The sequence below is a fragment of the Gorilla gorilla genome, chromosome 1 (genome assembly GCF_029281585.2).
Source record: "Gorilla gorilla gorilla isolate KB3781 chromosome 1, NHGRI_mGorGor1-v2.1_pri, whole genome shotgun sequence".
NCBI lineage: Eukaryota > Metazoa > Chordata > Mammalia > Primates > Hominidae > Gorilla > Gorilla gorilla.
The window spans coordinates 38,858,806-38,999,046 of NC_073224.2; the positions used below are offsets into that span (position 1 = coordinate 38,858,806).

The window sequence follows — 140,241 nt, forward strand, 5'->3', positions numbered from 1 at the left end:
GCCACCACGCCCGGCTAATTTTTTGTATTTTTTAGTAGAGACGGGGTTTCACCGTGTTAGCCAGGATGGTCTCAATCTCCTGACTTTGTGATCCACCCGTCTTGGCCTCCCAAAGTGTTGAGATTACAGGCGTGAGCCACCGCGCCTGGCCGATACTTAGCAGTTTTTAAAACAGCTAGCTAAACAAGAGTTACTGATACTGGTTAGGGAAAAACTGCGATACACTGTGCTTGAATCCATCACTGAAAAAAAATAATGTTCATGGAAGTGTTCTTGGGAGATGTCTTATAGGAATATGCTAATATCTAAATGCCTTGGCAATCTGTAGAATATTGAACATAAAGTATTGTGTAACATGGAACTTCAGTATAGGAGTTATTCTGGTTTATGGAAAAGTTGGTGGAGACTTCAAGGCAGAATTCTGCTTTTATGTAATAATGCGTTATGTTCTACCTTCGTGATAAAGACCTGATTTTGCTGAATATTTTAGTCCGAATCCGCTTGCTAAGATCTGTGGAAAAATGGAAAGTGTGAATTGCACTGACCTGCAGCACTGTTTGCTAATGAATGGATTTGGACTTTTTAACTAGCCATTTCTGCTAAATGTTTTCCTCCCTTTCCTGTCATTCCTCTGTGGCTAGGTGTGTTGGTGTATGTTCTTATTGGCAAGAAATGCCACCTTATAAGTCTCACAGACATTCCCTGCATGTGGATGTGTTTTGAGAATGTTCAGTACATCTCTTCAAACTGGCTGCAAATAAAATAGCCAACTTTTTAAAAGTCTTAAATAAGTGGTAGCAAAGGAATGAACTAAAATAGCTGATTTTTTTTTTAACCTCATTTCAGTTTAGTTTATAGTAAAAATGCCTTTAGATGTTTGGGGGTATTTATTCTAAAAGGATCCTTTTCAGCCTACCTGAAGACTAAATTATTTATAAGAAATGTCATCTGTCTTCACTGTTTCTAAATATGTATTTTTGTTTCAGGCACGTGTGGTTCTCAAATATAGGCATTCTGATGGGAACTTGTGTGTTAAAGTAACAGATGATTTAGTTGTAAGTATACATTTTTATTTGTTACATACTTTCAGATTTGTTTGAGTTAATTATTTGTTTGAAATTATTTACTTAGAGTTTATGGAGATTACCCATTAGGATGCTTATTTTGCATTTCATTCAAAGATGAAGAACCTCATTCTAGCAGCTACTTTTGTAGACCCTCAGGAAATAATTTAACCTGCTTTCTTAATGCATTATGTCAAGTGTCTTTAATAAGTGCTGTCTTCAGACCTTAAGCAACAGAAATGTAGAGACCAAATTGGATGTAAGGGAGTAAAAGTTTCCTTTAAATGACAGTGTTTGAACACAAGTTACAGACTTTATTGTATTTCCTGTCTTTGATATGCTCACTCTTGTTACTTCCTCATATCCCATTCATTCCTTAACCCTCTGCCATTTGTTTTCTGCATATGGTACTCCAGTGAAACTGCTCTTTGTGAGAGCACATCAGCAGCTCCTTTCTTTTCAAACCCAGTGGTCTTATTATTCATATCTTATTTGACCTCCTTGCTGCTTTTGATACAGAAGCCCACTCTTTCATAGAAATAATTATTTTGGCACCTGTGGTTCTGTTTTATCTTGGCCTTACTATTCTGTGTTTCTGTTGTTTCATTCTTCTTTGCTGATTGTTTTTTTTTTTATGTGCCCCATATATATGTGCTTCTCTAGGATTCTGTCCTTGATTGTCTTTTCATACAGCTTCTGGAGCAGTTCATTTAATTGAGTCTAATACTGCATCTGTCTATGTCTACTTGCAAATGTGTGTTTAGTTCATATTCTTCTGACTTTCTGACTAGCATCTGTATCTCACATACCCTCAAAATTCACTTATCTACAGTGGAGTTTATCATCTGTTCTTTTTTTTTCTTTTTTTTTTTTTTTTTGTTGAGACGGAGTCTTGCTCTGTCGCCCAGGCTGGAGTGCAGTGGTGTGATCTCGGCTCACTGCAAGCTCTGCCTCCCGGGTTCATGCCATTCTTCTGCCTCAGCCTCCCGAGTAGCTGGGACTACAGGCACCCACCACCACGCCCGGCTAATTTTTTTTTGTATTTTTAGTAGAGACAGGGTTTCACCATGTTGGCCAGGATGATCTGGATCTCCTGACCTCGTGATCCACCCATCTCGGCCTCCCAAAATGCTGGGATTACAGGCATGAGCCACCCCGCCCGGCCTATCATCTGTTCTTAAACTAGCTCCTTCTCACGCCTGTAATCCCAGCATTTTGGAAGGTCAAGCGGGCAGATCACAAGGTCAGGAGATCGAGACCATCCTGGCTAACACGGTGAAACCCCATCTCTACTAAAAATACAAAAAAATTAGCCAGGCGTGGTGGCGGGCACCTGTAGTCCCAGCTACTCAGGAGGCTGAGGCAGGAGAATGGCGTGAACCTGGGAGGTGGAGCTTGCAGTGAGCAGAGATCATGCCACTGCACTCTAGCCTGGGTGACACAGCAAGACTCCATCTCAAAAAAAAACAAACAAAAAAACTAGTTTCTTCTTCTGTTCCTACCTTCCTACCTTTAGTTGCATTATTTTCCACGTGGTCAGAAATCTGGGGATTTTTTTTAATTAAAAAAATTTTTTTAGAGACGGTATCGCTGTGTTGCCCAGGCTGGTCTTGAACTCCTGGCTTCAAGCAGTCCTCCCACTCAGCCTCCCAAGTTGCTGGGATTACACACATGGGCCACAGTGCACAGCCCAGAGTGATTTCTATTTAGACGGAGTCTCGCTCTGTTGCGAGGCTGGAGTGCAGTGGGCGATCTCTGCTCACTGCAGCCTCCGCCTCCTGGGTTCAAGTGATTCTCCTGCCTCAGCCTCCTGAGTAGCTGGGACTACAGCCACGCACCACCACGCCCAACTAATTTTTTTTTTTTTTTTTTTTTAGTAGAGACGGGGTTTTCACCATGTTGACCAGGATGGTCTCCATCTCTTGACCTCATGATCAACCCACCTTGGCCTCCGAAAGTGCTGAGATTACAGGGGTGAGCCACTGCGCCTGGGCTTTTCTTTTTATTTGTTTGTTTGTTTGTTTGATGGAGTCTCGCTCTGTCGCCCAGGCTGGAGTGCAGTGGCACAATCTCGGCTCACTGCAAACTGCCTCCTGGGTTCACGCCATTCTCCTGCCTCAGCCTCCTGAGTAGCTGGGACTACAGGCGCCTGCCACCACGCCTGGCTAATTTTGTGTATTTTTAGTAGAGACGGGGTTTCACCCTGTTAGCCAGGATGGTCTCGAACTCCTGACCTTGTGATCTGCCCGCCTCGGCCTCCCAAAGTGTTGGGATTACAGGCGTGAGCCACTGTGTCTGGACTTTTTTTTTTTTTTTTTCTTTCTTTTTTTTTTTTTAAAGAAGGAGTCTGGCTCTATTACCCAGACTGGAGTGCAATGGTTCATTCTTGGCTCACTGCAACCTCTGCCTTCCGGGTTCAAGCAATTCTCCTGCCTCGGCCTCCCAAGTAGGTGGGATTACAGGTGGGCACCACCACACCCAGCTAATTTTTGTATTTTTAGTAGAGATGAGATTTCACCATGTCGCCCAGGCTGGTGTTGAACTCCTGACCTCAAGCGATTCACCCACCTCGGCCTCCCAAAGTGCTGGGATTACAGGTGTGATTCACCACGCCCAGCCCCAGAGTGATTTCTGAAAGGCTAATTTGATTGTTACTCCCTTGCTTAGAAACCTTTAAACTCCACCCTTGCATCCTCTCTAATCTCTGTCATTTCTATATTATGTAAGAGCTCCTTTAATGTGCTGTGATGTGTTAGGCCTCAGTGCTTTTAAACATTGTTTCCTCCTTTGCAATATTGAATCCCACCTCCACCCCTAATGTGGCCAGACTGCTGCTTATCTTTCAAAACCCAACTTGAGGATTACTTCATCTCTTGCTTTTCATTTTGGCTTTTTGTGCTGTATCACAGTTCTTTTATCACATTTGTCTTTTTAATAGACTGCCCTTCAAGACAATAGAGATAGATCAGTAATATTCTTACATGTTTTATTTCCATTGCCTACTATGATGTCTTGACCCAGAGAGCACTCAGTAAACATTTTTTAAATAGTTCTTTTGAAAATTTTATAGAGTGATTTTAAAAATCACTTTTTGTCTTTGGTCATATATTGTATTTGTGTTCAGGGTTCCATTATGATGAGATTGCATGAAGTTAGACCTTTTAGTGATTACCATGTCTTCTAAGAACCAATTGAATATAGTGAGTAGCTGAACATGTGGAAAAGGAAGAGTGAATCGAGATGTAGTATACTGGACATAGATTGAAGAGATGTGAATCCTAGCTTAGTCATTTACTAGCATTTTGGCCTTGGAAAAGCTTAGGCTAAAAGTTTAGCCTTCTGGTCTCAATTTCCTCATCTGTAAAGTATCATAGTGATAGTAAAAAAATATATGAAAGTATCTAACATTAGTGCTTACCCTTGGTAGATTGAGTACATGTATTCTTTTGTTTGTTGGTTGGTTGGTTGATTGCTTTTTTTTTTTAAGAGACAGTGTCTTGCTCTATTGCTCAGGCTGCAGTGCAGTGGCATGATCATAGCTCACTGCATCCTCGACCTCCTGGGCTCAAGCGGTCCTCTTGCTTCAGCCTCCTGAATAGCAGAGACTACAGGTGTGCACCACCACACTCAGCTAATTTTTAAATTTTTTTGTCAAGACAAGGTCTCATTATATTGCCCAGGTTGATCTGGAACTCCTGGACTCAAGCCATCTTTCTGTCTTAGCCTCCCAAACCACTGGGATTACGGGTGTGAACCACTAAGTACTTCTTAAATCTTGACATTCCACACAGAAAAATTTTAATTGTGATTGTCACAGAGTGGTTAGGTATACTTGCTGAAGAAAAACCCCTATGTCCTGTCTTAAAAATAGGGGAATAGGCTGGGCGCCGTGGCTCATGCTTGTAATCCCAGCATTTTGGGAGGCTGAGGTGGGCGGATCATGAGGTCAGGAGTCCGAGACCAGCCTGACCAACACAGTGAAACCCCGTCTCTACTAAAAATACAAAAATTAGCGTGGTGGTGGGTGCCTGTAATCTCAGCTACTCGGGAGGCTGAGGCAGGAGAATCGCTTGAACCTGGGAGGCGGAGGTTACAGTGAGCCAAGATTGTGCCACTGCACTCTAGCCTGGGTGACAGAACTAGACTCGGTCTCAAAAAAAAATAAAATAAAATAGGGGAATAAATGCAGAACGAATTTTAATACAAAAGGCCTTATCTCCAATTGATGGCTCTTTTTGCCCTGTTAATGATTGAATATAATTAAGGATCCATGTTAACTTCGACTTTTTTATAATCCCATGTATGCATCATTTTTCTAATCCCATAATTGATTTATAATACTGTCTTCTATGGACCTAAAATCTTTTTCTGTCAGAAACTTCAGTGAGAAGGTATGTACATTCTCTCATAGGACATATGCTAAAATTTTAATGATGAAGATTAATATGGCCTTTTTACAAGATTGCCGCACAAATTTGTACAATGCGTGGATAAAAATTTTTTTTAAGTGCGTTGTTTAAAAGGCTGAATGAATTCAGATCAGTTGGGCATGATGAGGTTGAACTTCAAGTTATTTAAGTTGTTGACTTTTATTATAGGATCATTAGTTCCTGTTGTTTAAAACTCATGTGAACCTTTAAGATAGGCTGAAGAAAAGTGGATCTGTACTACAAAATGAGGAAAGGGCTGCCAGCTTAAAGTTGTTGTTTTTGAAGATTCTACAACAGATGGCTTTATGACCAGCCATAAGCAGATCTTAAGTATCTAGTGAAGAATTTAACTGCTAACAAGGAAGAATTTGGTTTGATTTAAAAGTAATATCTTCAAGCCTGGGCAACATGGAGAAACCCCGTCTCTACTAAAAATAGAAAAATTAGCTGGGTGTGATTGTGTGTGCCTGTAGTCCCAGCTACTCAGGAAGCTGAGGATCGCTTGAGCCCAGGACACAGGTTGCAGTGAGCTGAGATTGCGCCACTACACCCCCAACCTGGGCCACAGAGTGAGACACTGTCTCAAAAATACATACCTTCAGCAAATCAAGATTTTTTTTTTTTTTTTTTTTGAGATGGAATCTCACTCTGTCGCCCAGGCTGGAGTGCAGTGGCATGATCTTGGCTCACTGCAGCCCTGACTCCTGGGTTCAAGCGATTCTCCTGCCTCAGCCTCCTAAGTAGCTGGGATTACAGGCGCACGCCACCATGCCCAGCTAATTTTTGTATTTTTAGTAGAGACGGGGTTTCACCATATTGGCCAGGCTGGTCTCGAAGTGCTGACCTGGTGGTCCGCCTGCCTCGGCCTCCCAGAGTGCTGGGATTACAGGTGTAAGCCACCACGCCTGGCCAAGAAAATCAAGATTTACCTGGTTTATGTGTTGACCAGCTATATACAGAGAATTCTAGATTTTTTTCTAAAAATTATTATCAAACCCCCAATTTCACCAGTAGAAAAAGAGATCTTAAGATTTCTGTGGTTTTTTTTTCCAGCATAACTCAGTTACTTATGGCTGGGGAGAAAATATGTAGGGAGATAATCTAATACCTAATTTGAAGGAAGAAAATATCTAATTCTAAGCCTTGAGTTCTTCTCATCAGACCATAGCAGGATTTAACATTTAACATTTTTCAGAAGCTTCTAATAGACTTCATTTAGTTTTTTGTCCACAGCAGTGGCATTTAAATTACTGTACTTTAAGACATGGAATTGCTGGAGGCTTGGAAACTTGAGTGCAATTTCCCTAGTACGACCCTCCAAGGAGAATAGAGCAAAACAGTGGTAGGAAAAACTCTCAAAATTTTACCCAATTGTATGTTTTCTACATTGTCAGTATCTAGTTTTATATAGTTAATGTGTACTTCTAAAATTTCTGACAGTGTTTGGTGTATAAAACAGACCAAGCTCAAGATGTGAAGAAGATTGAGAAATTCCACAGTCAACTAATGCGACTTATGGTAGCCAAGGAAGCCCGCAATGTTACCATGGAAACTGAGTGAATGGTTTGAAATGAAGACTTTGTCGTGTACTTAGGAAGTAAATATCTTTTGAATTAGAGAAAGTGTTGGGACAGAAAGTACTTTATGTAACTAAGTGGACTATTCAGAAGCTTAGAGGTCATTTTTTGTAATTTTCTTTTTAATGTTTACTTTAGAGAGCTAGGGATGCAAATGTTTTCAGTTAGAAAGGCTTTATTTACTTTTGGAAATTGAACAGGAAATGCATCTGTCTTAGAAACTGGAGATTATTTGATGTTAGGTAAAACATGTAATTGTTTCTCTGGCAAATTTGTATCAGTAATTTGAAAATGAGATATTAGGAAAAATCAATTCTTCTTAAATTTAGTTCATCTTTCTTTAAAAGAACATTAAATGTAACCATTTTGTCAGATCCATGTATTTTGGAGCATAAAATGTATGCTGTTGTGACCAATAAATATAAAATATGGTAATTGGAATTAACTCCACACCATAGTATGCATTGTTATACATACTGTGTACCTAATTGTGTATAGCAGTGTAGTCTCAATTATATCTAAAAGTAATTGTGACTAACAAGTATGCTTTGCCTTATTTCCACATTTAAACTACCTGTTAATATAAGGGATTTGTAGTATCAGCTTGTTGAGCAATGACTTTGAATCTTTCAGTGATCAGAAGCAGCAGTTATTTGAGTGTATGAATGGAATGATGATCACTGTACTATAATGTACTGAAACCACCATATTACAGAAATATTTACTACTCCATCTGTACTTTCTCAGAAGGGCTATGGATTAGTTGAACTGTCAAATCCTTGCATACTTCTGTGACACCCCTGCCCATTTTCTGTCTTTAATTAACCAAGGTGTTAGGTGTGACTGTCACAACTGTTATGTTTTCCAGTAAACTAGAAGTATGATATTTGATAATTATATTTGTATCCTAAATTTCACCACCTAAATGTAATGTTGATTCCTCAAGAATGAAATGAAGGCACTACATTGAAATATGTTTTGTATAAATTTGTCATGTTGAACAACATTTTAGCATGGTAAGTTCCCTTAGCTATATGAATTTTGGCATGTTTCAGAGAGATCAGTAAATAAAATATTAGATAAAATATATATTGTTTGTGTTGAAGTTTTTAACTTTTCAGAAATTGTTGATTTCTGAGCTGGGATATACTATATTCATTTAGTCCAAAATGAGCCTAGTAATGCTGAAAGCAAATTTTTTGTTTCTCAGTACTTTATATTATATGACTTTCTCTGCACTATATGTTAATAGCAAGTTTGTTTTCTTGAATTAGAAAAGTAACATCAAATAGTATAGGATTATTTTGGCTTTTTGTTTTTTTTTTCCCCCAGAATTAATGGGATCACCGTCAGGGGAGGGGAGAGGCTTGACCTTTTTCCCCCTTATTTAACACTACAGAGATGACCTGAAAAGGAGAGACTGGCATTTGGGTTCTTTGAGTCCTGGTAGCTTGTAACAGAGTGGTTAAGGACAGACATTCCAAGTCAGACTGCCTGGCTTTAAATCCTGGCTCCACTATTTCCTAACTCTGTGGTCTTAGACTAGATACTTTTCTAAGCCTTCATTTTCATCTCTGGAAATGGGGCCAACAATAGTACTTTGCTTGTAAGACTGTTAAGATTAAACATCATGATCCAAGGCTGGGCACAGTGGCTCATGCCTGTAATCCCAGCACTTTGCGAGGCTGAGGTGAGCGGTTCATTTGAGGCCAGGAGTTTGAAACCAGCCTGGCCAACAAGGTGAAACCCCATCTCTGCTACAAATACAAAAATGAGCTGGACACAGTGGCACACTGTTGGGGTGATCAGGCCCAACACCAGGCCATGGGGGCTACAAAGTCCAGCAGGATCAAAGGAATGAGAAAAGACAAGAGTGCGTAAAGTGGGCCAGGCATGGTGGCTCACGCCCGTAATCCCAGCACTTTGGGAGGCCGAGGCGGGCGGATCACAAGGTCAGGAGATCGAGACCATCCTAATGCCGTGAAACCCCGTCTCTACTAAAAATATGAAAAAAATTAGTTGGGTATGGTGGCGGGCACCTGTAGTCCCAGCTACTTGGGAGGCTGAGGCAGGAGAATGGTGTGAACCCGGGAGGCAGAGCTTGCAGTGAGCAGAGATCGCACCACTGCACTCCAGCCTGGGTTGACAGAGTGAGACTGGGTCTCAAAAAAAAAAAAGTGCATAAAGTGGGTCCAGAGGGCCAGTGCCAGATTGGAGGCTGTGAAGGCCCCAAGCTCTGGGAGCCCACACTATTTATTGGTGATCAAACAAAGAAGCAGGTGGTAAGGACTTGAGGGTAAACAGGTGAGGGCGTGAGGATGTGGGGTAGAAAGGTAGTGGTACATAAGTGTAGCTGTGATGGTTTAGCATTTCCTTTGATGCATATAGAATATGCTCTGCTGCTTGAGTTAATGGAGGACATGTTTACAAGTAAGAAGCAAGGAACCAAGTCTGTGCACATTCCAGAGGCTACTAGGGGTCTTACGCCCTGAGCCCTGGGTTCCATCCAAGCCACAAGGGGTTCTATGCCCTGGGCTTAGATTGTGGTGCGGCAGGGCAGCCTTCCACCCTTTGGCACAGAGCTTGGTGTTCCAAAGGCCACGAGGGGTTTTAGAACCTGGACCCCAGACATCTTTCAAGACTTACATTATGACAGACAAGCCAGTCCTGCCTCAGCTCTTCTACCAACAGCGCACACCTGTTGATCCCAGACAGAGTGGCTCACGTCTATAATCCTAGCACTTTGGGAGGCAGAGGCAGGTGGATCACCTGAGGTCAAGGGTTCGGGACCAACCTGGCCAACATGGTGAAACCCCATCTCTACTAAAAATACAAAAAAATTAGCCAGGTGTGGTGGCATACGCCTGTAATCCCAGCTACTTGGGAGGCTGAGGCAGGAAAATCGCTTGAACCTGGAGGGTGGAGGTTGCAGTGAGTTGAGATCCTGCCACTGCACTCCAGGGTGGGCGAAAGAGCGAAATCCATCTCAAAAAAAAAGAAAATCAAAAGGTGTGAAGGCAAGTTAATGGAGATAAGACAGTCTATTCAACAAATAGTGCTGGAAAAACTAGATATCCAAATGTTTTTAAAAAGTGAACTTTGAGCTCTACCTTGTACTATATACAAAAATTAAAAAGATAGATTATAGTTCTAAATGTAAAACCATAAAACTTATAAGAAGAAAAGATAGGAAGAAATCTTCGTGACCTTGGTTAGGCAAAGATTGAGAAACAACACCAAAAAAAATCTGTAAAAGAAAAAAATGATAAACTGGACTTCTTTAAAATTAAAATCTTCTGCTATTCTAAAGACACTGTTAAGAGAATGAAAAGACAAGCCACATGTTAGAAAAAAATTATTTGCAGCTGGGCACAGTGACACACACCTGTAGTCCCAGCTCCTTGGCAGGCTGAGGTTGGAGACCAGCTTAGTCAACACAGCCAGGCCTTGTCTCAAAAAAAAAAAAAAGAGAGAGACCCAGGGTGGTGGCTCACACCTGTAATCCCAGCACTTTGGGAGGCCGAGGCAGGTGGATCACTTGAGGTCAGGAGTTTGAGACCACCCTGGCCTACATGGTGAAACCCAGTCAGTCTCTACTAAAAATACAAAAATTAGCTGGGCACGGTGGCACATGCCTGTAGTCCCAGCTACTAGGGAGGCTGAGGCATGAGAATTGCTTGAACCTGGGAGGTGGAGGTTGCAGTGAGCCGAGATCGAGACATTGCACTCCAGCCTGGCCAAGAAGAGTGAACACTTATCTCACAAAAAAAAAAAAAAAAAAAAAAAAAGGAAGAAATTGCATTATTCATTTTATTGCAAAATATCTTTGACAATTTTCAATGGATTTTTATATTGCCATTGACTCCATATACACGATTGTAATCATCTACTTTCACTTCACCCTTCTCTGTGATTAAATCTTTGAAAAATCCTAGCTTTAGCTGTTACTAGGGGAGATGAGCTTTCCTCCTGCTTTGATGAATTCTTTCCTCATGGACAAGTTAACTCTCTGGAGCAGACGGGGGCTGCGTAGCACAGTGGTTAAGAAGAGGCCTTGGAACCAGTTGGTCTGGCCTCCATCTAGCTCTGCCTTCCACTGGCTGCAGGTCCTCTGGCACGTCACTGAACACCTCTGGGTGTCAATGGCCTCAGGTGGAATGGAGTTAATGCAGGAACCTACCTGAGGATGAAATGCAGACATCACCTGAGATAATACATGTGAAGTACCTAGTCCATTGTCTGGCCTATTAGGAGACCTAGCTGATTTAATTATTTATGATTCAAATATGTTTATTCATTCATCTTCTCACAAATATTGAGCTTTTAAAACATAGTGAGAGCTAGATCATAAATCTCCCTCCCAGGTGCCCACTAAGCTGTGCCCCAGGCCTTCTGACCTCAGCCTTCCCAGATGACCTCTGACTCTGCTCTCCTTGCCCACACAGAGCTCAGGGCGACTGTGACCCTGAAGCACCAGTGACCGAGGGCACCTGGTGCTGCCACCAGGAGATGTACACTGACCTGCAGGGGATGAAGTGGGCCAAGAACTGGGTGCTGGAGCCCCTGGGTTTCCTGGCTTACAAGTGTGTGGGCACCTGCCAGCAGCCCCTGGAGGCCCTGGCCTTCAATTGGCCATTTCTGGGGCCGCGACAGTGCATCGCCTTGGAGACTGCCTCGCTGCCCGTGATCGTCAGCATCAAGGAGGAGGCAGGACCAGGCCCCAGGTGGTCAGCCTGCCTAACATGAGGGTCCACCACTACGCCCCGCTAATTTTTGTAATTTTAGTAGAGATGAGGTTTCACCATGTTGGCCAGGCTGGTCTCAAACTCCTGACCTCAGGTGATCCACCCGCCTCAGCCTCCCAAAGTGCTGGGATTACAGACATGAGCCACCACGCCCGGCCCTCCTATTCTACTTTCAAGTCTTTTGGTATTTGTCTCTGTATATTTAAATATTATGCTTATAATGCATTCTTCTTACACTAAACCCTACTGCTCCCACTCCATCCCCCCAATATATTTATAATTTTTGTAAAATTTATAATTTTACAAAAGTAATAATTATAATTTTTGTAAAATCAATAATGTCTTTTTTTTTTTTTTGAGATGGTCTCACTCTGTTGCTTAGGCTGGAGTGTAGTGGCGCAATCTCAGCTCACTGCAACCTCCGCCTCCCGGGTTCAAGCAATTCTCGTACCTCAGCCTCCCGAATAGCAGGGATTACAGGCATGCACCACCAAGCCCGGCTAATTTTTGTATTTTTAGTAGCGACAGGGTTTCACCATGTTGGCCAGGCTGGTCTCAATCTCCTGGCCTCAAGTAATTCACCTGCCTCGGCCTCCCAAAGTGCTGCGATTACAGGTGTGAGCCACTACACCAGGCCTAAATCAATAATGCCTACAAAATTATGATTATATAAATATTGTCCGCTACAGAGCCAAGCAATGTGCCATTATTACATTTTCTTTCTCAAACGATTTTCCATTTTTCCTGTAGTTTTTTCCCTTTGCTTATTTTTCTATATACTGTCTTAATTTCCCCCACCCCCAATATACCATTGGATGTGACAAATGTCCATTTATATTATTTTCCAAAAACTTTATCTGTTGGCCGGGCGCGGTGGCTCACGCCTATAATCCCAGCACTTTGGGAGGCTGAGGCGGGTGGATCACGAGGTCAGGAGATCGAGACCATCCTGGCTAACATGGTGAAACCCCGTCTCTACTAAAAATATTTAAAAAAACAAAATTAGCCGGGCGTGGCGGCGTGCGCCTGTAGTCCCAGCTACTCAGGAGGCTGAAGCAGGAGAATGGCGTGAACCCGGGAGGCGGAGCTTGCAGTGAGCCGAGATCGCACCACTGCACTCCAGCCTGGGAGACAGAGCGAGACTCCGTATCAAAAAAAAAAAAAAAACTTTATCAGTAAATGTATTAATTATTCCCTCCCCCACAACCCGAGGCCTGCTTCCTAGCACCCTTTGTCTTTCTCTCCTTCCCACTCCGTGTCTTTTTCTTCTAATCTGGACAAGTTGCCCTCTAATTTTGCTGCACAGCTGTCAAGCTGAGACTCCTCTTTGCCGATAATCTGTATTAGATTCTCTGTTTCCCAAAAACCATGTCTTCCCCTTTTTTGTGTATATATATATACACACACATATACATATATATGTATATACACATATACATATATATGTATATACACATATACATATATATGTATATATACACACACACATATATATGTGTATATATATATGTATTTTTTTTTTTTTGAGTCTCGCTCTGCCACCAAGGCTGGAGTGCAGTGGTGCAATCTCGGTTCACTGCAAGCTCCACCTCCTGGGTTCACGCCATTCTCCTGCCTCAGCCTCCCAGGTAGCCGGGACTATAGGCGCCCATCACCACGCCTGGCTAATTTTTTGTATTTTTAGTAGAGACGGGGTTTCACCGTATTAGCCAAAATGGTCTGGATCTCCTGACCTCGTGATCCACCGGCCTCAGCTTCCCAAAGTGCTGGGATTACAGGCATGAGACACTGCACCCGCCTCCCCTTTTATATTTTAACTCCCTTGTTTTGCTGGAGTATATCCTTTAGTAAGTACCCAAGACAAGGTGCATGAGAAGTAAAAATGTTTTTAGTCCCTGAGTGTCTGAAAATACCTTTAATTTGTCCCCACATTTTATTATAGAATTGTTAGAAATACTTCTCCCATAGACATTTCAAGGCCTTGCTGCACTACTTTATGACAGCCAGTGTTGCTCTTGAGAAGTCTGATGATCTTTGTGTTGACCTTTTTGAAAATCTTTCCCTCTCTCTAGAAGCTGTTAGGATCTTCCCTTTTTCTTTAGCATTCTGAAATTTCACAATATGTCTCATTGGTACGGGTTTTCTAACTTTTGAGCATGCCTTTTTGATCTGGAGCTACTTGTCCTTTGGTTTGGGAAGTATTATTGGATTATTTCTTTAATAATTTATTTTGTTTGGTGTTCTCTTTCTCTCTCATATAATTCATATTAGTCTGGATGCTTCCTGGATTGGTCATCTGATTTTCTTTTCCTTCCCCTACCGCCCGCCGCCCGACTGTCCATCTCTTTAATTTGTGTTCTGTTTCTCTGGGAGAATTCTCAATTCTATCTCCTGACTTTTCTGTTAGAATTTTTATTTCAAGAAGTATTATCTAATTCTCTGAATGTTCGTTTTTTTCAAATTGTCTATTGTCCCTTTTTCATAGATAGAATTCTTCTCATATCTTCAAGGGCATTGTGATTTCTTTGAAGATTTTTCTGCTTTTTGCCTTGTCTCTGTTGCCTGTGAGCAGTTTTTCTCTATTTTGGGCTTTGCCTTTCATGTCACAGGCTTTGCCCAAGTGTTTGGTGATCCTTCAGTATTTAGAAATGAGACACTAAAACATCAATTGAAAGTTCTGTGTGTGGTGCGTAGTAAACTGATTGGCCTCAATGGCAGGTGATCAAATAAGGAGTCAGCTGTTTTGTTATGGGGCCTCTGAATGTCATTAGCTGTGGATAATGGTAATTAATGGCAGTAAACTTACAGTAAAGTTGCAAAACTCCCATACATGTCTTACCCAGACACTAATTGTTAACATTTTGCTGCATTTGCTTTCTAATTCAATATCTCTGTGTGTGTGTATATATACACACACACATATACACACACACACATATAGTTCCTATATATGTGTACACACTGAAACATTTTAAATTTCAAACATGATTCCTTAAATATTAGGTTGGTGCAAAAGTAATTGTGGTTTTTGCCATTGAAAGTAATGGCAAAACCGCAAATACCTTTGCACCAACTGAATACTTCAGTGCACATTTTTTTAAGATCAATGATGTTCACTTAAGAAACAATTCAGTTTTCAAACTCAAGATATTTAACATTAATATAATCTATTATTGAATCTACAGAACTCCTTCAAATTTCCCCAATTGTCCCAACAATATTCTTTATATAATTTTTTTTTCTGGGCCAGGATCCAATCTAGAACAGAGCACTGCAATGAGGTTTCGCAGCTCTTTTGTCCCCCTTAATCAGGAAGAGCTTCTCAGTCTTTCCATATCTTTCATTGCATTGCCCTTTTTTCACACTGACATTTTTGAAAAGTGCAAGCCAGCTATTTTGTAGATTTTTTTTTTTTTTCGAGACGGAGTTTCGCTCTTGCTGCCCGGGCTGGAGTGTGCAAAGGTGTGATCTCTGCTCACCACAACCTCTGCTTCCTGGGTTCAAGTGATTCTTCTGCCTCAGCCCCCCAAGTAGCTGGGATTACAGGCATGCACCACCATGCTGGGTCAATTTTGTATTTTTAGTAGAGACGGGGTTTCTCCATGTTGTTCAGGCTGGTCTCAAACTCCTGACCTCAGGGGATCCACCTGCCTCGGCCTCCCAAAGTGCTGGGATTACAGGCCTGAGCCACCGCACCCAGCCTATAGAATGTTAATGTCGGGTTTGTGCAATGTTTCCTCATGATTCTATCCATATTGTGCATTTTTGGCAGAAACAATGTTGTTTCCTTTTTGTTGAATCAGGAATTGAGCTACAATTTTTATCCAAGATTGCCTCCCACACATTATTTCATTCTACCTGATGTACCTGGAAACTCTCCAGATGTTTATGCAGAACAGCAGCCTTGCTCTGATTTTTTACACAATATAATTTATTCTAAAGAGCACACTATACCCATTCTTTTGCCCCGTAAACCTTTCAATGGCTTTTAGCCAAAAGCAGTGAAAATCTGTCTAAATTTTGCCCTGCTGAGTTGGACTCTGATGCATTTGTTTCTACACTGCCCATATGTAGACTGTACTTAGAAATATCTTGCACTATTTTAGATTTCGCAGCCCAACGCTGGATGGATGATTAACCAAGTAGGAGAGTATTAGGATACAAGAGGTTGCCATTTTAATGCAGTTTTTGAAAAACAACAGCTTTGGCCACACCTGGTGGCTCACGCCTGTAATCCCAGTACTTTGGGAGGCCACGGCAGGCAAATCACTTGAGGTCAGGAGTTTGAGACCAGCCTGGCCAACATGGTGAAACCCCATCTCTACTAAAAATACAAAAATTAGCTGGGTGTGGTGGCAAGTGCCTGTAATTCCAGCGGCTTGGGAGGCTGAGGCAGGAGGATCACTTGAACCTGGGAGGCAGAGGTTGCAGTGAGCCGAGATTGCGCCATTGCGCTCCAACCTGGGCAACAGAGTGAGACTGTATCTCAAAAACAAACAAATAAATAAATAAAATAACAACTTTATTGAGACATAATTCACATACCCATAAAACTCACCCTTTAAGAGTGTAAAATTTCACGGGTTTTGGTATATTTACAGAGTTGTAGTGATGTAACCATCACCAATATCTAATTTTAGAAGAGTTTTGATGCAGGGCAGCTGAGACCCCAGATTGGGTCTCAGCCCAGGAGGGTTTTTAGCTTTGTCCAGGAAAGAATTCAAGAGAGAGCCTGTGGTGTGAGACAGCAACTTTTATGGAGGTGGCGGTGTCCAGCAGCAGCAGAGGGGGCCTGCTCCTGCAGTGCAGGGCCGCCCCACAGGCAGTGTGCTGAGAGCAGCAGCTCTGGGCAATTCTGCAGTCATGTTGATACCCACTTTTAGTTACATGCAGATTAAGGGGCAGTTTATGCAGACATTTCTAGGAAAAGGGTAGTAACTTTTGGGTCCTCGGGTCATTGCCATGGAAGGGGGGTGATAACTCCGGGGGCGTGCCCTGGTAAACTGACATGGCACACTGATATGGTGGGCATATCTTATGCTCATCTTCCACCCAGTCCCTGTTTTAGCTAGTCCTCAATTTGGTCCTCAATCTGGTGTCCAAGCCCCACCTCTGGCGTTAAGTCCTGACTCCTACCTGTTTCACCATCACTGCAGTTTTAAGAGTAACGAATTTGGGTCCCCTGGTGAAGTGGCCAGAGGCAGAGCTTCTGTGTGAACTATTTGGAGGGGAGGGGAAAGAACTCTCCCAGACTGCAGGTTCTGAAAGGAATACAGAGATGTCAGAGACTGCAGGTGCAAGAGAAAGCTTTTATAGGAGGGTGTAGAATTAAAGGACAAGAGGACTCTATATGTGGATGGAGGAGGGCACCCTGTCCGGCAGTACTGCAAGAGCAAAAGTTTGGAGGTGGGAGTGAGGTGAGTGTGTCTGCCGGCCAGAATTCTTGGGCCAGGGTGAGCAGAAAGGTTGGAGGCCAAGGGAAGGTAGGTGGTGGTGAACCTTATCCTGAAGTGTGCAAGGTGACAGTCAGAAGCTTAGAACTCCAGCCACGGGCCCTGCATGTGGCCTCCTAGCTGTAGTCTGTCCACCGAGATCGTGAGGATGCTGGTGGTTGAAAGAACTGCACCTCTGAGCAGGTGAAGAGAGAAGCTAAGGAGGGGTAATGGCAGAGGCGATGGGGCAGGCTTTCTAACGATGAGAGGCTGGGGATCAACCCTCTCACGGAAGCTAAAAGAGCCCCAGCAACCACCTGCCTGGGCCCTGAGCTCCCTCCAAAGCGGGAGGGGATCCACTAAGAGGTTGCTCCCCTGGCATTGAACTCAGCATCCTATACTGGTCCTCACCATGAAGACCCCCAAGAGTGCTTCAGACCATTGCTTCTCACATTCTCTGTTTAAAGACACTAATTTGTTTTTAGATTTCCAAGCATGTCACGGACCAATATGTTTGTTAAATATACTAAGAATGAATTGCTAGAAAGATGAAATTAAAAAGACCTACACCGCCAGGTGCAGTGGCTCACGCCCATAATCTCACCACTTTGGGAGGCGGAGGTAGGTGCATCGCTTGAGCCCAGGAGTTCAAGATCAGCCTAGGCAACAAAGTGAGACCCCCGTATCTACAAAACTTAAAAAATTAGCCAGGTGTGGTGGCGCAGCCTGTAGTCCCAGCTATTCTGGAGGCTGAAGTGGGAGGATCACTTGAGGCTGCAGTGAGCCGAGATCGCACCACTGCACTCCAGCCTGGGTGATAGAGTGAGACTCTGTCTCCAAAAAAAAAAAGGACATACATCATGCAAGTTTGGATTTTTGTTTTTAGATTCAGCTGACGAAGTTACGGGATCAAACTGCTGTAGGAGGTGCCAAACGCTTCTCTCCGTTTCTGGCCGCGGGGCCGCGGACCGCCCTTCAAGTAGCCCGTTTTATCCCCGGCAGAGGTGGAGCCTTGGGCAGGCCTAGAGACTTTCCCGGGTCCTCCAGGCCGGGGAACGCCCCGCTCGGAGGCTGGGCTTGGGCGGAGACTGCGCCGGGGCGGCTGAAAACTAGCCGAGGAGAGCCAGGGAGCCGGAGAGATCGCACGCCTGCCGCCGCCAGAGCCTGCGAGCCGAGACCGTAAGCGCCCGGGGCCGGCCGGGCCCGCACTCCCCGGACGCAGACGCGGTTCGGGCTCCGCGCGGGCTCGGCCGCCGGGGTGGGCGGCGGGCCGGGGCGCCAAGAGGTCGGGGCTGCGGTCGGCCCGCAGGGGTGCAGAGGGACTTGTAGTTGGTCCGCCCCCAGCTCCTGCCCCGGCCAGGAGACTGCGCGTGCCGCCTACTGGGAGAAGGAGCCTGCAGGCGGCCGCGGACTTCTCGCAGGGAATTCCGCGTCCCAGACTGCGGGCGGACGCCGCAGGGAGGGAGGCTCGCGACCCCGGGAGCGCACCGCGTCCCCTGGCCTGGGCGAGCTCTGCTTCCAGGGCCGTGGCTCGCTCGGCGGTGAAATGCACTTATTTGTCACCCAAGTCGGAACACTGATTTTCATGCGCGTCCGTGTGTAGAGACCACCAAACAGGCTTTGTGTGAGCAACATGGCTGTTTATTTCACCTGGGTGCAGGCGGGCTGAGTCCGAAAATAGAGTCAGCGAAGGGAGATAGGGGTGGGGCCGTTTTATAGGATTTGGGTAGGTAAAGGAAAATTACAGTCAAAGGGGGGTTGTTCTCTGGCGGGCAGAGTGGAGGGGGTCACAAGGTGCTCAGTAGGGGAGCTTTTGAGCCAGGATGAGCCAGGAGAAGGAATTTCACAAGACAATGTCATCAGTTAAGGCAGGAACAGGTCATTTTCACTTTTGTGGTGGAATGTCATCAGTTAAGGCAGGAACCGGCCATCTGGATGTGTACGTGCAGGCCACAGGGGATATGATGGCTTAGCTTCGGCTCAGAGGCCTGACACTGATCACACCTTTTAGTTGAAATGCGCTTTCATCTCCATCTGCTGCCGCAGCCGCCGCCCCGCACCCCCTCGCTCTGGTCTCGGGATTGAAGGCCAGCCCTCTCTTGTAGAACAGGAAACTTGCCCGGGAGTTCACCTTGTAGTGGAAGCCAGGGAATGTGGTCAACCTGAGCAAAAGCGCCGCGGAGACCGAGTGGCTGCCTGCCTCCCTCCCTGGCAGATGTCGGTTTTCTCTGAGCTTCTGGCTCCTTCCTTGCCCTGGCGGCTCCCGAGATCTTGGAGGTGGGGTGCCTAGCAATGTTGTAATCCTAATTTTGACTTTTTTTTCTTAAAGTTGAATGCCCCCTCCATAGCCCACCTCCCATTGTTTAAACTTCAGGTTCCGCAAAGCCTGGATCCGCCCCTACAGGCAACACTCGTTGTCCTGGAAGTTCTGTGAGGGCTCAGCTTGTGGCGGGAGGTGGGAGGTGAGGGGGACCCATGCACTTGGCAGGCCAGCTTCCAGGACAGCCCTTTGCTGGGATTGATGAGCTGTTGGTGGAAAATTGTTGAGGACCTTGGGGTTGGTGCCTGTTTCGGTACCACTGTGCAGCCTCCTCTGCATCCAGCATAATTTAAAATAAACATTTTCAGGAAGCCACACTTCTCCAGAAAGTAACATTGTTTTCTCGTGTAACGGTTGCCTCCTTCAGGGAGCTAGGTTTGGGGGATAATAGGGGGCCTTTCACTGGCCCCACTTGGTCTGACTTAGCAGCAAAAACTCTGGGAGTGTTCTCCAAGCAGTTTTTCTTTCCCAAATTTCCACACCTAGGAGGCGCTGAGGAGGCATGGGCGGTACTTAGGAACTGCTCACTGTGCAACTGAGGCACAGCGGGGAGCATGCCCTCGTGGGATTTGCAGTTCTAGGGGCAGAGGGATAATAAACAAAATACATTTGTAAACTATAAAGTATGTTAGAAGATGATGTGTAATATGGAGATAAATAAAACTTTAAAGAGGGGAGAGGAGTGCCAGGTGGAAAGGGAAGACCTCACTGAAGGGTGGCACTGGCATAGACCTGAAGAGTTAGGGAGCAGCCAAGCTGCTGCCTGGGGTGCAGGTGCAAAGGCTGGGGGCAGGAGTGTGCCCAGCTTGAATGGCCTGATGTTTGTGTTTGCAGAGTGTGGGTCAAGCTGATGAGTGACCTACTGGATAAACTGAACTAGCTCAGTCTGTAAGTGAGGGGACTCCTGAGCTTTCTGCGGTCTTCTTCCCAATTCCAGGAAAGGAAGGACCTTCCACAGAAAATAACTGCTCAGCAAGACAGCCAGGGTGAACCTCAGCACCATCTGTGACAAGCCACATGCTCTCTGCGTGATGCCTCCTGCCTCTCAGCTGTGCCTGAAGCACACTAGCTGGCATGGACTTACGTGGCTGGGAACATCTTCAGGAAGCCCTGAATGAGGGCTCTCTGGGCAGAGGGACCTTTGCAGAAAGGGCATCTTGACCACTGCAGGAGGTGGAGTGACTCTGTTCAGGCCCTTCCTGGAGTGTCCTGGTTCCTACCTGATGTCTTAAGCATAACTGGCATTTTCAGGGAGCCCAGGTTCACCAATGCACAGTGCCCCTCCTGTCGACCTGATACCCAGGCTTGGTGATTGCTCACCTGGCACCTTGATTCCCGTTCTGGTATCTTGGCCCAGGCCCAGACATGTGAAAGCAGGGGCTACCGAGATTCATTTCTCAGTTCTTACGCCAAGAGGTTCAACCGCATGGATCACAGCTGGGCGTACCAAATAAGGGAGGACCAAGCATGAGCTGGTCACCCCTGCTGAAGAAGTAGCTCGAAGCCCACCCACTCGGGGACAGAGTGGGCACAGATGGAGTAGACAGATAGTGATTCGAGGGGCGCCTAGGATCTCATACTGAAAACCCACCTCTGCTAGGGCCATAAATCCCATCAATAGCAATTCATTCCTTTGAGAGGTAATACAGTGATGTGGGAAGAGGATTGGGCTGGAAAAAAGACTTGGCTCATGTCCCAGCTCTGCCATTAATGTGTCCCCTCTCTGGACCTCATCTGTAAAATGAGGTTAGGCTCAGCGATCTGCAGGCCTTCTTGCAGCTCTGCTAGGTGATGATTCTGTGGCAAAGTCTGAAGGGATTTCAGGAAAGGAATGTGTAGGAGGGAAACAGTAAGTTTTGAAGGGACTCAGTGGGCCCTGTAGCCTCTGCTGGGTCCAGTGAAGACACTTCAACTAGAGTGAAGGCCCTGGCCACAGGGTAGGGGAGGCAAAATCTTAAGAGTTCAAGGGCTCTGAGTCAAGGCAGGAGGGTCACTGCCCAGCCCAGCTGGCCCCCTGGGCTGCCTGTGTGGTTCTTGACCCAGACCTAGTGGCTTAGGAGCAGAGTCTCCAAGGGGCTGTGGGATAAGGTGGGGATTGCAGGAGGGAGAAGGCACCCCAGCAGTTCCCCCGTTAGGGGACCAAAGTTGCCAAGGATCCAGCCACACCCCTCTCCTGAGGAGGGAAGAGCTGGTGGGCGCTCCAGGAAGAGCTTCCTCTCAACAAGGAGAAAACTGCGCAATCCAATCCTCCGTTATATAACTGAGCACACGATTGTGCAAACCAAGCTCACACTGAGCAGCCTCCCCTATTGTCAAGGTTTATTTACTTTCCCAGGGGAAGTCATAGTTCATCCTTTCTCAGCAGAAAGCAGCCATTTGACTGCCACAGCCTGACCTACGGCATTCCAGGAGATGGGTTCGGAGACCTGGTGTGGAGTCCTCATGCCCACCCGCCCTGCTGTCTGTGTCTTTCCGTCTGTTGCCTGGTGGGTGGGTGTGGTTTAGTGCATGGTCCAGCCCCCGCACAGCCACACCCATTAGGCTCTCCAAGGCCTAACTGAGCAAGCTTGCAGAAGAGGGGAAAGTGTTCTTTTCTCTGAGGAGTTAAAGAGACTTCTGGAAAATTCTCCAGCTACTCCACAAACTAGGATCACAGGCCTTGTTCTTAGGTCAGGAGCAGGAGTTTTTGCTGCCTTTAGCATTTGGGAAGTTTGATGAATAGAGACTGAATTTGAATGTCTTTTTGGTACTTAAGAGCTGGATTAACTACTTCACATATCTGAGCTTCATTTTTAATTCTCTTTAAAACAGAAAAACTGGCTGGGCAAGATGGCGCACACCTGTAATCCCAGCATTTTGGGAAGCTGAGGTGGGTGGATCACTTGAGCCCAGGAGTTCTGAGACCAGCCTGGGCAACAAAGTGAGACCTCGTCTCTATAAAGAATAAATTAGCTGGGAGCGGTGGAGCACACCTGTAATCCCAGCACTTTAGGAAGCTGAGGCAGGAGGATCTCTTGAGCCCAAGAGTTCAAGACCACCCTGGGCAACATAGCGAGACCCTGTCTCAAATAATTTTTAAAAAGAAAAACTACCTCTTCTTAAGATGGTTGTAGTATGAGAGATGGTGTGTTTAAGTCTTCCCACCCCAGTGTCACAGCTCAGGGCTTCTCTAGCCTTCCTCACAGCGGTTGGGGGTGCCCAGACACATCCTGAAGTCTAGGCCGTGTTCTGAGTGTCTCTGCCACGGGCCCGCCTGGCTGGCTTTAGTCCAGGAGCAGCCTGGACTGTGACTCTTGAAGGCTGTGGGAGGCTGGTGACCGGGAGCAGGAGGTCTCAGTGCGTCCCTGAAGGGTCAGAGAGCCATGCTGTGAGAGGCCAGGAGCAGGCAGCCATTGGCCCTCCAGCCCTCACCAAAGGCCACCACCTCAGCTTGTCCTCTGGCAACTCAGCCTGGGAATTTGCTTTCCCTGTGGAATGAGAGACACTGGCCGCATTGAGGGGTGACTTTCCGGTCCTACAAATTTGTATCCCTCTTTCTGCTAGAACTGGTGAGACTTGGCTAATTTCGGAGAGACTTTAGGAAAGTAAGAGAAATACATCGGTCCCAGTGCCAAGCCCCAAGGCCATCTTTCCAGGTATGGGTATATCCTGCAGTGATAAGAGAAGACTGACTCTTACCAGCTCTTTGGGGGAAATGAATATACTTTCCCACGTTCCAGTTTTTCTGGCTGTGGCAGGACCTGTTTGCTGCCAAGTTGTTCCTGTGGGGAAATAGCAGTGGGCCCAGCAAATGTAGCCACCAGGTCGGGGCACAGTCACCAGGTGGAAGAAGCAACCCTGCCCTCTTCCAGTTCCATGTGTGCCTCACTGAGGCAGGACTTCCAGACCCTACCAGGAAGGCTGCTATCAGGGTCATAGTGATACCCTGTCAGGACATCGTTTTTTTTTTTTTTTTTTTTTTTTTGAGACAGGATCTGGCTCTGTTGTCCAGGCTGGGGTGCAGTGGCACCATCTCAGCTGTCTGCAAACTCCGCCCCACCAGGCTCAAGCCATCCTCAGCCTCCCAAGTAGCTGGGATTACAGGCGTGCACCACCATGCCCAGCTAATTTTCTTTTTTTTTGTAGAGACAAGGTTTCACTGTGTTGCCCAGGCTGGTCTTGAACTCCTGGGCTCAAGCGATCCACCTGCCTCAGCCTCCCAAAGTACTGGGATTACAGGCGTGAGCCACGGCACCCGGTCGAGATGGAACATCTTAATTTCGGAGTTGCCTTCAGGACTGTTGATTGAACCCCATAAATATTTTTAGCCTTTTGGGACTTTTAAACTCCTTTTTGCAACCTAAGCATTGCCACAAACAAACTAACCTTCACCACGACCAAACAACCCAGAACTCGGACCCTGGTCCTCGGGCTGCCCTACGGGAAGCACCCCTAGTCCTCTCGCTGCTCTGCTAGATGAGACGGCAGGCTCAGGTTCCTCCATGAGGCCCGGCTTTCAGTGCTCTCCTGTTACACACTGCAAGGAAGCTTCCAGATCGTGGAGCACATTGTTGAGGAAAAGACACCTTGGGGAGAAGGGGGAGGTGCAGAGTGTGGTTAATGGTGGGAAGGAACTCCAGTAAGTGTGTTATATGATCTGCTCCTATTATCCCCTGGAATAGGAGCCTCTCTCCATTCAAGTAGAGAATGCCAAGGACTGGCCTGGCACGGTGGCTCATGCCTGTAATCCCGGCACTTTGGGAGGCCAAAGCAGGCAGATCGCTTAACAGGAGTTTGAGACCAGCCTGGCCAACATGGCGAAACCCCTTTCCTACTAAAAATACAGAAATCAGCCGGGCATGGTGGTGGCAGGTGCCTGTAATCCCAGCTACTCAGGAGGCTGAGGCATGAGAATTGCCTGAATCTGGGAGGTGGAGGCTGCAGTGAGCTGAGATTGCACCATTGCACTCCAGCCTGGGCAATAAAGCAAGGCTCTGTCTTTAAAATTAAAAGAAAAAACAAGTTATTCCAATTTTTTTTAATTTTAAAAGATAAAAAATAAAAAAAGAGAATGTCAAGGACTGAAATTGCATGGAGGGCAATGCTTTTTCCTTATAGGTGGTGAACTGGGTTCTGCTTGAGTTTTTTCTCTGGTAATTTAGAACTAATGGAAGAAACTCAACAGCTCTAATTTTAATTGGCAGAATGTGAGATGGAATGGGACCTCAAATGAAACTCCAGGCCAAGAGCTCATGAGCCCTGCAGCATGTGGGGCGTCTCTCGGTCTTCTTGAGTTCTGTAACTTAAAGTTTGTGTGGCCTTTAAAGAGTGTGGAAGTAGCCGTCACCTCTCCGAAGGTGCACAGGATTTGGCCAGCCCACCCGCGTGGCCTTCCCCTTCCCCTCTCCAGACCCTCCACAGCAGATGGGGCCACGGAGGCCTGGAGAAGTGGAGTCACTGACCTGAAGCTACATGGCTGGCAGGCAGCAGGGCCAGGCAGCAAAGCAGGCAGTGAGGGCCTAACTGCCCGCGGGCTGGCTCGGGGCTCCCTCAACCACATTGGCATCCCAGTGCCAATCCCAAATTGTTTTCTTTCTATCTCTCCAGACATGTAGATAGCATGGAGGTGGAGGGAATTCCCTCCCACACAGAGGGCGATATACCCCAGAACAGCACTCCTGCCCCCAAGAAGGCTGTCTCCTGACACTTTTTACTGCTCTTTTACTCTCCCCCAGCTTTTTTTTTCCTGCTTGTAAACTGCATTTTTCCTTTCCCTTGGTTTCTGGCTCTAAGCTGTTTTCCCAGGGCTTGGCTCCGGCGCTTGCACAGAGATAAACACGGCCATTGGCCTGGTGCACAATCCCAGCTTGCCTGCATCTGGCCTCTTCCATCCTGAGTCTCCAGGGGTCCCTGGGGTTCAGGGACAATGGCTGAGGGAGAAGCTGGGAGTTCCCCCCAGGGTTTGCCCCCATCACTCTTGGGCCAGCCAAGGGAGTGGGGCTGGGAGCTTCAGGATGGCTTTTGGGAAGCCCCTGGGAGCCCCAAGGCTTGGGTAGCTGCTGACAGGGAGTTCACAGCAGGAACGCTCCCAGGCTCCCATCCTGCGTCCGCTTGGCAGGCAGGCCAGGAATGGGAGGGAAGCCATCTGTTTTTCCCTTTCCACTGGATGTTCCCTTCGCCTTCCCCAGGGAGGAGTGATGAGGCTGGGGTGCTGGGGAGGGCAGTATGGGGGCAGGCTTGGGACCAGGCCTGCAGAAGCAGCAGACCCTCCAAGCCCGCCTACCTCTCTGGCCTGGCATCTGAGGGGCAGGTCATGCCATAGTTTTTCCCTTAACCTCTCTGCCCCCACACTTTCCTCCCCAAAGTGGCAGACTTCCCCCAGGAGAAGCACTGGCTTTTCACGCTGCTGTGAGTCTCAGTCACTATTAGAGAAACGCAGTCAGAGCCAGGCCTGCCCAACTGTCGCAGGGCTGGGTCCACCTCATGGCCTTTGTTCTGGAAAAATACTTGGGCATTCTGTCCTGCAATGCAGTTAGCCAAGGCCGGGCACATGGCAAGTGCTGAGTCATGGCTGGCTAGCACTTTACTGCAATTTTAGGAGCACTTTCTTGTGGTGAGGTTCTGACTGCTTGCTTGGGTTGGGGGAGGGGAGTCTTTGGGCAGGCGGTAGACCTGCCCTTTTACTTTGTGTGGCCGGATCTGAGTCTGACCCCATCTTTTTACACCCAAAACCCTGATATTTGTAGTGCGCCTAGGATACTGGTTCTCCAGTCTTCTTTGGGGTCAGGGGGCGTTACAGTGCCTCATGCCACCTACTCAGCCCTCTTCCTGCATCTTATGGTCTGTCTCTACCAACTAGGCTAAGTAGGTTATATTTATTATTCCTCAAGGGGAATTCAGCTCTTCTTGTTCAAAAGTTCTGATTACTTTTCTATGCTCTCATTCAAAGAATTTTTAAATTCATTCATTCATTCAACAAATAATTAAGCATCTACTAGAATGCCAGGCACTGAGAGTCCAGATGGGAGCCAAAGCAGACATGGTCAGTGGCCTACAGGAGGTTCCGTCCAGCTGTCAGTCACATAATCACCCTGACAAATGTGAGCTCGACGAAGGCTAGGACTGAGAGATCTGCCTTGCTGGGATAGGTCAGGAGAGGCTACCCAGAGGAGGGACAGTCAGTCTGAAATCTGAAAGGTGGATAGAAGTTAGGGAGGTGGGAAGGGGACGGAATAGCTTTTCAACAGAGGGATTCGCCTTCATAAAGCCCCACAGTAGGACAGCATGGTGAGCACAAAACTGAAAGATCGGGGGGCAGCGTGAGATCCCAGCCCTAAAACTCTCACTTAGCTTTCAAGTAAACTGTTTCTCCATAATATTGATACCAGTAGCACTCTGAGGGGCTAGGGGAGTGGTGAGATCACACAGGCCTTGAAGGCCACATTAACCCAAGGACAATGGGAAGCTCTTTAAGGGTTTCGCAGGGGATGGGATATACATGATCAGATTTGCATTTCCAAAAGGTCACTCTGGCCTGGCTCATGCCTGTAATCCAGCTATTTGGGAGGCTAAAGCAGGAGGATCACTTGAGCCCAGGAGTTTGAGACCAGCCTGGGCAATATAGTGAGAACCTGTCTCCATTAAAAAAAAGAAAAAGAAAAAAAAGGTTTGTGCGGTGGCTCACGCCTGTAATCCCAGCACTTTGGGAGGCAGAGGCGGGCGGATCACGAGGTCAGGAGATTGAGACCATCCTGGCCAACATGGTGAAACCCCGTCTCTACTAAAAATACAAAAATTATCTGGGCATGGTGGCATGCACCTGTAGTCCCTGCTACTCAGGAGGCTGAGGCAGGAGAATTGCTTGAATCAGGGCGGAGGTTGCAGTGAGCTGAGATCGTGCCACTGCACTCCAGCCTGGGGACAGAGAGAGACTCCATCTAAAAAAAAAAAAAAAAGCTGTTTTAAAAAGATTGCTGTGGTTTCAGAGTGGCCATTGTGTTGGAAGTGGTAGAGCAGATGTGAGTGGACTGGGCAGGGTAGTAGTCCAGGGCAGAGCCACAGGAACCTGGGCTGGGTTGCAGATGGATTTGAGATGTACTTTGGAAGTTCAGCTGCCAGAACTTACTGATATCTGTAGCGGAGTGAAGGAGAGGGGTTTCAAGGACATTGCCTGGGTTTTTGGCTTGGCAGTAGCAGGGCGAGTAATGTCGGTTACTGAGGGAGGGAACACCAAGAGAAGACAAAGTTTAGGGGGACAGGATCACAGTGCGATTTCAGATGCACTGGAGAAAATTTTGACACAAGGTACTGTCTGGGCCCCAGGTGGCTCTGCTCTAATACATTTATAACTCTTTGTCCGCACTTAATCACTCTGTCATACGTAGCTGTGAGGGGGCCAAGAAATGTCAAGTGTTTGGCTGGTCTTCTCCAACTAAAATTAAAAATCCTTTGCTAAGGAAGAAGGAGAGAACATTGCTAGCAGTCTGCCTCAACATCCCAATCTGATGGCGTGTTTGCCACAGCCACCAGCTCATCAAGGACAGCTGCGGTGAACCGTTGAGTTCTGAGTAATCTCCTGTCCGGGCCACCTTTCTTCACTCAACCACAAAATCCTCACATTCCCAAGTATATTTTCTTTCTTTTTTTTGTTTTTTTTTGAGACAGAGTCTTGCTGTGTTCCCCAGGCTGGAGTGCAGTGGTGTGATCTTGGCTCACTGCAAACTCCGCCTCCTGGGTTCAAGCAATTCTCCCTGCCTCAGCCTCCTGAGTAGCTGGGATTACAGGCATGCCCGGCTAATTTTTGTATTCTTAGTAGAGACGGAGTTTCACCATGTTGGCCAGGCTGGTCTTGAACTCCTGACCTCAGGTGATCTGCCCACCTTGGCCTCCAAAGTGCTGGGATTACAAGCATGAGCCACCACGCCTGTCCCCAAGTATATTTTCTTAGCTCACTCTTTTCAGCATGTAATTTACAGAAGGGTAATCTGAATTGTAAACACGATTTCTAAGTTAAAACTCCTGGGTCAGCTCATGATGAAGTAGCAATTTATAAAAGAGATAGTATAGTAATAAATGAGACAACTACACTCGGAAATGTGGAATCATCAACTCTTACCCGAAAACAGCCTATGAGACTCTTGTGTTTTTTCATTCATGCCATGCGCTTCCTCACTTCCATCCCATTCCATTCCACATGCTCTTCTTTCTGCCTGGATTATTCCCATTCCACCATTATTTTTCTCCTGGTAAACTCCTATTCATACTTAAAAACCCTGCTTGATGACCCCTTCTCTGTGAAAACTTTGTGGCAAAACCTAACCACTTCTGCTTGTGCACACTTCTCTTCCATCTGTGTGCATATAGTATGTGTCTATAACTGGAAGGGTGTTTATCTGTTATCCGTTTGTCTGCCCTGCTGAAGTGTGAGCTCCTGCAGTTACAGGGTTGTTTGTTGGTCCCGGTGCCTGCACAGTACCCAGCCAGTAGTTACACTCAGTGTTGCTGAACCAACGTCTGGTCCAAAAACATGTTTATACTTGCTTTTCCAAGGCGCCAATCCAAATCTCTTATTTACTTTAAAAAACAAATAACTTCTTGGCACTTTAAAAACCACATTCAAATAACAGAAAAAGAGTTCATTTGAACTTTAAGTATCAATCTTAAAATGAATTGTATGTTTTAAAACTTGACTTAGTGACATCACTTAAGAGAATTTTTAAAAAGCAAACTTTTATTTTTACCCCAGTGTAACAGAAATATTAAGTTCCATTAAATTATTAAACTGATCTACCTTTTCTTTTTTTTTTTTTGAGATGGAATCTTGCTCTGTTGCCCAGGCTGGAGTGTAGTGGGGCAATCTCGGCTCACTGCAACCTCCGCCTACCCAGGTTCAAGCGATTCTTCTGCCTCAGCCTCCCGAGTAGCTGGGACTACAAGTGCACACTACCACACCCAGCTAATTTTTGTGTTTTTAGTAGAGATGGGGTTTCACCATGTTGGCCAGGCTGGTCACGAACTCCTGACCTCAAGTGATCTGCTCGCCTTGGCCTCCCAAAGTGCTGGGATTACAGGTGTAAGCCACCATACCCAGCCTGTTTTTCATTTTTTGGTTCTTTTTTTTTTCTGAGACAGGTTCTTCCTCTCAGGCTGGAGTGCAGTGATCATAGCTCACTGCAGCCTCAACCACCTGGGCTCAAGCAATCTTCCCACTTCAGCCTCCCGAGTAGCTGGGACCTCAGGCATGCACCACCATGCCAGGCTAATTTTTTTTTATTATTTGTGGAGATGGGGTTTTGCCATGTTGCCCAGGCTGGTCTCAAACTCCTGGGCTCAAGTGATCTGCCTGCATTGGCCTCCCAAAGTGCTGGGATTACAGGTGATTTACCTTTTAACTGTGCCAAAGAACAAAGCACCTACTTTATTTGCTCTCCTGTATTTAAAATTGTCCTTTATACCTCAGATCCAGAAAGATAAACACAAGTAAACTAACAAGTACTCTACTTGTATCATTTGTTGCTTTCTAACAGTTTACATTTAGTCCATCTTTGAAGGGCAAAGACCATTGATTGCTCATCTAACTTCTTCACCTTGAACTTAGTGAGATTTTCTTCCACGTTTCACAAATGCACGCCCAAAATTTGACTTCAGTGTAGAATTGGAATTAAAATGTATGCAGTCCCATTTCTTACAGTAGGAGCCAAATGTTCATCAAGTTCCCCTCTGAGCTCAGTATCTTGTAGCTAAATGACCACTATCTTCCAGTCACGTTTTAAAAAAAAATCATGCTGGTTTGCAACAAAAATTGTATTTTCTTTACTAGGCAAGTGAACCATTTTGTTGGGAAGAGTATCTTGGCTTCGAGAAAAAAATGATTTCATTCTGAAAGGCTTCCTCTCCAACCCCCTCCTGCACAAACTCTCAGCCCAGTAACTTGTCAGTATTCTGGAAAAGTGCATTACGAAACAAAAACTCGAATCAGATAAAATATATCTCTGGAACTTTTGAGGCAGATCAATGAAGCTCTGATTTCAGGTGCTAGCAAAATAAAGCAGGCACTCTCATTTTGTATTGTTTTACTTCTCAGTTTTTCATGGTGTCTCCTAAACTTTGATGTTTTGAAGAAGTTCTAGTGTTTGCTATATCAGCAGGAGCTGACCACAGAGAAGAGATAAATATAGCTCTCCTTGGAAAGGTGAAGGCTTAGCCACCAGAATTCTGCCCCTTGATGCTGAGAATGCACCTTCTCTGAACAGATGGAAAAGAGGGATGGAGATTACCCCAGGGACATATCTTGCAAAACGCTGATACCCGAAGATGTACATAGCCTTGTGCTTTTGGTCATCCTCCCAAATCATGTCCTTGGTGAAGGCACACGGAGAGGAGAGCAGATGCTGCCAGACCACGGTGCCTGACGCCATGCACTCCCTCACGTCCAGCCTGTTTATGTGCACACGGCTGCAGCGGGACCTTGGGGTGTGGGCTAAATAACAGGAACAGGGGCTCCTCTGGGGTCTCTTACAAGGCAGAGATGCTCCACGGTAATTAGGGATTTAGGGGAAGAGGAAGGAACACACATGTTGATAATAAGTAGTTCAACATTATTATCCCCATTTTACAGATGCAGCTACTGAGCTTAGAGAGGTTTCATAACTTGCCCAGAGCCCCTCAACTAGTAAACAGTGGAGCCGAGATTTGAACGACCCAAAGAGGAAAGCAAGCAAGCAGCCCCTTTATTACTTTTTTTTTTTAAGATGAGGGTCTTGCTATGTTGCCCAGGCTGATATTGAATTCCTGGCCACAAGTGATTCACCACCTTGGCCCCGTGAAGTACTGGGATTACAGTCATGAGCTACCACACTGGGCCAAAGCCCTCGTATTGTAACCTCCAAGATGTTTTCATTTCTAAAGTCAAAGGTCGTCAGAGTTGCTGTTTTGTGGGGAGCCATGGGATAGGGAGTCTCCGGGAAACCCAGGCTGGCTCCTTAAATGGCATCACCCAAGTTGGCCATCAAGCTTCCCCAGACTCAGTCACTCGGCCCCCTCTTTCCCTGGCTGTAGAGCAGGGGTTTGGACTCGAGGCTGCTGAGTTCCTCTCCAGCTTCCATGCCCAGTGGCAGTGACTTATCAACTGGCCCACCCGGTGGATGTAGGGGTGATGCAGCCCTGCTCCGTCCTCTTGAGTGCTGGGTGGCTGTGAGAGAGGGAGGCCATGAGAGGGAGGGGAGGGTTCTCATCTGCTTAGTGCCACCGCCTCCCCAGCCCACCCCAGGTCCTCTGCCGCCTTGGGTTCCTGCGTGAACAGTCCTTCTCACTCTGGGCGATGTTCGCTTTCACCAGCCCAACCCCAAGAAGTCCACCCTGGGGAGGACAGAGGGGGTCTCCACGGCTTCACACCCCCATGCTTTGTCGGAGATCTGGCCAGGCAGAGTGGTGCCCTCTTGACTGAGCCTCGAGCCTTTGCTTTCCCCTTACTCCACATAAAGCCGCAGCCCTGGCGAGGGAGCCCAGAGGCCTGAGGACAGCCTGCTGGGTGCCTGGCACTCTCTAGATCCTCCCTGCCTGGGCGGTGGACATCTGCAATTCTCCCTGTCTCGAACTGCAGCAGAATGTGTGGGCAGGGTCAGGCAGATAGAGAGTGGGTGCCTGGACTCACTGGTCAGACTCTAAGACTGCCCACCCCCGCCGCCCCCGCAGTCCTTCCCAGGACTGGCTGACCCACCAGATAGGGGAGGGTGTTGTTTCTTATTATTACATTTTTTGAGAAAAGCTATGCAGGCCTGGGAGACGTCTGTGCTCTAGGAGTCCCTTCTGGCCTGAAGACTCAAGGCTGCAAACAGGTGCTGAGAGGGAACAAGAAGGGGAGTTGGGGTGCAACACACCCAGTGACAGACCAGGAGTGAGTGCTGTGGCCACAGATTCTAATCCTCACAACTGCAGTGTGATTTAGGCTAAGCCCCTTGCCTACTCTGATTCTTGCCTTAAATAAGTGAAAAGGAAAGTCAAGTTTGATGAATTGTGGCTCTTTAGTGGGTGGATTTGCATGTACCATGGATTACATTTACCAGGGTCTAGGAATTGTCAAGCGCCCAGCAGGCTGCCATCAGGCCTCCGAGCTCCTTTGCCAGGCAGCTTTATTTGGAGTAAGAGGAAAGCAAAGGTTTGAGGCTCAGTCAAGAGGGCACCGCTCTGCCTGGCCAGCTCTCCGACAAAGCAGACGGGGGGTGTGGAGCCGTGGTGACTCCCTCCGTCCTCCCCAGGGTGGGCTCCTTGGGCTTGGGCTGGTGAAAGTGAATATTGCCTGCAGCAAGGAGAAGGACTGTTCACGTGGGAACGCAAGGCGGCAGCGGGGTTGAAAACCCACCCACACACAGTCAACACCTGCTGTCACACCAGGCTAATCAAGAACACCTTTCTTTGGTGCATTAACTACCTGCTATTAAATAAAAGGCTGTTACTAGGTGGCAAAGTAACACACTGCAGTAGAGCCTATTTGTAATCTGAGATCAGTGGCTGTAAGGCACCATCCTTGAGCCAAACAAGTACTAATATTCTTGTTATCTTAATTAGAATGCAAGAGATCGTGTTTTTAAAATTCTCTTTGAATCTGTCACTTTGCCCTCCTCTTCCTGGGTGACACACCTGGTAGTGCTGGTGGGGGCCATCATAATGCCCCTTGTCCCAGATTCCCTTCTTTTAGATGGGACTCGAGCACTGATCATTTCAGCCCTGTATCTCTCAGGTCAACGTGGTTCAGTTTGCTGTGCAAAGTCCAGGGGAGATAACCACGCTGTGCACACATGAGATTGGCTGACTTGGCAGGACTGTGCAATTGTCAAAAGGCCGTGGGGAGTGGGGGCCAGTGCCTGCAGCCTGCCCTGCCTCTCTCACAGGCCCTTAGAGCATCACCAGGTGCAGAGCTCCACAGCTCTCTTTCCCAAGGAGTAATCAGAGGGTGAGAACGTGGAGCCTGGTGGACAGGTGAAAGCACTGGGATCTTTCTCCCCAGAAGGGGGAAAGTTGCACATTTATATCCTAGAGGGAAGCGACAGCGGTGCTTCTCCCTGTGCTGAGGTACAGGTAAGTAGGGTGGTTTGTAAAGTTCACTGGGGAGGGTGATCCCTCTTTATTGTTCATTATGCTCGCAGCCTCCTTGACAACATCATGCAAAATGTGTCTTACTAGCTTCTAGTGCATAAAATATTGGTGGAGCTCTTCGCTGTGCTGGGCCAGTCACCAGTGCTGGGCACTGTGGGTCAAGGCAGTGCCCAGGACGGGCACAGCCCTGCCTTCCCAAGCTATGGTTTATTGTGGTAGGATCTGCCTGCCCGGTGAAGTGTGTTCAGCTGCTCCTGTTGCTGGGGAAAGCTCTGCTCTCTGCCTTCCGCTGCCTCCCACACGCTCCCATGTGTCTCCCAGTCCCTAACCCCTAGTCCTGCTTTCAATACCGCGGGGGCTTGTAGCTGACTTTTCTCCATCTTCTTAAAGGGCAGGATTTCCTGGCAGAGACATAACGTCTTTCTGGAAATGAAAGAAGCTGATGCATGTTTTTTCTTTTCTGAATTCCTTAAATAAGAGGAACTCATTTCCAGGTATTCCCTGCCTTGTTTTTATTGTGGGAGTGTGGTCCCAGCTGCCCATCTGATCAGCTGACATAGGGTCCTTGGGGCCCAGGCACTGTTGCTGCTTGGGATTGAAAGATGAAAGCCACAGGGCCAGGCACAGCAGCTCGTGCCTGTAATCTCATCACTTTGGGAAGCCGAGGTGGGTGGATCGCTGGAGGTCAGGAGGTTGAGACCAGCCTGGTCAACATGGTGAAACCCTGTCTTTACTAAAAATACAAAAATTAGCAGGAGGTGGTGGTATGCACCTGTAATCACAGCTACTCAGGAGTCTGAGGCACGAGAATCTCTTGAACCCAGGGACAGAAGTTGCAGTGAGCCGAGATCGCACCACTGCACTCTTTGAGACTCTGTCTCAAAAAAAAAAAAAAAAAAAAAAGGGAAAGCAATGGCCTGGCTTGGCTGGAGATGGAACATGCATCAACGTGTCCCACGTGTCTCCAGCAGGGATAGCGAAGGCCTGCCCCCTGGCACATGGTAGACTGAGTAAATGTTGATCAGTGAGACCTTGAGGCACTTTAGAGTTTCACAATCCAGAGAGGGAGATAGACTGGAAGTTCAAGGGTGGACACCTGGGCATGATTCCCAGGACGAAGGCTGCAGTCGGTTCTAAGACGTATGCTGGTGACTATGAGAGAAGAGGTTGTGGGTTTCCTCTCTTGAAAGCTGTCTCCATAATCACATGTGGGGTGATAAGGGCTCTGGTCCAGGGGAGGGGGCGAGGCACACAAGGGGCTGAATCTGATGGCATGAGGACTTGGTGATGGGCTGTGGGGGAAGAATTGGAGATGACTCTAGGGCCTGAGGGTGGGAAGCTGGGAGTTCACTGGGATCACTGATAGAAACAGGGAGGTGGGGGGTGCCAAGCTGATTTTCCTGATTAGATTTCCTACAGAACTGCAGGAATAAGGCAAGAGCCATCGCCCTGGGTGGATTTCTGTTTGGAGCTCTATCGCTGGACCACTGTGGACAAGTATTTCATAGAACGACCCCCAGTAGCCCAATTCTAGGTTTTGAGAGGGGCAGCTCTTGACAGGAGCAAACTCCAGGGCCTCTGCAACCCCCCAGCAGAGTCCCAAACATCTGACATGTAGCCAATGGAGGACACGCAAGTGGTGGGGTTCCCAGCAGGGACCACCTCCTGCCTTGGGTTTCCAAGACAGAGCGAGGGGCGCTGCTGGGGCGTGGTCTGCAGGGGCCTTGTCAGAACTCGATGCTTTCTCCTCCGTCTGGGTCCTAACTGCAGTGCATCTAGAGACCCTCCTCTGACTCAGGCATAAGGACGGCCCGCATATTCATGCAGGTTACTCTGAACAAGAACAGTCTGTGGGTTACTTCCCTAGGAATGAGGAAGATGAAGAGCTAGATAACAATGCTGGGCTGGTATCTGCCTGATAGTGCTTTGCCAAGACTATGGTTTCTTCCTCTTCTGATCAAAAAAGACACAGGAGTCAGACAAATGGGGATTAAAAGACAACTGAGTTGATGTGAAATGTAATAGGCAACACTATGGACACAGAAAGTAGATTAGAGGCTGCTTAGGACCTAACAGTGGAGGGCAGTAGGGGAGCGACAGCTGAAGGGTATGGAGTTTCTCTGTGCTGATGAAAATGTTCTACAGTTGACTGTGGCTGTGGCTGCACATGTCTGTGAATATCCTAAAAACCATTGGAGGGTTCACTTTAAATGGGCGAATTGTATGGTATATGAATTATGTTTCAATAAAGCTCTTACACACACAGCTAAGCTGTGTGGCCATGGCTGGGCTTCCTAGCAGTGTCCCCCAACCCCAAATTGAACTTACTCTCCCAGCACTTGGGCCTCCCCATTACCCCCTGTCTGCCCTGAGGATAAGCCTCCCTCCAAGAAGGACAGAGCAGGGGCTGTGGGCCACCATTCAGGAAAGGTGCTCCTCTCCCCTGGGGGAGGGAACCCAGAGGTCGTGGACAGAAGCCTTCTCAGACATGCAAAAAACATGAGGCTGTTGGGCACCGTGGCTCACGCCTGTAATCCCAGCACTTTGGGAGGCTGAGGCGGGCGGATCACGAGGTCAAGAGATCGAGACCGTCCTGGCCAACATGGTGAAACCCCATCTCTACTAAAAATACAAAAATTAGCTGGGTGTGGTGGCACGTGCCTGTAGTCCCAGCTACTCGGGAGGCTGAGGCAGGAGAATGGTGTGAACCTGGGAGGCAAAGGTTGCAGTGCGCCGAGATTGTGCCACTGCACTCCAGCCTGGTGACACAGTGAAACTCCATCTCAAAAAAAAAAACACATGAGGCTTCAGAAATGTAGCTCCCAAAACCCCCTACCCAGGGCTGTGCAGAAGCCAAACCAGGTTCCTGTTTTCCCAGGATGATGAACAGTTTTCAAAGCTTAGTAGGATTGTGGGTGATTTTGTCTCATTGTCTGTTGTTTTTCCATTTTTCTATATCATATATATATAATATTTATACTATATATAATATGTATATAGTGTGTATATATATATAATATGTATATATTAGGTCAAGTGTAAATAAAATCAGGGACAGGGTTGGAGCGCAGCAGGAAAGAGCCTGCTGGGGATCGGAGTCTCTGGGCTGTCAGGGCCGGGCTGGGCGGGCTCCGTTGTTAATGGCTTCCCCTCATCTTGCAGGAGCCATGTGGCTAGAAATCCTCCTCACTTCAGTGCTGGGCTTTGCCATCTACTGGTTCATCTCCCGGGACAAAGAGGAAACTTTGCCACTTGAAGATGGGTGGTGGGGGCCAGGCACGAGGTCCGCAGCCAGGGAGGACGACAGCATCCGCCCTTTCAAGGTGGAAACGTCAGATGAGGAGATCCACGTAAGGCACCTTGGGCCGGGCCGGGCTGGGCAGTGGAGAGGGTGGTGTCTCGAAGACAGGGGTTGGGTCTTAGGCCAGATGCGGGAGGGGACGGGGGCTTGGGAATGGTCCATCCTACTTGGGAGTGTGTTTCAGTCTGCTTTTCCTCTGCTGGGCAGGTGCAGGTTGCTTTGGAGAGGGATGCCCAGCCCTCCCACTTTATCTCTTCTCGTTTCCCTACCCAAGGCCCAGCAGTGCTCAGGCAGGAGATGGGGTGCCAGCAGACCCAGTTAACCTGCATCAAAGGTCACAGAAAGCAGATGTCATCACCTCCTCTATGCCCTGCCTGAAGCCTTGGGAGTGAGGTTGTGGGAGAAAGTGAGCTGGTTCCCGTCAGAGACCCAGGAAACACTGAGAAGGCAGGGATGCTACTGGTTAGGCACCGGCTGTGTGTCAGCCATTCCTGGTCACATTCAATCCCTACGGTGATCCCGCGGGGTGAGGATTGTTGTTCCCAAACTGCAGATGCAGAAGCTGAAGCTCAGGGGCATAAAGCAACTCGTTCAAGGCGGCCTAGCTAACATGCAGAAGGATTTGAAGTCCAATCTAATCCTGAAGCTGCTGCCCCTCCTCTGCACAGGGATAGAGTCAGGAAGGAGGTGACTGGGCAGGTGGGGTGACCTGAGAATGCATTCTCTGGGAGGAGCAAGGCTTGAGTGGGGGACAGGACGGTAGGCAGGCCTGGCATGGCCCTGCCAATCCTTTCTTTCATTCCGTGGGTTTTGAGCACCTACTGTGTGCAGGCCCAGTGAGTGCTTGGGAGAAGAGACAGCCCCTTCCGTCCAACAGCATACAGTCCAGTGAATGAGAAAAGGAATGTGCACGAAGAAAAGTAGACTAAAAGATAGATAAAGATAGGCTGGGTGCGGTGGCTCACGCCTTTAATCCCAGCACTTTAGGAGGCTGAGGCGGCGGATCACCTGAGGTCAGGAGTTCAAGACCAGCCTGGCCAACATCGTGAAACCCCGTCTCTCTAAAAATACAAAAAATTAGCCGGGCATAGTGGCGGGCACCTATAATAATCCCAGCTACTCGGGAGGCTGAGGCAGGAGAATCCCTTGAACCCAGGAGGCAGAGGCTGCAGTGAGCCAAGATCACACCACTGCACTCCAGCCTGGGCAACAAGAGTGAAATGCCATCTCAAAAAAAGAAAAAGATGGATAAGGATAAATGTCACAAAAAGCATGGATAAAAGTCATGAGAGTTCCAAGGAGGAAGGGATTTAAAAGCAGAAGCTGGGCTAAACCCAAGAGCAACCAGGCTGAGGCTCCCTGGGTAGGACTTGCTTGCTGCAGCCTTGCTATTTAGGGCCAAGGCTGAGCCCTGAGGAAAGCTCCTTTAGGGAATTAGACTCCTAAGGGAGTCTGAGATTTCCAAAATCTGTTTGGGGGTGACTGAAACACTTGGGAAGAAGCCTGGGAATGGTGATGCTTGAGAGGCTCTCTAAGCTGACATGAACTTCCTCCCTCTGGGGCTGGCCTTTTAGCCTAATACATGCCCATGAGACTTGCACCCTCTCTCCTGGTCTGTAAATTTTTTAGTTTTTGGAGACAGGGTCTTGCTCTGTCACCAGGCTGGGGTGCAGTGGTGCGATCTTGGCTCACTGCAACCTCCGCCTCCTGGGTTCAAGTGATTCTCCTGCCTCAGCCTCCCAAGTAGCAGGGACTACAGGTGCATGCCACCATGCCCAGATAATTTTTGTATTTTTAGTAGAGATGGGGTTTCGCCATGTTGGCCAGGCTGGTCTCGAACTCCTGACTTCAAGTGATCCACCTGCCTTGGCCTCCCAAAGCACTGGGATTATAGGCGTGAACCACCATGCTGGGCCTGGCCTGTAATTTTTATCCCAACTCAGTTATAATGTATCATTCAATGTTGTATATCAGGGGTCAGGAAACCATGGCCCATAGACCAAATGTAGCCTGCTACCTGTTTTAGCACAGCGCCCATGCCAAGAATAGTGTTTACCTCTTTAAATAGTTAGGGGGAAAAAAATCAAAAGAAGAATAATAGTTTGTGACGTGAAAATTATATAGCAGTCAGATTTCAGTGTCCATAAATAAACTTTTGTTGGAACACAGCCACCCCCATTCATCTGTGCATTGGCTATGGCTGTCCACAAATAAAGTTTTATTGGAACACAGCAACCCCCATTCATCTGTGCATTGGCTATGGCTGTCCACAAATAAAGTTTTATTGGAACACAGCAACCCCCATTCATCTGTGCATTGGCTATGGCTGTCCACAAATAAAGTTTTATTGGAACACAGCAACCCCCATTCATCTGTGCATTGGCTGTGGCTGCTTTCACACTACGAAGACAGAGTGGAGTCACTGCAGCCTGCAAAGCCTAGAATATTTACTATCTGGCCCTTTACAGAAAAAGTTTGCCGACTCCCGCTGTAGAGACGCCTGGGTAAATTAAAGATGAGTATCGTGTATACACTTAAAGAGTAAAAGATGGGCTGGGCGCAGTGGCTTACACCTGTAATCCCACCAATTTGGGAGGCCAAGGCAGACAGATCACTTGAAGCCAGGAGTTCAAGACCAGCCTGGCCAACATGGCAAAACCCCGTCTCTACTAAAAATGCAAAAATTAGCCGGACATGGTGGCTCACACCTGTAATCCCAGCTACTCTGGGAGCTGAGGCATGACTGGCTTGAACCTGGGAGGTGGGGGTTGCAGTGGGCCGAGATCATGCCACTGCCCTCCAGCCTGGGCAACAGAGTGAGACCCTATCTCAAAAAAAAAAGAAAAAAGAAATGCGAAGTCTACAGTGAAGAAGGAAGAAGTGAAGAACACATCCGCTTTGGGAGTAGCCAGTGATGTGGGAAACTGCCTTGCCACTCCCAGAGTGCAGTGTCTTGTGGCTGCAGGGTTTGCTGTGTTTTCTGGAAACAGACTTTGCTCTTGTGCTCTGTCCTTCCCATCCCTCTCAACTTGGGGTCCTGCATTTTGCTCCAGGACTTACACCAGAGGATCGATAAGTTCCGTTTCACCCCACCTTTGGAGGACAGCTGCTTCCACTATGGCTTCAACTCCAACTACCTGAAGAAAGTCATCTCCTACTGGCGGAATGAATTTGACTGGAAGAAGCAGGTGGAGATTCTCAACAGATACCCTCACTTCAAGACTAAGATTGAAGGTATGTTTGCAAAACGCCAGCCAGAGAGGGATGTATGTCATGAGAACAGCCTTCTTCCACAATGTGACTTACAGTCAGATAAAGTTGAAGAGATTCAGAACCCAATTATAGGTCACTGAGATGTACTTATACGTTGTAACCTTACTAAATGCAAAAATATTGCAGTCACAACAAATCTGTCCATCTTTAGAGCTAGGCAGGAACACATACATGCAATTTAAAAACCAAAGAAATGCACCATCCAGTCCAATGATGTGGCAATCTTTGAGAGGAAGGATGGAGATGAGATTTAGACCCAGGCCAAGTGGGGTGGCTCAGACCTGTAATCCCAGCACTTTGGGAGGCTGAGGCGGGTGGATCACGAGGTCAAGAGTTCAAGACCAGCCTGGCCAAGATGGTGAAATCCCGTCTCTACTAGAAATACAGAAAATAGCCAGGTGTGTTGGCAGGCAGCTGTAATCCTAGCTACTCTGGAGGCTGAAGCAGAGAATTGCTTGAAGCCAGGAGGCGGAGGTTGCAGTGAGCCAAGATCGCGCCACTGCACTCCAGCCTGGGCTCCATCTCAAAGAAAGAAAAGACTCTGCTCTCAGTTCTTTTGGATCTATACCCAGAAGTGGACTTGTTGTATCATACGGTAATTCTGTGTTTAATTTTCTGAGGAACCGCCATACTGTGTTCCACAGCAGCTGCACCATTTTACTTTCCCACCCAACAATGCCTCAGAATCCCGATTCTCCAAATCCTTGCCAATAATTTTTTCCTTTCTTTTTTTCGGTAATGGTCTTCCTAATGGGTATGAAGTGGTATCACATTGTGGTTTTGAGTTGCATTTTCCTAATGATTACTGATGTTGAGCATTTTTTATGCTGTACTTATTGGATTCTTTGTAATTTCTCCAAAGAAATGTCTGTGCATGTCTTTTGTCCATTTTTTGGGTGTTTTATTAGGGTTTAGGAGTTCTCTATTCTGAATAAAATCTCTTATATGATATTTGCAAATGTTTTCTCCCACTCTGTGGGTTGCCATACAATTAATCTTTTTCAGAGACAAGGTCTTGCTGTGTTGCTCAGGCTGGAGTGCAGCGGCTATTCACAGGCGTGATCATGGCTCACCACAGCCTCGAACTCCTGGGCTCAAGCAATCCTCTCGCCTCAGGCCTCCTGAATAGCTGGTACTATAGGCGAGCACCACTGTGCCCAGCTTGTTAATTTTTTATATTGAGGAAATTGCACATGTTAGGAATCATATTTTTAATGTTTAAGATAATTTGGCCTTTTCAAGGAACAGTGAAGATTTTAATTTGTTAAAATTCTAGGAATTACTTAAAGTATATGAAAGACATGTTGGTCAGTCAGTTCCTAAAGTTCCTAAAAAAAGGAAATTGAAATTATACAGTGTTAACTGGGTGTGGTGGCATGCACCTGTAGTCCCAGCTACTCAGGAGGCTGAGGCAGGAGGATTGCTTGAGCCCAGGAATTCAAGGCTGCAGTGAGCTACGAGGACACCACTGCACTGGGTGACAGATCAAGACCCCATCTCTTAAAAAAAGAGAGAGAGGCTGGGCACGGTGGCGCACGCCTGTAATCCCAGCACTTTGGGAGGCTGAGGCAGGTGGATCACAAGGTCAGGAGGTTGAGACCATCCTAGCTAACACGGTGAAATCCTGTCTCTACTAAAAATACAAAAAATTAGCCAGGTGTGGTGGCGGGTGCCTGTAGTCCCAACTACTTGGCAGGCTGAGGCAGGAGAATGGCGTGAACCCAGGAGGTGGAGCTTGCGGTGAGCTGAGATCACACCACTGCACTCCAGCCTGGGCAACAGAGTGAGACTCTGTCTTAAAAAAAAAAAAAAAGGCTGGGCGCCGTGGCTCACGCCTGTAATCCCAGCACTTTGGGAGGCCAAGGCGGGCGGATCACAAGGTCAGGAGATCGAGACCATCCTGGTCTAACTTGGTGAAACCCCGTCTCTACTAAAAATACAAAAAAAATTAGCCGGGTGTGGTGGCAGGCGCCTGTGGTCCCAGCTACTTGGGAGGCTGAGGCAGAAGAATGGCGTGAACCCGGGAGGCGGAGCTTGCAGTGAGCCGAGATTGTGCCTCTGCACTCCAGCCTGGGTGACAGGGCAAGACTCTGTCTCAAAAAAAAAAAAAAAAGAAAAAAAAAAGCTGGGTGCAGTGGCTCACACCTGTAATCCTAGCACTGTGGGAGGCCGAGGCGGGTGGATCCCAAGGTCAAGAGATCGAGACCATCCTGGCCAACATGGTGAAACCCCGTCTCTACTAAAAATACAAAAATTAGCTGGGCGTGGTGGCACGTGCCTGTAGTTCCAGCTACTCGGGAGGCTGAGGCAAAAGAATTGCTTGAACCAGGGAGGCGGAGGTTGCAGTGAGCCGAGATCGCGCCACTGCACTCCAGCCTGGCAACAGAGCAAGACTCCATCTCAAAAAAAAAAGGGAGAAAGGAAGGATGGATGGAAACCTCGACTTGGAGGTGCCAGGGCAGCAAACATCCTTGTTCTGATGCAAGCAGGCCAGGCCTGTGGGAGAATGAGCCAGAGAAAAGCTAAGTCAAATCCCAGTGGTGTGTGTCCTGGAACTAGAGCCCATCCTGGAGCTCAGCCAAGAACACTAAAAAAAAAAAAAATCTGGAATGATTTTTTGGATCAAATTTGGACTCCTCTTGAGTGTTGCTGTATTCTTTACAGTAATTTGATATCTTCTGTTATGAGCCTAACAAGAGGATCCAAGCCACTTAATCCCAGCCAAACTGCTGTATGCAATTACCATAGGTTCCTGTTTGGATTCCTGGCACAAAATTGCCTGGCTTCCTTGAGTTTGACTTGGATCCCTGTGTTGTCCCAGCTCTTCAGTGTCCATCCAGCAGAAACTAACAGGGCGCCTGCTGTACCCAGGCATTCTGCTGGGGCTGGGGACGCATAGAGAGGACAGGGTCCCTCCTTCACAGCTCATAGGCTCTTCAGGGGCAATTACAGCACATAGTGGTGGTGTTCTGAAGGAGGAGGCTCTGGGAGCTTCATGAGCCCCACAATCTTCCTTTGAATGTGAGGGAAGGCTTCCTGGAGGAGGTGGCATCTAAGCTGAAATGAGTGGGACTTTGCCAGGTGTGTGGGGAAGGTGGTCCAAGAAAGGGGAACAGCATGTTCAAAGGCCCAGAGGCAGGAGGCAGTAAAGGGCCCTTTCCATCCTGGCAGCTGCCAGCCTTACCCCACTGGACCCTTTCAGGGTTCTTCATGAGACTGGGATTTTTTTAGAGACAGGGTCTCACTCTGTCAGCCAGGCTGGAGTGCAGTGGTGTGATCACAGTTCATTGCAGCCTCAATTTCCTGAGCTCAAGCGATCCTCCCACCTCAGCCTCCCAAGTAGCTGGGACCACAGGTATGCACCACCACACTAGGCTTTCTTTTTTTTTTTTTTCTTGAGTTGGGGTCTCGCTCTGTCACCCAGGCTGGAGTGCAGTGGCGCAATCTTGACTCGCTGCAAGCTCCGCCTCCCAGGTTCACGCCATTCTCCTGCCTCAGCCTCCCGAGTAGCTGGGACTACAGGCGCCCGCCACCATGCCCAGCTAATTTTTTGTATTTTTGGTAGAGATGGGGTTTCACCGTGTTAGCCAGGATGGTCTTGATTGCCTGACCTCGTGATCCACCTGCCTCAGCCTCCCAAAGTGCTGGGATTACAGGTATGAGCCACCGCACCCGGCCTTTGTTTTTTCTTTCCTTTTTTTTTTTCTTTTTTTTTTTTACATTTTTAGTAGAGACAAGGTCTCACCATGTCACCCAGGCTGATCGCAAACTCTTGGGCTCAAGCAATTCTCCCACCTTGGCCTCCCAAAGTATCAGGATTATAGGTGTGAGCCACCACAACCAGCTGACATTGGGCGTTTACGGTACAAAACCTCCCTCAGGTACAACGGCTCCAAAAGAGCCAGTTTCCAGCATTGAATTCATCGTGGACTTACCCATGTGTGGTTCTGGCACCCTGCCCGGGGCTGGAGGCCTGTTCTTGGCCTTGGTCCTTTAGAATAGGAGTAAATTTGGCAACATAGAAGGACACCCAGGATACATTGTTAAGTTAAAAAAAAAAAAAAAGAGATTCTAAAATAGAATGTATGTATGGTTCTATTTTTGTTAAAAGTTATGTTCTCTAAGTCTTTTTTAAAAGTTTGAACTGTCACAGCCAAGAAGGGTCTAAAGAGACATGACAGCTCAGTGGTGTGTGAGTCCTGGATGGGATCCTGGAACAGAAAATGGATATTAGGGGAAAAACTAAGGAAATCTGGCTCATATTTTGTTGTGTGTAGATACCAGTATTATCCAGGTTTTAAAAAGGAGAAAATGCTGGCCAGGTGTGGTGGCTCACGCCAGTAATCCCAACAGTTTGAGAGGCCAAGGTGGGAGGATGGCTTGAGCCCAGTAGTTTGAGACCAGCCTGGGCAACATAGCGAGACCCCTTCTCTACAAAAAAAAATAACAAAAATAGGCTAGACATGGTGTTGCCCACCTGTAGTCCCAGCTACTTGAGAGGCTGAGGTTGGGGGACCACTTGAGCCCGGGAGGTTGAGGCTGCAGTGAGCCGTGATTGTGCCACTGCACCTCAGCCTGGGCAACACAGTGAGACCTCATCTCTAAAAGAAGAAAAAAAAAAAAGGAAATCCTGTAATGTGTGACAACATGAATAAACTCTGAGGAAATAATGCTAAGTGAAGTAAGCCAGGGACAGGACAAATACCGCATGATTCCACCTATAGAAGGAATCTGAAATAGTCAAACTCAGCAGAAGCAGAGAGTAGAAGGGTGGTTGTCAGGGGCTGGGGAATAGGGGAAACGGCATTGCTGATCGTTGCTGTGTAAAGTTTGAGTCCTGCCAGCCGAATACATCCTAGAGATGGGCTGTACAGCAGAGCGCCGTCAGTGTTGGACACTTACAATCTGTTAAAAGGGTAGGGCCCATATTAAGTGTTCTCGCCATATAATAAAAAGTGTAAACACTAAGGAAATCAATGGACTTTATAGTTAATAATATCTCAGTCTGGTTCGTTAATTATAATAAATGTACCATGCTAACATAAAATATTAATAATGGAGGAAACCCGGTGGGTGTGAGGTATATGGGAGTTTTCTGGACTCTTTGCAGTTTTTCAGCAATCTAAAACTGTTCCAAAATAAAGTTTAGACAGACAACACCATGTTTTCTTTAGAGAGTGGGATTACATGTGAGTCTTCCCCCTTTGGCTTATCTGTGTTTTCTAAGTTTTCTACAGTAAACATGTATTATTTGTATAATATATTAACGACAGAACAGAACATTAGCTAGACCATGCTGACTGCACCAGCCCTGGTGGCAGAGAGTTCCAGGCATGGCAGCCGCCCTCACTGTGAATTTATGGAGGCCTGCTGTGAGCCAGGAGCTGTCCTGAGCCCTGGAAACCCAGCAGTGGCTGTACAGACCTGGCCCAGCTGTCAGGGGGCACCTCTAAGGAAACCGGGAGGCAATAATCGTAGCTCCCTTGCAGGGAGGTTGTGAAGGCTGAGTGAGGACATCTGTGCACCTGGAGCACAGTGTGAGTGTGAAACCAGTGTCAGCCCTTATTATTGTCAATACCATGAAGGGGGGCGGGGGCACTAAGGGTGGCAGGACTCAATATCTAGGCTCTGGGGGGTGCCAGAGCCTGACCGTGCAGGGTCTTCTCTCTCCCTCCACCCTGACTGTGCTCTGTCCCCCCAGGGCTGGACATCCACTTCATCCACGTGAAGCCCCCCCAGCTGCCTGCAGGCCGTACCCCGAAGCCCTTGCTGATGGTGCACGGCTGGCCCGGCTCTTTCTACGAGTTTTATAAGATCATCCCACTCCTGACTGACCCCAAGAACCATGGCCTGAGCGATGAGCACGTTTTTGAAGTCATCTGCCCTTCCATCCCTGGCTATGGCTTCTCAGAGGCATCCTCCAAGAAGGGTACGGGGCTGCTAGAGGCTCCATAACTGCCCCGTCCTCGCCAAGGGTGGGCCAGGTGTTCCCACCAGGCTCTCCTTCTGGGGGGGTGAGCAGGGAGTTGGCCCGAGGAAGCTGGGAAAGGAGGGGCCTGAGAGGCCGGCCGCAGACACACCGCCCTCCGGGGCTGGAGATGCCACCCCTATATTTGGGCTCCAGGATTCCTTCTTGCCTCTGTGAGCTTTTCTGACCTCCACCTGTGGGTAGGCAGGCCTGAGAAATTTCACAGAACACCAGAGGGCCCAAGGAGCAATCTGCCTGTGACTCTGTGACTCCATGCCTTTCCCCATCACTGCCAGGGTTCAACTCGGTGGCCACCGCCAGGATATTTTACAAGCTGATGCTGCGGCTGGGCTTCCAGGAATTCTACATTCAAGGAGGGGACTGGGGGTCCCTGATCTGCACTAATATGGCCCAGCTGGTGCCCAGGTGAGATCACTGTTGGGGTGGGGTGTGTGTGTGTGTGTGTGTCCTCTAAGAAGTGGACCTCTGTGCAGGGTGGGCCAAGGACCCCCCAGGGGAGAGGAGGGAGTGTGACCTGTCACTCAGCAGTGCCTGAGGCACGTTGACTTGGATCCTCCTGTCTGTAACCCAGGGTTGCGGCTCTGGGTCAGGTTCCCAGGCAGAGAAGGCCTGTGATAGGAGGGGAAGGTCAGGCATTAGACCTGTCCGCTGGACCAAGCTCTGGGACAGCCCTGAGCAGAACTCCCCAGAAACTGTATTTTACCCCTAACCTCCCTTCTCCAACTCCCATGGCCTCCCCAGTGGGGCCGGTGCTGAAAGAGGCTGGCTCTGTGCTCGCTCCTCAGCCCTGAGGCCTGTTCCTCCGCCATCTCTCCTCTCTCCCTCTCCTTGACACCAGCCCAGCCTCACCCCGGCCCCTCTCTCTGCCTTCAGCCACGTGAAAGGCCTGCACTTGAACATGGCTTTGGTTTTAAGCAACTTCTCTACCCTGACCCTCCTCCTGGGACAGCGTTTCGGGAGGTTTCTTGGCCTCACTGAGAGGGATGTGGAGCTGCTGTACCCCGTCAAGGAGAAGGTATTCTACAGCCTGATGAGGGAGAGCGGCTACATGCACATCCAGTGCACCAAGCCTGACACCGTAGGTGAGTGTGCTCAGGGGTCCTCACCCACTGCCGGCTCCACTGGGGCAGGGAGACACCCGCGGGGTAACCTCACCACCCCACCCCAATGCTGCCCACAGAAGGAAGCCTCTTGTAAGGACCTCCCAGCTCTTTAGATCTTTAAACTGCATTTTCCCATAGAATCAAGAGGATGGACCCTCAGCAGATTCCCAGGCCAATTTAGCAACTCTGTTTAGCCGACTCAGTTTTCATAGTGGCTTTCACCCCTGATCTCCCACCCCGGAGTCTATATCCTACACTGAGAAGCAGAGGGATGGAGGGGGTGAGGTGGGAGGAATCCTGGGAGTGGGCAGCTCTGGGGCTGCAGGGGAGAGGGGAGAGGGTGCCCTGGGGCCTTGGGGAAGAGGTTCCCAGGCAGTGAGGGAGGGCCCAGCAACCATGTCTGCCACCAGGGTCCTGTTAAAGGACAATACTTTTCCAAAAAGGTAAATTTATAAAGGAACCAGTAAAATTTTAAAAAGAAACAATTCAAAGACAAATAAGAACACTGAAATTAATTTGCTAACAGACACAAAACTTGTCAACATCCAGAGAGTAATATCAATTAAATCTCCATGGGACAAAATTAATTTGCCTCTATGAACGAGAGTCATTCGCATTACCCTCAGTTCTTTACAATTCACAGAACTGTAAAATAGCTCAATGACAAGGAAAGATGGGACCCCTGTAGCATCACGTCAGTCCGGAAGGTCTGCTAGGTAACTCCCTAGATCTTGTCCAGAAGACACCCAGGAATTGTCTTGCCCATCTCGAAGTTCTTCATAGTTTTCATGGCAAACCCATGCCCACACACACGAGGCAGCTCATAATCATAATAATGGCACTTTATAAAATCAGCATTTTTCTCTGATTATAAAATACATGTTCATTGTCAAAAAGCTTAAAAATGCAAAAAGTACAAAACATTAAAGACAATCTCATATAACCTCTTCTCCCTCCCCACATCCCCTCTCCTTCAAAAGAACTTGTGAACATTTTGGTGAGAATTTTCACAAGTGAAGTACGTCCATATCACCAACATGGCCCCAACACTCCAGATGCCCCTCGGGGTTCTCTCCCAGGTACCACGCTCTGACTTCTGACTGAGATGGTTTTGATTGTACCTGTTTAAGTCCTTCTATGAATAGAATCACAGAGTATATACCCTTGAGTCTGGCTTCTTTTGCTCAATATTATGTTTGTGAGATTCGTTTATGCCATTGTCCCAGCTTTATTTATTTATTTATTCTCGAGACCCAGTCTGGCTCTGTTGCCCAGGGTAGAGTGCAGTGGTGCGATCTCGGCTCACTGCAACCTCTGCCTCCCAGGTTCAAGCAATTCTCCTGTCTCAGCCTCCCAAGTAGCTGGGATTACAGGCACCTGCCACCATGCCTGGCTAATGTTTTGTATTTTTAGTAGAGACGGGGTTTTACCATGTTGGCCAGGCTGGTCTCGAACTCCTGACCTCAGGTGATCCACCCGCCTCGGCCTCCCAAAGTGCTGGGATTACAGGTGTGAGCCACCGCACCCGGCCTGTCCCACTGTCCCAGCCTATTTTTTTTTTTTTTTTTTTTTTTTGAGACAGAGTCTTGCTCTGTTGCCCAGGCTAGAGTGCAGTGGTACAATCTCGGCTCACTGCAACCTCCACCTCCCGGGTTCAAGCAATTCGCCTGCCTCAGCCTCCCAAGTAGCTGGGATTACAGGCATGCACCACCATGCCCTGCTAATTTTTTTGTATTTTTAATAGAGATGGGGTTTCACCATGTCAGCCAGGATAGTCTCGAACTCCTTACCTCAGGTGATCCACCTTTCTCGCCCTCCCAAAGTGCTGGGATTACAGGCATGAGCCAATGCCCCCAGCCTGTTCCAGCCATTTTTAATGACTGTACAGTATTTTGGCTTATGAGTATATCAATATTATTTGTAACTGATCCCCTATTTTAGACTTTTTTAGGTGGCTTCTCATTTTTCATGAATCAGAGCACATAGACTGAAAAACCCCGCCTTTTTAAAAACAGCACTTCTCATTGGGACCCCACCAAATGCAGAGGCATAGGCCCTTCAGTTTGAAGGAAGCTGAGCAGGCAGTGTGCCAGGCCCTGGGAGACAGTGGGAAGGTATCGTCCCTGTTTATCAGATGAGGATGCCGAGGCAGAGTTAAGGAAGCGAGGCACATGAGCACCCAGGAGTTAAGGCAGGCCTGTGCTCGACCGTGGCTTCCTGCACACAGCCCCGCCCTCTGCGGCCAGTGCCACACATCACACCTGAAGCTCCGGCTCTCTGGTCCCCAGGCCTGAGTCTCTCCCTTGCTCCCCGCCAGGCTCTGCTCTGAATGACTCTCCTGTGGGTCTGGCTGCCTATATTCTAGAGAAGTTTTCCACCTGGACCAATACGGAATTCCGATACCTGGAGGATGGAGGCCTGGAAAGGTGAGGCCCTGGTTTGCCCCTGCAGTCATGACCCTGGTCCCAGCAGCCAACCTCCTCACCCTCTTCATCCCCTTGTCTGGTTGCTCTGCATGGGGCACTCAGCAAATTCTATTGTTGGCTTTCTTACAAATCCTCACCCCGTGACCAACGTAGCTGCATTTTTTGGGTGAGGCGGCCTGGTGAGTTGTTCCCAGCCTCACAGTGCATGGTCAGGACTAGGATGCAGGCTCACCTGCTTGTGCTCCTTTTGCTGAACAGGCCCCTCTGGGGATTAGGGAGCCCACAGGGCAGCAGGCACCACGTTATTGTCAAGAGCACCTGGGCTTTTCCTCCTGATTCCCTGGAGAGCCTGGCATCAGGGTCACGTGACTGCGTGTTCCAGGAGGGTGGTCGCAGAAAGACAGGAGGCTGTTAATCTCTCAGAGCCTTAGAGGCTGTATCCTCTACATGCCTGACTCCCAGCTCTGTGGCCTGACTCAGGCTTCACCAAGGTCAGCTCTGACCCACCCTTTCCAGGGCCCATCCCTTTATTCCTTCAGTGACACACAGAGGACCAGACAGTGCTGGGGATGGGAAAGACAGTAAAATGAGACTGAATCCTGCCTTGGGGGTAGGGACTCTGTCTTGGCCATGCTGTAGCCCCATCACCTAGAACAATGCCGGGTGAACAGTGGGAGAGCCCAGCACATAGGTGTTGAATGAATGCGCAAAGGACTGTGAGAGTCCAGTGGAAGGAGGATTCTCTTTGTCTAAGCAGCAGAGAGGGGAAATGACCAGGAGAATGTATCTGATTTGGGCCTTGGAGGATAAGTAGGAGTTTGCTGGATGGAGGAGAGAAATTTAGGCAAAGAGAAAAGCAATAAAAATGCAAGGAAAGGGTGCTTGGAAAGGGTGGCTTGTCCAGAGGCTGAAGCAGGTACACTGGGGCCAGATCAAAAGCAAACTCATTCCTGCAGGCAGGTCCTCACCTCCTCCAAGAGCCTCAGCAGGGCCTTTGTCTGGGATCTGTTTCCCCTGCCCTACATTCAGCAGGACACAGGGGTTGATGGAGCTGCTGCAAGACCACCTTGGCAAGGGGTCTGGCCTGCTCCTTGCACACGGATACCTGGAGCAAGATGTGAGGCCCCACCAGACTGTCCCACTAGGCCACTCCTGCAGCTCTGGCCCCGGGTTACAGGGAGCACCAAATCCCTGAGCAGGAGGTAGACAGGATCAGATCTGTGTTCCAGAAAGAACAGGAACACACTAGGGTGGAAATGGTGGTCGTGGTCGTTTTCAAGCTGCGGGCAGAGCTGAAAGGGAGATGGAAGCACTTGGCCAACTTGCAGAAATCCAGTTCACAGAGGTGACGTGTGTACTGGAACTAGTTTTCATTGACCAGTTTTCATTTTGCCACCAAAATCACATTGAAAAGGCTGTTCCCTTTATCTCTGTCCCTGCTCCCTGCTGCTGTTGCTAGAGATTCAGGGTTTGAGTGAGGAAGGTAGGGTTGGGAGGGTGTGCTCTGGGTAAAGTGGAAGGTGGGGTGGGGGCTGTGGAGTATGCATCCTGGATCCAAGCTGGCTAGGTTTGGATTCTCCACTTAATAAGTAAAATGGAGATAATAGTACCTATGTCCCATAGGCTGTTGAGAGGAAAACATGAATTAAAAGAAGGTAAGGAGCTTAGAACATGCTGCCTGGTATGTGGTCACCACAGTAGCTGGTGCCCTGAGCAGTTTCACGGTGCAGGGGTTGAGGGGAGGGAGGAGAGGTCAGTGGCAGGAGAGAGGGGACAGGTGTGTAGAGGCAAGGTGGGTGGGGGGAGGACCTTGGGGTGATAAGAGACATTTCAACTAAATCCATGCACTCCAGTCTGGTGCCCTGGGCGCAGCCTGCCTGTGACACGAGGATACCACACACCTTGCATGAGGTCTGAGGAGGGAAGCCGCATGGGCAGGGCCTGGCATTTGTAGGACTTTCCGGCTGCCCTTTGTCACACAACTGTACCTGGCACTGAGAGTGGGGCTTTGTGTTCTGCGTTCCCAGGAAGTTCTCCCTGGACGACCTGCTGACCAACGTCATGCTCTACTGGACAACAGGCACCATCATCTCCTCCCAGCGCTTCTACAAGGAGAACCTGGGACAGGGCTGGATGACCCAGAAGCATGAGCGGTGAGCCTGGCTGAGCTGAGAACAGGGGCCTCTGAGGCTGGAGGCAGGGGGACGGCCAGTCTTGGGCTCCACGAAGGGCACTTGGTGGTGGGATAAGTATAGCCTTGCCTGCAGGTGCCCCAGGGGCCCTTGGATGGGAACACTAAATGTCGAGGTGTTTGGAGAAAGCCCTCATGGAGGGACCACTTGCCTGGCTCCCGGGCGGCCCTCAGTACCGCTCCCCAGTCTAGGATGCTGGTCTGGAGTGGCACTGATGGTTCTGGGATTTCCAAGTCTCACATGGAAACCCTCAAAGGTGGGGATTTAGAGGCTGTCCCATGCCCCTGCCTGGGTGGCCCTCCCAGAAAAGAGACGGCCCTTAGTGAGGGGAGGGCGGTTGAGACCCTGGATTTGTCCTTTTCTTTATGGCTCCTTGTGGGTGGGCCAGCTGATCTCACCCCCAGGTGCTTTAACCCCCTGCTGTGCAGGACAGAGGGGCGCAGGGCCACAGCCTCACCCCTCCGTCGGCTCTTTCACTTCCAGGATGAAGGTCTATGTGCCCACTGGCTTCTCTGCCTTCCCTTATGAGCTATTGCACACGCCTGAAAAGTGGGTGAGGTTCAAGTACCCAAAGCTCATCTCCTATTCCTACATGGTTCGTGGGGGCCACTTTGCGGCCTTTGAGGAGCCGGAGCTGCTCGCCCAGGACATCCGCAAGTTCCTGTCGGTGCTGGAGCGGCAATGACCCACCCCTCTCCCCCCGCCAGCCACCTCCCCCCACAAGTGCCCTCCAGGCTTTTCTTGGGGAAGATACCCCTTTTCTGAGGAATGAGTTTGCCTCTGTCCCCTGCTGGGAGCCCACACTCACCCCCTCACCCCTCCAAGCTCACTCCCCAACCCCCAACTCCGTGTGGTAAGCAACATGGCTTTGATGATAAATGACTTTACTCTAAAAGTGGCTGGAACTCAGTGACATGAGCGTGCGCTGACCTCACATGGGGCCCCCTGTGCAAGCAGAGCTGGCCGGCCCCTCCTTGCTGGCAGAGGCATGGGAGGCCTGCTGGGGATGAGGCCACTGGCCAGGGCTATGCTGCACCAGACCAATGGCACCGCCCCCACCCCTCCCAGCAGCACCGGCCACCACTGCGGGGGCAAGTCAGCGTCAAGAGAGTCCCTGAGTGAGAAGGCCCAGATAAGCCCAGGCCCACCAGGCCAGCGGACAGGCACAGGCAGGGCCTGCAGAGGTGCCAAGGCCCCAGCCCAGTTGTGCTAGGAGCCTGGACCTGCTCTTCCGCACCCCCATCCCGCCCCAACTGCACAGGCTTGTGCCTTGGTGCCCCCTGGAGGCAGCAGGGAGGAGGCTTCTCAGGCAGAAGTCTTAAGTTGCATCCCATTCCCCAGAATCCCCAGGAGGGAGAAGAGGGACAGGCTGCCCCTCCTTCCTGCCAGAGCCACAGCTCAAGGGCAGTGGGATGGCCCTGCACCCAGCCCAGGTACCCCTTCCTCTGTGCCGACCATGCTGTCCTTTGGCTCCGAGGAGGCCCTGAGCACTGCCCACCCCCACACCTTGGAGGGAGCAGACGGAGGGGGTGAGTACTGCACAGAGCCTGCCTGGAGGTGCAGATTCATGCACTCAGCCCTGAAGAGGTGAGCGAGGCTGGATCTTAACTGTGGTCCAATGGGCATATTATGAGTGGTCCTTGTCCCTGCCTGCTATGGGGTAACCCTGACCCAGCTAGTGTCCCTGACAACATGATACAAAAACACAGAACTCTAGCGGGATACAGAGATGTGTGCACAGCTGGCAGGAGCACTGGCCACCTCCCAACCTGCTCCCCATAGCTTACTCCTGGATGTAGCCTGGAGGGGCTGCTGGGCTGGGGAGGGACTGGCCATGGAGCGGGGAGCTGGATGCCAGCCGGACCTCAGACCTGGACTGCAGCATCCCTTTGGTTATCGGTTGTGTGTGTGCTCAGAAGGGAGGAGGCCTTCCCCTTGTTACATCTCTCTCTCCATATATTCTCCCGGACTCATCAGTTTGGGGGGGCGAAAAGTCCACCACATGGTCTTGGCGACAAACCACTGGGGATGTCACCCCAGCTGCAGAGCTGGAAGCTTGTGCCGGAGGGGAAACTGGGTGAGCAAGGGAGGGGCGAGGCCTGCCTGTGCTCCCCTCACCACTGCTGGGACCAGAAAAGATGGGCACCTGATAGCTCAGCTGGGCAGTCCCAACGCATTCCCACTCAGCCAAGGGCCTGAGCCCCAGGCCATTCTGGTTGTGTCTTTTCAGAGCAGTGAGACCTAAAACAGATGGGAAGAAGTCATGAACTTGGGAATCAGGCCGCTTCACCTGTCTTCTCACCCCACAGGCTCCCCTGAGCCTGGCCCAGCCAGCAGCTCACCCAGCCTCAGGCCTCCTGGGGGCAGCAGCCACACTGCCCATGGCGCTCTGCGCCAAGCACTGTCCAGGGATAGTCCCGCTGATGTTGTGGATGGCACCATAGGTCTGCTGCTGCTGCTGCTGCGGAGACAGTGCTGTCCTCTCCGAGGCCAAGCCGTTCAGAATCCGAGGCACGTAGGGCTGTCAGCAAATGGATTTGTGCTTGGCTTGGACAGGCATGAGCTTCCACACTGCATCCCTCCCCTCCTGCCCTTCTCCCAACAGGACACAGACAGTGGCCATAAAGGACATATGAAGAAGCACCAACATCCATTTAGGACATTAAGACCGAAAATATGCCACCTGCAGAATTTCCTAGCAGCCAGGGCAAAAGAGGAAGCACAGTTATACAGTTCTCATGATCACAGAAGGAAGCACAGGAGAGCAGTTCTCAGAGGAAACTAAACTTCCTAGCCCTGGATCCTAGAAGGATTTCTCACTTTGTAGAAGAAACAAGTCTACCTATATAGAGGGGCTTAGAACGCTGCCCTGGGCCCCTGGGATGCTCAACATATCTGTGTGAGTCTCATTTTGAGTCTCATTTCCTCCCAATCCCAGGCTCCAGCCACTGACCCCAGGCACAGAGCCCTACCATACTCCTCCCGAGACCCTGGCTGTGAGGGCTTGACATCATCCACCTGTCCTGCATGTTCCCTGCCTGGCCAGCATAGCCACAGGTGTGTCGCTGGGTAATGAGTCCTTCTGAGGCCCTCCCTTGTTTGGAACTTGTCCAAGGACAGACACCAATAAGAGAGCCTGACACCTGGGAGGCAGCCACCAGAAAGAACCCTGCAGATGAGGTCGGCTCTGTCCTGGCCACAGCTGTCAGGAAGGCCAGTGGCTACAGCTCTGGAACCCTGGGGCTCTGCTTTCCCTTCCCAGCCCCACCCTAGGAGCAGGACCCTGGAGGCTGTGTGCAGAGAGAACTAGGAAGGCAAGGAGCCCTGTGTCTCTCTACCATGGGGTCTTCCTCTGAAGCAGGTGCAATGTTCATTTCTTGAGTTCAAAGGGAAGTCTGCCTGACACCCTCTTGGAGCCTAGTGGAGGACCTCGCACAGGCAGGTGCATCGCTGATGACAAACCTTTGTCAAACCCTAGCGCCTTACCATGTGCCTTCACTAAAGCCCCAAACTCACCAGGCATTAAATATGCAGAGAAGGAAAGAGAGCAGGGAACTGAAACCAAGGAGGATGGCCATGAATCGAGACAAGACTCTATCTCCTCAACAGTTTCAAATATGCAGGTTAAAATACCCAGGGGGACCAGGATTCCGTCTCTGCCATTAATTCACAAACCTGCCTGCCATGTGATCTTAGCAAGAGATGATCAAAGCACATTTGCCGGGGCCCATCTGGTTGGGACTGTTACAACCAAAGCAAAAAAAAGGGCGACAAGCTCGGAGGCTGAGGGGCACAGCTTACTGTGAACGGTGGGGGCATGTGGGCCTCTGCCTCACTTCCTTTGTCACTTGCAGGCTCTTCTGTCTGCAGATAACAGCAAAAACTTGTGATGATAAACAAAACTGATCTCTGTGAACGAACACCCTCCAAACGCACAGACTATTAACACCCGGAATAATAGTACCAGCTGGCACCAAGCTCCCCGGCAGCCTGAGAGAGGATGGGGTGGGGGAGTGCAGGGATGAGGGGAGGAAGGGAAGCTACACATGGCACCCAACCACCCACGCCTTTCCCATGGAGAAGCAGAAGCTGGAGAAGGCTGCTGCTGTGTTGATACAGACAAGGGTGGGCGGGGTTGACAGCGAGCCCGTCCCACCATCTGTTCCTCCCAGGGCTTGATGGGGCAGTGGGGTCGGGGGCCTTTACTTTGTAGTTCAGAGGGCTGAGGTGCTTGAAGCATCCAAAGCAGGTGTGAGCCAGGCAGACCAGGATGGTGAGCAGCACCACCAGGAAGGTGAACAGAGTGGCGGGGGCCTTCATACCTGGGGATAGAGGGTGGCTAGCCTTGGGGTGGGCGGGGAGGGGCCACCACCTACCCTCACCCTGCTGAGGAAGGGGCCGCACCTGGTGTGGAAACTGCCCGTGACTTCTCCCTCAGGCAGAAAATAAAGGTAAGGCCTAACCCCCCACCCCCACCCCTCAACTCCAGCAGCAAGGATGGTGTCTTCACAGCCAGGAGCACACAGAGGGACCCACTGAATGACTGGCATCATCCCTGGTCGGATTTCAGGCACTGGGGTGCCAAGTCAATGGCAATTCTTCAGCCTCCTTGCTGGTCCGTTCCCTCCAGTCTCCAGTGCCCTGCGCTAGAGAGGATGGACCCTCCCACACCCCCAGTCTGACTGGGGCAGACGTGTCTTTCCCCCAGGAGTGTCAGTTTTCTCTCCTCCACGTCCCCACCTCTTCCATGCCAGGAGGTACAAGGAGCTGGGCCCAACCACCAGCCTCAAAGGGCAAATCTGGATCAGCTTCCCTATTTCCTCTGGTTCAGTCCCTGCACAGCTGATAAAGGCACTATCTTCTCTCCAGGGATGTATGGGACAATTGACCAGGCCTTCACAAGGGTTACACCTGCACTCGGGCTAGCTTAGGAGCCAGGCTGTCAACACCACACCCAACCAGCCCCTCACCCTGGGTATCATGTTTTGATTGGACACCTAACCAGTCCTCACTCTGGGCACCACATTCTGACTGGACATGTAACCAACCCTCATTCTGGGTATCACGTTCTGATGGGACACCTAACCAGCCCTCACTCTGGGCACCACATTCTGACTGGATGCCATGCTGATGCTGTGAAAGCAATGAGGGATCTGACTGGCTGGTGGGGATGCAGGGATGGGAGGCCAAGGGCTGGCCCCAGGTCAGAAGGGCTGCTCACCCAGGCGCAGGAAGGAAAAGAAGTAGAGCCAGAAGAGGCACAGGATGGGGGCTGCCAAGGCCTGGTTCACAGCGGCAAAGTGGATCCCCTTCTCCAGCTTGGCTGGGAGGTAGACGAAGTAGAGGTTGTGCCGGTCCACCATGTGCTTGAGCAGGATGTAGATGAGGCCTGCAGGGGATGGGGCTGTGAGCTGGAGACCTCGCAGGGCCACACAGACACCTCTGTCCTCTTCCTCTCCGGGGCGGCTATTTTGGCAAGGAGCCAGGGCTGGGGCTGCTGCTCTACTGCCTGAACACAAAATGAGGCATCCTGCACCTCTGGCTACTAGTTTTTTTTCTCTTTCTCTCTCCTACCCACTTCCTCACTTACCTGTGACCCCAAGGTGTAGGGGATCGGTCAGGGTGGTGGGAGAAAATTTAAGATAAAGTTATAGGAAATAGACACAAACCTTCTTGGAAAGCCGAGAGGTTTGCATAGCTTCAGTAAAGGGTTTGGCTGAAGGCAGCTGAATTCTCTTAAAAGCTTAGGGTGCAGATACATAGGAATGTGGGGGAGTTTACCTAAATAGCTTGTTTACTCATGTGGTCCTAAGACCAACCTTTGATCATCCACTGGTGCATGATTGCTTGCTATTCGGGGGGTCAGCAATGTTAATTACCCTCTAGTGGTGTTTACTCGAGAACTGTGTCATTTAATCTGTACTAAATAAATGCGAACTTCGCCGGGCATTGAGGACTACACTGCAGACTCAGGCTGCAGAGCCCCTTAGCCGCACTGACAGGCAAAATATCTGTCAGTGTATGTCTGTCTGTCTTTTTTTTTGAGACAGAGTCTCACTCTGTTGCCCAGGCTGGAGTGCAGTGGTGCGATCTCGGCTCACTGCAAGCTCTGCCTCCTGGGTTCACGCCATTCTTCTGCCTCAGCCTCTCAAGTAGCTGGGACTACGGGTGCCTGACACCACGCCCGGCTAATTTTTTGTATTTTTAGTAGAGATAGGGTTTCACCATGTTAACCAGGATGGTCTCGATCTCCTGACCTCGTGATCTGCCCATCTCTGCCTCCCAAAGTGCTGCGATTACAGGTGTGAGCCACTGCACCCGGCAGTGTATGTCTTTCATCCGTCGCTGGGTCAGGGTCTGTGGGACAGACCCTGCACCAAAGGAGTCACAGTGTCTGTGATCCTGTACCCACAGAACACTAACATTCCAGAATTGTCTTGGAAAGAGGCTGTTTCACAGTTGGATGCCTGGCCTCAATTCCTCCCCAGCCCTTCCTATGCTGAGCCCCCGTATGTCAGGTATGTCAGTGCTCCCACACCCCTGGCCTTCTCCCACCCGGCTGATCCCCTGCCCTCATCACAGTCAACAGAGAATGAGGCCCAAGGGTCTTACCCCAGGGGTGGCACAGGAACACACAGGGGACCAACAGAAAGTGGGTGCTGCCTTTTCTATTATGCCAGGTTCTTTATTTTTTTGAGATGGAGTCTCACTCTTGTTGGTCAGGCTGGAGTGCACTGGTGCAATCTTGGCTCACTGCAACCTCTGCCTCCTGGGTTCAAGTGATTCTCCTACCTCAGCCTCCTGAGTAGCTGGGATTACAGGCGCCTGCCACCATGCCCAGTTAATTTTTGTATTTTTAGTAGGGACAGGGTTTCATCATATTGGCCAGGTTGTTCTCGAACTTTTGACCTCAGGTGATGCACTGCCTAGGCCTCCCAAAGTGCTGGGATTACAGGTGTAAGCCATCGTGTCCGGCCCCAGGTTCTTTTTTAAAAAATAAATTTTGTTTTGAAAGTGTAAATACTGTAGATTTTTAAAACTACGCAAGAAAGTATACAGGGAAAACTAAAACAACTTTTCCCCCTAAAACTCAGCTATCACTGCCAGCAGTCTCTTGGGTTTTTTGTTTCCTTCTAGAGCCTTTCATTAATCTGCCAGTTGCAGATGTTTTATTTCAGTGGCCAGGACCTTGGTCTTTAAACAGTCCTGAGTTCAAAGCCTGGTTCTCCTGCTTACTAACAACATACGAAGTTCTTTTGTGTGAACGGGGAATAGAAACAGGAACTGCCTTGTAGGATGAGGTGAGAAATGTGGTAATCCACGTGGAGGCAGGCATCTGCCAGAGTGAAAGCAGCACGAGAGCTTTGATTGTGACTCTGGCACTGTCTTACTTGCTGCTAAAGAAATCAACCATGAACGACGTAGTCAGTGGGCAGAGAACCTCAGGCCAGAAGTACTAAGAGAGGTCCTAGCTGAGGGCCAGTGGGAGGAATTCATTTAAAAATGAATGAGGCCGGGTGCTGTGGCTCATGCCTATAATCCCAGCACTTTGGGAGGCTGAGGTGGGTGGATCACCTGAGGTCAGGAGTTCAAGACCAGCCTGGCCAACATGGTGAAACCCCATCTCTACTAAAAATACAAAAAATTAGGCAGGCATGGTGGCGGGCACCTGTAATCCCAGCTACTCAGGAGGCTGAGATGGGAGGATGGCTTGAGCCCAGGAGGTGGGGGTTGCAGTGAGCCAAGATCATGCCACTCCAGCCTGGGCATCAGCATGAGACCCTGTCTCAAAACAAAAAAAGAAAGAAATGAGTGAAATCTGGTGTCACGTGAGTCTTTGGCAGCTTGTGGCTCTTGTGGCTGTGGTTTTGGGAACTCCATTGTGCCCTGGTGATAGCTGTCCCCGAGAGGTTTGGTGCAATCAGCCGTCCATGTATCCTGGGACAGGCTCCAGGGCCACTCACCAAATGGCGCGATGATGGGACAAGTGATGCTGTAGGCCACGATGACAGTGAAGACACACAGCATCCACGCATACATGGCTCCAAACTCATACTGGAAGGCCTGGTTCTGGGAGGAGGAGGTGGTGAGGAGCTCATGGACTTGTTCCACCTCAAACACCCTTTTGTGCTAAGTGGTGATGGGAGAGCAGGGTGGAGGAGGACTTTGGAAATAGGAGATGCGTGGCTCCCCGCCTCCCAAAGTCCTTCCCATCCCTCCCAGCCTGCCCTGCTTCACTCAGTGCACCCAGCCCTCCTGAGGCATGGTGATGCGTGTTTGCTAGTGCTCCCTTCATTCCACCCAACAGGCATGTGAGCCCCTGGAGGGAAGAGGTGGTCAGGGAAGAGGTGTAGAGTGACTCCAGCCCTTCTAGCAGGGGATCCTGGGCCAGCTTAGTTCATGCCTCTGTGAAATCGGGATACTAGCAGTGCCCAGCTCATAAGGGGGCTGAGAATGAAATGAAGGAATGCAGCACTTCTCCCACTTTCCTCACACAGTGCCCACCGTGGCAGAGGAGAATAAAAGAGAAAGCCACACCCTCCAGTTCAGGGAATCCTGGAATAAATGCCACAAGCCGAAAATGCCTTTGACATCTGGGGTTTGGCTAAGAATTTATGCAAATGGGTGCCTACAGAAAAAGAGTCTGTTGGTTTGAGTTGTATGTATGTATGTGTGCGATCAAACCGTTTCAAATGCCAAAGTCCCAAGCTCTCTCCTCCAGCCTGTGAGCTAGAGAGGAGGCTGGAGGAGGCCAAGCCTGCCTGGACCCGGGTTTGAGAAGCACTTAGCCCAGTGCCTGCACTAGTGGGTAGTCAGGTAAATGCTACCCACTAGCGGGGGTAGTGGGGGTGAGAGGCCCTCGGGTCAGTGAAGGGGGATATGGGAGGGAGTCAGAGGCACAGCCCTGGGCCCAGGGGATGGCACCTGCTTGACATTCCTGCGGTCGGCAGCCGTCTTGGCCATGATCATGCGGAAGGTATAGAGGATGAGGCCTGGCAGCCGCAGCAGCTCCATGCCATTGCCGATGAAGGCCGAGGCGATGACATAGTTCACAAAGAAGGCACCCTGGTCAGGCAGGAAGACGCACCTGGGGAAACCGGGGCCCAGGTCTGTGAGCTGAGAGCCGCTCTTGGAGGGAGAGGAGGGGCCCCTAGGCTGTGCAGGAGCAGAAAGCCCCTGGGAGGGCTGTATACTCTTCCATTCATTCAGCACATATTTGGGAAACACATCTGTGTGCCAAGCACCTTTCTAGGCACTGAGAATAGAACAAAGCCCCTGCGCCACTCTCTTGAAGTTCACATTCTAGCTGGGGGCACAAACAAGCAGACAAACAAATATTCCATCTGCTGGGGACGGTGAGCGCTAGAGGAAAACAAAGCAGGGAGGGTTCCTATGTCATACAGGGGTTGGAAGAGCCTTTCTAACGAGGTGATATTCGTGCAGAAATGCGAAGAGGTGAAGGAGCAAGTCATCCCCAAACCTGGGAAGACAGGATTCCAGGGAAAGGGAACAACATACAAGACACCTGAGGATGTCCTCGTCTGCTGCACATCCAGGGGCTGGACAGCAGTGGGCGAGGGGAGGCAGAAGACAAGGCTGAAAGGGGCTGGGGGCCAGCCCAGGGCAAGGGATCTGTTCCAATGGGGTCAGGGAGACTACGCAGATGGCCACTGTGTCATCCCCATGTGGGATGAGGGCGGTTGTGATGGAGGTGGTGAGATATGAAGGGATTCTGGATCTACTTTAGAGAGAGAGTTGTCAGGATTTTCTGATAGGCTGGGTATGGCATTGGAGGGATAGAAAGGAAACAAGGTGAACTTTGAGGTTTTTTGCCAAAACAAGTAGAAAAACAATATGGAATGGGGAAAGTTGTAGAGTAGCAGATTTGAGGGTAAAAGTCGAGAGTTTGGTTTTGGGCAGGTAACATCCGTGGTACCCAGTAAAACTCCAGCTGGAGTTTGAGGTGGGCAGTTGGGTTACCAGCCTGGAGGTGCAGGCTAGAGGCATAAATGTGGATGTTGTCCGCATAAGTTAATTCAGGAGCAGTATCATGGCATGGAAGCCGTGGGTTCAGCTGAAGACACCTAGAGAGGCAGTGTGGACCCAGAACTGGGGGCTGAGCCTTCAGGCAGCCAAAATCTAGAGTTGGGGAGATGGGAGAGAACCCACCAAGGAGGGTGACAAGAGGATGCTGCGGGATGAGAGACCCAAGGCCGAGCTTCGAGGAGGAAGGCTCGGATAAATGTGTCAGATGTCGCTGATAGATCATAAGATGAGGATTGAGCTGGTCACTGGATTTGTCAATCTGAAAGTCACTGTCAACCTAGGCTATTGCTGGCTGTACGTATGTGTGTCTGTCATAGTCGCCAGCTCTCAACTCATCAGCTTACTCAGCAAGAACTCATTTAAAATAACTCGCCCCATCCTTAGAGGTAAGCACATTCTTTTAGGAAAGTCAATGCCAAGCCTCTGGACCTATATTAAGACCTAACGTATAGTCTGTAGGGGATGGGGTTGAATCCCAGCTCTGTTCCTTAACCAGCTGGGTAAACTTGGGCAAGTTATTCAACATCTCCGAACCTCAGTCTACTCATCTGTAAAATGGAGAGAATAACAGTATCTTCCTCATAGCTCATTGTAAAGATACAGTGAGAAAAAGATGCATAAAGCATTTAGCATAGTGCCTTCTTAAACAATAGCTGTTACTATTAAGTGGCATGGTATAAGTTTAAAATACTAACAAGGATACATCAGTAATAAGTTTAATTCTATTCTGGCAAAAATAATCCCCAGAGCCCAGAGGCATCCTGGTTGCCATGTTTAATTATTATTCTCCTTTCCCCACTCCCTGGCACCACTGAGACCCAGCAGTTCCTTCTCCCCATGTGACTCTGTGCTCAGTAAGTTTCAATGAATGAGACAGCTGCTAATTGAGTTCTGGCCTAAAAAATTAACCACATTTCTGCAAGCATAGCACAAAGTGGGTCAGCTCCCACAGTGTCTACCAGAAACCTGGCAGGGTGGAGGTGAGGCCCCAAGCCCTGCTGTCTGGGGAGGAAGATGCCTGTTCGGAAGCATAGGCTACGACCACCCCCACCCATCCCACTGCAGCCCCAGCCCCTGTGGGACTTTCACCCAGGGCCATGGCTCCAGAACTCAACTTGGCAATACTCACTCCAACCTGATGGAGGCCTCCGAGGAAGTTTTGTCAAAGAGCCACCGGAAGAAAAAATCTAGACTGAAAAACAAAGGAACCCCCTAAGAGGTTATTTCCAGCATTCCATATCGTCACTACACATGCTTTCATTTTCTTTTGCTCTAAAAACAGGCCAAAGCTCGAGATTGACTTTTGTTCTCAACGATGCCACTTACTACGGCATGACCTGTCACAGTCTGCTTTAACAGAAACTTCCTTCCTTGAGATAAATAAAGCCATGATGAGGCCTTCCCTAAGTGGAAGGTCCTTGATAAGTTTCATTTTCTTTTCTCTTTTGTAGAGATGGGGTTTCGCCAGACTGCCCAGGCTGGAACTCCTGGGCTCAAGCAATCTGCCCACCTCGGCCTCCCAAAATGCTAGGATTACAGGCGTGAGCCACCGTGCCTGGCCACAAAATTTTCAAGCTGGTTTTTTTTTTTTTTTTTTTTTTTTTTTTTTGAGACAGAATCTCACGCCTGTAATCCCAGCACTTTGGGAGGCCAAGGCAGGTGGATCACCTGAGGTCAGGAGCTCAAGAACAGCCTGACCAATATGGTGTTTTTTTCTTTTTTAAAGAAGAACAATCAATCATATTGCCAGAAGAATCAATGACCCAGCCCTACTGCACGCCGAGGGGTTGTGACAGGCTTAGATATTGTTAGAGGTTTGCTTCTGCTACCAAACCGTTTGCATTCTCCTGGGGACAGTGCTCTCCTGATGTGACTCTTATTCTGAATTTAGAGCAGAAGGTGGTGGCATATACCTGGTGAGACCCAGGGAGGGCAGGATCAGCACCATGAAGATCAAGAATATGTAGACTTTGGTCATCATGATCTGGTTTTCCCCCGACCTGCAGGAAGTCAAAGGTGAGCACTCGCAGTCCCCCAAATGCTCTATGTGCCCCCAGTGAGGCCCCTGCCATGTGCCCACTGCCTGAGCAGTTGGGGGGTTAGGGTGTGGACAAGGGAGCGGTCAGAGATATCCTTCTTAGGGGCAGGGCCTCGGGGCTCCCGGGCACTCACTTGGTCCAGTGAGACTCCAGCAGTGTAGAGTAGTAGACAATGGAGGGGAGCAGGGCCGAGAAGGACCAGAGCAGGAGGGTGGGGAAGAACTGGCTGATGATCGGGTTCTAGGAGAAAGGTCCACAGCAGAGAGAGTCACAGGGGCTGTGGGCCACGTGGCTCTGAGGCCATGACCTATTGGTATGGTCGCTCAGTGGACTCCCAGGGTAGGAGTTTGTCATCTCTGACCCCAGAACCAAAACTGTGCCAGGTACAGAGTTGGTAGTCCATAAATGTTGGCTGAATAATCAGTAACAGCACCTTATATTTGTACAGCTCCTCACAGCACAGCAAAGAAAGAAATTTCACATACGAGTAAACTCCACTTATCTGACTAACCAGATTAAATAACCTTCTCTGCTCCCTATACAAAACCAATGATTGATGCCATGGCAAGACTGAACACCGAAGGCCTGGAGTCCTGGCCGGTGGGGGGTGGGGCGGGCGGGGGGTGCCCTGCCTGCTCAGCTCCCACTGTCCAGCTGCAGCATATCAGGGTTCCACTGTGTGTGTCCACAATCCTGCTGTTTGTTACTGGGATTACATGAGCTGATTGACTTATTACTGTCACTGATTAGATGAACATAAAAATAGAGAGAGATTTTCTTTGAAAACTAAGTTGGCTACTTTGGAAAGACTTAATACAAGTCAATTTCTAAAAAAAAAAACAAAACGCTGTTAATTAGATGAGAGTAAATTAACGATAAAAGATCAAGGGATATGCGATCTAGGAAGTTTCTATATTCAGAATGGCTCTGCAAATATCTAAATTCTTCCTTTACTTTAAAGAAACCTTCTATTAAAAGATTGGCAAAGGAATGCATATTTATAATACCTGCTTTAAATCTTAAACAAAGCTGCTGAATTTACACTTAGGTAGTTTAAAACTATCTATGGAGTCAGATAAGAGCTTCAACCACACATCAGCTCATTGATTATCATGACAACAGCCTCACACCCTGTATAATAGTGCAGGTGTTTTAACTCCAGTTCTTGGATGAAAAACTGAGGTTCAGAATTCATCAGATAGGGAATGGCAAAGTGAAGACAAGGAGGCCCACCTGCCCAGTGTGCTTTCCCAGGGAATGATTAACCAAATGCAAAGTGAAATTTAAAAAGAAAAATAATCTAGGGAGATGGTTTGGCAAAGCTAATCATGAGAAACCAATAGCTTTTTGAGTAGATGCCAGTTGAGTGAGTGTTTGGCTGTTATCTCATTGATTCATCTAAGATTTTTGAAAATCGTTCGTTACCTATACAGAATAGGTTTTTTTGTTTGTTTGTTTGTTTGTTTGAGATGGAGTTTCGCTCTTGTCGCCCAGGCTGGAGTGCAGTGGTGCAATCTCGGCTTACTGCAGCCTCCACCTCCCGGTTCAAGCGATTCTCCTGCCTCAGCCTCCTGACTATCTGGGATTATAAGCGCCCACCAACACGCCCAGCTAATTTTTGTATTTTCAGTAGAGATGGGGTTGTGCCATGTTGGCCAGGCTAGTCTCGAACTCCTGACCTCAGATGATCCGCCCACCTTGGCCTCCCAAAGTGCTGCGATTACAGGCGTGAGCTACCGTGCCCGGCTCCAAAATAGTTTTATAACAAGGTCATTAGCAACCAAAATGTAAAAGAAATAATTTGTGATCCTGCCACCCCAATCAACGAAGCTCTTTTCCTTCCTTCCTGGCCCCTCCCCGTAGTGTCCATGATAGACATGCCTCACTGGTACATCCCTGCTTCTGTCAGGAGCCCTGCATGGGTGCCACAAAATCTATACAATTTTGAATGGATGCTTGATAGTCTACCAACCTGAATATACCACATTCAACTCAAATGATCCCTACCATTCAGTATTTAGATAGTCTATTAAAATATATATGTATGCATGTGTGTGTATATATACATATAATGTGTGTGTATGTGTGTATATGTGTGTGTGTGTGTGTGTGTGTGTATGGCATTACTATAAGGACTTTGTAATAAATGTGGCCATGCCTACTCAGGGCTTAAAAGCAACATGACCCCCTGGTTTAGTTCCCCACACACACCCCACTCCTGTCCCCACTCCTTCCCCACCCACCAAGCCCTCTTCTCACCAGCTATCCTGGGAGGGGCCTTGCAGAACAGTTACTCACATTCAGCGCATGGATGGGTTTGGTGACATTAAACTTGTCCATGGTGGACAGGATGATGGAGGGTGTGGTCAGGAAAAACAGCCCCAGGAAGAGGGTGAAGTTGATGCCCAGCCACTGTAGCCACCAGCGGAGGCCCTGGATAGAGAGGTTCTTCCTGCAGGGGGAGAGGGGACACAGGTCTCGAGGCTTGTCTCCCAGTGCTCGTGGCTTAGGTGGGTCAGAAGGTCAGATTTAGGCAGACCAAGAGACTAGCCTGGGGGCAAGTTCTCCGCACTGACCTTCAACTACAGAAAGACCAAATCTTAGGTCCCCAAGAGCTCAGAGGGAACAATTATTCTCTCAGATGTGGCTCCCCAGCTAGAGTCTGGGGGCCAGAACCTACCCAAAGAGATGGCATGAGCACCCAAGCAGGCCAAACAAGGCTCCAGCATGGCATTTATTTTTTCTTTTTCTGTTTTTTTTTTTTTTTTTTTGGAGACAGAGTCTTGCTCAGTCACCCAGGTTAGAGTGCAGTGGTGTGATCTCGGCTCACTGCAACCTCTGCCTCCCAGGTTCAAGCAATTCTCCTGCTCAGCCTCCCATGTAGCTGGGACTATAGGCGTGTACCACCACACCCAGCTAATTTTTTTTGTATTTTTAGTAGAGACAGGGTTTCGCCATGTTACCCAGGGTGGTCTTGAACTCCTGAGCTCAGGTAATCCGCCTGCCTCAGCCTCTCAAAGTGCTAGGATTACAGGTGTGAGCACCAGGCCCAGCCCCAGCATGGCATTTCTTAGACACATCTGCAATGCTTTGTGACTAACAACACATTCTTCCCAACGGGGCTGTAGCTGGGGTACAGGAAGGAGGAAGGCAGGGACAAAGGAGTGAAGGCATAGCTTGCACCTGCCCTGGCCTCTCATCCCAAAGAACAGACCCACAAAGCAATCCTGAGTTTAGGAAGCCTTGTGAACCAAAGAGCAAAACTATCAGAGGCAGAACTAGAACCGAGCAGAGGGGAGCACTTCAAACTCATTCTGTGCAAGGAGCTGAGGCAGGGCTGGACAGGCAGCTGCGCTGGGGCTTGCGCTGGGTGCCCTTACCCTCAGCACAGCGCTGGAGGCTCACCAGGGCCCCCATGGACACAGCTCAGCTCCCCAGCACGGCCCCAGGCTGACACTGGACCTAAGTAAGGCTGCACAAGCTGCATGCGGCTACTGAGCATTTTAAATGTGGCTGGTGTGAATTGAGAGGTGCTAGAAGTGTAAAATACACGCCAGATATTGAAGACTAAGCGTGAAAAAGAGAATGTAAAACATCTCACATTTTTCAAAAATTGACTGCATGTTGAAATAACAGTTTGGATATATTGGGTGAGATACATTATTAAAATTAATTTCAACTGTTTCTTTTTACTTTTTTAGCATGGCTATTAGGAAATTTAAAATTAGATGCAGAACTGGCATTATATTTCTGCTGGGTAGCACTTGAATGCTAGGGAGGAACACTGGAGGGAAGGGCTGGGCAGATACCCCAGTTGGGCCACACCGAGCACATCACAGCATCATGGCCCACAGAATTGCAGATGTATGGAGATCTCCATTGACTGCCAGGTCACACCTGTGCTCCAGGTGATGGGCAGCTCCCACCAGGAACCCAGGCCTCTCTCCCACCTCTCCTTGGTCTAGGAGCTCACCAGCAGATGTCCTCAGGGTCAGCAGCAAAGGTGACTGTCCACTTGGAGGTATAGAGCTCCCTGCTATGGGACGACGGCTGGGGCTCACCTTTGCACTGAAGGCTCTGACACTTGCAGGCGTTGAAATCTTTCAGGATGCTGCAAGGAAATGTAGCAACAGCCAGGCCCAGGCTACTCAGGTTACCACGCACACGTGTGGCAAGTGGGGACTGAGTAGGAGTGGGAGGCAGTGGCATAGGACCTTTGCTTTGTTGTGATTAGTGTATTATGAGTAACGCTATGTAAGAGGTGCCGCGCTAGCACAGTGTGTGGAGAATTTTGTTTAATCCTCACAACCACCAGCAACAAAGGGAGTACGATTCCCATTTTACAGATAAGGAAACTGAGGGCAACACACTGCTCTTCCATAGGGCCATCCCCCTCCACCCTGCCTGTTAAGCTGGAGCTCTGATCAATGCTACTGCCAGGCCAGTGGCTCAACTTTTCATTCTGTCACTTTTTCCCCAGGCCCAAGGGTAGCAATAGACCACGTTACACACTGCCTGTTCCCAAGCTTCCCTCCTCAGGGCTCCCACCTCCACCCTCACCATCTCAACAGGTCACAGCTTTTCCTCCTTTAACCTCCCGTAAGGAGCCCAGCAGCCCCTCTACTGCCTCAGATGCCTTCCCCTTTCCTCCTGCCCCAGTGTCTGCAAGGAGGCAGGAAGTCCTGTGTGAGTCCATTCCTAGTGTCACAATGCCCGGGGCAGGGAAGGCAGGGGGAGGGGCAGTGGCTGGATACCTTTCCACACCCCTCTCCCGACCCACCCCGTGCTGCTCCTAAGGCGAGATGACACTGAGACCACAGGCATGAGAGCCTAGAGTCCCGCGCCAAGGGCCATTGTGAAAAGCCACTCCCCAGGGTCAAGCTCCCCACTGCGGTGAGCGCCCCAGCGTGCCCCAGGGGTCTTCCCCACAGCTTTGCATTTGTGGGAAGGTGGGGAGCCACAGACAGAAGGATCTGTGGCCCAGAGCAGATGTCTGAAAGGAGGGTGCCTCCATCTCCCCTGGGGCAAGGCTGGCACATGAAGCCAACAGGATGGGTCCAGGGCAGCAGGGAAGAACCCGGCAGCGGGGCCAGGCCACATCAGCTCGAGGGGGTCAGCCAGAATCACCCACTCCGTGGCTGCTGCCCACACCCCCACCGCCTGTTACACAAACATGGGCTGGGCTGGCTGAAAGTGAGTGTGGGTAGCTGAGGGAGGAGAAGGAAACACCACAGATAAATCCCAGGGATGGTGGGTCAGCAGTACCATCTCCACCAGAGAGGGACAGTGAGTTATCTGGAGGGGAACAGGGAGTCAGCCAAGAAGGGGTCTGGATGTGCCCACACTCACTAGGTGGCCATGGACTTCTCCTGGAAGGTGACGAAGGCCATTCCCAGGGGCTGGTCCTGGACGTGGCGTTCTTCCTCTGTGATCCTCTCCAGCAGCCTGTCCTTCATCCGTGTGTAGTAAGAGATGGCGTCTTCCTGCCAGAAGACACATCCCATTGGGATGACGTGGCCCCATGCTGGTGTCTGGGGCACCCTGATGCCAATGCCTCTGCTCCCAGCCGGGGGGCAGGACCCTTACCCACTCACAGCCCAGCACTTCACAGCAGCAAAACTGGCCACAGGGCTTGGGGTTGATGAGGGTCCGCTGGCCTGTCTTCACCTGCAGGTTTGTGTAATAGGTCAGGCTCTTCTCAGTCTTCTTTCTGTAGGGGTGGGAGCGGGGGCACAAACTTCAGATTCAGAATCCTGTGGCAGGGACCCCCACACCCACAGTTCAACCATCGAACGCCAGGGGAGAAGGAGGGGTCCAGGGCCTCCCGCCTCCCTTCCTAGCTGGGGGATGCGAGGCCAGCAAGGAAGGAGGGGGCATCTTGCAAGGCCCGCCCACCACTCACTTCTCCTTGCACAGGTAGATCAGTTTGGCCACGTTGTAGCACAGCTGCACATCAACCACCTCACACGTGGGATACGCGTCCCTGTGGCCAGGGAGAGAAGGAGGCAAAAAGACACCGTTGGAAAAGAAAACACCCCAAGCAGGAGACGTGCCCACGGATCCAAGGGAAAGGATGGCAGAGTGATCTCGTTGCTGGTTTCTGTGCCAGCGGAGACCTCTCTTCTCTTTGTCTTTTATCCTCCAAAAGGGGGAAATTTTGAAATTTAATACAAAGAGGGCTTTTGTTTTGTTTTGTTTTGTTTAGAGACAGGGTCTCACTCTGTCACCCAGGCTGCAGTACAGTGGCGCAATCATGGCTCAATCAATCCTCCCACCTCAGCCTCCTGAGTAGCTGGGGCTACAGGCACATGCCACCAGGCTGATTTTTATTTTTTGTAGAGACGGGGTCTCGCTATGTTGCCCAGGCTGATTTCGAACTTCTGGCCTCAAGCACTCCTCCTGTCTCACCCTTCCAAAGTGCTGGGATTGTAGGCGTGAGTCACCGCACCCCGCTAGCCTTTTTTAGTAGTATGAAGCTAACTGCCTGGAACTGACAAGTTTATACCCACTTGGCTTGGAATCAGCTGGCACTTCTCCTGGGGAAAAATGAACACATCACTATCCCCTCTAAAGACCCAAAGGAACAGATTTATTGTTTGTGCTAGGTCAGTATCTACCTTGAGCCATCACTGAAATCCTATTCAGGTAGCCTTTTTTAAGGTCACAGACCTTTCAGAGGGTCTAATGAAAGCAAAGGACCCTCAGACCAGAAAATATCTACACACATATTAACAACCAGCAAGGCCAGGTGCGGTGGCTCATGCCTGTAATCCCAGCACTTTGGGAGGCTGAGGCGGGTGGATCACTTGAGGTCAGGAGTTTGAGACCAGCCTGGCCAATGTGGTGAAACGCTGTCTCTACTAAAAATACAAAAATTAGCCAGGTGTGGTGGCACACACCTGTAATCCAGCTACTCGGGAGGCTGGGGCACGAGAATCACTTGAACCTGGGAGGCAGAGGTTGCAGTGAGCAAGATTGCCCCACTGCACTCCAGCCTGGGCAACAGAGTGAGACTCCGTCTCAAAAAAAAAAAAAAAAAAACCAGCAAAATATATACTCACTATTGACCAGGTATTGTTACATATATTGATTTATTTAATCCTCATCATAACCTGTGAGGTTTTGTCCCCATTTTACAGATGAGTAAACTGAGGCCGACAGAGGTAAGTGGCTTGTGCCCAAGATCACACAGCCAGTGAGTGTCTGAGCCAGGAGGTGAATACAGGCAACCTGGTTCCAAGGTCAATGCTCATGGCCACCACGCAATACCCCCTCACCATACACGCAAAATTATACATACAATTCCAGGGGATTCCAGAACCATGTAAATCCCCACCTACCACCTGCCAGGCACTGCTCTAGGTGCTGGTAACAGGGCCTGGATGTGCTTACATTTTAGTGAGAGAGACAGCCCATAGGTATATCAATCATGAAATTAAACAGTAGGACAATTTCTGGTCTCAATAAGAGCTGTGAGGAAGAAAACTGCAATTTAAGCATCCCTGCTTGAAAGGCAAATTCATGCATCAATCCCCACGGACTGCAACAGCATTCACTAAAAAGGCCTCTTAAAATAGGGGAAAGCATGAGTCATGCAATGTTTGTATGAGAATGAGGGGACTTTTTTTTTTCTCTTTAAAGTTATACATTAAGTGGAATTACTGTTTCCAGGTGTTGCCTAGCAGGCAACTTTGAGGAGTTGCTTCAAGGAAATACAGAAAAATGATTCTGGTATTGAGTATTTACATATTAGTAAATATTTCTAAAATACTTAGAGTTTCTGAAGAAGTTTTTCAAATTTTAAACATTCAGTTTACGATTCTGTCTAGCAATTTGCTTAGCAAGTGCTTTCTTCACAAATAGTGCAAAGTTAAAGTGTAGCCAACTCCTAGTCCATGCAACAAATTAGTGGCTGCTGTATTGATAAGGAATGAAGAGAGGCCGGGCATGGTGGCTCACGCCTGTAATCCCAGCACTTTGGGAGGGCAAGGCAGGAGGATCACTTGAGCCCAGCAATTCGAGACCAGCCTGGGCAACATAGCAAGACTCTATCTCCACAAAAAATTTAAAAAATAGCTGGGTGTGGTGGCATGTGTCTGCAGTCCCAGCTACTTGGGAGGCTGAGGCAGGAAGATGCCTTAAGTCCAGGAGTTGAGGCTGCAGTAAGCTATTATTGCACTACTGGACTCTAGCCTGGGCAACAGAGCAAGACCCTGTCTCTAAAAAAATAAGATAATAAAAAAAGGAATGAAGAAAGAATAAAATGTCAGCTCCTCAGCCTGGCCTTCAGGTCCTCCAGCATGGGGTCCTGGGAGCCTTCCCGGCCTGCTTGCTCTGCCCCCCCGCACCCCACCGCCACCTTTCCTGATGCTCTGGGCCTTTCCCCACATCCCTGGCTGCACACGTAATCTCCTCACAGGAAAGACTTTCCTCCAGCCTCCATCTGCAGGAATTGGTGGTGCAGATACTCAAAGGGAGCCGCTGGAAAGGAGGTTCTACCAGGGAGAGCCTGGACTCAGACACAGTGCTCACTCAACAGACACCCACTCAGTGGGTGGACAAACGAACAAACGCAGAGATGGCCCCGAGGTCCTTCCACCTGTGAGACCCTAGCCCTGTGGGTCCATACAAATGCTCAGCTCACGTCTCTCTTATTCTGCAAAGGTGATGCTAAGAACCCCGGGGTCAACAATTTTTTTCCCCCGTATGCTCTCAAGACGTTTATTTGCACCTACACCCTGGTCTGTGCTCTGGACACTGTGCACAGGCTGCTTGAAGAGGATAGGCCACCAGGGCGCTATTCACTGCACAGCACCAGCAGGGCTGGCACACAGGAGCCACTCCATACACGTGTGGCAGGGCCAGGTCCTTCTCAGATCTCACCTGGATACCCAAGCGAGAGACAGAAGGCGCTCACCTAAGGTGCTTGCCCTGCGGGTGGGGCTGTGCTGGTCCTACGTGGAGGGGGCTCAGCTCCCCTCCCACCCCGCCTGCTTACCGGAAGTGGCTCTCCACAGTCTCCTTCCTGGCATCTCTGGGGAGTCCTGTGATGAACAGGGTCCGCCTCACCTGTCCGGGAAACACAGCAGGGAGAGAAGTCACCCACAAGCCAGTGTGCCGGTATGCTCAGGTTTCCCACCCCACTCCAGCCTCTGGAAAGTAAACAACAGGAAATCAGAAGGCTCCAGTTTTCTCCTTCTGTGGCCGGGGGAGCCCCAAAGCATGTCATTTACACAGCGTCTTCTTCCAGGCTGTACAAAGAATCCACTTCCAAAGCAACTCTATGAGCCTTCTTTGCATGGCAGGAGACTGAGAAAGAGGGGAAGTGACTCAAATGCGGTCACACAGCAGATCAGAGGAGGACCCAGGCCTGGAACCAAGCCACAGAAGCTCCCCTCCCCTGTGAAGCTGTGGGCGGCAAAGAGAAAGTGCTGCTCTCAACCCAAACTTCTTTACTTAGCACCAGTAACTGTCCAAATCTTGAAACAATCCACCAGGAAACTGCTTTTTTTAAAGATGGCGCCAAGTGTGAGCAAGAATAAGCAAGCGGGGCTCCTGAGGCCCTCCCAGAGCTCATTGCAGTCAGGGCCTGTGGCAGAGCCTGGGAGGCCCTTCCACTCCGACTCCCACCTGAGTCCCTCCCAGCACATGTCCCTAAGCCCCGCCTCACTCACCAGGTTCTCCTCTTTGTACTTAATGGACTGAGTGTGGTGCCGCATGAAACCCACAGTGAGGAAGAGGTAAATGACGGCAAAGATGGTGTGCAGCCAAAGGAGGTCATTGCTGAGAGGGAAACCGCCTGCCATCAGGGCTGGGATCCCAGGCAGGGAGCTGGGGGTGCACAGCTGGGGCCTGGTTACCCTCAGTGGGCACTGAACTGAGGACCAACAGCTTCACTGCAAGAGATGCCTCCCACAGAGGTTGTGTGGCCAGCACCCCTCAGCCCACAGTGAATACTTCAGAGGGGTCCCCGTCCCTGTCCTGACAAATGAACTCCAGATCCACAGGACCCTCCGTGTTTCTTAAAACCCTGGCAAAACAGTGTCTGCCTGTGGCGTGTTCATGCCCACAGCTCAACAACACACTAGCTGCAAGGGGCCTTCAGATACCAGCCGGCCCCCTTTGGAGTACCTCTGGCCTGCCCCGGGCTCCCGACCTGCCTTCTCCTTGGTCTCACCCATCAGCACCTATCCCCACGGGCTCCATACTCACTCAGTCTGTAGGTTTGCTATTGTTGTCCTCCCAAAACTGTACGGGTCTTTGTCTGCAGAGAAGCACAGACACTTAGTTCCAGGGTCATGTGGGGAAGCAGGAGGGGGCATAACCAATCAGCCTTGGTTTGTGGAGCTCTGAGGAAGAGGAGCATGTCTGGACCAGCAGGAAGACGTCTGACTGGTCTTTCCAGAGCTACACCATCAAGGCCTCTGCTTGAAACCAAAATGCTCCCTGATAACTTCTCAACCTTCCATTGCAGGTAAAGGCATAATGTGAATTCATTTTGTTCTGAGAAAACTAAAAACATCCTATGTTGTTACAAAACCAACGTTGGGAACCACTGGGTATCCTAAGTGGATTCATGGTGGCATTTTGGAAGGTGGATTCTTGCAGTTGCCCTTAGATATAATGCCACACCCTGATTTTAATTAAGTATCATGAATATCTTCTGGGTCCATTAATTGTGACCTCCTAATTTGGGTGAGGGCAGGAAAGTATAAAAGACTCTCTGATAGCCCCTGATTCTGTAAATCTTGGGGGGCTTTTTTCCCTATTTAAATAGAACCAGACATTGATACTGGGGCCCCAGTTTTAGCCTAGGTTTGCTCCAGATCTTTAATTAGATAGAAATGTTCAGAGTCACCCTGAGACCATCTTACATCTGAAGTGGGGCATGACTCCTGGGGTTCTGGTCTACCACAGTGAGCCCTTTCCCTAGGACTGCCACTCTGCCCCATTACAACATAGACAAGGGTGAGGAGGGTCATTACCCAGCAAGTCCCCTGAGAGGTTGACGGGCAGGATGACACACAGGGACAAAAAGCTGACCACCACCAACAGGAAGATGATGTGCCTCTGGAAGGACAGGTAGTGGATGGCGTCCTCCCCACACCATTCCAGGATCTGGTCATCACTGGCCAAGACACAGAGGAATCTTAATGAGCAGTGGAACAGGCCTCGGGGCCCTGCATGAAGTGTCTCATATCATCCTCACCACACTCTTATGAGATGGTTCGATCACTATCCCCACATTTTTGTTCACATATGAGGAAATAAAGGCACAGGAAATTTGCATAACTTTCAGGATCTCACATGATATAAATTCCAGAGCCCACCGTCTTAGCCCCTGTACCATACTCGAGGTAAAGGAATACCAGCACTCTATCTGATGTTGCTAGAAACATTTGTGCCCAAGTTACGTGTGTGGGAAAGGTACGTAAATACAGTCATCTCACAGCCCTGTCCTGCTTCTAAGGAATCACATTCAGAATAAAGTTAGGGCTGGACGCAGTGGCTCACACCTGTAATCCCAGCACTTTGGGAGGCTGAGGCAGGTGGATCACCTGAGGTCAGGAGTTCGAGACCAGCCTGGCCAACACGGTGAAACTCTGTCTCTACTAAAAAATACTAAAAAAAAAAAAAAAAATTAGCCAAGTGTGGTGGCACATGCCTATAATCCCAGCAACTCAGGAGGCTGAGGCAGGAGAATTGCTTGAACCTGGGAGGTGGAGGTTGCAGTGAGTCGAGATCCCACTACTGCAACTCCAGCCTGGGTGACACAGTGAGACTCCATCTCAAAAAAAAAAAAAAAAAAAAAAAAGAATAAAGTTGGGAATATGCCCAGGCCCCAGGCCCCCACCTGTTTCCTGTCTCCCCCTCAGGTGGAGACCTGAGGTGGAGCCAAGAGTCCCAGTCCATCCTACCACCCTGGCCTCCTCCCTGTGTCCCCAGAGATGGGGAGGTGACTTGCTCCACCCTTTCCCACCCTTGGAGTGCTATACTTGGAGGCTCTGGGTCCACTGGGGACTCAGAAAATTGCAGGTTCATACAAGCCAGACTTCTGTGCTACAGAGGGAGAAGGGGCAGAGCACTCTGCTCTTTCCCACTCCCTGAAGGGGCTGCTTCTAGGCTGGGAAAGCAGTGCTTTGGGAAGAGCTCAGTGGGGCAAGGGCTGCATCATAAAAAGGCAGATCTGAAAGATGTCAGCGTGGGCTTTGCAGTCAGACCACAGTGTAATCCAGCGCAGCCGCCTCCACCTGAGGGCAGGTCACGGAGCTTACCTGCCTCTGACCTCGAGCAAGGAAACTGCCCACTGCCTACCTCATCGGCTTAGCAGGGGCTCAAGAGATAATAAGCATCAAACACCTAGTCCTATACGTGGTATCAGCAGATGCTCAGAAATATGCCTGTTCATATGAGTCCTGATTACTATTTATCTAGAGGACAAAGCTTTGCAATTAACTACATTGTTCTCATTTCTAAATAAACTAACTCGCCTCCTGCTTCCTCCTGTTCCAGACCAGAGTTGACTGTCTCCCACGGGGCTCTGTCTCCTGCCAGTTCCCCTGGGAACAACTCCTACCAAACCGAACATTTACAACATGCTCTCACATGTATTCATTCCTTTGAATTAGGCTGAGCATATGTTATCCTCAGCCTCCTTTTACAGTTGGGGAAACTGAGGCCCAGCACATTTCATCCTTATAACCACCACATTTCATTATATAACCACCACATTTCATCAATTCTAAGATACCATTTTCATATTTCTTTTCTTTTCTTTTTTTTTTTTTGAGACAGTTTTGCTCTTTCACTCAGGCTGGAGTACAGTGGGGTGATCTTGGCTCACTGCAACCTCCGCCTTCCGGTTTCAAGCAATTCTCCTGCCTCAGCCTCCCGAGTAGCTGGGATTACAGGCACCCGCCACCAAGCCTGGCTAATTTTTGTATTTTTAGTACAGACGGAGTTTCACCATGTTGGCCAGGCTGGTCTTGAACTCCTGACCTCGTGATCTGCCTGCCTCAGCCTCCCAAAGCGTTGGGATTACAGGCGTCAGCCACCGCAGCCGGCCATATTTCAACTCCTCTGAAATGAGGTGTACGCTATCGTTATAGTTGATGGTAGCTTAGCTGGCAACATTTTCTTGTTCTTAGTGCTATATAAAATAACATGCACCTGGGCCGGGCGCGGTGGCTCATGCCTATAATCCCAGCACTTTGGGAGGCCGAGGTGGGCGGATCACCTGAGGTCGGGAGTTGGAGATCCGCCTGACCAACATGGAGAAACCCCGTCTCTACTAAAAATACAAAAAAATTAGCCGGGCATGGTGGCGCATGCCTGTAATCTCAGCTACTCTGGAGGCTGAGGCAGGACAATCGCTTGAACCCGGGAGGCGGAGGTTGCGGTGAGCCGAGATCGTGCCATTGCACTCCAGCCTGGGCGACAAGAGCGAAACTCGGTCTGAAAAAAAAAACATGCATCTTACAACAATAACTTCTTAGATTCAATGGAATATGGCAGCAGGTGAGAACCAAGACTCACATCAGTCCCCGCCTCCTGGCTCCCTCCACCACATGAGAGGTAACTAACTGGCTCTTAATCACCTTTAATAATCTTTTAGATTTCTCTCCATGGGCCCCATTGAAAAAAAGAAAACTTGTAACCAAATGAATTGAATGTATTATTATTTCTTCACTTTTCACTAATTCAAAGACATGCAAACCTGCCTAGGAGAGCGTCCATTGACATCTAATTGGTGTTAAATATTAAGTTGAATAATTAAAGCAAAAAAATAGCTTTAATTAGTTTGTGCAGTATTATGAGAGATGAACATATGATTTCCACTGAATATGTTGAAATAAATAAAGTTCATCTCTATCTTCAAGAACTCTTGGGATCGATCCAGCTCAATTTGGGAAGCCCCAGGCTCCAGCAGGGACTGTGTGCCCTCCAGCATGGAGGCTCCAATCCCACAGGCCTCCTTCCTCTGCCCCTGACCCCAGGGGCTGCCTGGTCACCTTGATTCTCAGCCCTCACATACTGCTTTGGACATTAACTAAAAAGTATCTAAGAGACCCCATCTTAAGATCAAGCATCTTGGCTCTTGCCTCTTGTCTGGCCAAACACCCAAAAAAACCAGCCCAAAGGCCCCCCAGCAGCTGCCCCCTGGTGTACTCACTGCAGACGGAAGATGGCAGTCAGCCAGGGACAGCATCCCTGGAAACGGAGAGAACAGGGATTAGCTTCCAACATCTGTGTCTTTGAGAGGCAGATGTAACCATTGTCTTTGACATTAAATAACCATTTAACCTCCTGCTGTATAAAAAACAGTGCTTTTATCCCATATTCAGCAAGCATGAGCCCAGTACTTCACAATATACACCACATGCCTGGAATTCTTGCTAAAATCTCCTGACAACTTCATGGTCAAATCACAACACTTAGATCAAAAGCTGATGAAAGCTCAGGGCAGCTCTGGGCAAAGTGATGTGGGCTGCTGTTTGATTGTTTACAATCACTGACCAAGAGGTGAGGCAAAAGAGAGGAAACAAGCCTAACGGATTGGACGGTCCGCTGGAGTGGGTGTTAGGGGGAAAGGGTGTCTGTAGGTTTTATTGTCCTTCACATCTCTTAAACTTAATACCCCTACAGCTGGGCTGTTATCCAGCTAGGAAAGACAAATATTTGTTCAATAATTCATTCAACAATGACTAAACACCTACTATGCATCAGGCGCTGGGAAACAGGGCTGGAGAGGGCAGAGCTCCTGCCCACATCTGGCTCATAATCCAGCCAGCAAGTCCATAATTAACTGTCATACAAAGCCATAGGTGTAAGAGAGAGAAGTGCTGGGGAAGCCCAAGGGATTCCGGAACCCTTCCTGCCTGCAAATTCGTCCAGTCTCAAGGTCCCGGGTCATCCAGCTGCCATCTCTCCTGTGGTATTTCCCAAGTTCAGGTGCCTTCATCCATGCAGAAAAGCACTTTCTCCAGCACTTGCTACTCAAGATCCGCCCTGCTCCCTCCCCAAAACCATGACTGCCAGTCCCCACCCCCTGGCCATGACCACAACTGGGCCTTAGATACCAACCAGCTCATTTTCAAAGTCTTGTTGACCTGAGGAGGAAGTCGATGACAATCTCTGAAATCTGGACTCGCTAGAGACACAAAAAGAAAAAAAATGACAGATAATTCTTAGAAAAAAAAAAAAAGCCAAAAAAGTCAAAAAGATCACGTCCAGTATTTTGCTGCCTCTTGGAGCTCAGAACCAAAGCTACCAGCCCTCGATGGCTGGGACAAAATATAACTCACTCTGTGAAAGATAGAGACAAGGACAATGACCATTCCCAGGCATGGTATGAAACTCTATGTTATACGGGATGAATAGCAAGGGGTCAACACCCAGAAACCACACCACTGTGACTCGTCTAGCTAAACTGACTTCAAAGTGTTGCCTATTTATAGCATATTTCCCTATATTATCAAATAAAACTTGGAATAAATACTACATTTTATCAAATCTAAGATACCACTGGTTGTAATTTGCACAATTATTTTATGAAACACTAAAGGAAAAATGCTGCCAAATAAACTATGACCACCCATCAATAACAAGATGCCTCCCAATTTCAGAGATGAGAAAATGTCAAAACATACGTTTTAGAGTGGACAAATGATGGCACTTTATATTGTGGCATTTTAATCAGATCCTTTCTTGCGAGTACCCCCATAAAAACACCCCATGTGCTATAAATCTGAGGTGTTTGCAATACGTATATGTGACTGCTTTTCTTCTTTTTTTTTTTTTTTTTTTTTGAGACAGAGTCTGGCTCTGTCACCCAAGCTGGAAGTGCAGTGGGGTGATCTTGGCTCACTGCAAGCTCTGCCACCCGGGTTCAAGCAATTCTCTGCCTCAGTCTCCCGAGTAGCTGGGCTTACAGGCACCCACCACCATGCCTGGCTAATTTTTGTATTTTTAATAGAGACGGGGTTTCATCATCTTGGCCAGGCTGGTCTTGAACTCCTGACCTCATGATCCACCCCCGCCTCGGCCTCCCAAAGTGCTGGGATTATAGGTGTGAGCCAACATGCCTGGCTGTGACTCCTTTTCTCTAGTCTCCTATTCCTGGTTCTACTGCCCCCCTGCTAAAGACAAAACACATGACGAAACTTAACTTTAAAAGCCTTTGCAGAGACACTGTCCCTTTTGACCTTCACAGTGACCTCATGGGGAAGAGAGGACAGAAGGAGACCGACCCTATTAAGTTTGGGGCCTTGACCAAGGTCGCACAGCCAGGGATACAGCAGGGCCCTCTGATCCCCAGGTGGTCTTTTCAACCAGAGTACATGGCCCCACTTCCAGCTGAATGTGCCGTAAAGGCATCAGATGTCCCAAAAGTTTCTTTCCAACAGTCCAAGGTCATCATCACCTCAGGCTTTAGCAAATCCCAGAGCAGGGATCACGGGGAAGGACGGTGCATTTTCAGGTACACCTCCTCTTCCCAGTTCAAAGGACCCTGCCGCACAGGCCACATGTCAGGAGGCGCCCGAGAGTGGAGGGTCTGCCAGAGCCCCTCTGGGGCTCTGGGTGGCAGCTGGGGCCAGTCCCTGAGTTTTCATCACTCACTTCCTATTACCACATCTGACATAAGATCCTGGGTGCAAACAGCCAGCTGGAGCTGGAACGTCAGGTTGTGCAGATCCAGAATTCACTGTCACCCTTCAGGCGACATGAACAGAGAATCCTGGAGCCCCACGCAGAACTGGAAGGACCTGAGGCCTGGCCGAGGGAGCCTGTGCTTTGTAACAGACTCATCCAAAGCCGGTGCTGACCTGGCAGGAGGGTGGGGCAGTTCCCTGATGGCTCTGCTGCCCTTGATCCTCACTCAGCCCTGGCCCCAAGCTAATTAATTTCAAAGATGATCACTTAAAAATACTCAAGGTGAGAAAGAAAATGGGCATCCTCTTCAGAGGATGATGAAAGCCCTCAGTATCTAAAGCAACCAGTCTGAAGCCAGCAAGGTTCATGGCCTTGGCCCAACAGAAGCCCTGAGGGAGCTGAGCATCTGAGCCTGGGTTTTTGTTTTTGTTTTTTGTTTTGTGAGCACAATGAGGGTAGCGAGGCTGACCTCATGGGTCTGTGGTGAAGAGCAAAGAGAACAGCTATTGGTACAGGCCAGGTAGATACACTTAATGAACACAATCTCATAGCAGTGTCATGTGTGGGTCCTGCCCACATGGAGGGCTTCATAAGCCCCTAGCCCATTCCAGGGACACACACACACACACACTATACACACATATATGCACACACGCACATATACACACTCACGCACATATACACACTCACATGTACACACACGCATGCTCACAGCCTAGGCGATATGTCTTTACCTGTCTGCTTCTGACACCAGGGCAATGCGGCCATAGTCCCAGAATCTTCTTCTTATAATAGAAAACACCAAGATTAAGAACTAAAAACAGAAAAGAAACCAAGTAAAAGCATATTGGATGGCTTCTCATTAGAAGACACAGCGGTCTCAGGGGTAAAGCCCACCTGCCCGCACTCAGCAGGGCTAGAAGGAAAACACCCAGGCCCAGAGAGGGCACTGAAGTGCCCAAGGCCATGCAGCTCAGTAGCCCGGATGCTTTGCTCACCCCCTTCACCAGCTCCTATCACCTGTGCCCAAGCCACCAAGGCTGCGAGCACTGACGCCAAGCTTGCCTGGAGCCTGCCTAGTTCTGCACGTCAGCCCTGTCTCTTGCTCTCAAGTCAGCGGTAACACCACAAGGCCCAGTCTCGGGCCCTGCTCTGCCTTCAGTGGCCCCGAGCAGGAGGGTAAGGTCTGGCCCCAGAGCAGCCCCAGGAACCAGCGTCCTTCTTCACTTTACAGAAAATTTTTTTTCTTTTTTTTTTTTTTTTGAGATGGAGTTTCGCTCTGTCACCCAGGCTGGAGTGCAGTGGCACAATCTCGGCTCACTGCAACTTCCCCTCCCGGGTTCAAGCAATTCTTGTGCCTCAGCCTCCAGAGTAGCTGGGACTACAGGTGCCCGCCACCACACCCAGCTAATTTTTGTATTTTAGTAGAGACAGGGTTTCACCATATTGGTCAGGCTGGTCTCGAACTCCTGACCTCAGGTGATCCACCTGCCTCAGCCTCCCAAAGTGCTGGGATTACAGGCGTGAGCCACCATGCTGGCCAGAAAATTTCATTTTAAATTACAGAAACAAGGTAGCAGAGCCTCCTCAGGCTGAGCCAGAAACGGTCAGTTTTTTCCTCTGAGTTTGGTTCCCCTGAAGGCAGGCCCCGCAGGCCCTGCAATCCCCCAGCAGAGAGCATGCATGCAGGCAGCAAGGCACCACGAGAACCTGTGCTCGGGCTGGCTTGGCCTCCATAAGCTGGGACACCTCAGCAAGCTTGTGTCCAATGGCAACCTCAGGGCTGGACTAAGCCGCTTAGCTCTAGACATCTGTACACTCTAGACTGTCCTCACTCCCCACAGTCCACCTTGGCAGGCTCCCTGCCATGTTCCTGCCTCTCTTCCCTCCCTAGACAGGGTCCCTCTCTTTGAGGTTCAGGGAGGTAGAGAAATACATCTTAGTAAGCACACCCCTGCCTGCTCTGATCAGAAACAGGGGTTTTGAAGGTAGGCTTTGTTTTCCTAAAGGAAATCCAGAAGACCTGAACCCCAGAGGCACTGAGTTCTCGTTGAATTTTCTTCAGGTGAATCAGGAAGTTAGTGACATATTTTCAAAGGCAGGTGAGTCATGTTGTAGGAAAACCACGAAACCTGCTCAGCAGGTGCCTGCCCTCTCTGTCCACAGCAGCTGCCGCCCTGGCCTGTGCAGTGCAGACACCACCCACAAACCCATGCTCTCCAGGGCCTTCTGGCTTTTATGTGTCCCCCCTCCCACGCCCCCAAAACTTACTGCAATAAAAATCCACCCCTGGCCGGGCACCATGGCTCACTCCTGTAATCCCAGCACTTTGGGAGGCCAAGGCTGGTGAATCGCTTGAGCTCAGGAGTTTGAGACCAGCCTAGGCAACATGGTGTGAAATCCCATCTCTACCAAAAATACAAAAATAACCCAGACACAGCGGCATGTGCTTGTAGTCCCAGCTATGCAGGAGGCTGAGGTGGGAGGATTGCTTGAGCCCAGGAGGAGGAAGTCGCAGTGAATTGTGATTATGCCACTGTACTTCAGCCTGGGTGACAGTGAGACCTTGTCTCAAAAAAAAAAAAAAAAAAATTCACCTTCAGCAGCACAATAGAGGGTGACTCTTCTCGGCAGCCAACACTGTTGCAACAATACCCACCCAGCCCAGCTAGGGTCCCTGCCCAGGTCCCCCTCTCTGTACTCCTCACCTTGGCCAAACTCTCCCTACCCTGAAGACCCAGGGCCACCCTCCTCTAATCCCACCAACTCTGAAATCCACCCCCACACCCCTGCCCACTCCTCCTTGCTACCCTAAGCCACCCTCCCCATGTTCCCCACCCAAGCCTAGTCTCCAGCTCCAAGCAGTCCAAGGATGTTTACTCCATCAGAGCCATCTGCCCCCTTCACTTAGATGGTCTCTGCTACATGTTAGGAGACAGTATCAAGAGGCACTGGCCAGCCCATGGCATTTGTGAAAAGGGGCACTTTAACCCCAATAAATCTCAGCCAGCCAACGTTGAGTCTGCATAAGGAAGAACAATGCCATGAGGCATCTTTGTGAACAAGGAGATCTACGTTAAAGAAAGGCCACCTGCTGAAGGTACGCTCTAAGAATCAGCTTCTAATTCTTTTTTTTGGTTTTTTTTGGGTTTTTTTTGAGACAGCGTCTCGCTCTTCTTGCACAGGCTGGAGTGCAGTGGCGTGATCTCGGCTCATTGCAACTCTGCCTCCCAGGTTCAAGCAATTCTCCTGCCTCGGCCTCCAGAGTAGCCGGGATTACAGGCGCCTACCACCACACCCGGCTAATTTTTTGTATTTTTAGTAGAGACAGGGTTTCACCACGTTAGCCAGGCTGGTCTCGAACTCCTGACCTCAGGCAATCTACTTGCCTCAGCCTCCCAAAGTGCTGGGATTACAGGCATGAGCCACCGTACCTGGCCCAGCTTCTGATTCTTTAAAAACCCCAGGGATGCCAGAGGGGAACAGGAGGTGACACTTGGGAACTGCAGCTGCTCTATTCTAGTCGGTACTCTCCATTCACATGTCTCAACCCCTTGAGATGACCCTTCCCAAGGGCCTTAAAGATACGACAGGCTGAGAGCTCTGCAATCACGGCAGTAATCACAGGCATAGCTATGTTGAGTATTCTGGCCTTATCCAAATTCCAAAATTCTCTGAGGTAGGAATTATGATCTCCATTTCCGGAGCAGAAAGGGGAGGTGCACAGAAGCTAAGTAACATGCCTAAGTCACAGAGCTGGTAAGCAGCAGAGTTGGGATTTAAACCCAGCTATGTCTGACTTCTCATCTAAGTTTCCCAGAAGGCCCTGGGTGGGGCATTTAAACAAATAACTGAGGCAGTGGGACACGACTCATGAGGGCTCTCACCAGGAAGCAGCTGACATCTATGAGCAGGACAGTGGGGATGCCACCAAAGGTGACCCCCTGGAGCACGGTGCTGTTTTTGGCCGAGTTGTAGCAATAGGAGTCGTTGGGCCGGTCCCCGAGGCCCAGCTGCTCCCTGATAGACACCGCCTTGGACTGCCACAGCTCCAGGAACGGGGAGTCCATCATTGCGCCTGTCTTCCCTGGAGCACAGGACAACAGGACAAGGCAGACGTTCAGGGCTCAAATTTCTTGCAGGTTCCCACCAGTGCTGGCAGAGCCAAAGGTAGGCGTTTCCCCAGGGACTGATCAGGCACAGTGAGCCAGCAGCAAGGAGTCCGGGAGAGCCAGACATTGGACCTCTGTGTGCCTGGCAGTGTCCACAGAGAATGGCTGCATTGTGGGACAATCTCAGGGGATCAGATGGTCAGAGTGGATGGCTCATCCAGGACACAGTGGGCAGATCCCCAGAGGGGGCGACATGGAGCAAAGGAGGGACAGAGTTGCTGCAGCTGCTGTCTTAAGAAGTCCTAAAGTTCCTCTAGCCTCGAGGACTCGTGTTGGGAAAGTCACTCCTGCAGAAGCCACTGGCGGATCTAGAGTACAGGCAGGGGAGAGGGAGAAAGGCACACAAAGGCAGGAAGAGGAAAACACCGGGATAAACAAACAGGGAAGAAGGGAAAATCCAAGTATTCACGATGGTCCATCCACGAGCCACAGACAACACCTCACTCCCACTGCTCACAGAATGTCAGAGCTGGGACCTCAGAGATGGGTCCATCTGCTATACTTGGAAACCAAGCCTCAGAGGTTTAATAACTTGCCCCAAAGTTAAGGTTAAGGAGCTGGTCAGGGCAGAATTGAATCCCAAACCCAATATCCTGACTCTCAGATGCCAGTTCTCTTTTTACTTTGCCACAGAGGAGAAAGCAAAGGGGGTGGTCTAGGGTGGGGACGGGGAGGGAGTCAGGAGTCCCAGGGCCTCCTCAGGGACCTCTGGGTCCCCTAGCTCTGCGCTTTCACACACACATACCCCTCCTGGGTACCATCAGTCTAACTGCAAGGCCCAGCATTTCCAAAGCAAACACTGCTCCAGGCTGGGTTGTTGACCTTTCCTTCCTGAGGCTCCTGGCGCCCCTGGTGAAGCTAATAGAAATCTCCAGTGTCTGTCCCCTGACACCAGAGGCCCGGGAGTTAGTGTCCAAGTTCTCATGCTGTGGCTGAAGGGCCAGAACACATATTCAGCCTGGACTTGCTTAAGATCCTACCTGCCCAAATCTGGTAAATCTAGAATTCCCAGGGGATTTTTCTGCTAATTCTGGTGCTTCTAGCTGTTATAGGGACAAAGATCTCAAGAACAAGAAGAAAAGATATAGAGAACCCAAACAGATGTTTGGATACCAGTGGTGCTGGTGAGGTGTGTATGTTGGGTAACCCCTAGGCCTGCAGTGCTGGGGACAATCACACATGGACACCTACCTACCTACCTACCTACCTACACACACACACACACACACATATGAAGCACAGGAAGCATGAATGAGTGGAAAGCCCAAGAGCATGGGAGCATCCCACAGACAGCCAAGTCACTTTCTCAACCTTCTAAGAGACTTGGCAATGGCTGGAGGTAGTGGGGGTTGTGATGCCAGAGTCATGGGGCTGCTGACTCTGAACAGAGTGTCACAAGAGTGACCTCTGGAACACAGATGTTCTTGGCTTCCCTTTAAAATCCCCCAGTGGCACCACCCAATGGAACACCCCAGCCCAACACTTCGAGGCCACCACCTACCCCTCCTCCTTCCTGTCCCCACACTTACCAGACACTAAGGGAAGGAAGGACTGTGGATGGGCCCGTTGGAGAGGTCCTCAGTTGGAGCTGTCTCTGGCAAAGGCAAAAGCAGCCCCGGCCACCTCCCAAGCTGCCAAGGGCCAGGCCTCAGGCCTAACACTCATGTCCTGCAGGGCTTTCCTGACCAGCGAGTCCTGGGGTACCAAACTGTAGACTTTCCTGAAGGATCACAGATACCAAGCATCACATGGGAGCCACCCTTTTCCAGTGTAGGGGTCTGGATGGAAACCCTCCAGCACACACCCGTGTATGCATGCTGCCCATATGGACCTTTAGGTTCTGCCCAGTGGGCTCCCTCCTGCCTGGATCTCTCCCCAAACTCCCAGAACTGGTTCTCCATCCATCAGTGCTCCTCTGTGCGACCCTACTCCTCCTTCCTTGGCCAGCACCACCTGTGGCCCCAGCCTCTCTCCTCTTTGCCAATGGCTCAAGGACCTGCTGGGTCTAGGGGAGCAGCCCTCTCCCACAGAAACCCTGGAGGCTGTGGGCTCACTGTAGGGCCCCAAGCAAAGGACTTCACCTGGGCCCCAAGGGCCAATGTTACTGGGGAGGCTCCCCACGGTTCCCCAAGAGCTAGAATCAGGAAAAGGGAACACAGCAGCATGAACAAGGCAGGCTTGAAAAGTGAAGTGGAAAGAAAAAACATCCCCATAAAATGCTCACAGAGGGAGCATTGTCCCTGGAAAGGGGAGGGTGCTGTGGTGGTGCTGGGAGTGGCATACCCTCGCCAGTGCTGCAGAGAAGGAGAGAGGCCTCTGCGGAGGGAAACACCTGAGGCTCCTCTTCCCCCTCCCTCCAGCCCCAGTCATGCCTCTAAGTTACTTGTCTCTTGCCAAATAGGCTTCCCAGGGTGGTTTGACAAAGTTTGATAAGAACTCAGGGAGGTGGCTAGCAAATACTATCAGCCTGAGATGGAGGTAAGGTCAGGTGGCCAGTCCTGTCTGCCCTCTCCGATGAGCACCCAGGTTAGGGTACAGCTCTGGGGACCCACAATCTCTCTCAGACCTTTCAGCTCAGTCCCAGCCTGTCCCTGCCCATTAGACACGTAAAGTCCAGATCCCCCTGAAACAGCTCCGTCCCTCTGGCTCTCCATGGGACAGCTCCTCTGCATCTTCACAAACAGGCACGCTCTGAGCGGGCAGCTGGGAACACAGACACCATGGGACAGTGCTGCCAGGCTGAGAAGGCAGGGGGAGGGGAGCACCCAGCTGGCAGCTGTATAGAGGAGGCCAAACCAGCAGCTAGGCACTGTGGTTGAAGTGGCACTGCCTGGCTGAGAACCCCTGGCAATATTCAGTCATCCTAGATGTATGTGAATGCCTAGCACTTACCTGTGCCTTCCAGAAATTCTCCATTCATCCCCTTATTCCTACTCAATATGCTGAGGGTAGGAAAGCCAAAAATTACTGCTGAGGCCCAAGAGCCAGAGTGGGCAGCAGGTGACTTCACGCTCCCAACCCAAAGTTCAACCCATGTGCAGGCAAGCGTCTGATTGTGGCCAGTGGGAGAGGGCTAAATCCAACAGCTGGTCTAAATTTGCCAAAGTAAACTACCTATGCTAATCCACTGCCAGTCTCCATTGGCAGCAAGGACTGGCCTGGTGGTCAACTTGACAAGCTCTAGAAATACCAGCAGAATGTTGCAGGAAGTATATGGATATTGTTCGTTCTTGCAAGAAGGCCCGCACAAATTCAGGGTAATTTTATCATCACCAAATCTTTCAATCCTGTGATGACCATAGCGAAACTACAAGCAGCTCCAGGCCTTCTGCCTCAGGAGCTAACTCTGGTCTTTCAGATGCAGAATAAGGTTGCAAAGTAAAGTACAAACTTCTCCTTATGGCAACACCAAACAGGACCCAAGTAACCTGGACAACTGTTTACCTCTACCCTGGAGCACAAAGGAAATGACACAGCCCCTGGCTGAAACCAGAGGCAGTGTGGCTCAGGGATTATGTGAGCAGGCTCTGGAGTTAGGGTCTTAGCACCACGCAGTTCAGACAAGCAGCCTAACCACTCTGTGCCTTGGCTTCCTTCGCCAGGAAATGCGAGTGATGACTTTCTTTCACGGAGCTGTTGGGAGGCACAGATCCCAAACAACACCTGTAAAGCACTTAGCCCAGGACCCGGCCCTAGCAAGCAATTAGAAGCTGTCTGCCTTTATTGTAAGTCGCCCCTCCAGCTAATGGGAAACACAAGGGCAGGATCCCACCTGACGTCTTCTCTGTTAGAGCCCAACGAACAGCTAGGAGAGACCTTTGCCCCCACACTAAACAAAGGAGAGGGGCGTGTGAAGGGAAAAGGAGCCTCGGCTTCCGTTCATATCCCCCTTGAAGGCACAGCAGACTTGAGGATGACCTGAGAGGTGTCAAGGGAGGGTCAGTGGGTCCGCCACGCTGTCCACCCCTGCCCTTGAAGAGGACACCACCTGCCTGGGGCTGAATGACCAAGGCCCCTCCAGGGCCTCAGGTAGCTAGTCTTATCAGGTGCTGGAACCTTTGCGGATTTGGTTTCTTAGCAGAGCTCGCCTCACCCTTTCCGCCCCCGCCCTTCCCCCCAGTCCCCGAGTCCCCAGCCTCCCTCCTCAGGACTCCGCCAAGGCTGCAGGAAGTGGTCACCCAGGAACAGCCCGAGGGTGGCCTCTGCCTTCCTGGAGTCAGGAGAGTCGGACGCTTGGCCCTTTCCCAGCCCGGCCTCGTATAGGGTCCGAGGAGCCCATAGCTGCACTCCTAGTTAGGTGGGAGGTCGGACTCCGCCGACAAATCCCAAAGAGAGGAGTGGGGAAGAAGGAGATACCAGCCCTGAAAGCGAAAAGCCGGAGAGGAAAGTCCTGAAAAGCCGCCAGGAATTCCCGAGGAGCGCAGGGCTGGAATGGGGGCGCTGCCCGGACCCTCTCCTCCCACCCAATCCCGCGTCGTCACCCCCTGCTTGGGGTCGGGGGCTCTGGGGTCTGCGTAGGCTGGGAGCCGTTCCGGAACCGGACACCTGGCGCGCACCCCGACGTAGACCCGGCCCCGCACGTCCCGGGAAAGGCAGAGGGTGCATTGCCCCTCCTCACGCCCCCTGTCCCCTGTACCTGCAGCGGCGGCGTGTCTGGCGGGACCCAGCAGCGCGGGGCGTGTTCCGACCACTTAAAAGTTACAAAGTGAAACTCCGGCGCCTCCTGCACATGCGCAGAGCTGCGGCCACCGTTTGCCCAATTTGGAGTCTTGGCCCGCGGCGGCGCAAGCCTGTACGCAGCTGACTGCGCCTCCCGCGGTGGCCCTCGGCGGTCCTCTGCCCCGGCCTGGCCTCCTGGTCGCCGCTCAGCCCCGCAGCTCCTCCCGGAGGTCTGCAAGCCCCGGACCGGCCAGCTCACGTCCAGGCTCCAAGAAGGGATCCGCCGGGGCGCACCCTCTTCCTTCCCCCGGCACGAGCCCAGTCTCTGGACGCCTCCGGGAGAACTGGGCCGAGCACAGGGTGGTCGCGGCGCTGGGAGAGCATTTGCAAACGTTGGTCCCTGTAGTGCTTTGAATTTCCCCGAAGAGCTCTTAGACCCGCCCCGGGAGAGTGGGGTTGCGGGGGTGGTAGCATGGGGAGCTCAGCAGGATTCAGCCCGCACCTCGGCTCCGGGTAGTCGGGGACCGCGCGGAGCGCCCTGCAAGAGGCCGCAGCTCCCCCGCCGCTGTAGAAGGCCGGACCGTGAAAGCCCGGAGGGTCTCCGTTCGGGCAAAAATGTGGGGGCGGGTCGCAGCATTTCCAACGCCCCCTGGGGCTAAGTCCATTACTGCTCGAGCCAGGGCCGCCAAGGGCACCTACTCCAGCCCAGGTCCGAGAGCGCGGCATGCCTCCCGGCCGGGAGCCAAATGTTTCCAGGGAGCCGGTGGCCTCCACAACCGGACCGCAAGCTCGCGAGGGCAGGGCCGGCCCGCCGCTCCAGGGACTGCTGGGCGCTGCGCGGGAAGCGAGGCTGGGTTCGGGGAGGACCGCGCGCCCTGGGAATCAAGGAGCAAACCAACCCCTCCGCAGACTCCTGTTTCCCTATCTGTGAAATGAGTGGTTGGACCAAAGCTTCCTCTCAGGTCCCTTCCAGCACCCCTCTCTGAGCTCTGAGCAGTCCTCACCCCACATGCATGCCTTTGCAGGTTCTCCGACCTCTCTTCCATTTCTGAGCTTTCATCTTTTTCTGTAACGGCATAAAAATATCCTCCTTATGGCCGGGCGCGGTGGCTCATGCCTGTAATACCAGCACTTTGGGAGGCCGAGGTGGGCGGATCACCTGAGGTCTGGAGTTCGAGACCAGCCTGACCCGCATGGAGAAACCCCGTCTCTATTAAAAATACAAAATTAGCCGGGTGTGGTGGCACATGCCTGTAATCCCAGCTACTAGGGAGCCTGAGGCAGGAGAATCGCTTGAACCTGGGCGGCGGAGGTTGCGGTGAGCTGAGATTTCACCATTGAACTCCAGCCTGGGCAACAAGAGCGAAACTCTGTCTCAAAAAAAAAAAAAAAAAAAAATCCTCCTTACCTCCCTGTCCCTGATTCTAGCGCCAGTCTGTGGCTGTCCAGGGGTGGGGTGGGGAGGGGAGGGTCTCTTCCTGCCTCTCTCAGTTCTTTTCTGTCCCATCTGTTTTTCCCCTTCTCTCCCCAAAGCTCTAGCCACTAGTTATTTTCCAGGGTTTTTCCTCTATGCCCCCCCAGTATCATCTCTGCCCTTGTCCTTCCATAGCTGCGCCTGGCCACCCCCCCTGCCTGCTCTCTTACCTCCACATCTGACGGTCTGCAGAGTCCTGGGTGTGGCCCCTGGACTCCCCGTTGGCTCCTTAGACTGTCCCTGTCCAATCTTCCTTCCACTCCCCACTCCTGCACCTGCCTGTCCTCCTTCCTTCCCCCCACCTGTCTGGTCTGTGCCATGGGTCCAGGCAAGTGCAAGGTTCCGGTCTTGGTAATTAGAATGCTGGAGCCACTGACAAAGATTTCAGAGAGAGAAAGGATTTCTAAATTTGTTCTTGAGTAGGTTAAGGTTATTTCAAAATCAAGAGAAGGCCTTGATGGATCGAAATGTGAGTTGAGATAGCCACAACCTTTGTTATGTCAGTTGTGTGAAGTGCTTGTAAAATCACTATTTTATTTTTTAATTTTTAATTAATTATTTACTTATTGAGACAGAGTCTCACTCTGTCACCCAGGCTGTAGTGCAGTGGTGTGATCTCAGCTCACTGCAACCTCCACCTCCTGGCTTCAAGCGATTCTCCTGCCTCAGCCTCCCAAGTAGCTGGGATTATAGGCATGTGCCACCACACCCGGCTAATTTTGTACTTTTAGTAGAGACGGGGTTTCTCTATGTTGGTCAGGCTGGTCTCAAACTCCCAACCTCAGGTGATCCTCAGGATTACAGACGTGAGCCACCGCGCCCAGCTGCACAGCTCTTATAGCTATAAATTCCAGATCCTCTGAAGCTTTATTTTCTTCTCTAAGAATAGATGATAATTTTGATCACAGATTTTATTTTGATGCAAGTAGGATTGGAATAAAGCCCAATCACTATGCCCAGGAAAGTCAAAGTGTCAAGAACAAAAAAATTTCAGTATTGGCCGGGCGCGGTGGCTCACGCCTGTAATCCCAACACTTTGGGAGGCCGAGGTGGGCGGATCACAAGGTCAGGAGATCGAGACCATCCTGGCTAACATGGTGAAACCCCATCTCTACTAAAAATACAAAAAAATTAGCCGGGCGTGGTGGCGGGCACCTGTAGTCCCAGCTACTCGGGAGGCTAAGGCAGGAGAATGGCGTGAACCCATGAGGCGGAGCTTGCAGTAAGCCGAGATCGCGCCACTGCACTCCAGCCACTGCACTCCAGCCTGGGCGACTCCATCTCAAAAAAAAAAAAAAAAGAAAAGAAATTTCTGTATCAATTCTAGGACCATAGATTCTAGAATCAGAATGCATTTTATTTTTATTTATTTTATTTTTGAGACAGAATCTCACTCTATTGCCCAGGCTGGAGTGCAGTGGTGTGATCTCAGCTTACTGCAACTTCCGCCTCCTGGGTTTAAGCAATTCTCATGCCTCAGCCTCCCGAGTAGCTGGAATTACAGGCGCACACCACCATGCCCAGCTAATTTTTGTATTTTTAGTAGAAATGCACTCTCACCATGTTGGCCAGGCTGGTCTTGAACTCCTGGCCTCAAGTGATCCGCCCACCTCGGCCTCCCAAAGTGCTGGGATTACAGAAGTGAGCCATCGTGATGGCCCTGAAAGCATTTTAATCCTAGTTTCATGTATTACCTAACCAAGATCTTTACCAAGTCTTGGCCAACTCAAGCTCTTTCCTTAGTTTTACAATCAGGTTGACCTAATCTCTGTAGAACTTTCTGCTCCTTCCTCAATTTGCAGAGCTTTGATTAAAATGGAAAATTACAGCCGGGCACAGTGGCTTGTGCCTGTAATCCCAGCCCTTTGGGAGACTGAGGCTGCCGAATGACTTGAGGTCAGGAGTTCCAGACCAGCCTGGGCAACATGGCAAAACCCCATCTCTACTAAAAATACAAAAAATTAGGCGGGGTGCAGTGGCTCATGCCTGTAATCCCAGCACTTTGGGAGGCCGAGGCAGGCGGATCACGAGGTCAGGAGATCGAGACCATCCTGGTTAACACAGTGAAATCCCGTCTCTACTAAAAAATACAAAAAATTAGCCAGGCGTGGTGGCAGGCACCTGTAGTCCCAGCTACTCGGGAGGCTGAGGCAGGAGAATGGTGTGAACCCGGGAGGCAGAGCTTGCAGTGAGCCAGGATAGCACCACTGTACTCCAGCCTGGGCGACAGAGCTGTCTCAAAATAATAATAATAATAATAATAATAATAATAATAATAATAATAAAAATACAAAAAATTAGCTTGGCGTGGTGGTACATGCCTGTAATCCCAGTTACTCAAGATGCTGAGGCATGAGAATCACTTGAACCTGGAAGGCGGAGGCTGCAGTGAGCCGAGATTGGGCCACTGCACTCCTGCCTGGGTGACAGAGTGAGACTCTGTCTCAAAAATAATTAATTAATTAAAATAAAATAGAAAATTACAAAATTACAGAATAAAATGTGTTTTATTCATGTTTTACAAAGTCTTTATTATCTGGATTGGGGATGCACAACCCACACTTAACCCCAGGTCTTAGGTCCAGAGTGGTGGTGGAGGACTTTAGCCCAGATCCAGTGACAGGACAAGTAAACAATGACACATTGGGGTTTCTGCCCTCAGGTTACAGTATCTCCACATGTAAGTGCTTAGAATATAGTGCAGTGAATACTAAGAATAGAGAAAACTGAGCAAGGGCTCTCCAGTGGCCAAGGATTCTCACTCCTGAGAAGCAAAAATTAGGTGAGGTAACTTGTCAGAGGAAGCAAATTCAGGGCCCACTAGAGAGCACAGGGCATTTGTCCATCAGCAGTTCAGTCATCGCCAGCTCTCCTGGTACCCTAGAACACTTCAGAAACACACACAAGTCAAGTCCCTCGATGGCTACACTAGGCGCCTATGGCTGGAGCCTCCTTGGCACGAGCGCCCCATCCGAGGCACAGCTGCACTTCTGCACCCTCATGTTGGGCAGGCTGACCACCTGGGGCCTGGTCCTGCCTCCCTCCTTGATGCTGACAATCATGGGCAGTGAGGCAGTCTCCGAGGCGATGCACTGTCGAGGCCCCAGAAACGGCCACTTGAAGGCCAGGGCCTCTGGGGGCTGCTGGCAGGTGCCCACACACTCATAAGCCAGGAAGCCCGGGGGCTCCAGCACCCAGTTCTCGGCCCACTTCATCCCCTGCAGGTCAATGTACATCTCCTGGCGGCAGCAGCGGGTGCCCTCGGTCATTGGTGCTTCAGGGTCACAGTCGCCCTGAGCTCTGTGTGGGCAAAGAGAGCAGGGTCAGAGGTCAGCTGGGAGGGCTGAGGTCAGAGGGCGTCTGGGATGGAGATTTATGATCTACCTCTCAAATTCAAAAAGCTGGATGTTTGTGATATAGGATGGACAGCTAGAAAAAACTTGAAATTAATAACCGATATTTACTGAGGATCTCCTAAGAGTCAGAGGAAGAATTGTATACATTGTCTCATTCATTCCCACAGCACTCTGAAAAGTTGTCCATTTCAAAATAAATGTAATTGCCTGTCTCTTTATTCCGGCTTACCAGTTTGACCCTCAGCACCTACCCATAGTCCCCAAGGTCCAGGGTGTGCAGCTCCAGCTGGGGCTCCCCAAGCCCGGCTGGCGCCCCCTGCGAGGCAAAGCGGACCAGCTTGTGGGCGCCGGACGCCAGCGGGCCCAGATGCTCCCTCTGCACCGACACCTGTAGCAGCAGTGGCTGCCGGGGCCGGTTCAGCTGCTGCCAGAAGTTCACGGCTTCGGTCACGTCGAAGGCCTTCCAGCCGCTCTCGTGGACGGACACCAGCCTGAGACATGACACAGAGACCCAGCGCCGCTTGAGGGCGGGGACTGGGACGGGCCCCGAGGACCCTGCACCGCCCCCCCGCGTCCCCGCCCCCAAGCCGGGCCTAGCAGCGCCCTCCCCCTGCCCTGCGCGCCCGCGCGACCCCCACCTGGAGTCGATGAGGGAGGTGCGGTTGGAGCCGTCGTCGCGGACGCGCAGCCACTCGACGGTCACCCGGGCCTGGGCGCTGCGCGGGGACAGCCGCCCGTGCCTGTGCAGCGCGGCCTTGGGGACCGGCTCCTGGAAGAGCCGCAGCACGGCCTGCACCAGTTCGCTGTTGGGCGGCAGCCGCTGCTCCATGCCGAACACCAGCAGGTGCGTGCTGGCCTCCGACGCCAGGAACCTGCCGGCCACCTCTGGGGACAAGAGCAGGGTCAGCAGGGCCTCCCCGGACTCCAGGGGAGCTCTGAGGATGGCAGGGCCACTGAGCTGGCAGCCAGGCTAGGAGACGCCGGCCCTGTTCTATCTCTGGGGCAAACCCAGTTTACAAATCTTCCTTGGATCTGGGCCTTGTTTAGTAACAATTTCCATCCAGCAGGCAGGGGCGCCTGTGGGACCCTGGGTAGCAAGTTTGCCTCAGCTGAGATGCTGGGAGCAGAATCCTCACCCAGGTGCCTGGCATTGGGTCTAGCTCTGGGCACTGAGGAGCTAGGGAGGCGAGAGGCTGCAGGAGGATTCAGGCCGGCTGCAGGAGGATTCAAGCCCGCTGCACCCCTGACAGCCAGGTATAACCTAGGTTGTCTACTCAAGTGCAGTATTTTTCAGTTACCCAAACACGCTTCTATTTACAATGACTCATTTTGATGTTCACAATGCTGGAAGATGGGCAAGACATAGTTATACCCCAGTTCCATGTGAGCAAATGGTTGTGAGATGATTTTAAAGCAATATGCTCCAAGTAGAACTCAGACCAGAGTGGCAGTACGAAAACAGACCCCCGGAGTCCTGACTGCATGCACCACTGCATGCTGAGGCCCCGCCATCCTCACAGGCCCGGCCCCACCTCACTGCCCCTTAGACCGTGGCCCTCACCCAGCCTCCCACAGACCTCTGCAAGGCCAGGAGCCCTTTGACACCACCGGAGTGGGCACATCTGACCTGCCCCATGGGACCAGGGGCAGCAGGGAGGGAGGGCCTTACCTCGGAAGCTCTGGCTGAACCTCTTTCCGCGGGAGCGGTCCCCGTGGCTGCGCTGCAGCAGGGCCACGTATTGGGCCCTCACGTGGGTGGGGATGACCAGCTCCTCCATGTCGGCCCTGTCCAGGGTGGGCACCTCTCTGAGCTGCAGCTGCCGCAGCAGGCTGCCCAGGAGCTGCTCCCCGGTCAGGGCGGCCCCGGGGCTGGCCAGGGGCAACACCCAGAGTGCCCAGCAGAGCCACAGGGGCTGCATGGTGCTGCCCTGGAGGAGCAGGAGGCAGAATGGGGCTGTCCCTTGAGAAAGCTGCAGGAGGGTCTCAGACAGCTGGATGTGCTGAGAACCAAGCCTGGGCAGCTTTATAGCCTGGGGTGGAGGGAGGAGGTAGGGAGTGGGGAGGGAAAGAGGGAGGGAGGTCACACCCCTGAGACCTCCTGGAAGCTCACAGCCAGACGGGTCCCTGAGCTGGAAGGAGGGGCTGTCTAGATAGGGCAAGTCTGTCTGGGCTGTGAACAGCTGGCTACAGCTGTCTATACAATGGTCATGAACCCCTAATGTGGGTTGAGGCCTGACCAGTTAAATTAAAAAGCTCATTTCCTAGAGTAGAGGTGGGGCTCTCGTTCTCTGCAAGAGGCTCAGTTCCCCCAGCTGCTGGTAAGTGGACCTAGAGTCTTGTTCCTTGCTGCAACCAAACAATCGACAGGAACCAGAATGGCTCAGGCAACGCCAGGGCTCTCTAAGGGCCAATCCAGTCTGCAGGGATGAGCATCTGGGCTTGTGCTCAGAGGGTCCTGGGGCCTCATGAGATCCTGAGCTGGTGGTCCCCACTTGTGAAACCAGATTTCCCACTGTTCTGGGGGGAACTTCCTAGGCAAGGGAGCCTAGGAGCATTTAGTTCCAACAGGGTTTTGTCCAATAAGGAAGGAGCCTCATCCTCTCCCTCATCCCTGCTGTTCACAGAATTAGAGTTTAGAGTTGAAAGGAATATCCAGGCTACCTTCTCCCCCAATTTTTTTTTTCTTTTGAGACAGAGTTTCATTCTTGTTGCCCAGGCTGGAGTACAATGGCGCAGTCTCGGCTCATGGCAACCTCTCCCAATTTTTGAGCTGAAAAAAAACCGAGGCTCAGAGGTATCAACTTCCCGAAGCTCACAAAGTTAATGATCAATGTCCATATAAAGTCAGGTCTTGCAATTCACAAAGTTCTTGGCACACTCAAATTATTTACAGCCTAGTTTTGGTCTATGTCCTAAAGGGAGCCAGGTGGTCTCAATCCAGGTGATCAGGTCTAGGCTGGGGCAGGGGGACAATCCCCCAAGACAGAGGACCCCTATCCTGAATGTGGATTTGTGAGCTGGTTGAAGAGTTTTGCTGGGGAAATAAAACATTTGGGTGATCAGCCAGGGGTAGGGCTACCAGATAAAATACAAGGCACTATTTGGGACATAATTAGACCAAAAAAATTATTCATTGTCTACCTGACATTCAAATTTCACCAGAGTCCTATACTTTTATTTGCTAGATCTGACAACGAAAAATAAAACAAATGTGGATTGGGAGACTGTTTACAATGGTCTGAAGTGTTGCCAGGAGGGAGGGCAGCCCCACCCTTTGTCATGCAGAAGAAGGAGCCTGGCTTCCCCAACCATCCCCACCTGGTTCTGCCCAGATTGGGCTTGAGATGGTAAAGTGGCCCCAGAACCAGATCTTCTATCTAAGGGAGGAGAGCAGGGCAAGGGAATGAGTGATCCCTACCCTGACTCAGAGCACATTTGGACCTGGCCCTGGGCCCAGAGCTAAGGGCACTGGAGGGCAGTGGGCTGGCCATGCTGGGGAGAGGGGGAGGGGGCCCAGGTAGGAGGGTGGATGAGGAGTGGGGCCCTGTGTCCTCGAACACCCTCCTGCCCCTGGTGGGCCTGGATGTATCCCCAACCAGAGGCCAGGTTGCCAAGTGAGAGCCATGGGAAAACATGGGGGTCAGAGGTCATCCTGGGGCCTCCATGGATGGGGATGAGCTGGACTCAGGCCTGGGCTCTGAGGTCAGCAAAGCTAAGAGTCCAGGAGTGGAGTGGCTTCTAAGTCAGAGCCCAGCATCTAGGGTCTCCAGGGTGGCTTTTGCCCCCTTCCTGGGCAGGGGCAGATACTTCTGAGAGTGCTCAGGAAATGCCCCAAGGCCAGTCCAGGTGTCCTGGGCTGCCCCAACCCACACCATCAACCTCCCTGACCCCAGGCCTGGGGGCCCATGTGGCTCCTTGGTGGTTCCAGGCACCCCCTGTGTGGGCCCTTCCTGTTCTCCCAAAGTAGCTCAGACTCTGGCATCATCAGGGGTCCTTCCCTGGGGCTCCGTCTGGGCTGACGAGGGTGGGAAACAAACCAGGAATAGGGACCCGTTTCAGTTCATCCAGCGCCTTTGTATGGTGGGCACATCTTGCCAGACAGCAACAACTCAAGCATGGCCTGGGAAGGACCCTTTGTCCCTTGGTGATGTTTGTTCAGTGTTCCAAGCTATGGACCCTGGGAACGGCCAACCTGGATGTTTAATTATGTTTAACTATGAAGAACGTCAGGCCCCTGGCCTGTTACTTGGAACACAGGCTGTACAAGGAACAGAGGTCCATTGTTTTGAGGTAGGTGGAGGCTGCTAAGTAGAGGTTGCTAGATGGAAGTTGCAATGTGAAGGTTTTGGGCTGGGCGTGGTGGCTCACACCTATAATCCCAGCACTTTGGGAGGCCAAGGTGGGCGGATCACTTGAGATCAGGAATTGGAGCTTAGCCTGGCCAACATGGCAAAACCTCGACTCTACTAAAAATACAACAATTACCTGGGCTTGGTGGCGGACGCCTGTAGTCCCAGCTACTCGGGAGGCTGAGACAGGAGATGTGCTTGAACCCGTGAGGCAGAGGTTGCAGTGAGCCAAGATTGCACCACTGCACTCCAGCCTGGGTGACAGAGTGAGACCCTGTCTCAAAAAAAGCCAACCAAACAAACAAAAGTTGCAATGTGAAGGTTTCTACATGACCTGCACACTTTTCACAAATGGCAGCGGTTGCTCCTGTCCAGCCTGCCGCTCCTGGACTTCCCCCTGTGCGTAAGTCCCTTGAATAAAGCTCATGTCTCGCCTGCTGTCTCTGGGTCTTTTCTTTGGTCTCTCCAAGGTGGTGCCCTCCCAGCTTGCCTGCTTGGGGGTCCACCATGACACCCTTCTTGGCAAGAGTGAGTTCAAAGCTTGCTATGCCACTCACATTTACTAGCTGTGTGGCTTCTGGCAGGTTTTCTTTTACTTTTTCAAATTAATTTTTTAATATTATTCTTTTTTATTTATTTATTTATTTATTTTTTGAGACGGAGTTTCGCTCTTGTTGCCCAGCCTGGAGTGCAAAGATGTGATCTTGGCTTACTGCAACCTCCGCCTCCTGGGTTCAAGCGATTCTCCTGCCTCAGCCTCCCGAGTAGCTGGGATTACAGGCGCCCGCCACCATGCCTGGCTAATTTTTTTGTATTTTTAGTAGAGACGGGGGTTTCACCATGTTTGCCAGTCTGGTCCCAAACTCCTGACCTCAAGTGATCTGCCCACCTCGGCCTCCCAAACTTCTGGGATTGCAAGCATGAGCCACCGTGCCCGGTCATATTAAAAAAATTTTTTTTCTGAGACGGTGGTCTCACTATGTTGGCCAAGTTGGTCTTGAACTCTTGGCTTCAAGCCATTCTCCTGCCTTGGCTTCCCAAAGTGCTAGGATTACAGGTGTGAGCTACCACACCCAGCCATGGCAGGTTTTCCACATTCTTCAATACAATACGTTTCCACCTATAAAATGGGAATAATGTATTTTTCTTGCAGTGTTTGTATTAATTGAGATGTCTACAGAGTGCCTAGCACAGCCTCCTGGTACACACTAGGTGACCAATAAATAGTAGGAGTCTCTTATACTGTTAGTAATTTTTTAAATGTTTAAATTTTTTAAATTGTGTGTTAACATTGCTTCTTTTTTTTTCTTTTTTTTCTTTTTTTCTTTTTATTTTGTTTCCTTTTTCTTTTTTGTCCTCTGGTGTTGAAACTGAATTTTTTTGGTTTTTTTTGGTTTTGTTTTGTTTTGTTTTGTTTTGTTTTTTCTTGAGATGGAGTCTTGCTCTGTTGCCAGGCTGGAGTGCAGTGGCACAATCTCGGCTCACTGCAAGCTCCGCCTCCCGGGTTCACGCCATTCTCCTGCCTCAGCCTCCCGAGTAGCTGGGACTACAGGCACCCGCCACCGCGCCCGGCTAATTTTTTTGTATTTTTAGTAGAGACGGGGTTTCACCGTGTTAGCCAGGATGGTCTGGATCTCCTGACCTCGTGATCCGCACGTCTCCGCCTCCCAAAGTGCTGGGATTACAGGCTTGAGCCACCGCGCCTGGCCTTGTTTTTGTTTTTGTTTTTGTTTGTAATTAATACAAATAGCACAACTTTCAAAAGATAGGAAAGGGAATATGGAAGAATGTCAGTCTCTTTTTGTTCCTCATCTGCACATTTTTATTTTATTTTTATTTATTTATTTTTTGAAACAAGGTCTCACTCTGTTGCTCAGCCTGGAGTGCACTGGTGCCATCTCAGCTCATTGCAGCCTCAACCTCTTGGGCTCAAGGGATCCTCCTGCCTCAGTCTCCCGAGTAACTGGAACCACAGATGTGCACCACCACACCCAGCTGAATTATTATTATTATTATTTTGAGATAGAGTCTCACTGTGTTGCCTAGGCTGGAGTGCAGTGGCAGGATCTCGGCTCACTGCAACCTCCACCTCCCAAGTTCAAGAGATTTTCCTCCTCCAGGGTTCAAGAGATTCTGCTGTCTTAGCCTCCCAAGTAGCTGGGATTACAGGTGCCCACCACCACGCCCGGCTAATTTTTGTATTTTTAGTAGAAATGGGGTTTCACCAGGTTGGCCAGGCTGGCCTCGAACTCCTGACCTCAGATGATCTGCCCATCTCCGCCCCCCGAAGTGCTGGGATTACAGGCATGAGCCACCGTGCCCAGCCAAAATTTTTTATGCTTTGTAAAGAGAAAGTCTTGCCGTGTTGCCCAGACTGGTCTCGAACTCCTGGGTGCAAGTAATTCTCCTGTCTCAACCTCTGGAGAAGCTGGGAACATAGGTGTGTGCCATCATGCTCAGCTTATATTTCTGTTTTTGAGAACTGTTTGTTCATACCTTGTGTCAATTTTCTACTGAGTTGTTTTTTCTTATTGATATGTAGACACTCTTTATATATCAGGGACATTAGCCTTTTCTCTGTTATATGCATTGCAAACATTTCTCCCATGTATACTTTGTGTTTTATACTTTGTTTATGCAGTTTTTTTGTCATACTCTAATGTTTTTATTGAATTATGTTAAATTCACAGATTAGGAAGCACTGGCATTTTCTCATCTAAGAACACAGTTTGCCTTTCCTCATGGTTTGTCTTATGTCTTACATATAACTTGTTAAAACATCTTATAAATAACTTGTTAAATCAACTCCTGGGTAGTTTGCTTTTCATTTGTATTGAAGATGGGATTTTTTTATACCATCACACTGCTTAAGTGTTGTTTGTGTCATTAAAGACTTGATTTCTTTTTCTTTTTCTTTTTTTGAGACAAGTCGCTCTGTCGCCCAGGCTGGAGTGTAGTGGCACCATCTCTGCTCACTGCCACCTCCACCTCCTAGGTTCAAGTGATTCTCCTGCTTCAGCCTCTGAGTAGCTGGGATTACTGGCACACACCACCACACCTGGCTATTTTTTATTTTTAGTAGAGACAGGTTTTCATGGTCTTGAACTCCTGACCTCAACTGATCCACCCGCCTAGGCCTCCCAAAGTGCTGGGATTACAGGCATGAGCCACTGTGCCCAGCCTGAAGATTTCAGGCTATGGTACCAATTGGTACATAGAAGTCCTCTTCAAACTTCTTACAAACAATAAGACATTCCAGTAAAGTGAGTTCAAAATTGGTACATAGAAGACTTTACTGGAACTTCTTATTGTACGTAACAGTTCTTAGTTGATTTCTTGCATTTTCTGGGTACAAAATCTTAATATTTGCTACTAATAATTTAATTCCTCTTTTTCAAAGTTTATTCCTCTGGATTTTTTTTTCTATTGTCTAACTCCATTTAGTAGTTTTTCTAGAACAATATTCAATAAAAGTGATGATAATGGATAGCATTGTTTTGTTCCTGGTTTTAATAGGACTCCTTTACTATTTCCCCATTGAGTATGAGCTTTACGGTTGAGCTAAATACATTTTATCATGTTAACGAAGTATCCATAATAGAATTTTTTAAAAATCAAGAACGGGCTGGGCACGGTGGCTCCCACCTGTAATCCCAGCACTTTGGGAGGCCGAGGCAGGCGAATCATGAGGTCAAGAGCTCGAGACCAGCCTGATGAACGTAGCGAGACCCCATGTCTACTAAAAATACAAAAATTAACTGGGCGTAGTGGCGCACGCCTGTGATCCCAGCTACTTGGGAGCCTGGGCAGGAGAATTGCTTGAACCCAGGAGGCGGAGGTTGCAGTGAGCCGAGATCGCACCACTGCATTCCAGCCTGGGCGACAGGGCAAGACTCCATCTCAAAAAAAAAAATCGAGAACGGGCCAAGCATGGTGGCTCATGCCTTAAATCCTAGCACTTTGAGAGTCCAAGGCAGAAGGATTGCTTGAGGCCAAGAGTTCAAGACCAGCCTGGGCAACATAGCAAGACCCCATCTCTACAAAAACATTTTTAAATTAGGTGTGGTGGTGTGCACTTAGCTACTCAGGCGGCTAAGACAGGAGGATCACTTGAACCCAGGAGTTTAAGGCTGGAGTGAGCTATGATTGTGCCACTGCACTCCAGTCTGGGTGACAGAGTGAGACCCTATTTCTAAATAATAATAATAATAATAATAATAATAATAATAATAATGGATGTTGAGTAAAACCAATTTGATGAATATCTGGAGCAGTGAGAACTCTCAGATATCACTGGTGAGAGCATAAAGTGCTACACCACACTACAGAACTTGGCAGTATTTACTATAGTTCAAGATACCAGGTAAACTTAAGACCCAATGGCCAGGTACCACGGCTCATGCCTATAATCCCAACACTTTGGGATGCTGAGGTATGAGGATGGCTTCAGGCCAGGAGTTCAAGACCAGCCTGGGCAACATAGCAAGACCTCATCTCTACTATAAAAAAAAATCAGCCAGGCGTGGTGGCACACACCTGTAGTACTCCCAGCTACTCGGGAGGCTGAGGTGGCAGGATTGCTTGAGCCCAGGAGTTCGAGGCTGCAGTGAGCTATGATTGCACCACTGCAATACAGCAGCCTGGGCAATAGAGTGAGACCCTGTCTCTTAAAAACAAAAAAGGGGCCGGGCACAGTGGCTCACGCCTCTAATCACAGCAATTTGGGAGGCTGAGGTGGGCCAATCACCTGAGGTCAGGAGTCCGTGACCAGCATGGCCAACATGGTGAAAGTCCATCTCTACTAATATTACAAAAATTAGCTGGGCATGGCGATGGGCACCTGTAATCCCAGCTACTCGGGAGGCTGAGGCAGAAGAATCACCTGAACCCCCGTGGCGGGGTGGGGCACAGAGGTTGCAGTGAGCTGAGATCACGCCACTGCACTTCCAGCCTGGGCAAGAGAGTGAGACTCCATTTCAAAAAAAAAAAAAGAAAGAAAAAAGGCACAGTCATTTCATTCAGTTGGACAGAAATGCATGCATAAGATTGATGATACAGCAGCATTGTTTATAAGAGTCCAAACTGAAGCAACTCACCAGAAATATCCATCGACACTGTAAAGCACAAATAAAATGTAGTATAGTCTTATGGAATACTTTATGGCAAAGAAAATGAACCAAAACTGTCTACAACATTGGCAAATGTCACAAGCAGAACGAACACTGAACAGAAGCCAGACATGAAAGATGAATACGATTCCATTTGTTTAAAATTCAAAACCATGCAGAAGTAGAGTGTGTAGAGATGGATTTGTTTGCTTTTGTGGGAAGGAAAAAAGTCATTAGCTAATTAATAGTGATAATTCTGCTCCTCGTTTCTAATATTTACACCTCCGATTTTCTTCTACAGTTACTCATTTTGATTATTTGCAGTCATTGTATACAAACTTTTCAGGAAATACCCTCAGACATGCAGAGAGCTGGAGGTGGAAATTATAAGAGGACCTATGTCCCCTATATTCAGGGACCTATCCCACCAACACTCTGCCCTCCTAGCCCCAGGGCCTCATTGGGAAGTCTGTCTCCTGCCTGAGCGACCACAGTCCAGCCCAGCGTTTCAACACCACCCAGTGCTGGCAGCAACAGAAGCAAGTTGTCCCCTGGCAGATGAAGTAGGTGCCACTGGCTTCCCGATCTCCCTAGATCCAGGTCTGCCCTGTGTGTAGGGAGCTGCCCCCAGCTGCCCAGGCTCATGCAGTGAAGTTTGGTTTGTTTGTTCTCTTTGTGGCTTAAGTCATACCTCAGCTCCACCTATCAGTGAACCACTTCCTGTTGGGGAAAACACCTAGACGGTGTTTTGATTCCACCACATCTCTGTGGCAGCATAAACGTGCATACTGCCTTGTGCCATAGCAAAAGTGATTTCATGATTGACGGCTGCTCCTGCCACTCTCTCCACAGCTGACACTTTAGCCTCGACTTCCCCTCCTTCCACGCCTCCTGAAAGCTGCTACTTCCCAGCATCTCCATCCAAAAACACCTCCTTTCCCTTTTCAAAGAAAAGTCTTCCCAGGATTGAGAAATGACAAAGAAGGCCGGGTGCGGTGGCTCAAACCTGTAATCCCAGCACTTTGGAAGGCCAAAGTGAGCAGATCACCTGAGGTCAGGAATTCGAGACCAGCCTGGGCAACATGGTAAAACCCTGTCTCTACTAAAAATACAAAAAATCAGCCAGGCGTGGTGGCGGGTGCCTGTAATCCCAGCTTACTTGGGAGGCCGAGGCACGAGAATCCCTTGAATCTGGGAGGCAGAGGTTGCAATGAGCCGAGATCGCATCACTACACTCCAACCTGGGCAATAGAGCAAGACCCTGTCTCAAAAAAAAAAAAATGTTCAAAAAGGAAAACACTCACATAAACCAGTCCCTGTCCTCAAATCTTGCCTTGAAGAAGGAAATTCTAGAAGCCATTTATCTCCATAAGCTCCTCTTCCGGCCTCCCTTTCTTTTCAATTACTTAAGCAAATATTTGTTGATGATTCTGCCCCTTTTCAGTATCCTGAATGAACCTCAAGAGACAGGGGCAACCTCAACAACAGGAAGTACAGGTGCAGTGCAGGGACCTGGGCCAGGCAGGCACTCCGCAAAGGCGAGTTCCAGAGCCCACAGGTGCCCGAGCTGCCCTTGCAGTGGCTGGTTCCACAGTCACCTTCAGGAAGCCTGGTTTCTCCCCTCGCTTCACTTACCTCTCCTTTTCTCCTTCGCTGTGCCCCATGCCCTGAGAGGAAGGCAACGTTGACGTTTCATAAAGGAGGCCCAGAGCATCTAAGATACTTGCCCGAGGTCGCAGATTGTTAACGAGAGCACTGTAGGGGGGCAGGGGAGGAGCAATCCTAGGTAGGTGACCTTGGACAAATTCATCATCTGCCAGTGCCTCAGCTTCCTTGACTATGAGATGGGGGCATCAATTCTATCTATACCCTGAGTGCATAGTGAGGATTACATGCGTGCCAGGCAACCACACGGAGCCATCCTGGGCAACAAGGTCCAGCCACCACTGGGGCCTGGCTGCAAAGCATCCTCTCTTGCCCTCTTTCAGAATCCAGCTGCTCCCGGCTTCACCAACTGACTTGTGGACGGCCTATCAGAGGGAGGGTCAGCGACTTGTCCAGGGCCACACAGCTGGCGAGTGGCACACTGGAGACTGAACTGAGAACTCACTCTTGCCAGGAAGGGGCTGGATGACCTGAAACATGGGTCTTTATTGGGACCTGCCTCGTTCCCCACTGTCCTCCATGGGAGTCTGAGCTACTCAAGGACAACAGGGAGGGCCCACACAGGGCATGTCTGGAAACCCCAAGGAGCCACATGGGCCCTCAGGCCTGGGGTCAGGGAGGTTGATGGTGTGGGTTGGGGCAGCCCAAGACACCTGGACTGGCCTTGGGGCATTTCCTGAGCACTCTCAGTAGTGTCTGCCCCTGCCCAGGGAGGGGACAAAAGCCACCCTGGAGACCCCAGATGCTGGGCTCTGAATTAGAAGCCACTCCACTCCTGGACTTTTAGCTTTGCTGACCTCAGAGCCTAGGCCTGAGTCCAGCTCATCCCCACCCATGGAGGCCCCAGGATGACCTCTGACCCCTGTGTTTTCCCATGGCCCTCACCTGGCAACCTGGCCTCTGGTTGGAGTCACATCCTGGCCTATCAGGGGCAGGAGGGTGGCCGAGGGCACAGGGTCCCACTCTTCATCTGCCCTCCTACCTGGTCCTCCTCCTCCTCCCCACATCATGTCCTCAAGTTCAGTCCCAGGGCTGGGCCCTCAGTGGGGGTGGTGAGCTTCCTCTCGTTCTCTCATTCCCTGCCCCCTGCTGCCCTCTAGGACAGCAGATGTAGCTTCAGGATGACTTCACAATTCCTGGCCTTTTGGGCCCTATCTGACCCTGCAGACCAGCCAGATCCCCCACCCCCACCCACCCACAGGCCTAGGAAGCCAGGCTCCTTCCTCTGCATGACAAAAGATGGGGCTGCCCTCCCTCCTGAGGACGCAACAGCCCATTGTAAACAGTCTCCCAATCCACATTCGCTTTCTTCTGGCTGATTGCCCAATTATTTTATTTCCCCAGCAAAACTCTTGAACCCATTGGAAATCCACATTCAGGAAAGAGGTCTCTGTTTGCAGAGGGATAATAGGTCTGGGGGCTTTGCCTTCAGTCTGCCCCTACTGATCTCCCTTGCCCTGGCCCACACACAATCAGTCCTGTGAATTAATAGTGTCTTACCCTCTCTCCAACCCCTGGCCAGAAGGGTCCCAGGGTGTGAACTGCGTGTTACAAACAGCCAGAGGTCAAGAAAAGAGCCTGCTTCTCTTTTCTCCTCTATACCAAGTGCCACTTCACATGCCAGTCATTCACAGCTGCCTCCTGGGCTCCCACTGCCAGCCTGGCCTCTCCAATGGGCACCAGAATCATCTACCTGAATGCCCTTCCACTGCCACCTGTTCCCATCTCAGTACACCCAGCCAGGTCTCCAGACCTGGGGCTCATTCTGTTGTTTTTTGTTTTTGTTTTGTTTGGTTTTTGAGACAGAGTTTTGCTCTTGTTGCCCAGGCTGGAGTGCAATGGCATGATCTCAGCTCACTGCAACCTCCATCTCCGGAGTTCAAGAAATCCTCCTGCCTTAGCCTCTCAAGTAGCTGGGATTACAGGCATGTGCCACCACAACTGGCCAATTTTATATTTCTGGTAGAGGTGGGGTTTCACCATGTTGGTCTGCCTGGTCCCGAACTCCTCACTTCAGGCAATCTACCCACCTCGGCCTCCCAAACTGTTGGGATTACAGGCATGAGCCACTGCACCCAGCCCTGGGGCTTATTGTTGTTGTTGTTGTTGTTATTATTATTATTATTATTATTATTATTATTATTATTATTTGAGACAGAGTCTTGCTCTGTTGCCCAGGCTGGAGTGCAATGGCGAGATATCGGCTCACTGCAACCTCCACCTCCCAGGTTCAAGCGATTCTCCTGCCTCAGCCTCCCGAGTAGCTGGGATGATAGGCGCATGCCACCACTCCTGGCTAATTTTTGTATTTTTAGTAGAGGTGGGGTTTCACCATGTTGGTCAGGCTAGTCTGGAACTCCTGACCTCAGGTGATCCACCGGCCTCAGCCTCCCAAAGTGCTGGGATTACAGGCATGAGCCACTGCACCTGGCCAGGGCTCATTCTTGAATCCTTCCTATCCCACATCCCTCAGAGTCAGTCCCCAGCAGGTGTCTTGGTCTCACTTCCAAAACACATTTTATATCCATTCGTGACCCTCCGTCACCTGCCAGGGCAACTGCAACTGCCTCCACCTGCTCCCATTCTCCATCCTCGGAGTCAACGGTGGTCTGTGACAAACTTTAATCAGAAAACATATTCCATTAATCAAAGCTCTCCAAAAATTAACTCAAAATGGATCATACACCTGCATGTAAAACACATAACTATAAAACTCCAAAAAGAGAACATAGTAGAAAACATAGATCATCTTGAGTTTGGCAATGACATTTTTTGACCCATGAAAGGAATAATTGATATAAAGTTGGACTTCATTAAAATTAACCTCTGCTTTGCAAAAGACACTGTCATTCCCTCAGTTATACCTTTCAAGAAGAAAAAGAAAAAGACACTGTCAAGAGAATGAGAAAAGCCACAGTCAGGGAGAAAATATTTGGAAAAGACATATCTGATAAAGAACTGTTATTCAAAATATACAAATAACTCTTTTTTTCTGTGTTTTTTTTGTTTGTTTGTTTTTTGAATTTTTGAAGCAGGGTCTTACAGGGTCTTACTCTGTTGCCCAGGCTGGAGTGCAGTGGCACAATCATGGCTCACTGCAGCCTCAACCACCTGAGCTCAAGTGATCCTCCTACCTCAGCCTCCCAAAGTGCTGGGATTACAGGGGTGCACCATTGTGCCCAGCTAATTTTTGTATTTTTTGTAGATGGGGTTCAGGCCCATGTTGAACTCCTGTCTCAGGTGATCCTCCTGCTTTGGCCTCCCAAAGTACTGGGATTACGGGTGTGAGTCACTGTGCCTGGCCTGAAGAACTTGTAAAGCTCAACAATAAGAAAACTAACCACCCAATTAAAAAATGGGCAAAAGACCTGGACAGATACCTCATCAAAGAAGATATACAGATGGCAAGAAAGCATATAAAAAGATGCTAACTGGCCAGGCGCGGTGGCTCATGCCTGTAATCCCAGCACTTTGGGAGGCCGAGGTGGGTGGATCACCTGAGGCCAGGAGTTTGAGAGCAGCCCGGCCAACATGCCAAAACCCCATCTCTACTACAAATACAAAAAATTAGCCAGGTGTGGTGGTAGGCGCCTGTAATCCCAGCTACTTGGGAGGCTGAGGCAGGAGAATGGCTTGAACCCAGGAGGCGGAGGCTATAGTGAGCTGAGATCATGCTATTGCACTCCAGCCTGGGTGACAAGAGCGAAACTCTGTCTCAAAAAAATAAAACAAAACAAAAAACAAAACCAAAAAAAGATGCTAACCATTGGCCGGGCATGGTGGCTCAAGCCTGTAATCCCAGCACTTCGGGAGGCCAAGGCGGGCGGATCATGAGGTCAGGAGATTGAGACCATCCTGGCTAACACGGTAAAACCCTGTCTCTACTAAAAATACAAAAAAATTAGCCAGATATGGTGGCGGGCGCCTGTAATCCCAGCTGCTCGGGAGGCTGAGGCAGGAGAATGGCGTGAACCCAGGAGTGGGAGCTTGCAGCAGTGAGCTGAGATGGCGCCACTGCACTCCAGCCTGGGTGACAGAGCGAGACTCCGTCTCAAAAAAAAAAAAAAAAAAAAGATGCTAACCATCATATGTCATTAAGGAATATGTCAGTGGGGAACAACAATGAACTATCACTACACAACTATTAGAATGGCCAAAATCCAAAACATGGACAACACCAAACACTGATGAAGTAACAGGCAGAGTAACAGAAACTCTCACTCGTTGCTGGTGGGTATGCAAAATGGCAGTCACTTTGGAAGATAGTTTGGCAGTTTCTTACAAAACTAACCATACTTTTATCAAATGATCCAGCAATCACGCTCCTTGGTACTTACCAAGTACCATATGAGCTGGAAACTTATGTCCTCACGAGAACCTGCACACAGATGTTGATGGTAGCTTTACTCATAATTGCCAAAACTTGGAAGATGTCCTTCATTGGGTGAATGGGTAAATAAACTGTGGTACATCCAAACAATGAAATATTATTAAATGCTAAAAAAAAATGAGCTGTCAAGCCATGAAAAGACATGAAGGAATCTTAAATGCATACTACTAAGTGAAAGAAGTCAATCTGAAAAGGCCATATATATATGATTGCAACTATATGATATTCTGGAAAAGACAAATCTATGGAGACAGTAAAAAAATGTGTGGTTTCCAGGGGCTAGAGAGGAGGAAGGGATGAACTGGCAGAGCACAGAGAATTTTTAGGGCAGTGAAACTACTCTGTGTGTTACTGTACTGGTAGACACATGCGTTTATACATTTGTTCAAACCATCAAATGTGCGCCAAGAGCCAACCCTAATGTAAACTCTGAACTCTGGGTTATAATCATGTGTCTGTGGCCGGGCGTGGTGGCTCATGCCTGTAATCCCAGCACTTTGGGAGGCCAAGGTGAGTGGATCACCTGAGGTCAAGAGTTCGAGACCAGCCTGGCCAACACAGTGAAACCTCATCTCTACTAAAAATACAAAAATTAGCTGGGTGTGGTGGTGGGCACCTGTAATCCCAACTACTTGGGAGGCTGAGGCAGGAGAATCCCTTGAACCCTGAAGGGCACAGAGGTTGCAGTGAGCCAAGGCTGTGCCACTGCACTCCAGCCTGGTGACAGAGCAAGACTCTGTCTCAAAAAACAAACAAACAAAAAAACAAACAAAATGATGTGTCTGTGTAGGTTTATCAAATTTAACAACTGTACCAGGCTGGTGGGGACATTGATAGTGGGGGAGTTTATACATGTAGGAGGAGAGAGTATATAGGAATTTTTTGTGCTTTCCTCTCAATTTTGCTGTGAACCTAAAACTGCTCTAAAAAATAAAGTCTACTAGAAAAAAAAACAAACCTCCAGTGACTTCTTATTACACGTTGGATAAAATTCAAATTTCTTCCCATGTCCTTAAAGCCCAGTTGACCTGGGCCAGGTTTGCCTGCTCCACCTCAGGTCCTACCTCTCCTCCTCTCCTCACTTGCTCCCTGAGAATGATGCACACAGGCCTCTTTACTCTCCCCAAACGTGACATGCCAGTTGCACCTCAGGGCCTTTGCACAAGCTGTTCTCTCTACTTGCAAGGGTCTGTGCCCAGATCTTTGCGTGTTAACTTGTTCTTATCATTCAGGATCAGATGTCACCTCCTCAGAAAGGCCTCTCTTATCCGTGCATACATATCTACATGTTCCTTCCTGCCTCTACCAATTACTATCTCTCTTTATCATTCTGGTTTATCTTCCTCATAGTACTTAGTACTATCTAAGATTTTCTTCTCCACCTCTTTAACCATCTATTGACTGCCTCCCCACTGGAGCGTTGCTTCCAGGAGCTCAGAAAATTTGTCTAACCTGTTTCCTGCTATGTCCCTGTGCCTAGAACAATGACCAGCACAATGAGGTATCATGGTAGACACTTCATCAATATTTGTCGAATGAATTAAAAGATGGGCATTCTCACTGTGCAAGCTTGGTGAACTCTGGATTTCAATTCTTTTGTAAAATGAGGTAGATAGACGAGATGATTCCTTTCAGCTCTAAATCACTAGGAGAGAGAAAAGGGGTGCTTGGGACTTCTCTCTGGATTAACCCCCATTGGTGCTAAATGCTGCCAGGCCTCTGCCAAGGAAGGTCTCCCAGGACTGAGAAGGGTAATCAGTTTCCCAACCAGAAGTCAGCTGTCCAGAACCCTCTGAGCCCCAGGCCCATGCCTGCAGGCCGGATTGTTTCTCAGTCAGCAATCCTTGGTGTGGACTGGGAAGTTTCTGTGCCATCCAAGCCTCAGCTCTGGCAAGGAACAGGATTCAGAGTCCACACAGAACACCAGTTGGTTCTCCCCTCTTGGGCTGACCAGCATCTGCCGGCTGTGTCTTAATAAGAAGCGGGCTCCACTCCATCTCCTTCTCTGGAAATAAGCTATTATTATTTATTTATTTAGAGATGGAGTCTTGCTCTGTTGCCCAGGCTGGAGTGCAGTGGTGCAATCTGGGCTCACTGCAACATCTGCCTCCTGTGTTCAAGGGATTCTCCTGCCTCAGCCTCCCGAGTACCTGGGACTACAAGCGCCCACCACCATGCCCAGCTAATTTTTGTATTTTTAGTAGAGACAGGGTTTCACCATGTTGGCCAGGCTGGTCTTGAACTCCTGGCCTCAAGTGATCCACCCGCCTCAGCCCTGTAAAGTGCTAGGATTACAGGCGTGAGCCACCGCGCCTGGCTAGCTTTTAAGGGTTGGTTTCCCTAGACCCAGGGTGGAGGGCTCTGGCCACCCAGGAATTCCCAGAGCATCTTCTGACAGGAAGGCACCTAGTGCATTGTTCATGGACCTTCCTGTGAGCGGGCAGCACCAGTGGCCTGTCCTCCTCAGCCCAGTGACAGCAGGTCCTTGCTGAAACCAGCCCATGCTTCCAGCTCCAGGGAGCTCCCAGTGAGTCCAGATGTTGGGAGGTTGGGGAGGAGCACAGCTTGCAGTGTCAGACCAGGGAGACCCCTAGGGTGGAGTCTGGAGACCTGGATTTGGCAGGGCTCTGTCATCGACTCATAACCAAGACATTCTGCACCTTGGGTCTGAGGAACAGAGATCCTACAATTTCAAAAAGAGTAAATGTCTCCAACCTTTCAGAGCAAGAAAGCTGCACAGTGTAACTGAGAAGGGAGGTGGATCAAGCTATTTGGGGGAAGCTAGGAAGAGGGTCCTTCCTCGCCCTGAGTCAAGGCCCATCCTTCTGGTCCCAGGGCCAGACCTTGCACTTGCCTGGACCCATGGCATAGATCAGGCAGGGTGGAGGGGGCACCATTCATTGAGGCAGGGAAGGGAGGACAGGCAGGTGCGGGAGTGGGGAGTGGAAAGAAGATTGGACAGGGACAGTCTGAAGAACGGATGGGAAGTCCAGGGGCCACATCCAGGACTCTGCAGAAGGTCAGATGTGGGGTCTTTGGCAGGAGGTAAGAGAGCAGGGAGAGTAGATGGCCAGGCACAGCTACAGAGGTACAAGAGCAGAGATGATAGTGAGGGGAGCACAGAGGAAAAACTCTGGGAAATAACTAGTGGCTAGAGGTTTGGGGAGAGAAGGGGAAAGCCAGAGGGGACAGAAAAGAACTGAGAGAGGCAGGAAGAGACCCTCCCCACCCTACCCCTGGACAGCCACAGACTGGTGCTAGAATCAGGGACAGGGAGGTAAGGAGGATATTTTTATGCCATTACAGAAAAAGATGAAAGCTCAGAAATGGAAGAGAGGTCGGAAAACCTGCAAAGCCACGCATGTGGGGTGAGGACTGCTCAGAGATCAGAGAGGCTTGGTGCTGGAAGGGACCTGAGAGGAAGCTTTGGTCCAACCGCTCATTTCACAGAGAGAGAAACTGGGGCCTGAGGAGGTCACCCCACTGTAGATGGTGAGCCAGCCTGGAGTCAAGCATCTATAGGTTAGAGGATCTAACCATATCTCCAAGGTCCAGGCCTCATGGTGCCCCTGGAGCCCCTTGTTCTCCTTTGGGAGAACAAAAATCAAATTAAAAAGCTGATTATTTTCTGGCTCAGCCTGAGAGGCTCTGCTACCTTGGTTCTGTAATTAAAAATGAAATAATACATAAAGCGAAGGAGAGAGCTGGTCCCCAGGGCTGCCGTGGGACCAGCCCTCATTTTCCCACATAAGGCTTCAGCTTCCTGCCATGGGTCTCCAAAAGCAGACGGTGATATGGGGGACAGGTTGAAGGCTGGCCACATCAACTTTCAGGCCAGGAAGGCCCCACCTCAGATCAACGCCGAGGCTGCTGTGCCCCCGGGAGGGAGCATTATGTGAGCCTGTTTGTGGGTCAGCATTGACAGGGCAGGCCCGGGGAGGCCTGTGTGACTTGAGCATGAGCTGAGGGAGCCTGCAAGGGGATTGGACATGGCACAGGGCAGTGAGCTGTGTGTCCTTGGGCAGCCCATGACCCTCGCTGGACAATGGGGAATTTGACCTGCACCACGTTCGTGTCCCTCCAGGGTCTCTGGATCTAGACTAGGGCTGTTTCCGCTAATTAGGAATCATCTCGGATGTGTGTTTTATTTCCACTTTCCATGTTTACTGTTGGTGTTTCCATAAGAAGTTTCCAAGATGTGTTAGTTTGGTGTCAAATAAAACAGAAGCATCCTATGGTGTGTGTGTGTGTGCATGTGTGCGTGTGTGTGTGTGTGCATGCGTGTGGGAGCATGTGTGGGTGTGTCCATGTGTAAGTGTGAGGCTGTGACTGTGGCAGTGTGTATGATCCCTTCCCGGACCACAAGCTGACTGAGGGCAGCACCGAGGCCAAGGCTGGCTCTGTGGCTGCCCCATGCCCACGGAGTAGGCTCCTGAGGGTCCTGTGACATGGTTTTGGATTTTGTTAATGAAAGATGCTGGTCCCTGGGAAGGTTTGATCCTCCTGCTTGGTACCTGGAAGCCCCCAGAACGTGTCCAACAACAGAGTTCAGCCTTTTCCTATCTTAACAGCCCAAGGTCCTTTGGCCACCAGATGGGAGCCACCAAAGGCCGATTCCAGACAGGCGGCAAGGAGAAGGAAAAGAACAAAGCTGGCCCCTTCAGAGGTGGGCAAGATGAGGAGTGCTCACAGTGGTTCACAGTGGGGGTTGAACTGGGGCTCTGGGTCCTGTGGCCAGGGGTTCAGGGGTGGTCGTGACCGCCTTTGTTCCAGGTGTGGCCTGGGCCTGAAGCAGACCCTGTGTGAGGAGTGGGAGGGCTCCCTGAGGAAATGGCTCCCCTGCAGCCTGGATTTCCAGCTGCTCAGCCCAGCAGGGAAGGGGTCAGTGCGGCCTGAGCCCTGCACACCACAGCTCTGGGGAGCGGCCTGTATTCTCCATGATGAAGACACCACAGCCCTGGCTGGGGATGACCAGCGGGGCCTCCACAGCCACACTGACCTTCGTTTGAAGTAGGTCTGCCTGACGGGTGCATTTGCCATGCAGCCTCATTCTTCTCCTGAGCAACCTCCTATCCAGGGGTCTGGGTTGAGGAACGTGGCCCTCCTCACCCTGCCCCTCTCACCCAGGCCAGCTGGAGCCTCCACTCCACCCTTGTCCTGAAATCCTCCCCCTGCTTCCCCAGGCCCTCTGTCTCCTTCTTCTCCCTCATCCCTTGACTCTTCATGATCTCCAGGCTGCTTGCTTGTCATGGGCTGAATTGTGGACCCCCAAAATTCATATGCTTAAACTCTAACCCTCAGTACCTCTGAATGTGTCTATTTGGACATAGGGTCTTTAAAGAGAAAATTAAGTTAGATGAGGTCACTAGGATGGACTCTAATCCAGTATGACTGGTGTCCCTAATCTTGAACTTCTAGCCTCCAGAACTGTGAGAAAATAAATTTCTTTTTCTTTTATTTTTTGTAGAGATGGGGTCTTGCTGTATTGCCCTGGCTGGTCTCAAACTCCTGGCCGCAAACAATCCTCCCACCTTGGCCTCCCTCCCAAAGCACTGGGATTACAGGCATAAGCCACCATACCTGGCTTTCTTTGGTAGAGACAGGGGTCTCACCATGTTGCCCAGGCTTGTCTAGAACTCCTGGCCTCAAACAATTCTCCTACCTCAGCCTCCTGAGTAGCTGGGATTACAGGCATGAGCCACCACCGTGCCCAGGTTGACAAACACATTTCTGTTGCTTAAGCGACCCAGGCTTGGTCATTACAGTTTTGCTGCAGCAGCCCAGGAATGTGATGTGCCACTCTGCCTACACTGATGTGGACTCAGCTCCAAGTCCACAGTCACGGTGCCAGGTTGCAAACCCACATCTGTGCCTCCAGATTCTTCTGAGGCCCTGCCTCTGTCCCTACGGTCTGAAAATGGGGGGCCCACCTCCCCTTAAAGAGGAACTCCCGATGGCAATGGGGTTCAGCGCAGGCTCCAGCCATGCTGCCTCATCTCACTGGCAACCCCAGTGAGCCTCATTTTTCTCATTTGTGAAAATGGGCGTCGGATAGAAACACGCACGGATAGGGTTGTTTGTGGGGACTGGGGAAGGTTGGGGAAGTCCAGCTCCAGCTTTCACCTGTATCTGGCACTCCATGAACGCAGCTTTTATTTTTATTATTCCTCTCAAACCTATCCCCTTCCAGGATTTTCCAGGTCAGTTAATGGTGTCACCAAGCAGAAGCCTTGGCCTGGCTTCCACACCGGCTTCTCCCTCACCTGCCCTCATCTCATGGCTCAACAATCCCCATTAAATACCTGCCAAACAATAGCCATTGTGCTCTGCACTGAGCAAACAGCAGGAACCCTGTAGATGGCGGAGGTTTCAGCTTATCTGTGCATTAAACAAATTGAATTTTAAACAAGCAATTGATATTAGGGGGATATACTGGGGGAAGCCAAGGCTCTTTAAGCCTTGTGGATTACCCTCTTCAACTGGCTTCCCTCATCTTTTATGCCCAAATGGCTGCAAGACTCAAGGCACTGTTTTCCAACATTTCTGGAGTTTTCTTTCTTAAGCAAAAATTAGGGCTGATCCCTCCCTACTTAAAAACCTCTTAGGCTGGGCACGGTGGCTTATGCCTGTAATCCCGCCACTTTGGGAAGCCGAGGCAGGCGGATCATCTGAGGTCAGGAGTTCGAGACCAGCCTGTCTAACATGGTGAAACCCCATTTCTACTAAAAATACAAAAATTAGCCAGGCGTGGTAGCACACACCTGTGGTCCCAGCTACTCAGGAGGCTGAGGCAGGAGAATCGCTTGAACCCAGGAAGCAGAGGTTGCAGTGAGCTGAGATCGCGCCACTACACTCCAGCCTGGGCAACAGAGCAAGACTTTCTCAAACAAAACAAAACAAAACAAAACAAAACAAAACAAATCAACCTCTTGCTGCCTCAGCTGCCTTCCACTGTGCCAAGTCCAGCATCTTCATTGTTCAGACTCACCTGTTGTCCAGTCACACACACACCCAGCACACACTCACCCAGCACACACTCACTCTTCACTCCATCATATGAAGGACTTTACCAACACTGGGCACTGGTTCCCGCCACCCTACCTGGGCACAAGCAGTGCCCATCACCCAGGGTGCCACTCCTCAGCACCCTGGTCCTTTTTTAACACTTCTCCAGCTGGAAAACTCCCCTTATCTTTTGTAACCCATGTCCAACCTGACATTCTCTGCCAAGTCTTCCTGAACACCTCCTCCCTTCTCCCAGTGCTCCTCACTGCCACCATTTATTATCTTGTCATATGGAATTTGCAATCACTTCTTTGTATCCTGATTTCCTCCACCAGACCAGGAACTCCAGTGGGGAATAAAGTGATCAGGTCTGATTGCATGCGTAGCGCCCGGTCTGGCCCACAGTGGATACTCAGTAGGTGAGGATTGAAATAAATGAATGAATATGTGCATGCATGCAGGGTGGGTTGAGGCAGGTGCTTTTTGCACCTCACCCCACTGAATTTTTACACAGCAGAGGAAGTTCAAGTTTACAGGAAGGCCAGCTTCTCTCTCTATCCTCCCCACCAGCCTTACCTCCACAATGCCCTGAGGCTTCTCTTTGCCTGGAACTCCATTTCCCAGGGCTGGCCCTGAATGTGTCGGGATATTGACACCCTAACATAGGGGGTCCTGGTCCATGAATAATTTGCATTTTATGTGCCCATGATCTAAATAAATATATATAGACTGGTAATTACAGTGTTTCCTCTTCACCTTCTTTCTGGTCTATCTCTTTGGACACCTAGGAATGTTGGCTGCAGGCCACAACCAGCTCAACTCAATTTAACAAGGATTCATCAAGCTCCACAGGCAGTGGCCCCACACCCAGCTGAGGGTCAGCATCTCCAGTGGAACCTCCAGAGATTCTGATTCCAAGCTTTGGGGTGGGAGATGAGGGTCTGTCACATTCAGAGAGGCAGAAAAGACAAGGAGAAGGCATTTCTGGTGGAGAAAATGAGGTGACTAGGAACAGTGGGTTGTACAGTTAAGCACAGGTCTGGTTTTCAGATAGAAAAAGCATTTTGAGGAGTCAAGGGTAATAAGGTTGGAAACAGAACTCAATAAATGCTAATTTCCTCTCTATTTCCCTTAATTTAAAAAGGCAGATGATCAATTAGGTTTGGGAACCAGGTCTGGAGCCAGCGGTGCCCTGGGGAACAAGGACCCTGAACCCTCCCAGAGTGGAGCCTGACCTACTTCCGGTGCTGGGTCCTGTCTTTCCAGTTAACCTCTCCAGGCCTCAGTTTCCCTAACAGTTATAATCAACACAACAGCAACCTCTGGTTATTAGCGCTGTCCTGCCAGACACCAAGCTCAGCCTTTATCTCATTGAATCCTCATCTCAGCCCATGAGGTGGGGATCCTTCTCACCCTCACTTGACAGATAAGTTCTTGGAGGTTGAATAACTCACCCAAGGTCACCTGTCGTCAAAGTGACTGACTCTCTAGGCCTCGTCTTGAGCAAGATGGGTGTATATCGATTCAGATGGCCCACGTCAGGCTGGACACGCGGACCCCTGGTGAGGCCTGAGTCCCTGGCCGGGGAGCTCCGCTAAGCTGCCCGACCTCCCGTGTGCAGAGGGCGCTGCTGGGGCCACAGGCGAGGCTGCGTGAGGAAGCGGAGCGTGGATTCCAGCGCTTTCCCCTAGATCCAACTCTGAGCTGCTTTGCTATGTGAACTCACGAAATGACCTGCCACAACTAGCAGGTGGGCACCCAGCCGGGGCTGGGGTTTGCATCCGGTTTCTCTCCAACTAGGCCGGGGCAGGCGGCCTGGGGTGTTCGGCTGTGGCGCCTGGCGCCCTCTGGCGGCGAGGGGAGGTCCTCCTCGGCCGCGGGCGGCCGGGACCGCTTGGAGCCGCGAAGGGAAGTTTTTTAGGAACCACTAGCCAGGCGCGGGGGCTCACGCCTGTAATCCCAGCACTTTGGGAGGCCTAGGCGGGCGGATCACGAGGTCAAGAGATCGAGACCATCTTGGCCAAAATGGTGAAACCCCGTCTTTACTAAAAACACAATGCTGTCCTCAAGGGTCTTAGGAACTCTTCCGTGAGCTGAGTGGGGAAAACAGGAAAGAAGACTCGAGTCTGGAGGCTGAGACTTTGACACCAGCTTCCCCAGTCATCTTGGATGGGTGCCTTGAGTTCTTCCTATGGGGGACGGGAATGGCGATGGGGACAGGGATGGGGATGCCCCCTCCCTACGTGCCTCCAGATCGCCGTGGGACTCCTGCTGGATGCGACGAGTGACAGCCCCTTGTCAGCCCAGAAGCGCTGCTATAGAGCAAAGACTTGTGTTCATGAGAAAATAACTGACAGTCCAGAATGCCAAGGACCAATGGCCCTAGGCCTGGAGGAAGGAGCTGGGGAGAGAAGAGGAGGCAGCCCCGGAGAGGGGGCGTGAGCAAGACAGCGGGGCACTGGGGAAGGCCGTGGGGTTCAGCAGAAAGATACACTGTTTAGGGCAAAGGGAGCATTATGCGGGGATCCGGGCAATGGCATAACTTTATAAATGCTCATTTCTTGTTCCTTTCCCTTAATTCAAAGAGCAGATAGTAATGATGGTTATATTTGTTTCTACAAAACAAAAAACAATTAAAATATTTGCTTCTCTGAGTGGGTTTCCCAGTGACTCAGGCAAGGTCCCCACACCACTGCAGGCTATATGGAGGCCAGTCCCCATCCCCCTCTGTTTTTTGGGCCTTCCTCCCAGGCACCTGTCCAGGGATCCCCGCAGCATCACCCTCTGCCTACACCTCCACCTTCTCACCTAGCCTAGTTTTGGGGGATCATTCCTTGTTTTCCAGCCAGAGGACCCCTCAGTGAGAGCAGTGAGGGCAGCAGTGCCTGCACATGGCAGGTCAGGTCAGTGCACTGTAAAACGGGTCTTGGTTTTAGACATACCTGGATTGGCACCCAGGCCTTTCCCCTCACTGGCTGTGCTCCCAACTTGTCCAAGCCTGAGTTTTCCAAATAACTATATCATAATTATTAAAGATTAAATGAGACCATGGGCCTTGCATGCGTAAAACCAGATCTGGTGCATAAAAAGAAGACACGTGTTTGTTTTTAAAGTTTCTACGCTTCAAGTCATATATGTGAAGTTGCTTGACAAGGAGCATTGGCTGGGCTTCCCATCTTAGGAAAGAGGAAAGCTTGCAGTGTGTGGGATTGTAGAAGGGGGAGGGATTGTGTCAAAGCAACATGGTCACCTGCCCAGGGGCCTCCCGGCTGCACAGTGACCCAGGTTACCCAAAGGCTTTGCCCAAAGCAACTGACCACCCTGAGAGAAGGATGAGCAATTATTATCTATTTCCCATTTTAATGAAATAATAAGTTGAAACCAAAGCAGACTAATGACTTACCTGAAGTCACCTGAGCAGTGAGGATTAGAACTCAGGCCTTTGCTCTTACTGTTACCAGAAGTTCATTAACTACACTGGCAGAAGGAAAGCAATCTTTATTGTAATTTAATTGAAAAGATACTACACATGAAATTCTAATTTCATATTCACATATCTTAGAATTCAGGGTGGAGCAGTAACTGAGAGGTACATACCCTCACTGGTTTCTTTTTCTTTGTTTTGTTTTGTTTTTTTGAGATGCAGTCTTGCTCGGTCGTCTGGGCCAGAGTGCAGTGGAGGGATCTCGGCTCACTGCAACCTCAGCCTCCCGGGTTCAAGTGATTCTCCTGCCTCAGCCTCCTGAGTAGCTGGGATTACAGGCACCTACCACCACACTGGGCTAACTTTTGTATTTTTAGTAGAGATGGGGTTTCACCATGTTGGCCAGGCTGATCTCAAACTCCTGACCTCAAGTGATCCATCTGTCTCAGCCTCCCAAAGTGCTGGGATTATAGGTGTGAGCCACCGTGCTGGACCTCACACTGGTTTCTCAGCCTCTCGTGGTCGCTCAGTATCAAAGTACCTCAATTGGCAAGTCTCTGATGTCCAGCCAAACCTCACATGCTCTGCTGCAGCCCACCAGCATGTGTTTTCAGTCACTTGTTTTCAAGGAGGACAGAACATTTATCCACATAATCCTTCCTAAAATGGAAAACTGTTATAAATTTGATAACCATCCCAATCCCTTTTTACTTGAATATTCCTGAGGTACTTCCCTGTTACCTGAAGAAGCCTAAAGCTGTAAGAATTGGAAGGATGCCTCTGAAGTATCCATGTACTGAACAGGCTCTTGGGCAACACACGGGGGGAGGAGCAGGCACACTCATAGAGCACCCCTGAGGCAAAGTGGCCAGGACAGAAATGTACTAGGCTTCCCCACATCCCAGCCAATCGGGCACAAGCACAGCCCTTCAGTGCTCAATCAACACCTGCTGACTGAATAAAAGAAAGTCAAAAACAAACCAAGGCCAGGCGCGGTGGCTCATGCCTGTAATCCCAGCACTTTGGGAGGCCAAGGCAGGCAGATCACCAGGTCAGGAGTTTGAGACCAGCCTGGCCAACATGGGGAAGCCCCGTCTCTACTAAAATACCAAAAAAATTAGAGAATCGCTTGATCCAGGGAGGTGGAGGTTGCAGTGAGCAGAGATCTGCACTGCACTCCAGCCTGAGCTCCACGTCAAAAAATAATAAATAAATAAATAAATAAATAAACAAACAAACAAATAAATAATTTAAAAAACCAAACCAGGAATGACCAGGTCCAAGGACAGTCTAGGAGTTGCACAGAGTTTTCACCCCAATACACCAGAGACCTCGTTGGGCACTCAGGCAACAGCCCAACCTGACATTCAAGCAGAAGAGCTGTCATTCATTCAAGCATTTGTTCAGCTGTGTTTATTGGGTACCATGCACTAGGACTGGGAAGATGGCCTGCAGCCCAGCTCTCATGCTAAGTGTTCCTGCTGGAGTGTCCGAGACACAGCTCGAGGCCAAAGCAGGGCACACAGGACGTGCTCCCACCTTGACTGACCACGTGGGGCCACGCATCCTGCTTCAGTACCGCATGGCCAGGGCAGCCTGGCCCCTCTAAAGGCTGTCCAAATGCATTTTGTAACTAAGCAATCCCCTCATGTCATTCCTAAATCAATACTATACAAAGAGGTTTGTAACGAAAGGTCTCCCTCCTGCCCTGCCCCTATCTGCCACATTCCCACTGCCCCCCACAACCATGTGCTGTTTTAGTGGTTTCTGGTATATCCTTCTAGAATTTCTTTATCCAATTTTGTATTTTCCCCCTTTCTTACATAAAGGTAGTATACTACCCACACTGGCTTGGACCTTGAAAAGTGGGGTATTTCATTTTCAAAATGCTATGGACTTCATATAATCACAATATCCACTTCTGTGTTCCATCTAGTGGTAAAAGTGAATACAAATCAAGGCTTTACAAGTATTTTGCTCAGATGTGCGGAAAGGACTAGCTCTCCTGCTTGAAACAGTGAAGGAAAGCGCAGCCAGCCCCTTGGGCTGAGGCTGACTCTCGGTGTTTCTTTGGAGAGCGTTGCTTAGTAACAGTTGCAGGGGACACACACAGACAGGGGGATGAAAGAAGGATGCAGGAGATGAGGGAGGGTGCGTTTGTTTTCTAGCATGCCCCACGAGTGGGAGCAGTGGGAAAAATCTTTAGATCTTTTAACCACCAAAATCATGCCTGCTTACTGCAATCAACAATCTAAAGTAAAATAAAGAAATCAAGAAATTAAGTGAAAAGTCAATCTCAATCCTACTTTCCCAAAGTAATGATCATTAATAGTTGGGGCAATAGTTTGCCCCATTTTACAGGAGAGTAACATGGAGGCAATAGGTAAGGAAGCGTTTTTCTGGGGTCCTAAGAGACACCCACTGGGAAATCGGGATTGGGGGGTACTTAAGGCTGTGCTGCTCAGGGGTCCTGAGAAGAGGGCAGTGCAGGGAGCTGGGAACAGGGAGAGGGGGCTGGTTCCTGTGCGCAAGTGGCATCTGTTGCCTGTTATCAGGAGCAGAAATCCTAGCACTTCTGCTCACTGAGTCTCGTAACTGGAGTTGCCAGGGGCAACAGCACAGTCAAGCCCGGGCTACTCCACTTTACTCATACTAGAGAAGAGCAGCGAACACAGCTTCAGTGGTGGGTGTCGGTCCCCATGGCCAGCAGGTCCCTCCCAGCAGTGACCCAGGGCCATGGGCCTGCACACACCTCTCTGTGCTGCAGCAGAAGGACCTTGCCCCTCCCCAGTGGGAACAGATATAGTGGTGGGCTTGGCCAGGTGCCATGTGATGCACACCTAAGCAGACTAAAGGAATATACATCAAGTCTAAACAGGAAAGACGCGCCCATGCAAAGTGACAAGTCCACCACAGGCTTGAGAACACTTTAGCTCTTTGTGAGGAATGTTCCAGGCCCATTCTCATGTGGCCTTTCAGAGGGGGCAGAAAGGCTGAGGCTGTCTTTCCCAACGGCACGCTCCCCTACTTTCAGTCCACTCCAGGCTGCCTTCTCTCGCTTCCCGTATTTGTCACATTGCAGTGTCCACATCTGTTCTCAGCCCTTGTACAACTCTGAAAAAGGACAGTCTTTTGTTGTTGTTCAGACAGGGTCTCGCTCTGTGGGCCAGGCTGCAGTGCGGTGGTGCCATCTTGGCTCACTGCGACCTCCACCTCAAGGACTCAAGCGATCCTCCTACCTCTACCCCGAGTAGCTGGAACCACAGGCATGCACCACAACACCTGGCTAATTTTTGCTTTTTTTTTTTTTTTTTGTAGAGACGGGGTTTCACCATGTTGCCCAGGCTGGTCTCAAACTCCTGGGCTCAAGCGACCTGCCTGCCTTGGCCTCCCAAAGTGCTGGGATGACAGGCGTGAGCCATCGTGCTGGGCCAGGACAGTCTGACTGCCTAGGGCACACCCAGGCCTCACAGGGCACTGAGAGGAGCATTCAGCAAATCCTTGGTGAAAAGGCTGCGCTAACCCTCAATGCCAGCTCTTGCAGGGGTATCTGGTTGCTTTCCTGGTGGCTTGGACACCGGATGGGCCTAGAATGCAAGCTCTAGTGCCTCTGTCTGGGGCCTGACACACTGGAGGCTCTCTTGACCACCTCGGGGAGTTGCTAGCCCTCACTGACTGCCGGCAGCTCTGGCCCCAAGGCTCATCAGCCCTGTGAGAAGGTGGGCAGCTGGGAGGCGGAAGTCCTGGGTACTTCCTGGCCTCCCCAGACAGGCCTGAGGTCTTGGGGAGAGATGACTGGAAATTTTCTCCAAGGAATGGCCCTCTCCTCCTCTCCCTGAAGCAGGACCAGGGCCTCAACCACTCTCATTCCCATCTGGCCCTGATCATACCTGACTGAAGTTCAGAAGGGAAGGGCAGCAGTGCTCGGCAGGTGAGGACACATCTTAGCCAGGGTGACCCCGTGCACCAAGACATAAGATAGGGCCTGGCAGTCAGTAGGTCCTCAGTAAATGTATGTGGGTATATTTAGGCCTGGAAAAAGGGGTGGTCTTGCAGGGGATGGAGGAGAGGAAAATGCAGGCAACAATCTCTTGTCACCTAGGATGACTTGCCAGCAGGCCTAGCACAGAGAGGATAGGATTTGGTATCAGATACAGATTTGAATCCTGGCACCACTTCCTAGCTAATTAAAACTTGGGCAGCTTATTTCATTTTTAAAAACATTATTGTATATGATTTACATGCCATAAAATTCACCCACTTTTAAGTGTACAATTCAATGACCATATGTATGGAGTTGTGCAAACCATCACCGTGATCTTATTTTACATCATTGCCATGGCTCCAACAGAAACTCTGCGCTCTTCCCATTGCCACCACAGTCCCTGGCAACCTCTATTTCTGTCTGTATAGATTTGCATTTTTTGGACATTTCATATAAATGGAATCATGTAATACATGGCCTTTTGTGACTGGCTTTTTTTTACTTGGCATGTCTTACAGGTTCATGTGTCTGTACTTGCATCTCTTTTACTGCTGAGTATTCCATTGTGTGGGTGTAACATATTTACCCATTCACCAGCTGATGACCAATTGGGTTGTTTCTACCTTGGGGCTACTTAATAACACTGTCATGAACATTCATACGCAAGTCTTTCTCTTCACTGTATAACTTGGAGTGAAATTGCTGAGTCATTTGGTAACTCTTTTTTAGAGGTAGTCTCTTGCTATGTTGCCCAGGCTGGATTTGAACTTCTGGGCTCAGGCCATCTTCCCTTCTCAGCCTCCCGAGTAGTTGGTACTACAGGCGTGCACCACCACATCCAGCTTGTTTAATCTCTTAAGGAAGTGCCAGACTGTTTCCCAAAGTGGCTGCATCATTATACATCCCCACCAGCAATGCACAAGGGTTCCAATTTCTCCACATGCTTGCCAACATTTGCTATTTTTTTTTAAACCAACAACAGTCATATTTGTGGGTGTGAAGTGGTGTCTCATTGGGCTTTGATTTGCATTTCCCTAATAACTATTTTAAGGCTGAGCATCTTCTGACGTGCTTCTTCACCATTTGTTTATCTTTTTTGGTGAAATGTCTGTTCAAATCTTTTTGGGCAATTTGTATTTAACCTCTTTGAGCCTCACTTTTCTGGGGAAAAAAAAAAATCATACCCAGCTCCTAAGGCCATGAGAGTGTGTGTGAAGTGTCTGCAAGGGGCCGGCCACATACTGGGGGCTTTAAATGAGTTTTTAGTATTGCACTTGCTGTGTTGGCCCAGAAGAATGGCTTCCCATGTGCTCTCAGGTTTGGAGTTAGAGCTGGGGCTGCCCTGACTCAGTGGAATGGAACAAGGCTCCACTCTCTTCTCAGCAGGAGGGTGAAGGAAGAACACCATTCACACGAAGGGGCCATGGTGTTCCAGATGTTCTGTTGAACACTGCCACATGGTCTCATTTAACACCCACCACAACCTTTTGATGAAGCATGGGCTCCATATTTATAAGGGATGAAACCCTGAGATCAGAGAAATTCGGTAACTTCTCCCGGGCTGTGGAGTAGAAAGCAGGGGAATCTAAGATTTGAACCCAGAGCTGATGCTGATGCCAATGCCCTTTTCTTTTTTTTTTTTTTTTAAGATGGAGTCTTGCTCTTTTGCCAGGGTGGAGTACAGTGGCACGATCTTGGCTCACTGCAATCTCCGCCTCCCAGGTTTAAGCGATTCTCCTGCCTCAGCCTCCCGAGTAGCTGGGATTACGGGTACACACCACCATGCCTGGCTAATTTTTGTATTTTTAGTAGAGACAGGGTTTCACCATGTTGGCCAGGATGGTCTAGATCTCTTTGCCTCATGATCTGCCCACCTCGGCCTCCCAAAGTGCTGGGATTACAGGCATGAGCCACCGTGCCCGGCCTTGCATGCCTTTTCAAACAGCCCTGCTGCACAGGCAGGCAGCTCCTAGGAACAAGTACCAGGCACACGCCGGCCTGCCTAGAGAAACACTGGATGTCTGGCTATGTGGATGGCATGCCCAGCTATTTCTGGGAGGCTGCAGAATTGATAGCTAAGAACACAGACAGCCCCACCACTGACCAGCAGCACAAATGGGGGTAAGTTGCTTATCCCTCTAGGCCTCCAGATGGTTTTTTTTTTTTTTTTTTTGAGACAGAGTCTCACTCTGTTGCCCAGGTTGGAGTGCAGTGGCGTGATCTCGGCTCACTGCAAGCTCCGCCTCCTGGGTTCACGCCATTCTCCTGCCTCAGCCTCCTGAGTAGCTGGGACTACAGGTGCCCACCACCACGCCCGGCTAATTTTTTTTTTTTGAATTTTTAGTAGAGACGGGGTTTCACCATGTTAGCCAGGATGATCTCGATCTCCTGACCTCATCATCCGCCTGGCTCGGCCTCCCAAAGTGCTGGGATTACAGGCGTGAGCCACTGCGCCCGGCTGGCCTCGACATCTATACGGTGAGAAAAGAACAGTTCTTCCTTCAGAGGGCAGCTGTGAGGATCAAATGCTCAGCACAGTGCCTGCCCCACATCAAAGCAGACGGCTTTCCCCTTTATTCTGGGCTGCTGACCCAAAACCCATGCAGCCCACTTGGCTCTTCCCTGCCATTAACTTTGGCTCATTCTAGAACAACACCTTGATCCAGACCAAGGGCCTGGCCCCTTATTCCTCTCATCCCTACTTCTAGCCCTTGGACAGTGCTCTCGCAGAGAAGCAGGGAGGACCTCACAAGGGCATCAAGTTCTCCAGGATGATTATTTAAGATTAAGCCTAACAAAAGCAAGATATTTAAAAATAAACTTTATTAAAGCAGTTAAACTTAGCATTAAATAACACTCTTTAAATGGTACACCTATGAAGCAAGAGTTAAATATAAACACAGTCTAATCCTGTACACTTGTGATTAATTGTGACAATCTTAAGTTGCTCACTTCTTTCCCATTTACCAATTCAGAGAAAGCCCCTTTCCTGTTTTCTCTCTCACCACTTTGCCTTGGCATCAAACCAACCCTGCCTTGGGCTTCAGTTGCAGATCCTCCCCAGCCCCTTCTCCCAGCTGGGCTGACTCCAGTCCCAGCCCCAGTCTCCACCAACTGAGCAGCGTATGCAGGGTTGTGTCTGGCTTCCAGCATCTACCACCCCTTCAGAGCAACTTCCAATATGGGACAGGAGAGGAAGCTCGCGTTGCTTGGTCTGAAAAGATTTAAGGAGGTTTTATCACAAGGACCTGAAAACTTCCTAAGCCTGCTTTCTCCTTGCACAGCTGACGAGGAGCAATGGTGGGAGCGGAGCAGGCGGGTGGCAGGGGCGGCAGGGGCTCTCAACTAAGGGCTCTGAATCACAGAGGGGATAGATGCTGCCTTAGTCCTTCTTGCCTCCCAGGGTCAGGCTTCTTGTGAGGAGCTTCCCTGGGCTGGAGGGGGTCAGTGTGGAGACTGTGGGGGATTCCAGCTTCACTCTGTCTAGGAGGGTCTTCTTAAGGGCAGCTGGGGAGATCTTTTCTTGGTCGGCCATGGACTGTAGCTCTCTGCAGACAAAACCCCAGAAGGATTAAAGGAAGGCAATAAACCCTGGGGCCAGAGCTTTGAGTCTCCACTATCCACACAACCCTCAAGCTTGTTGATCTGACACCACCAAAAATTAGAGCCCCAAGACAAACGTTTCCCAACTAGTACTTCCCAACTAGTACTTCTAAGAAGTATTAGTTACCTAAGTTTGGGTTTGCTTATTTATCTCATTTGATCAGAACCCCAAGTGGTATCTGTGATCACACGGGGAGAGTGACAGGCTTTGGAGTCATAGATTCAAATTAGAATCCTGTCTCCATCACTTTTTAACTGTTTGACCTTGGGAAAATTATCTCTGAGCCTCAACTTCCCATCTACAAGTCAAAGTTAAACCTGGTTATCTGAAATGCAGTGAGAATTAAGTGAAGTAAGGCTTGCAAACTCTTAGGTAAACAAAATCTACTAAGTTGTGGTTATTAACAGAGCACAGACTCCAACACTGCTAAATGGGACCCAAGACAGCAGGTTCCGCAAATGGTGCTCATCCCAGCCCAGGGACCAACCAGGACTGAAGGGTCTGGGACAGAAGTCAGCGGGATGGACTCACCGTGTTCGGATACAGGAGGCCTCAACTGCATTGATGAGCAGAGAGCGGAAGCCCCCACTCTCTAGAAAGTGCAGGGCGTGGATGGTGGCTCCCCCAGGGGAGCAGACATTGTCCTTAAGCTGGCATGGATGCTGCTCCGAGTCCAGCAGCATCTTGGCAGCTCCCTATGGGGAAGGGCACATTAGGAGAAAGTTGCTGGTGTGCGTTGGAACAGGCTTCCCCATACCCACTGCTCCTGCCCAACTGCTACCCCAGCTTCCCAACCAACTCCCACCCCAGTTCAGTGATGCACAAGAACCCCCATTCTACACCCTGGTCCTGAACATGCAGGGGAAAGATACTGACCAGCAAAGCCTGGGCCCCGAGTTGGATTGCCAGGCGCCGTGGCAAACCCATCTTCACCCCACCATCAGCCAATGCGTCCAGAGCCATGAATGCCTGTGGAGACACTCACTAAGCCCCAGGCCATAGGCACTGAAGGGCCTTTCCTTAGGTCTGCTTTCTGATGACTAGAACTAGCTCCAAGGGTCAGCATCCTGTACCAGCCAGCTGTGCCCAAGAGATGGGCGCCACCCCCAGTCCAAGCCTGCCTGCCAGCCCATCTTGCTGCCTGGGTTCCTAGAAGGCTGAGCGAGCAAATGAGGGCCTCACATAGGCAGGCCCGCTGCCACTGAGCCCCGTGACGGCATCGATGAGGTCCTCTTCCACCTCAGTGCAGAAGCCCACGCTGCTCATGAGCTGCTCCAGGAGCTGCCCATCCTCCACCAGGGCATGTGTGCCCGTGGCGTACACTGTAGCGCCTTCCCGCACTACCACAGGTGTGTTGGTCATGCAGCGAATCACTTTGGGGGCTGGCTGGAATGCCATCAGCTTCTAGGGTGAGGGAGAGAGCCGAATGAGTGGCCAGGGCACAGCTCCCACCAGCACCCACCCATTAGCTGCCATTTGTGGGTCAACCCTCCCCTCACACAAGGGGCATCAGGGCTGAGATGGGCACCTTCTCCACAGAGCTGATGGTGACACCAGCCGCACAGGAGACCACGATGTGTCTGGCTTGCACGTTGGCCCCAATCTCATCCAGGATGAAGGGGATGATATGGGGCTTCACAGCCAGAAACAGGACGTCGCTGTGCTTCACCGTCTCCTTGTTGCTGCATGTCAGGTTCACACCCATCTTCTGCAAGAGAAGACTCCCAGCTCACAGTGCTGGAGCAGCCTGGCTATGCCAAGGCCTCCCAGGGAGCAGCTGAACCCCTGCCAAACCGATTCTGCCAGATGCAGCCTGGAATTCTTAGCTTTATGCCCTCAGGGTTCTACCCCCACCCCAATTGATACAGTTTCCCATTGTTGCTACTGGACAAGTAAGCACAGCCTTGGAGCATGACGAGCTTCTCCATGGTAACCAGGAAGTGGCTGCCCTTCTTCCCTGCCAATCTTCTGGCATCTAAGTCACTCCTCTGCCAGGTAAGAAGTCCCTATGGTGAAAGTGGCAGGGCAAAGGGAAATGCTAATACCTGGTCGTCAGAAGCACAGCTGAGTCAGGCCCTATCCTAACCCTGGCCGCTTGTTCCTGGGGACTGCAAAGTCTCCATGTGGTCCAGGGCTAGGCTAGAAGCCATCCATCCCTCTATGACTCCAAACTGAGAAGCAGGACCCTCCAGTGCTAGGGACATCAGCCCACCCTAGGCACAGACACTGCCTGTCACCTGCCTCATCATCCATTCTCTCCCACAGAGCACACGTTTTGGGTGAAGACTTGGAATATGTTTTTGGAGAACTGAACAACTAACTCACCAGATTCTTCCCAATATGCTCATTCACGACTCAGAATAACAGCAAAGTGGCCACTGTTGTAAATGAGGAAATAGCCTCAAAGTGGCTGAGTACTTTAAGGTCATACAACTCGTCTATTAAGAAAAATGGCTGAGCGCAGTGGCTCATCCCTGTAATCCCAGCACTTTGGGAGGCCAAGGCGGGCAGATCACTTGAGGCCAGGAGTTCGAGACCAGCCTGGCCAACAGTATTCTCTACCAAAAATACAAAAATTAGCTGCGCGTGATGGGTGCCTGTAATCCCAGCTACTCGGGAGGCTGAGGTGGGAGGATCGCTTGAACCCGGGAGGCGGAGGTTACAGTGAACTGAGATCACGCCACTGCACTCCAGCCTGGGCGACAGAGTAAGACCCTGTCTGAAAAAAAAATTTTAAAAATGAGTATTTATTAGGTACCTACTATGTGCCAGGTGCTTTCATCATATAATCACCTCAGTTAATCCTCTACCACTCCAGTGTCTGGATCTGACCCCCAGTATGTCTCCCTGGGTGTTCCCACCACACTGAGCTGCCCAAGAGAAGGTGGAAAGATTCTGATGTTCCTGGAGTGAAGGTCACCGCCGGCCAAAGACCAGCACTTAGGCGCAGGGGCCGGCCAGACTCACTTCATCTCAGGTCATCCTTTTCCTGGGCCTCCACCCGCTTCCCACTCCGCCCGGCTCCACCTACCCTGAGCGCGGACACCGTGGGCAGGTTCATTTCCGGGGAGCTGGCTATTATCTTGTGAGCCGACAGGATGCCTGCAGAAGACAGAGCTTTTCAACTAGGGGTCGCGGCCCAGCCCGTTACCACGCTTTCCCTGGCTCTAAAACCCAGAGCCGTCCTAACAGTGCCAGTCTCCCTCTCCCCCTCAACCCTCTACGAGGACAGAAGACGCACTTGCTGCTCAACCAGAGTCTCATCTACCCCACCGGACGCAAACTCCCCTTTCACGCTGGTGGGACGGAGGCCCCCTCGGGCCTCGGGACCGCCCGCGAAGCCGCCTCCCGCCTCCACGCGCTTGCCTGCGGCCGTGAAGCCCCGCGCCAGAGCATAGGCCAGCTGGCCGGCCCCGATGAAGCCCACGCTCATGGTCCGCGGTTCACGCCTCCTGGCAGCCGCACGAACCCCCTCAGCGCGGGACCGGAAGTAACGCTAGGGGAAGGGCGGACAGCGCAGGGGCGAACGGGCGGCGTGCCGAGGGCGGGCGAGCTAACAGCAGCTTCTGGGATGGTGCAACGCTGTTCTCCCCCGGCGGATATCTCCCGGGCGGCTGATGGCGCCTTAGGCCACGTGGCCCCGCCCCGTCCGGGCGACCAATCCGTGGCCAGGATCTCGGGGCAGGCCAATCCGCGGCCGCGCCAGGGCCGCGTGCCCGCCTCCTCCGCTCGCGACTGGAGGGCGGAACTCCGGGCTGGAGCCCCGGAAGCCCCTGTGGCAGCTTGGCGTGAGCTCCAGGCGCCCGCCGGCCCAGGACGCCCGACCCCCCCCCAACCCCCCCCCACCCCAAGGCTGAGGTCGCCGTCCCTAAGCCACCTCGGGCTCAGGGCTGAGGCCTGGCCCAGGCCTGGCTAATATCATTTCTGGCGCTGGCCATCAGATGCCCCTCAAGGCCCACAGGAATTCTCCAGGTTGCCGATTTGCGGGGATGAACGAGGCCCTCCTGGCGTAGGTTCAGACCGGGTGGCGGAGAGGCGGCACCAGGGTGATCAGCCGCGGCTTATTCACTTGAACTTGAGTGTTTCTCGCGAATTTGTCCAAACTAGATACAAGAAGGACAAGTTCGAGTCTCCGACTCTTCCGCGAGCCCGCACCCCCCCAGCCCCTTGCTGGCACTTGCCTTTTTTTTTTTTTTGAGACGGAGTTTCACTCTTGTTGCCCAGGCTGGAGTGCAGTGGCACGATCTCGGCTCACTGCAATCTCCGCCTCCCGGGTTCAAGCGATTCTCCTGCCTCAGCCTCCCTAGTAGCTGGGATTACAGGCGCCCGCTACCACGACCGGATAATTTTTGTATTTTTAGTAGAGACGGGGTTTCACCATGTTGTTCAGGCTGGTCTTCAACTCCTGACATCAGGTTATCCGCCCGCCTCGGCCTCCCAAAGTGCTGGGATTATAGGCGTGAGCCACCGCGCCCGACCTGTCTCTTGCTTTTAAAAGCTCCACCAATGTGATGTTTCCTTTTCTATCAGTAGTAAATATAAGGGGCCGCAGGGAACAAATGACAGAAGTAGAGAGGAGAAGGTGGCGTTCCTAGAGGACTCAGAAGAGCTGGGGACCCTTAGTTCCCATGGTCTCTCTGCTAGCTTTTCTAGTCCTTTCCGTGTAATGCACACCCCCACTCCCAGGCAAGGGGCTGCTTTCTGTGAACTTCCCTGAGCAAGTCCCCAGGCCCTCAGTTTGTGCACCCTTTAAAGTGAGGACCAAATATAATATTTACTATTAAGCAAAATAATGCTCTGTTTTATTTATTTATTTATTTATTTATTTATTTATTTATTTATTTATTGAGACAGAGTTTCGCTCTTGTTGCCCAGGCTGGAGTGCAATGGCACGACCTCTGCTCACTGCAACCTCCACCTCCCGGGTTCTTCAGCCTCCTGAGTAGCTGGGATTACAGGCATGTGCCACCACGCCCGGCTAATTTTTTGTATTTTTAGTAGAGACAGGGTTTCTCCATGTTGGTCAGGCTGATCTTGAACTCCCGACCTGAGGTGATCTGCCTGTCTCAGCCTCCCAAAGTGCTGGGATTACAGGCGTGAGCCACAGCACCTGGCCTCTGTATTTTTTAAATTAGAAAAGTAATACAGACATATTGAAGAAAGTTTGGATATAAAAGTAAAAATAAAATCATCCACATCATACTTCCCAAGGATAGTTTCTTACAAACATTTTTGGTGTATTTCCTTACACTATCATGTCCTATGCATATCTACTTTCTCCATCATTGGAAATAAATGATGTACATGTAGTTTTGAAATTTCTCTAGTAGACATGAGCATTTTCCAATGTCACTGAAAAGTTATTTAAGACAGTTTTAATGACTACTTATTATATGTATGTACCTTACTGATTTAACCATTCAAAGGTCAATGTTAGGTTTATTGATTTATATAATAGATAACTTACTGAGCCAGGTTCTGGGAGTATAGCTATGAACAAAACAGACAAGTTCCTGTCCTCATAAAACATCAATTTATTATTATTTCTTATTTTTATTTATTTACTTATTTTTGAGACGGAGTCTTTGTTACCCAGGCTGGAGTGAAGTGGCACGATCTCGGCTCACTGCAACCTCCATCTCCCGGGTTCAAGCGATTCTCCTGTCTCAGCCTTCCGAGTACCTGGGATTACAGGCATGTGTCACCACGCCTGGCGAATTTTTGTATTTTTAGAAAGAGATGGGGTTTCACCATGTTGGCCAGGCTGGTCTCCAACTCCTGACCTCAGGTGATCCACCCGCCTCAGCCTCCCAAAGTGCTGGGATTACAGACATGAGCCACCACTCCTGGCCTTCAATTTTTTACATTTTTGTTCATATTATTGTGATAAAATCTTTGCCTGACTCATTATTTTCTTAACATGACTCCCAGAAGTGAGATTTGTAAGGTCCAGTGGTTTGGGGCTTTAAGAGCTCTCATAGCTGCCATGTTGCAGCATAGCCTAATGGTTACCAGCGTAAAGCTCTGAAACCAGAAACCCAGCAGAAACCAAACTGGCTGAAGGAAAAGGGGGGCTTCTGTACAGCGCTTGGGAGAGGCACAGGGGAGCTCACAAACCAGAAGGGGCACCTACAGAGAGCAGGACCTCAGGAATGGAACTAGAACACTGCGCTGCCAGAACTTCCCCTCTTCTCTTTGTCTCATTTCTGTTTGCCTGCATTTGGCCTCCCTTTTGTTGTAGAGGAGTCTTTGTCAGGTAGTGAGGAAGTTGGGGGTTTACCCTCCTTCACAACTTCCTAATGCTGCCTGCTCCTCTGCAGGATACTCACCCTCCCCATAGTCCACCAGGGCACTGCAGGGCCCTTTGCTTTTCCTGGCTGTGGTCTGTTGTGGGGAGCTCTGGATCTGACCTGCAATACAGGAGGTTGGGCTGAAGCTGAATATGTGTTTTGGAGTGGGGTGTGGGGGACACTTGTGTCTCACTCCTTTCCAACCCCTTACATACACCCATCCCTTACCTGGTTGCCTTGCGTTGATATCTCCCGTTTCCGCTTCCAGGAGCCAGGGTGAAATGGGAGAACTGCAAAGCTTAAGAAAGGATGGCTGGGTGTGGTGGCTCACACCTGTAATCCCAGAACTTTGGGAGGCTGAGGCGAATGGACCACCTGAGGTCAGGAGTTCGAGACCAGCCTGGCCAACATGGTGAAACCCCATCTCTACTAAAAATACAAAAAATTAGCTGGGCGTGGTGGCTGGCACCTGTAATCTCAGCTACTCAGGAGGCTGAGGCAGGGGAATTGCTTGAACCTGGGAGGTGGAGATTGCAGTGAGCCAAGATTGTGCCACTGCACTCCAGGCTGAGTGACAGTGTGAGACTCTGTCTAAAAAAAAAAAAAAAAAAAAAAAAAGAGGCCATGTTGGTGACCCCCAGTGTTGCCTTCATCCCCAGCCGGGACTGGCCACATAAGACACGGAGTAGCAAAGGCACTTGCTCCCCTCAGTTTGGACTTAGGACAGCAAGTGAGCCACTGACCACAAACTGTTCTTTTTTGTGGTAGTTTTGATCTATTATTTTTTCATCTCCAAAGTTTAAAGTTTATATATACAAAATCTATTATATTTTATTTTTAAAAAATATAAGATGGAAATAAAAAAGAGCAAAAGAGAAAACAACAAAAAATAAAAACAAAGTAAGAAAACAAAAAAAACCCAAATATATATATATAAAAAATATATATATAAAATAGAGATGGGGTCTCACTATGTTAGTCTAGGTTGATCTTGAACTCTTGACCTCAAGCAATCCTCCCTCCTTGGCCTTCCAGTGTTAGGATTACAGGCATGAGCCACCACACCCAGCCTGTTACCTATTTTAAATGTCGGTAAGCCCATTTTATTCTCTTTTAATGACGTTGCTGACTCTAACGTCCCATTTGCTTGGTGCTGTGGCCACTGCCTTGGTTTCTAAGGCAATCACATCTGATGCCTGTGGAGTTCCTCTGAACTGAAGTTGAGGAGAGGAGAGAGGAAGCCCTTCGTTCCCATCCAGCCACCCTAAAGGACACCCCTAGCCTTGCACTGCCATCCTGCCATGGGACATGCTCAGTCCCTGCTGGCACTTGTCTCCTTAGGCACCCACTATCCTTTTGCTGTCTCGGAGCAGACACGTCCACAAAGCTGCCAGGACTGCCCACCTTCACCCCTCTACTCCCATCCGCTCATCCACCAGTCAGGTTCAGCTGTTTGTACCCTTCCTCCCTCTTCACTGCCCTCTGTCCTGCCTGATGGCCCTCTCCAGCTGTCTCAGACAAAATGGATACTGCTTCACTTCTGTCTACTTCTGCTTCTTCACTATCAGGGCCTCAGGGCCTCCCTCTAAACAGCAGGCCAGTCTCTCCTATCTCTAAACAGCAGGCCAGTCTCTCCTAAGAACTGAGATGACCTAGGAAATGAGAGAGAAGCCTGTGCTGCTCCCAGATAAACAGATGGCAAGTGCCTTGGCCCTCAATCCTCCCTGTCCTAGGAGCCTCTCCAAAGAGGCACATTTTTGAGTGCATTTTTGCATTCTTTTTGTTATTGCATAAATAATCCATGTTTATTTTAGAAAAATTAGAAATGAGATCAAATGGAAGGCTGGGTGCAGTGGCTCATTCCTGTAATCCCAGCACTTTGGGAGAACAAGGCAGGCGATCATTTGAAAACAGGAGTTCCAAACCAGCCTAGCCAACGTGGCGAAACCCTGTCTCTAGTAAAAATACAAAAATTAGCCGGGCATCATGGCCTGTGCTTGTACTCCCAGCTACTCTGGTGGCGGATGCACAAGAATCGCTTGAACCCAGGAAGCGGTGGTTACAGGGAGCTGAGATCGTGCCACTGCACTTCAGCCTGGGCGACAGAGTGACACTCTGCCTCGAAAAAACAAAAAAGAAAGAGAACAAATGGAAAAACATTGTTTTCAATTCCACCACACAAAGATTTAGAACAAATGTGACCCTTTTGGAGAATAACTCTCTTCACTTCTTTTTCCCATGCAATAAGCACATTAAAACTTGATTTTGGCCGGGCGCAGTGGCTCATGCCTGTAATTCCAACACTTTGGAAGGCTGAGACAGGAGGATCACTTGAGCTCAGGAGTTTGAGACCATCCTGGGCAACATGAAAAAACCCTGTCTCTACCAAAAAATAAAAAAATAAAAATATATAAATAATAAAAATAAAAAATTAGCCGAGTGTGGTGGTTCGTGCCTGTAGTCCCAACTACTCAGGAAGCTGAGGTGGCAGGATCACTTGAGCCTGGGAGGTGGAGGTTACAGTGAGCTAAGATCCTGCTACTGCACTCCAGCCTGAGCAAAAGGGTGAGACCCTGTCTCAAAAAAAAGAAAAAGAAAAGAAAGAAAAAAAAGCAAACTATCGCAAGAACAAAAAACCAAACACTGCATGTTCTCACTCATAGGTGGGAATTGAACAATGAGAGCACCTGGACACAGGAAGGGGAACATCACACACCGGGGCCTGTTGTGGGGTAGGGGGAGGGAGGAGGGATAGCATTAGGAGATATACCTAATGTAAATGATGACTTAATGGGTGCAGCACACCAACATGGCACATGTATACATATGTAACAAACCTGTACGTTGTGCACAAGTACCCTAGAACTTAAAGTATAATAATAAAAAAAAAAGAAAGATAAAAAAAACTTTTTTTTTTTTTTTGAGATGGAGTCTAGCTTTGTCACCCAGGCTGGAGTACAGTGGTGCAATCTCAGCACACTGCAACCTCTGCCTCCCAGGTTCAAGTAATTCTCCTGCCCCAGCCTCCTGAGGAGCTGGGACTACAGGTGTGCACCACCACACCCAGCTAATTTTTGTATTTTTAGTAGAGACGGGGTTTCACCGTGTTGGCCAGGCTGGTCTCGAACCCCTGACCTCAGGTGATCCACCCATCTTGGCCTCCCAAAGTGCTGGGATTACAAGCGTGAGCCACCATACCTGGCCAAAACTTTGATTTTTTTTTTTTTTTTTGAGACAGAGTCTCGCTCTGTCGCCCAGGCTGGAGTGCAGTGGCGGGATCTCGGCTCACTGCAAGCTCCGCCTCCCGGGTTCACACCATTCTCCTGCCTCAGCCTCCCGAGTAGCTGGGACTACAGGTGCCCACCACCAAGCCTGGCTAATTTTTTTTTTTTTTTTAGTAGAGACAGAGTTTCACCATGTTAGCCAGGATGGTCTCCATCTCCTGACTTCGTGATCCACCCACCTCGGCCTCCCAAAGTGCTGGGATTACAGGCGTGAGCCATCGTGCCCAGCCAAAACCTTGGTTTTTAAAATAAGTATTTACTCATGCTGCATGGAAACAGGTGATATGCAAAAACCAAAATAATTTTGTTTTAGGATGGTGGGATTATGGGTGGTTTGCAATACATTAAAAATTATCTTTAATGTTATTTATTTATTTATTTATTTTTTGAGACAAGTTCTTGCTCTGTCACCCAAGCTAAAGTGTAGTGGCATCATGACGGCTCACTGCAGCCTCAACTTCCCAGGCTCAAACACTCCTCCCACCTCTGCCTGCCAAGTAGCTGGAACTACAACCACTACTCCTGGCTAATTTTTTGTATTTTTTAAAGTATAGATGATGGGGATGGTCTCACTATGTTGTACAGTTTGGTTTTGAACTCGCAGGCTCAAGCAATCTGCCTGCCTTGGCCTCCCAAAGCGCTGGCATTACAGGCTTGAGCCACTGCACCTGGCCCTTTATTTCATCTTTTAAGTGAAAAAAAATTGTAATTACATCCTACTTCTAATGGGATTTGGCTTACTGTCTGTATTAATTTTTATTGCTGCTGTATTAATTCATCACAAATTTAGCTGCTTAAAATGAAACAACTTTATCTCACATTTTGTAGATTTAAAGTCTGAGTTTGAGGCCATGCTGGGCAATGTAGGGAGACCCCTGTCTTTGCGAAAATTGTAAAAATTAGCCAGTATGGTGGTATGAGCCTGTAGTCCCAGCTACTTGGGGAGAGGGAGGTGGGAGGATCACTTGAGCCTGGGAGGTAGAGGATGCAGTGAGCTATGATCGTGCTTTACTCCAGTCTGGGTGGCAGTGAGACCGTGTCTTTAAAACAAAACAAAACAAAACGAGACAAAAAAACAGTCTGAGTAGCCTCAGCTGGTTTCTCTGCTCCAGGTCTCATAAAGACAAATCCCCATGTCAGCTGATGATCTGGGCTCTTAATCTGGAGGCTCTGGGGGAGGATCCACCTTCAGACTCGTTCAAGTGTTGGCAGAATTCACTTCCATGTGGGTGTAGAACTGAGGTCCCCTTTCCTTGCTGGCTATCAGCTGGGAGTCAGCCCACCTTTTAGAGGCCACTCACATTCTCTAGCTCATGGCCTCCCTCATCTTCAGACCAGCAATGGCAGGGCAAGTCCTTCTCATGCTTCAGATCTCTTTGACCTCTCCCTTCTACCTCATCTCTCCTGCCTCCAGCCAGAGAAAGTTCTCTGCTTTGAAGGGCTCATGTGATTAGATTGGGCACACTCAGATAATCCACGATAATCTCCCTATTTTAAGGTTTGTAACCTTAATTACATCTGCAGAGTCCATTTTGCTATGTAACATAACAGTCACAGGTTGCAAGGATTAGGGCCCAGGTGTCTTTGGGGAGAGCGTTCTGTCTACCACACTGTCTCCCTATCCTAATGAGCACACCTTACATTTTGAAATGAAGCCAATCTCCTGCATTTTTTTTTTTTTAGCTCACACTCAGCCTGGTGTGAGCAGGCCCATCTTTGTCACTGATTGCATGTGACTGCCTGGGAATCCACAGATCTTTCAAAGCCGCAGATACATCACTGTGTAGCTGGTAGAGTTCTTCAGGTGGATATTGATATCCTTCTGGTACACAAAGCAACCATATGCCCTGGTATTTACAATACCCCAACTGGAAAATCTTGGCTGTCTTTAGACATTTTTTAGCTCTATTTTTCTTCTGTTATGACTTTAATTTTTTTTTTTGAGACAGAGTCTTGCTCTGTCACCCAGGCTGGAGTGCAGTGGCACAATCTCAGCTCACTGCAACCTCCACCTCCCAGGTTCAAGTGATTCTCTACCTCAGCCTCCTGAGTAGCTAGGATCACAGGTGTGCACCACCATGCCCGGCTAATTTTTGTATTTTTAGTAGAGATGGGGTTTCACCATGCTGGCCAGGCTGGTCTCGAACTCCTGGCCTACAGCGATCCACCCGCCTTAGCCTCCCAAAGTGCTGGGATTACAGGCATGAGCCCAGCCTATTTTTCTCTTATTGTTTAGTTAGTATTAATTAGCTTTGCAGGTAAGAAATAGAGAGTCCTTTATCCTGAAGTACAGCCATGCCTCACTTAACAATAGGGATATCGGCCTGGTGCGGTGGCTCATACCTATAATCCCAGCACTTTGGGAGGCCAAGGTAGGTGGATCATGAGGTCGGGAGTTGGAGACCAGCCTGGCCAAGATGGTGAAACCCTGCCTCTACTAAAAAATACAAAAATTAGCTGGGCGCGGTGGCGGGTACCTGTAATCCCAGCTACTTGGGAGGCTGAGGCAGGAGAATCGACTGAGTCTGGGAGGCGGAGTCTGCAGTGAGCTGAGATCACACCACTGCACTCTAGCCTGGGTGACAGAGCAAGACTCCAACTCAAAAAAAAAAAAAAAAAAAAAAAACGATGGGGATATGTTCTAAGAAATGCATTGTTAGGCGATTTCATTGCTGTGGAAACATCATGGAGCGCACTCACATAAACCTACACGGTGGAGTTTACTACACACCTAGACTATGTGGTATAGCCTATTGCTCCTAGGCTACAAACCTGTGCAGCATATTACTGTACTGAATACTGTAGGCAATCG

The 140,241-nt window shown here is 49.9% G+C and overlaps 5 protein-coding genes across 11 annotated transcripts in view; 2 read left to right on the plus strand and 3 right to left on the minus strand.

Moving 5' to 3' along the window:
* Positions 1-8,160, plus strand: part of SRP9 (signal recognition particle 9) — a 12,704-nt gene extending 4,544 nt beyond the window's left edge. Inside the window, exons 2-3 of the mRNA XM_004028469.5 lie at positions 987-1,055; positions 6,935-8,160. Of these exons, the coding sequence (XP_004028518.1) occupies positions 987-1,055; positions 6,935-7,054 (189 nt within the window). The 3' untranslated portion in view covers positions 7,055-8,160. The remainder of the gene's footprint in view (positions 1-986; positions 1,056-6,934) is intronic.
* A 9,859-nt stretch (positions 8,161-18,019) lies between these two features.
* On the plus strand, positions 18,020-52,820 carry EPHX1 (epoxide hydrolase 1). Of its 4 annotated transcripts, none has more exons than XM_019031137.4 (9): positions 18,020-18,427; positions 36,804-36,991; positions 39,996-40,176; positions 45,917-46,144; positions 46,480-46,609; positions 47,078-47,286; positions 49,625-49,733; positions 51,761-51,886; positions 52,409-52,820. In XM_019031137.4, the coding sequence occupies exons 2-9, from the start codon at positions 36,809-36,811 to the stop codon at positions 52,608-52,610; spliced, it is 1,368 nt and encodes a 455-aa protein (XP_018886682.3). In that variant the 5' UTR covers positions 18,020-18,427; positions 36,804-36,808; the 3' UTR covers positions 52,611-52,820. The 4 variants fall into 4 exon arrangements, with proteins under 4 accessions (XP_018886682.3, XP_018886692.3, XP_018886688.3 ...); XM_019031147.4 differs by having other exon boundaries at positions 18,381-18,872; XM_019031143.4 differs by lacking the exon at positions 18,020-18,427 and adding an exon at positions 33,413-33,623.
* A 1,043-nt stretch (positions 52,821-53,863) lies between these two features.
* Positions 53,864-90,027, minus strand: TMEM63A (transmembrane protein 63A). Of its 3 annotated transcripts, XM_055371909.2 has the most exons (25): positions 89,473-90,024; positions 86,366-86,556; positions 84,552-85,144; positions 81,399-81,478; positions 79,096-79,162; positions 78,185-78,222; positions 74,997-75,139; positions 74,224-74,275; positions 73,686-73,794; positions 73,010-73,080; positions 69,914-69,994; positions 69,598-69,721; positions 69,361-69,494; positions 67,985-68,122; positions 66,310-66,463; positions 64,145-64,251; positions 63,886-63,972; positions 63,102-63,164; positions 60,851-61,013; positions 59,890-59,995; positions 57,147-57,314; positions 56,132-56,247; positions 55,727-55,789; positions 54,268-54,446; positions 53,864-54,166 (listed from the first exon to the last, which is right to left on the minus strand). In XM_055371909.2, exons 3-25 carry the CDS (start codon positions 84,735-84,737, stop codon positions 54,109-54,111), a joined length of 2,487 nt encoding a protein of 828 aa, XP_055227884.2. In that variant the 5' UTR covers positions 84,738-85,144; positions 86,366-86,556; positions 89,473-90,024; the 3' UTR covers positions 53,864-54,108. The 3 variants fall into 3 exon arrangements, with proteins under 3 accessions (XP_055227884.2, XP_063564507.1, XP_055227914.1); XM_063708437.1 differs by lacking the exon at positions 86,366-86,556 and having other exon boundaries at positions 84,552-84,751; positions 89,473-90,025; XM_055371939.2 differs by lacking the exons at positions 53,864-54,166; positions 56,132-56,247 and having other exon boundaries at positions 54,309-54,446; positions 89,473-90,027.
* Positions 90,028-93,457: 3,430 nt separating this feature from the next.
* On the minus strand, positions 93,458-96,924 carry LOC101130441 (left-right determination factor 1). The gene is made up of 4 exons (XM_004028480.5): positions 95,995-96,924; positions 94,964-95,210; positions 94,577-94,816; positions 93,458-94,269 (listed from the first exon to the last, which is right to left on the minus strand). The coding sequence occupies exons 1-4, from the start codon at positions 96,242-96,244 to the stop codon at positions 93,906-93,908; spliced, it is 1,101 nt and encodes a 366-aa protein (XP_004028529.4). The 5' UTR covers positions 96,245-96,924; the 3' UTR covers positions 93,458-93,905.
* Positions 96,925-127,055: 30,131 nt separating this feature from the next.
* Positions 127,056-131,525, minus strand: PYCR2 (pyrroline-5-carboxylate reductase 2). 2 transcript variants are annotated; one of them, XM_004028481.5, is made up of 7 exons: positions 131,222-131,525; positions 130,887-130,957; positions 129,384-129,563; positions 129,038-129,259; positions 128,732-128,824; positions 128,387-128,550; positions 127,056-127,799 (listed from the first exon to the last, which is right to left on the minus strand). In XM_004028481.5, exons 1-7 carry the CDS (start codon positions 131,286-131,288, stop codon positions 127,634-127,636), a joined length of 963 nt encoding a protein of 320 aa, XP_004028530.1. In that variant the 5' UTR covers positions 131,289-131,525; the 3' UTR covers positions 127,056-127,633. The 2 variants fall into 2 exon arrangements, with proteins under 2 accessions (XP_004028530.1, XP_018886711.1); XM_019031166.4 differs by having other exon boundaries at positions 131,097-131,222.
* Between the last annotated feature and the right edge of the window lie 8,716 nt (positions 131,526-140,241).

Excerpts from the sequence above, each read along its gene's own strand:
- LOC101130441 (XM_004028480.5), bottom strand. The coding sequence starts at position 96,244 with ATGCAGCCCCTGTGGCTCTGCTGGGCACTCTGGGTGTTGCCCCTGGCC. Across the intron at positions 94,817-94,963 it reads ACCTCCCTCATCGACTCCAG|GCTGGTGTCCGTCCACGAGA; the intron begins GTGGGGGTCGCG and ends GTCATGTCTCAG. Across the intron at positions 94,270-94,576 it reads CTGGACCTTGGGGACTATGG|AGCTCAGGGCGACTGTGACC; the intron begins GTAGGTGCTGAG and ends TTGCCCACACAG.
- PYCR2 (XM_004028481.5), bottom strand. The coding sequence starts at position 131,288 with ATGAGCGTGGGCTTCATCGGGGCCGGCCAGCTGGCCTATGCTCTGGCG. Across the intron at positions 130,958-131,221 it reads GCGGGGCTTCACGGCCGCAG|GCATCCTGTCGGCTCACAAG; the intron begins GCAAGCGCGTGG and ends TGTCTTCTGCAG. Across the intron at positions 129,260-129,383 it reads CCATCAGCTCTGTGGAGAAG|AAGCTGATGGCATTCCAGCC; the intron begins GTGCCCATCTCA and ends CCCTCACCCTAG.
- TMEM63A (XM_063708437.1), bottom strand. The coding sequence starts at position 84,737 with ATGATGGACTCCCCGTTCCTGGAGCTGTGGCAGTCCAAGGCGGTGTCT. Across the intron at positions 81,479-84,551 it reads TAGATGTCAGCTGCTTCCTG|TTCTTAATCTTGGTGTTTTC; the intron begins GTGAGAGCCCTC and ends TTCTGTTTTTAG. Across the intron at positions 64,252-66,309 it reads AACCCATCCATGCGCTGAAT|AACCCGATCATCAGCCAGTT; the intron begins GTGAGTAACTGT and ends CCTTTCTCCTAG.
- EPHX1 (XM_019031137.4), top strand. The coding sequence starts at position 36,809 with ATGTGGCTAGAAATCCTCCTCACTTCAGTGCTGGGCTTTGCCATCTAC. Across the intron at positions 46,610-47,077 it reads ATGGCCCAGCTGGTGCCCAG|CCACGTGAAAGGCCTGCACT; the intron begins GTGAGATCACTG and ends CTCTGCCTTCAG. Across the intron at positions 51,887-52,408 it reads ATGACCCAGAAGCATGAGCG|GATGAAGGTCTATGTGCCCA; the intron begins GTGAGCCTGGCT and ends TTTCACTTCCAG.